General features: G+C 37.9%; 2 protein-coding genes and 1 long non-coding RNA gene across 3 annotated transcripts; 2 read left to right on the top strand and 1 right to left on the bottom strand.

The window, feature by feature from the left end:
- Positions 1-29,998: 29,998 nt before the first annotated feature.
- Positions 29,999-53,490, bottom strand: LOC140158673 (small ribosomal subunit protein mS27-like). Its single transcript, XM_072181850.1, is given in 11 exon segments — positions 29,999-34,220; positions 36,679-36,747; positions 37,596-37,724; positions 37,726-37,788; positions 38,086-38,207; positions 41,095-41,173; positions 44,396-44,510; positions 46,490-46,548; positions 48,310-48,383; positions 50,426-50,503; positions 53,370-53,490. Coding segments are annotated over 11 exon segments (1,224 nt in total). The 5' UTR covers positions 53,461-53,490; the 3' UTR covers positions 29,999-33,875.
- Positions 53,491-64,535: 11,045 nt separating this feature from the next.
- On the top strand, positions 64,536-79,527 carry LOC140158221 (uncharacterized). Its single transcript, XR_011859731.1, has 3 exons — positions 64,536-64,657; positions 65,975-66,118; positions 78,923-79,527. It is a non-coding gene; the product is annotated as an uncharacterized lncRNA (long non-coding RNA).
- Positions 79,528-103,077: 23,550 nt separating this feature from the next.
- LOC140158222 (uncharacterized) lies at positions 103,078-105,259 on the top strand. Its single transcript, XM_072181341.1, has 4 exons — positions 103,078-103,256; positions 103,641-103,800; positions 104,164-104,330; positions 105,136-105,259. Exons 2-4 carry the CDS (start codon positions 103,659-103,661, stop codon positions 105,160-105,162), a joined length of 336 nt encoding a protein of 111 aa, XP_072037442.1. The 5' UTR covers positions 103,078-103,256; positions 103,641-103,658; the 3' UTR covers positions 105,163-105,259.
- The last annotated feature ends 19,865 nt before the right edge of the window (positions 105,260-125,124 follow it).

The raw sequence follows: 125,124 nt of genomic DNA on the forward strand, positions 1-125,124 counted from the left end.
GGCATTGCATATTTGAGAAGTCATTTATGTTAGTGTATTCATGCCTACAATGTATATTGCGCACTATGTGTTTCTCACATTATCATATTATTGTTTCAAAATTGTATTAAGCTCTGGTTTTTAATGGATTTGTTCTACTTTTGATTCCAGAAAAATACAGCACTAATTGTTTTGGATAAAAAAATATCCTGTTTTGCTTGAGCAATTTTTAGCAGGCCAAAAAGGGGGTTGGGCAAGCAATTTTGGGCAGGTCATTTGGAAATTTTGATGTTGTTGATGTGGAGTATCGATTAAAGTTTTAATCAGAGGCGAGTATGTCAGTTTATCTAATCACCTTTTAGTGGTTGCATTCTTTATTGCAGGAATCACTTCCTGCGTTCCTTGTTTTGTTCGTGTTGTCCCTAACTTGTGGGCGTCATGCTTGTGTACCTAAAACCAGGATTTTAAAATTCAAGTATAAATTGTTACGCTCCAAGATGTGGTGTGATCAAGCAAAAACAGTCTGAAGACAGGCATATCCAATTTTCAGTTTTCTACATTATTGTAAAAGGCATTTGCAAAGCTACATTTTGTAGAAAACCCGATTGAAATTGAACATTTAGTTTCATAGATATGAACAGTTGAAATATTAATCCAATGAAAGTAATTTCTCTTGAGTTCTTGATGCTGTTTCAAATATAACTGATATGATTTTGTACTTACATCACATGATGAACAAAAGAGATTTGCAGAGCATCCAAGATGGTTTACTAGCTCAGAAGCTCTTTCGTTGTCAGCTGTGGTAATAAAAATAGGTGAAATGACAAGAACTTCTCTATTGTTGGCCGCATCAAACATGAACTTTCCCTCTGTTTCTAAGGTCTTCAGTTCCTGAACAATGGGTTCCGCCAATTATATGGACGTGTTGAGAAGTTGTTATGAAGTGGTTGTTCTCTAGTTTGGTATTTTCTTTGTACGGAAGGAAGCCCTGTACAAAATAATTTTGCATGTTGAACAAAATTTTATTAGCATTTTATTTTTCAATATAAGTGTTTATGATTCGTCATATGCCTGGTGAAGATGTAACAAGTGTCAAACACCAAATCCTTAAAATAAGGTGTTAAATTTAGTCTCAAATTGAAGCTTGCTTATTCCTTTTCACATTTAATAGAAAAATATTTTTAAACATCTGTGTACTTATTTTATTGCACTTATTCAAATTAGATACACTGTAGATTATATATTTTTATTATTTTTTTCAAACACGGTGTAGATCATTCTGGTACACCCTATCATGACAAAATTATACATTTCTAAATCATAATATAGCATGTAGCTGTTATCAATGTAGTGTATAGTCTTAGTATTGATTAATTATATTGATTGATCTTAATAAACATACCTGCTATGGTTAATGTCCATACACCAAATTTGCTCCATTTTTTGGTGATGTTGCCTCCGATATCATCCGAAAATAAGGTAATTGGTATGGTCACAACTTCACATCCTTTCGCTGCTCTCTTGAGTGGGTGATCTTGGATGAGTTTTTGGATCATCTGTAATTTGTGTAGACAGAATTGTTTTGTTTACAAACAATATTTTTCTCACCAGCGTGTGACTGGGTGGAGCCGAGTTAATTGGAGGGGAGTGTTGGGGAAAAGTTTCAGAAATAGAGCTACTTACGGCATTACCCAAGTTGCCTACGAGCCTTTCGTCATCTTCTTTAGTCTCGCCCCTCTTCCTATTCTTGGACTTAATGTTGTGTGTATTAGGCTCAGCATTCTGACTTGAAACAATATGTTCTTGTTTCTTCTGTATCATGCCATTTTTCAGCATGGTGATGCTCTGGATTGTGGTGAAGCATTTGAAGCACATGCACTGAAACTTTGGCCTTGAGATGGCCGGTTTTGATCAATGTCGATCCCGTAAAGATACTCTTGAGGTGTTACCCCGCGCCGGCCCACCTATATATAAGATATAAGATGGATGTGAGTTTTCCATCTCCAATTTCTCCATTCCATTAGATCACACTTGGTGCCATGAATGATTTCCATTGAATGATTTGAAGGTGTACTTTGAGGGAGTGGTATGCTGCACTTTGTTTCGAAGGGAGCATTTCCAGCTTTGGTTGAGATGTGTTCTTTGACAACACCTTTATATAATAATAATAATGATAATAATAATGTTAATTATAATATAAGACAGAGAATGCAAAAATTCATGTAGATTTTAAAAACAATTAAAAAAAAAGAAATTATTATCACCTTTGATGTGGTAAGTTTTTCTAATAATCTGATTATTGTCAAATGCACATTGCATTGTTCCCATAGGCATCTCTATTTGTGTGCTTGACCCTTCACCATCCTATAAGATGAGTTAGTTTTACAAACCACTGGTACAGCCTGCATGCTGTAAGTAAATGAATACAGAAGGATGGCTTCTCTGAAGGAGAGGGGAAGAACAAGTCATGAGTTATGTATGTACTATTCGTAAGATGAGTTAGTTTTACAGACCACTGGTACAGCCTGCATGCTGTAAGTAAATGAATACAGAAGGATGGCTTCTCTGAAGGAGAGGGAAAAAACAAGGCATAAGTTATGTATGTACTATTCGTAAGATGAGTTAGTTTTACAGACCACTGGTACAGCCTGCATGCTGTAAGTAAATGAATACAGAAGGATGGCTTCTCTGAAGGAGAGGGGAAGAACAAGGCATGAGTTAAGTATGTACTATTCGTAAGATGAGTTAGTTTTACAGACCACTGGTATAGCCTGCTTACTATAAGTAAATGAATACAGAAGGATGGCTTCTCTGAAGGAGAGGGGAAGAACAAGGCATGAGTTATGTATGTACTATTCGTAAGATGATTTAGTTTTACAGACCACTGGTATAGCCTGCTTACTATAAGTAAATGAATACAGAAGGATGGCTTCTCTGAAGGAGAGGGGAAGAACAAGTCATGAGTTATGTATGTACTATTCGTAAGATGATTTAGTTTTACAGACCACTGGTATAGCCTGCTTACTATAAGTAAATGAATACAGAAGGATGGCTTCTCTGAAGGAGAGGGCAAGAACAAGTCATGAGTTATGTATGTACTACTCGTAAGATGATTTAGTTTTACAGACCACTGGTATAGCCTGCTTACTATAAGTAAATGAATACAGAAGGATGGCTTCTCTGAAGGAGAGGGGAAGAACAAGGCATGAGTTATGTATGTACTATTCGTAAGATGAGTTAGTTTTACAGACCACTGGTATAGCCTGCTTACTATAAGTAAATGAATACAGAAGGATGGCTCCTCTGAAGGAGAGGGAAGAACAACGATGAGTCTATGTTTGGACTATTCGTCTGATGAGTTAGTTTTACAGACCACTGGTATAGCCTGCTTACTATAAGTAAATGAATACAGAAGGATGGCTTCTCTGAAGGAGAGGGAAGAACAAGGCATGAGTTATGTATGTACTAATCGTAAGATGAGTTAGTTTTACAGACCACTGGTATAGCCTGCTTACTATAAGTAAATGAATACAGAAGGATGGCTTCTCTGAAGGAGAGGGAAGAACAAGGCATGAGTTATGTATGTACTATTCGTAAGATGAGTTAGTTTTACAGACCACTGGTATAGCCTGCTTACTATAAGTAAATGAATACAGAAGGATGGCTTCTCTGAAGGAGAGGGGAAGAACAAGGCATGAGTTATGTATGTACTATTCGTAAGATGAGTTAGTTTTACAGACCACTGGTATAGCCTGCTTACTATAAGTAAATGAATACAGAAGGATGGCTCCTCTGAAGGAGAGGGGAAGAACAAGGCATGAGTTATGTATGTACTATTCGTAAGATGAGTTAGTTTTATAGACCACTGGTATAGCCTGATTACTATAAGTAAATGAATACAGAAGGATGGCTTCTCTGAAGGAGAGGGAAGAACAAGGCATGAGTTATGTATGTACTATTCGTAAGATGAGTTAGTTTTACAGACCACTGGTATAGCCTGCTTACTGTAAGTAAAAGAATACAGATGGATGGCTTCTCTGGAGGAGAGGGGGAGAACAAGGCATGAGTTATGTATGTACTATTCGTAAGATGAGTTAGTTTTATAGACCACTGGTATAGCCTGCTTACTATAAGTAAATGAATACAGAAGGATGGCTTCTCTGAAGGAGAGGGAAGAACAAGGCATGAGTTATGTATGTACTATTCGTAAGATGAGTTAGTTTTACAGACCACTGGTATAGCCTGCTTACTATAAGTAAATGAATACAGAAGGATGGCTTCTCTGAAGGAGAGGGGAAGAACAAGGCATGAGTTATGTATGTACTATTCGTAAGATGAGTTAGTTTTATAGACCACTGGTATAGCCTGCTTACTATAAGTAAATGAATACAGAAGGATGGCTTCTCTGAAGGAGAGGGAAGAACAAGGCATGAGTTATGTATGTACTATTCGTAAGATGAGTTAGTTTTACAGACCACTGGTATAGCCTGCTTACTGTAAGTAAATGAATACAGAAGGATGGCTTCTCTGAAGGAGAGGGAAGAACAAGGCATGAGTTATGTATGTACTATTCGTAAGATGAGTTAGTTTTACAGACCACTGGTATAGCCTGCATGCTGTAAGTAAATGAATACAGAAGGATGGCTCCTCTGAAGGAGAGGGAAAGAACAAGGCATGAGTTATGTATGTACTATTCGTAAGATGAGTTAGTTTTATAGACCACTGGTATAGCCTGATTACTATAAGTAAATGAATACAGAAGGATGGCTTCTCTGAAGGAGAGGGGAAGAACAAAGCATGAGTTATGTATGTACTATTCGTAAGATGAGTTAGTTTTACAGACCACTGGTATAGCCTGCTTACTGTAAGTAAATGAATACAGAAGGATGGCTTCTCTGAAGGAGAGGGGAAGAACAAGGCATGAGTTATGTATGTACTATTCGTAAGATGAGTTAGTTTTATAGACCACTGGTATAGCCTGATTACTATAAGTAAATGAATACAGAAGGATGGCTTCTCTGAAGGAGAGGGGAAGAACAAGGCATGAGTTATGTATGTACTATTCGTAAGATGAGTTAGTTTTACAGACCACTGGTATAGCCTGCTTACTATAAGTAAATGAATACAGAAGGATGGCTTCGCTGAAGGAGAGGGGAAGAACAAGGCATGAGTTATGTATGTACTATTCGTAAGATGAGTTAGTTTTATAGACCACTGGTATAGCCTGATTACTATAAGTAAATGAATACAGAAGGATGGCTTCTCTGAAGGAGAGGGGAAGAACAAGGCATGAGTTATGTATGTACTATTCGTAAGATGAGTTAGTTTTATAGACCACTGGTATAGCCTGCTTACTATAAGTAAATGAATAAAGAAGAATGGCTTATCTGAAGGAGAAGGGAAGAAAAAGGCATGAGTTATGTATGTACTATTCGTAAGATGAGTTAGTTTTACAGACCACTGGTATAGCCTGCATGCTGTAAGTAAATGAATACAGAAGGATGGCTTCTCTGAAGGAGAGGGAAAGAACAAGGCATGAGTTATGTATGTACTATTCGTAAGATGAGTTAGTTTTACAGACCACTGGTACAGCCTGCATGCTGTAAGTAAATGAATACAGAAGGATGGCTTCTCTGAAGGAGAGGGAAAGAACAAGGCATGAGTTATGTATGTACTATTCGTAAGATGAGTTAGTTTTACAGACCACTGGTATAGCCTGCATGCTGTAAGTAAATGAATACAGAAGGATGGCTTCTCTGAAGGGGAGGGGAAGAACAAGGCATGAGTTATGTATGTACTATTCGTAAGATGAGTTAGTTTTATAGACCACTGGTATAGCCTGATTACTATAAGTAAATGAATACAGAAGGATGGCTTCTCTGAAGGAGAGGGGAAGAACAAGGCATGAGTTATGTATGTACTATTCGTAAGATGAGTTAGTTTTATAGACCACTGGTATAGCCTGCTTACTATAAGTAAATGAATACAGAAGGATGGCTTCTCTGAAGGAGAGCGCAAGAACAAGGCATGAGTTATGTATGTACTATTCGTAAGATGAGTTAGTTTTACAGACCACTGGTATAGCCTGCATGCTGTAAGTAAATGAATACAGAAGGATGGCTTCTCTGAAGGAGAGGGAAAGAACAAGGCATGAGTTATGTATGTACTATTCGTAAGATGAGTTAGTTTTACAGACCACTGGTACAGCCTGCATGCTGTAAGTAAATGAATACAGAAGGATGGCTTCTCTGAAGGAGAGGGAAAGAACAAGGCATGAGTTATGTATGTACTATTCGTAAGATGAGTTAGTTTTACAGACCACTGGTATAGCCTGCATGCTGTAAGTAAATGAATACAGAAGGATGGCTTCTCTGAAGGAGAGGGAAAGAACAAGGCATGAGTTATGTATGTACTAATCGTAAGATGAGTTAGTTTTACAGACCACTGGTATAGCCTGCATGCTGTAAGTAAATGAATACAGAAGGATGGCTTCTCTGAAGGAGAGGGAAGAACAAGGCATGAGTTATGTATGTACTATTCGTAAGATGAGTTAGTTTTACAGACCACTGGTATAGCCTGCTTACTATAAGTAAATGAATACAGAAGGATGGCTTCTCTGAAGGAGAGGGGAAGAACAGGGCATGAGTTATGTATGTACTATTCGTAAGATGAGTTAGTTTTACAGACCACTGGTATAGCCTGATTACTATAAGTAAATGAATACAGAAGGATGGCTTCTCTGAAGGAGAGGGAAAGAACAAGGCATGAGTTATGTATGTACTATTCGTAAGATGAGTTAGTTTTACAGACCACTGGTACAGCCTGCATGCTGTAAGTAAATGAATACAGAAGGATGGCTTCTCTGAAGGAGAGGGAAAGAACAAGGCATGAGTTATGTATGTACTATTCGTAAGATGAGTTAGTTTTACAGACCACTGGTATAGCCTGCATGCTGTAAGTAAATGAATACAGAAGGATGGCTTCTCTGAAGGAGAGGGAAAGAACAAGGCATGAGTTATGTATGTACTAATCGTAAGATGAGTTAGTTTTACAGACCACTGGTATAGCCTGCATGCTGTAAGTAAATGAATACAGAAGGATGGCTTCTCTGAAGGAGAGGGAAGAACAAGGCATGAGTTATGTATGTACTATTCGTAAGATGAGTTAGTTTTACAGACCACTGGTATAGCCTGCTTACTATAAGTAAATGAATACAGAAGGATGGCTTCTCTGAAGGAGAGGGAAAGAACAAGGCATGAGTTATGTATGTACTATTCGTAAGATGAGTTAGTTTTACAGACCACTGGTATAGCCTGCATGCTGTAAGTAAATGAATACAGAAGGATGGCTTCTCTGAAGGAGAGGGAAAGAACAAGGCATGAGTTATGTATGTACTAATCGTAAGATGAGTTAGTTTTACAGACCACTGGTATAGCCTGCATGCTGTAAGTAAATGAATACAGAAGGATGGCTTCTCTGAACGAGAGGGGAAGAACGAGGCATTAGTTATGTATGTACTATTCGTAAGATGAGTTAGTTTTACAGACCACTGGTATAGCCTGCATGCTGTAAGTAAATGAATACAGAAGGATGGCTTCTCTGAAGGAGAGGGAAAGAACAAGGCATGAGTTATGTATGTACTAATCGTAAGATGAGTTAGTTTTACAGACCACTGGTATAGCCTGCATGCTGTAAGTAAATGAATACAGAAGGATGGCTTCTCTGAAGGAGAGGGAAGAACAAGGCATGAGTTATGTATGTACTATTCGTAAGATGAGTTAGTTTTACAGACCACTGGTATAGCCTGCATGCTGTAAGTAAATGAATACAGAAGGATGGCTCCTCTGAAGGAGAGGGAAAGAACAAGGCATGAGTTATGTATGTACTATTCGTAAGATGAGTTAGTTTTACAGACCACTGGTATAGCCTGCTTACTATAAGTAAATGAATACAGAAGGATGGCTTCTCTGAACAAGACGGGAAGAACAAGGCATGAGTTATGTATGTACTATTCGTAAGATGAGTTAGTTTTATAGACCACTGGTATAGCCTGATTACTATAAGTAAATGAATACAGAAGGATGGCTTCTCTGAAGGAGAGGGGAAGAACAAGGCATGAGTTATGTATGTACTATTCGTAAGATGAGTTAGTTTTATAGACCACTGGTATAGCCTGCTTACTATAAGTAAATGAATACAGAAGGATGGCTTCTCTGAAGGAGAGGGGAAGAACAAGGCATGAGTTATGTATGTACTATTCGTAAGATGAGTTAGTTTTACAGACCACTGGTATAGCCTGCATGCTGTAAGTAAATGAATACAGAAGGATGGCTTCTCTGAAGGAGAGGGAAAGAACAAGGCATGAGTTATGTATGTACTATTCGTAAGATGAGTTAGTTTTACAGACCACTGGTACAGCCTGCATGCTGTAAGTAAATGAATACAGAAGGATGGCTTCTCTGAAGGAGAGGGAAAGAACAAGGCATGAGTTATGTATGTACTATTCGTAAGATGAGTTAGTTTTACAGACCACTGGTATAGCCTGCATGCTGTAAGTAAATGAATACAGAAGGATGGCTTCTCTGAAGGAGAGGGAAAGAACAAGGCATGAGTTATGTATGTACTAATCGTAAGATGAGTTAGTTTTACAGACCACTGGTATAGCCTGCATGCTGTAAGTAAATGAATACAGAAGGATGGCTTCTCTGAAGGAGAGGGGAAGAACAAGGCATGAGTTATGTATGTACTATTCGTAAGATGAGTTAGTTTTACAGACCACTGGTATAGCCTGCATGCTGTAAGTAAATGAATACAGAAGGATGGCTCCTCTGAAGGAGAGGGAAGAACAAGGCATGAGTTATGTATGTACTATTCGTAAGATGAGTTAGTTTTACAGACCACTGGTATAGCCTGCTTACTGTAAGTAAATGAATACAGAAGGATGGCTTCTCTGAAGGAGAGGGAAAGAACAAGGCATGAGTTATGTATGTACTATTCGTAAGATGAGTTAGTTTTACAGACCACTGGTATAGCCTGCATACTGTAAGTAAATGAATACAGAAGGATGGCTTCTCTGAAGGAGAGGGAAAGAACAAGGCATGAGTTATGTATGTACTATTCGTAAGATGAGTTAGTTTTATAGACCACTGGTATAGCCTGATTACTATAAGTAAATGAATACAGAAGGATGGCTTCTCTGAAGGAGAGGGGAAGAACAAGGCATGAGTTATGTATGTACTATTCGTAAGATGAGTTAGTTTTATAGACCACTGGTATAGCCTGATTACTATAAGTAAATGAATACAGAAGGATGGCTTCTCTGAAGGAGAGGGGAAGAACAAGGCATGAGTTATGTATGTACTATTCGTAAGATGAGTTAGTTTTATAGACCACTGGTATAGCCTGCTTACTATAAGTAAATGAATACAGAAGGATGGCTTCTCTGAAGGAGAGGGAAGAACAAGGCATGAGTTATGTATGTACTATTCGTAAGATGAGTTAGTTTTATAGACCACTGGTATAGCCTGATTACTATAAGTAAATGAATACAGAAGGATGGCTTCTCTGAAGGAGAGGGAAGAACAAGGCATGAGTTATGTATGTACTATTCGTAAGATGAGTTAGTTTTATAGACCACTGGTATAGCCTGCTTACTATAAGTAAATGAATACAGAAGGATGGCTTCTCTGAAGGAGAGGGAAGAACAAGGCATGAGTTATGTATGTACTATTCGTAAGATGAGTTAGTTTTACAGACCACTGGTATAGCCTGCATGCTGTAAGTAAATGAATACAGAAGGATGGCTTCTCTGAAGGAGAGGGAAAGAACAAGGCATGAGTTATGTATGTACTATTCGTAAGATGAGTTAGTTTTACAGACCACTGGTACAGCCTGCATGCTGTAAGTAAATGAATACAGAAGGATGGCTTCTCTGAAGGAGAGGGAAAGAACAAGGCATGAGTTATGTATGTACTATTCGTAAGATGAGTTAGTTTTACAGACCACTGGTATAGCCTGCATGCTGTAAGTAAATGAATACAGAAGGATGGCTTCTCTGAAGGAGAGGGAAAGAACAAGGCATGAGTTATGTATGTACTAATCGTAAGATGAGTTAGTTTTACAGACCACTGGTATAGCATGCTGTAAGTAAATGAATACAGAAGGATGGCTTCTCTGAAGGAGAGGGAAGAACAAGGCATGAGTTATGTATGTACTATTCGTAAGATGAGTTAGTTTTACAGACCACTGGTATAGCCTGCATGCTGTAAGTAAATGAATACAGAAGGATGGCTTCTCTGAAGGAGAGGGAAGAACAAGGCATGAGTTATGTATGTACTATTCGTAAGATGAGTTAGTTTTACAGACCACTGGTATAGCCTGCATGCTGTAAGTAAATGAATACAGAAGGATGGCTTCTCTGAAGGAGAGGGGAAGAACAAGGCATGAGTTATGTATGTACTATTCGTAAGATGAGTTAGTTTTATAGACCACTGGTATAGCCTGCATGCTATAAGTAAATGAATACAGAAGGATGGCTTCTCTGAAGGAGAGGGGAAGAACAAGGCATGAGTTATGTATGTACTATTCGTAAGATGAGAGTTAGTTTTATAGACCACTGGTATAGCCTGCTGCTATAAGTAAATGAATACAGAATGAATACAGAAGGATGGCTTCTCTGAAGGAGAGGGAAGAACAAGGCATGAGTTATGTATGTACTATTCGTAAGATGAGTTAGTTTTACAGACCACTGGTATAGCCTGCATGCTGTAAGTAAATGAATACAGAAGGATGGCTTCTCTGAAGGAGAGGGAAAGAACAAGGCATGAGTTATGTATGTACTATTCGTAAGATGAGTTAGTTTTACAGACCACTGGTATAGCCTGCATGCTATGTACTATTATTCGTAAGATGAGTTAGTTTTACAGACCACTGGTATAGCCTGCATGCTGTAAGTAAATGAATACAGAAGGATGGCTTCTCTGAAGGAGAGGGAAAGAACAAGGCATGAGTTATGTATGTACTATTCGTAAGATGAGTTAGTTTTACAGACCACTGGTATAGCCTGCATGCTGTAAGTAAATGAATACAGAAGGATGGCTTCTCTGAAGGAGAGGGGAAGAACAAGGCATGAGTTATGTATGTACTATTCGTAAGATGAGTTAGTTTTACAGACCACTGGTATAGCCTGCATGCTGTAAGTAAATGAATACAGAAGGATGGCTTCTCTGAAGGAGAGGGAAAGAACAAGGCATGAGTTATGTATGTACTATTCGTAAGATGAGTTAGTTTTACAGACCACTGGTATAGCCTGCATGCTGTAAGTAAATGAATACAGAAGGATGGCTTCTCTGAAGGAGAGGGGAAGAACAAGGCATGAGTTATGTATGTACTATTCGTAAGATGAGTTAGTTTTACAGACCACTGGTATAGCCTGCTTACTGTAAGTAAATGAATACAGAAGGATGGCTTCTCTGAAGGAGAGGGGAAGAACAAGGCATGAGTTATGTATGTACTATTCGTAAGATGAGTTAGTTTTACAGACCACTGGTATAGCCTGCATACTGTAAGTAAATGAATACAGAAGGATGGCTTCTCTGAAGGAGAGGGAAAGAACAAGGCATGAGTTATGTATGTACTATTCGTAAGATGAGTTAGTTTTATGGTATATTCGTAAGATGAGTTAGTTTTATAGACCACTGGTGATTACTATAAGTAAATGAATACAGAAGGATGGCTTCTCTGAAGGAGAGGGAAGAACAAGGCATGAGTTATGTATGTACTATTCGTAAGATGAGTTAGTTTTATAGACCACTGGTATAGCCTGATTACTATAAGTAAATGAATACAGAAGGAGGGGTTCTCTGAAGGAGAGGGAGAGAATGAGGCATGAGTTATGTATGTACTATTCGTAAGATGAGTTAGTTTTATAGACCACTGGTATAGCCTGCTTACTATAAGTAAATGAATACAGAAGGATGGCTTCTCTGAAGGCTAGGGGGAGAACAAGGCATGAGTTATGTATGTACTATTCGTAAGATGAGTTAGTTTTATAGACCACTGGTATAGCCTGATTACTATAAGTAAATGAATACAGAAGGATTGCTTCTCTGGAGGCGAGGAGAAGCACAAGGCATGAGTTATGTATGTACTATTCGTAAGATGAGTTAGTTTTATAGACCACTGGTATAGCCTGCTTACTATAAGTAAATGAATACAGAAGGATGGCTTCTCTGAAGGAGAGGGGAAGAACAAGGCATGAGTTATGTATGTACTATTCGTAAGATGAGTTAGTTTTACAGACCACTGGTATAGCCTGCATGCTGTAAGTAAATGAATACAGAAGGATGGCTTCTCTGAAGGAGAGGGAAAGAACAAGGCATGAGTTATGTATGTACTATTCGTAAGATGAGTTAGTTTTACAGACCACTGGTACAGCCTGCATGCTGTAAGTAAATGAATACAGAAGGATGGCTTCTCTGAAGGAGAGGGAAAGAACAAGGCATGAGTTATGTATGTACTATTCGTAAGATGAGTTAGTTTTACAGACCACTGGTATAGCCTGCATGCTGTAAGTAAATGAATACAGAAGGATGGCTTCTCTGAAGGAGAGGGAAAGAACAAGGCATGAGTTATGTATGTACTAATCGTAAGATGAGTTAGTTTTACAGACCACTGGTATAGCCTGCATGCTGTAAGTAAATGAATACAGAAGGATGGCTTCTCTGAAGGAGAGGGGAAGAACAAGGCATGAGTTATGTATGTACTATTCGTAAGATGAGTTAGTTTTACAGACCACTGGTATAGCCTGCATGCTGTAAGTAAATGAATACAGAAGGATGGCTCCTCTGAAGGAGAGGGGAAGAACAAGGCATGAGTTATGTATGTACTATTCGTAAGATGAGTTAGTTTTACAGACCACTGGTATAGCCTGCTTACTATAAGTAAATGAATACAGAAGGATGGCTTCTCTGAAGGAGAGGGGAAGAACAAGGCATGAGTTATGTATGTACTATTCGTAAGATGAGTTAGTTTTATAGACCACTGGTATAGCCTGATTACTATAAGTAAATGAATACAGAAGGATGGCTTCTCTGAAGGAGAGGGGAAGAACAAGGCATGAGTTATGTATGTACTATTCGTAAGATGAGTTAGTTTTATAGACCACTGGTATAGCCTGCTTACTATAAGTAAATGAATACAGAAGGATGGCTTCTCTGAAGGAGAGGGGAAGAACAAGGCATGAGTTATGTATGTACTATTCGTAAGATGAGTTAGTTTTACAGACCACTGGTATAGCCTGCATGCTGTAAGTAAATGAATACAGAAGGATGGCTTCTCTGAAGGAGAGGGAAAGAACAAGGCATGAGTTATGTATGTACTATTCGTCAGATGAGTTAGTTTTACAGACCACTGGTACAGCCTGCATGCTGTAAGTAAATGAATACAGAAGGATGGCTTCTCTGAAGGAGAGGGAAAGAACAAGGCATGAGTTATGTATGTACTATTCAGTAAGATGAGTTAGTTTTACAGACCACTGGTATAGCCTGCATGCTGTAAGTAAATGAATACAGAAGGATGGCTTCTCTGAAGGAGAGGGAAAGAACAAGGCATGAGTTATGTATGTACTATTCGTAAGATGAGTTAGTTTTACAGACCACTGGTACAGCCTGCATGCTGTAAGTAAATGAATACAGAAGGATGGCTTCTCTGAAGGAGAGGGAAAGAACAAGGCATGAGTTATGTATGTACTAATCGTAAGATGAGTTAGTTTTACAGACCACTGGTATAGCCTGCATGCTGTAAGTAAATGAATACAGAAGGATGGCTTCTCTGAAGGAGAGGGAAGAACAAGGCATGAGTTATGTATGTACTATTAAGTAAGATGAGTTAGTTTTACAGACCACTGGTATAGCCTGCATGCTGTAAGTAAATGAATACAGAAGGATGGCTCCTCTGAAGGAGAGGGGAAGAACAAGGCATGAGTTATGTATGTACTATTCGTAAGAGGTGGTAGTTTTACAGACCACTGGTATAGCCTGCTTACTGTAAGTAAATGAATACAGAAGGATGGCTTCTCTGAAGGAGAGGGAAAGAACAAGGCATGAGTTATGTATGTCCTCATCGTAAGAGGAGCTCGTGTACAGACCACTGGTATAGCCTGGCATACTGTAAGTAAATGAATACAGAAGGATGGCTTCTCTGAAGGAGAGGGAAAGAACAAGGCATGAGTTATGTATGTACTAATCGTAAGATGAGTTAGTTTTACAGACCACTGGTATAGCCTGCATGCTGTAAGTAAATGAATACAGAAGGATGGCTTCTCTGAAGGAGAGGGGAAGAACAAGGCATGAGTTATGTATGTACTATTCGTAAGATGAGTTAGTTTTACAGACCACTGGTATAGCCTGCATGCTGTAAGTAAATGAATACAGAAGGATGGCTCCTCTGAAGGAGAGGGAAGAACAAGGCATGAGTTATGTATGTACTATTAGTAAGATGAGTTAGTTTTACAGACCACTGGTATAGCCTGCTTACTGTAAGTAAATGAATACAGAAGGATGGCTTCTCTGAAGGCGAGGGAAACCACAAGGTATGCTTTATGTATGTACTAATCGCAAGAGGAGTTAGTTTTATAGACCACTGGTATAGCCTGCATGCTGTAAGTAAATGAATACAGAAGGATGGCTTCTCTGAAGGAGAGGGAAGAACAAGGCATGAGTTATGTATGTACTATTCGTAAGATGAGTTAGTTTTATAGACCACTGGTACAGCCTGCATGCTGTAAGTAAATGAATACAGAAGGATGGCTTCTCTGAAGGAGAGGGGAAGAACAAGGCATGAGTTATGTATGTACTATTCGTAAGATGAGTCAGTTTTACAGACCACTGGTATAGCCTGCTTACTATAAGTAAATGAATACAGAAGGATGGCTCCTCTGAAGGAGAGGGGAAGAACAAGGCATGAGTTATGTATGTACTATTCGTAAGATGAGTTAGTTTTATAGACCACTGGTATAGCCTGCATGCTGTAAGTAAATGAATACAGAAGGATGGCTTCTCTGAAGGAGAGGGGAAGAACAAGGCATGAGTTATGTATGTACTATTCGTAAGATGAGTCAGTTTTACAAACCACTGGTATAGCCTGATTACTATAAGTAAATGAATACAGAAGGATGGCTCCTCTGAAGGAGAGGGGAAGAACAAGGCATGAGTTATGTATGTACTATTAAGTAAGATGAGTTAGTTTTATAGACCACTGGTATAGCCTGATTACTATAAGTAAATGAATACAGAAGGATGGCTTCTCTGAAGGAGAGGGGAAGAACAAGGCATGAGTTATGTATACATGTACTAAATTAGCTCAACAGCTTTGGCCAAGGAATAAACGTTAAAGCAGCCTTTGCTGCTGGACTTGTCTGGATAGGCACCTCAATGAAATGCCTGAAGCAAATGAAGATGCGTCTGTAAAACACTTGTCCCATTCTGAATCGTTGTCTAGTAATTGGAGTTCTTCACATGCTGCTTGGTATGTGGGACAAATCATACCGTTGATTGTTCTTAACTGAGTAAAGGAAGTTGGACTGCGAATGTGGTGCAAGAGGAGTCCGAGATAAAATCCCCACAGGGATCGGTCAAAATTTGGAAACCTTAACAGTTGTTTGCAACTGACTATAATAAGCCTGAGTTAAGCCCTCCTTCCATCACAATACTAAAGAGACCCCAAAGGACAGCTTATCTCCTGATGCAGCTCCCTCATTGGTTGAAAGTTGTGAATTGCAGTGACAATAATTTAATCCACATTCAACCTACCATGGCGATTTCTGCCATGAAGATATCGGGACGATGACAGTGTATGGTAGGCAGCGTTATCCATAACTATAACAGCATGTTGGGAAGCAGTTGTGTCTTAAACCATTCAGTAAAAACGTCACCGTTCATTTCATCATGATAACCAGCCGAGCCAGTTTTTGATTGGAAACATAGCATATTATCTACAAATCCATCTTTTGAGCTGGCATGGAGAATTATTAGCCTTCTGCCTTTACCGGTTGGCACTTTGAAACCACCAACACCTCCAATTAACCAGCATTTGCTGACAGTGTGGTTTGCATTCAGAAATGTTTCATCCAAGTAGATAAATGGACAATCGGTGGGTCATAGTTTCATAATTTTAGATAAATAATCGTGCCGTTTTGCGACGATGTCAGGGCGTTCTTTTACTAGGTCTCTTGTAGGCCTTTTTACCATATTTGAAGCCCATATCCTTGAGCAAATTCATCCTATCATGACAAAATTGTACATTTTTAAATCATAATATAGCATGTAGCTGTTATCAATGTAGTGTATAGTCTTAGTATTGATTAATTATATTGATTGATCTTAATAAACATACCTACTATGGTTAATGTCCATACACCAAATTTGCTCCATTTTTTTGTGACGTTGCCTCCGACGTCATCCAAAAAGAGGGTATGGTTACAACTTCACATCCGTTCGTTGTTCTCTTGAGTGGGTGATCTTGTATGAGTTTTTGGATCATCTGTAATTTGTGTAGACAGAATTGTTTTTGTTTACAAACAATATTATTCTCACCAGCATGTGATTTCCTTTGAATGATTTGAAGGTGTAATCTGAGGGAGTGGTATGCTGCACTTCGTCTCAAAGGGAGCATTTCCAGCTTTGGTTGAGATGTGTTCTTTGACAACACCTACATATTATGTTGTGTAATAATGATAATAATAATAATTATAATAATAATGATAATAATAATAATAATTTTGATTATAATATAAGACAGAGAATGCAAAAATTCATAAAGATTTTAAAAAGCAATTTAAAAGAAATTATTATCACCTTTGATGTGGTTAAGTTTTTCTAATAATCTGATTATTGTCAAATGCACATTGCATTGTTCCAGTAGGCATCTCTATTGGTGTGCTCGACTCTTCACCATCCTATAAGATGAGTTAGTTTGACAGACCTCTGATATAGCCTGCTTACTGTAAGTAAATCAATACAGAAAGATGGCTTCTCTGAAGGAGAGGGGAAGAACAAGGCATGAGTTAAGTATACATGTACTAAATTAGCTCAACAGCTTTGGCCAAGGAATAAACGTTTGCTGCTGGACTTGTCTGGATAGGCACCTCAATGAAATGCCTGAAGCAAATGAAGATGCATCTGTAAAACACTTGTCCCATTCTGAATCGTTGTCTAGTAATTTGAGTTCTTCACATGCTGCTTGGTATGTGGGACAAATCATACCATTGATTGTTCTTAGGTAAGCTGACAATATTATTTATAAGGTTTCCTGCAGTAGAACGGACGCGCCGCATCTATTGTTTTTTATACCGCAGGCCGCCGACACAATTAGTTGTTATCAGCTAATCTGTTTTATCACCGAAAAGTGTGAGACTGATCAATAAACACCATCGCATCAACTCAATACAAAGCCTACCGCGGTAAGCTTCCAGCACCGATCTATTTACATAGGCCTACCTAAAGTAACTGATTTGAAACTCTTATCTTAAATCATGTTTATATTGTTAATTAACATATAACTGGTAGGGGAAATGGCCTGGCGGGGTTGAAGCTTTTGGATTATAACTTTTAAAAGCCGATTGTGAGCCATTCTGGGATACTGATTTCTTTATTAAAAAATGACCCTGAAAATAGGACTCATTTTAAAATCGCTGGTAAATTGGTAAAAATGGTTTAACCATAGACCCTGGGTATAACCTAGAAAGGTTTTCGATTTCAACACACCAATAAATGAGCCTACTAGTAACATAAGTATAACATTCCTCATGGTAATGTTACATGGGTTATAGAACTGTTTTTATTTCGCGAAAACTTCAGATAACTTTCATGAAAACATCAGTCGCTCGTCGCATGCATTACACGGCATGACGGCAATCCCCTTTTCCGCATTAAAAAATCTGCACAATCGCCTCGTGTTTTCATACACCCCATTACCCGTGCGAAAGGGCAATCTTTCCCAGTTTCGCGGTATTTGTAGAAAGGAGGGTGCAAGCATTCCCTGCATATTTTTTTCTACGATATCAGAATCAGTCCATATTTATAATAAATCTTCCCAAGAGAGAAAAAATCTGATTAAATTTTAATTAGTATATTTGAAAAACGCTTCGCACAGAGTCGGGGTTTCCCCCTTTACATGATAAATGAAAACATTGGGCGATATAAAACATGCTTCAAAGTCTCAATACTTTTTTAATCGAGTCAGTATCAATTTTATGTATATGATCAACCAAGCTTCATTAATAAAAATAATTATAGTCCTGAAAACGTTTGTGACAATGTAGGCCTACAGTATTTCCTTGTTTCCAGTATTTTTTCGACAAATTCAAATTATCCATTTCAGTAGGTTATCATGATCTGATCGCCGATACACCTCCTGATTGAATCGCCGCCCCAATTAAATTGTTTGAGCATTCAATGGTATAATGAGCTAATCTGTTAATTCTGTTTACCACTGAAGTGTGTGAATTGTTTACAACTCTATCCTAATTGCGAGATTAAATCAATTGCATGGGATTTGGCAATTCACACATTGCATTCGGCAGCCGTGTTTACAACTCTATCCTAATTGCCAGATTAAATCAATTACATGGGATTTGCCAGTTCACACATCGGATTTGGCAGCCAAAAGTCAATAATATTATAATAATCTGCATTGCATTTGCCACTTCGATTTTCGTTTTGCGGCCAGTTCAAATCAAAACATTTAGCCTACAATCTGCAGTATTTTGGCCAATTCGATTTTCTTTCAATGACATTATTATATTTGGCATAATCGACCGCCTAATTTTGAAAAAAGGAAAAGGTGTACAAAAGAATACCGACCTTAATTTATAAAAATCAAGAAACATTTGTCACATTTTTCATCTTTTTGCATTCTAATTGACCACAAATACGTTATTATACAACAAAATTTACCGTTTAAAAAAAAAATTAGAAAGACTGTACTTTCAATATTATTATAACTCGACCTTCGTCAGTTCTCACCTTTATAGCTGTAGGCCCGGGGGGCACTCGACTTTGGAAGTGACGGGAATATGTGGACAGCAGTTCGAAACTATAGGGGTCTTTCGAGGTGGTCTTTCAGTGAGAAGGTCCCCAAAAAAGAATCTTTCCGTGAGACTGAGGAAATTCTGACCAAAAAAGGGTCATTCAGTGAGACTGGGAACAATTTTTGGTCAAGATATAAAAGTTGATACAAAACTTTCAAAAATTTGAAGAAAAATAATGAAAAAATGGGGTCATCCAGTGAGAGATTATCAGAAATTTTCCCAAAATTTTTGAAAAAAGGGGGTCTTTTGGTGAAAGGAAAACAAAAAAGGGGGTCATTGGGTGAGAAGGAGTTCAGTAAAACAAGAAAGGGGGTCATTGGGTTAGAGGTAGTTGAAAAATGCGCAAACAAAACCCCGCACAGCCCCGTCACCCATGTTTAGTTTAATTATTATTGAGAAAGTAAATAGATGCAAAATAAATTGGAATTGGAGAGGAAAAGCAAGCATGTTTTGGCAGGCCGGTGGGATTGATATTTGGCAGGCAGTTTGGAAATCCCCACTCGGGCTCATAATTATTATTGTTCAGCCCATAGATAAGGGCTATCATTTTCTTCGGGGGGGGGTTGTGCCAACTTTTCCAAAAGTTGACGTCAATAAAATTGCGTCCCCCCTATTTCGACAAAATGACCCCCACCCACCAGCACCGATAGGCCGACACCTTACCCCAATAACCATGTTAACAGGTTAAAATTGCATTGAAACCAGTCTTTTTGTGACTCCCTCCATTAATTTTGGTAATCTTTCCAAAAATGATGACCCCCATATATTTGTGACAACCCCCCCCCACCTTCCGAACATAATGACAACCCCATTATTGGCCAGGAACATTGGCGGAAACTATAATTATGAAACAACGTGGCTGCCTATGACCCCGTAGTTATTTATTTATAAGCCTGGCACCCAACCCCCGGGACCCCAACTCGGCACTCCAATAAGCTGGTCAATTGAGATACAGTATTCATGAATCGAGTACCCCGGGATCGCGTAACATGTAGACTACAGCCCATTCATAAAATTATAATAAGGTGAACTTGTTTCCAGCTAGCGCTGTGATTGGTTGTACGTACATGTACGTACACCAGACATTGACCACAAAGACCGTCGTCCCGTGTTACCATGGTTACAACTAGATGTCTTGGTATACTAGTCTCGGGGTAAAGGGTATGTTGGCAACATTCCAGAAATAATATATACCAACTGTTGCCATGGTAGGCTACTAAATTATTGGCCAAGATGGCAAGGAAGTAAATAGCCCTCTACATATTCTGGCGTTCTCGGAGACATGTTTTCAAATGTTTAACATGTTTTTTCCGATGATCATGTAAAGTTGTTTTATGAAGCACCTGGAAGTGAAACTTCTCCAAAATATTAATCGGGCCAAGGGCCAGGTCTGGGCAGGCAGATATCTCGGACCAGGCTTACTGCGGTGTACCGCGACTGGTGCCACTACTAGTAGTGGGTAGTAGTGACCATTGATTTTATCGGAAAACTCAAGAGGTGCTAATTGCTACTTACTTGTGGTTGAAGATCGCCTACCCCCCCCCCTGTATAAGAGGAATGCCGGTGATCCGTTCAACAAAATAGGCCTATGAGGAAATAACATCCTGTGTGTTTCTTTTTTTTGTGTGTGAAACTTTGAAGAAGTGTAGATTGTATCTGTATATGCCTTACCCGTAAAAAAGATCGACGTGCAGCGGTATTAGTATTATTAATACAATCGGAGAAATAACTTGACTTAAAAATCTCATAATTAATACAATCGGTAAATCAAAGTATCAAACCCAATTTTCGGACATATCTTATAAACCCCCAAACATGCCAAAACAGAGCTCAAACACGAATTTAATGCATCGCACACAGTACCATGCTAACACAATACTAGTGCTGACCGTAAAGCAAAAATCACTAGTAGCTACCGATACCATCAACAATAGCTGGTTAATACTGTAACAGTAAACAGTTATATTCATCCATTATCACACATTCACACACACTACCTAGAATCTGTTTATAGTTATATTGACCCATGATTTAAACCAGCGTAAACAATGTAGTGCAAAAGTCCGTCGTACTGCGGTGTACCGAGACTGGTGCCACTACTATTAGTGACCATTGATTTTATCGGAAAACTCAAGAGGTGCTAATTGCTACTTACAGAAGTGTGAAAAAATGGGATGAGGTATCGCCCCATTTATGGGGATCCCGCTAAAAACTGCAGTGCGACTGGGTATGCTTTATAAATAATATTGTCAGCTTACCTTAAATGAGTGAATGAAGTTGGTCCTGGAATGTGGTGCAAGAGGATTCTGAGATAAAATAGCTCACCTTGGGAAGGATGAACCACATATAAATGGCCAATAGTGTTTGGGTTTACTGGTTGGCAGATGACTAACAAAGTGACAAAGAGATCCCTCAATGAATGGCCTGAAGCAAATGAAGATGTGTCTGTAAGACGCTTGTCCCATTCTGAATTGTTGTCTAGTAATTGGAGTTCTTCACATGCTGTTTGGTATGTTTGTGTCTGTAAGACACTTGTCCCATTCTGAATCGTTGTCTAGTAATTGGAGTTCTTCACATGCTGCTTGGTATGTGGGACAAATCATACCATCGATTGATCTTAAATGAGTGAATGAAGTTGATCCTGGAATGTGGTGCAAGAGGAGTCTGAGATAAAATAGCTCACCTTGGGAAGGATGAACCACATATAAATGGCCAATAGTGTTTGGGTTTACTGGTTGGCAGAAGACTAACAAAGTGACAAAGAGATCCCTCAATGAATGGCCTGAAGCAAATGAAGATGTGTCTGTAAGACGCTTGTCCCATTCTGAATTGTTGTCTAGTAATTGGAGTTCTTCACATGCTGTTTGGTATGTTTGTGTCTGTAAGACACTTGTCCCATTCTGAATCGTTGTCTAGTAATTGGAGTTCTTCACATGCTGCTTTTTTTTTTAATTGGTATGTTGGACAAATCATACCGTTGATTGTTCTTAACTGAGTAAAGGAATTTGGCCTTCGAATGTGGTGCAAGAGGAGTCTGAGATAAAATCCCCACAGGGATCAGTCAAAATTTGGAAACCTTAACAGTTGTTTGTAACTGACTATAATAAGCCTGACAACAATATTATCCTCATAATGATACTTGGGTTGAGCAGTTAGAACAGTTTTGCGGGGCTTTTTTTTTGTTCTAATTTTAAGTTTCAGCAAGAAACTGGTAATTAATTTTTAAAAAGTAAAACTTTCATCAAAAATATAATAATTTAGAACAATTTAATGCTAAAAAAACCCTGTCACCAATGGCAGTGATGCATTGTGTAATAAAAATTAAATATTCTCAAAATGTTGATTTTTGATTTGATTTCATATCTTGTTTGATAGATGAACTCATAAATATTGTATTATTTGTGTAGTGAAAGTAGGGATGTCTACAATTGTTATATTAAAATGTAACATGTAGTAGCAGAAACCTTACATTATATCACCTTATAGCTTTATCTGAGTATGTACGCCATGACCCTAGTGACTTTATTTTCACACTGTGTTCTGAAGTGGTCTCAAATGTAGAATTGAGACTCGCCCCTAAGGGATGTATGTGTGGTTGTAATGCTCTTACTCATGAAATTTGTCATATAATTTGTAAAATGTTAATCGTGCAAAGCTAATATTCCTGTCTATAATAAGCTATAGAAAGATGATAAAGTTTGTGTTTTGCTGAAATACCAACAGCTGAAAACATCTTGATGGCCAAATTTTTGTCAATTGACTCATTTGGCTTGATATTAAATACAGCAGTTGTTATAATTCTGTAATTTAAAAAAAAAAACAAGTCTATACCTTGATGTGTCTGTGGCGTCAGTGCCCATTTCATTGGGTGCAACCTCAAATCGCTATTATTCACTCAAAGCACTAGTTAGTGTACACACGCACACTTAAAGACACCACATATAATTAAAGACAGAGATAAAAAGAATTTACCGCGTCTGACGTCGTCTGTCAATCAAACTCCATACGGCTCTTGATTTGTCAATAGCGCATATGATGTTATTTTGACATGACCGGTCAACTGTGAGATGAGCGGCAAATTGCCATTTGAACGCCGAACAAGTCAGCGAATATTGACTCCGAAATAGTGCAAAAGCAGTGCTTTCTTAGCTTGGATTATGTGGAAAAACAAGTCATGCAAGTAAAGGACAATGGATGGTACACAGTGTTCTTGCCAGAGAACTCAAAGACAGACTTTTACCGTATGATAACTTACATTATCTACAACTATTACTGAATTTGGTGGAATATTTTTAAATAGTTTATCTGGGAACCAATCTTCAAATGTTGCAGAGTCCATCTCATCATGATAGTCATTTGATGCACATTTGCTCTGGAAAACAAGCTCGCAATTAGGAACAAATCCGTTGGCTGTCCCGGCATGGAGAATGATCAAACTGGTGCCTTTCCCGGTTGGCACTTTCAGGCCACCATCACCGCGGCGTTCACCTAACACTTGCTTACAGTGTGGTTGGCGCAAACCCAGGTCTCGTCCAGGTATACAAACGGTCTACCTTCATCTCGTAGTCTTTTAATCAATTCAAGATATTCAAATCTCCTGGCAATAATATCAGGTCTTTCAGTTAAAATGCGTCTACCATCACGCTTTTTGTACTTTTAGCCCATTTTCTTTACCAGGCAAAGCAATGATTTGATGCTAGCGGTGAAACCAATGGTGCCCCGCAATTTTGCATGTAATTTCTCCATTGTCAGCCATTCACCTGAACTATAAAAGTCATGTATTGTTCGATGGATAATGTCTCTGTCAAAATCAATTTTGTCCATTACTGACTTACATTTGGGACCTCTACGTTTAGGTACATTCTGAACCATGTTTCTTGGCATTCTGCTTGACTAGAGAAACTGCTGGCCGAGATAGTAATAATAATAATATAATAATTTATTCTTATATAGTGCATTACATCAAAGACCACAAGGCGCTTAGTCCAGTAGCATCTGCCGTTTGCTGCAGTGCTTCCAAAGCAATTCCATAATTTCTACTGCGAGTTTTCCTCGCAGCATCTTCGAAGTATTTTAACAAGTTGTTGACTATTTTGCGAGACCGATGCTCGAGATGGTGTCCTGATCCAATTTTAGACATAATTGAAGCAGTTACTTAAACAACTTTAAATTAAACAACTTTATATTAAAAATTTAACTTTAAATTAAAACAACTTTAAATTAAAACAACTTTAAATTAAAAATTTATTGACACGACTTATTGAGCGTAAGCTTCAAAGATGGCGATTTTATAAAACTGTGAAAAAGTGTTGTTTTTTGCCTAACAACTCGCTGTATTTTTTTCCCCGCAATCTATTATCGTTTTGATATGCTATAGCATTTTGATATTAAGCGTATATAACAGGACTCTATTAACATCACTTTTAAAGCTGTAAAAACATTTGCACCATTTCCAGTTACTGTGTTTCCGAGGCCTATCCTAGCCTAGGCCAGAAAAAAAAACAGGGCCTAGCCTTGGGAAGAAGCATGTATTTTTCTACTTGGTCATGTTGGTCTAGTCCTCAGAAACACAGAGGTGAGTAGAGTCAAATTCAGGCGGTGGACCAAAGAAAAGTGTTGAAAGTTGAATTGAATGCAGGAAAAATCAAAATCTAGTCTCATCTCATGTTTTATTGTTTTTACATGATGCTATGAATGAATGTTTAGTTCTAGTTCTGTCATTCAATTCTATTCCCAATCCATCCCTTGCGGTACATACCCGTCATGTAAAGATTTTAAGACTCATGTATAGTTTGGGTTTCAAAATGGGTTTAACTTTGGTTTCACTTTAGTATTAAATCCTAGTAATACTTTAAGGCATACCTTCACATAGTTCAGATTTGTGCAGAACTACATTTAAACAATCAGAACCAGTTTCTCTTGTAATTCAATTTGTAACACCATACACATGTTGTTCATATTGCATATCATATTTTTAGGCCTAATGTAATTAATTTCCATGATTTATAGTTTTGTAAATTAATAACGTTATCTTAAGGCCAAGTAAAAAAAATAACATATATGTCATCCCGATTTTTTCAAAAATCGGTGAGGGAGGTCCTTATTTAATATTGTTATTATAATTATTTTTTTACCATTCATTTCTGTGTAGAATTGCAAAGTGTTTGTCAACATATCATAAAATTGGGGAGGCCCCCTATTGTCATTTCCCCAAAGCCGTAATAAAAAATAATAAACAAAAAAAAAATAACAAAGATATTTGAAAATCTCCATAAATTGGTGATGGCTGGGATGATATACATGTTATTTATTTTACTTGGCCCAATAGGCCTAAAAAAAGACTTTGGCCTACTTTTAAGGTCGGTTTGGTTATGCCAATCAAAAATTGAATGGTGCAGGTATTTCATGTCAAATGTGCATAAAACAACATGTTTTGGATGATTTGAGGTTGCTTAATTCAAAAAGAAAAATAATGCTTGATTTCGAGCACTTGACCCTAAAACCCATCCAAGTGCATTTAAATAGTCATTGACTGACATTTATCATCTCCTGTGTTGGTAAGTAATCACAGCAAGTTCACTATTCTTTTTATGAATCTCTGAAGGCAAAGTAACCCTTACATAAGGCATGGTGCAATAATTATATGCAGGTCAAAAGGGGGGTCAAGCGATTTTGGCAGGTCGAAAGGGGGGGGGGGCAAGATATTTTGGGCACCATTTCTATAATACGCCCTAAAAAGGTGTAGGAACACATTCAAATATGCAAAATTTTCTGATCGCTGCGCTCGCATTACATGATGAGACAATTTAAGGTTTTAAATTCGGATTCCCCAAATCTTGTGTAAGGGGGGCAAAGAATTTATGGCATGTCAAAAGGGGGGAGGTAAAGGTTTTTGGCACATCAAGGGGAGGGCAAAGATTTTTTGGCATGGCTGAAGGGGGGCAAGAAATTTTTGGCAGACCATTTTGGAAATTCATAATTATTGCACAGTCCCTATAAACATTCCGTAAATTTCTGCAAGAATGTTTTGCATCATGTTTTTACAAATGTTTAAAACAATGTTCCTTTTTATAGCCCATTACCTTTTCTGTAAGTGTATAATGGGTTTTTTCTGTGAAGTCAAGTCAAGTGTTGCCACGTTTAACTACTAGTCAAGTTCTGGCACTACCATTCAAATGTTTTCTTGTTTAGTAATTGTATTGTACTATAATATTTTACACTTTTTGTAAAAAAAATTTGCAGATTGTTGATTAAATGGTTTAATACTAAACACCCCCTGATAGATTTTGTAACTAATTTTGCATTTTTCTCAAAAAAATAACTACACACTGGTAACAAATGTTATGTAGGAAATCCAATTACTTCACTGAAATTTCAGTGATTCAAGACAAGTGGTTCATTATATATGTTAAGAAATGAGGTACATTCTAGCGGTACCTCTTTTCTTATCAATAACATACTGCTTGTCTTGAGTCACTGAAATTCCAGTGTACTAACTGGATTCCTTGCCCCTATAATATACGTAACTTTTGTTACCAGTGTGTTATTATTTTTTGAGAAAAATGCAACAATAGTCACAAATTTAGCAAGGGGTGTAGCAACAATAGTCACAAATTTAGCAAGGGGTGTAGTACCCCCATAAGTTTCCTACTAATGATGATGCAGCCCAGGGATGTATTACATGTTGTAGGTCTTAAATCAAGTTTGTATCGACCAACCCAAAAAACTTAAAATATAGGTTCACATGTTTTTAATATATACATTTTTGGTGCATTAAAGGCCTCACTTGAACCTTTATTCAGTGATAGTGTAAAAAAATTAAAATTGTGTACACTTGAGTGAAGGATAAGTCATTCAAATTGCTATTTGTATTTTTTTAATTGAAAAATTTGGCAAAAAAAACAACATTTATGTAGCTAATTTCTCTACTTAACTGTGCATTCTAAATTATGAGCTGGGAGGATTTCCAAATGGTTTTGTAACATTTTCAGGGGCGGTGCCAGGGGGATGCCCCCATTAAAAACCTAAAATTCCGAAAATTTCCACTTTTTTGCAGTAATTTGCGCAAAATTTGCTGAAATTCAATACAAATTTGTTAATGGTAAAAAAAATCTTTCTTTCTTTTTCTGTTATGTCACTCAAAGTCCAGGACTGGGTCGTATAAAACTAAAATCAATGAACTACTTGGGTTTGCGATTTAATCCACCAGTTGACATTTGTACAAAGAAAACAAAAGCACTCACTTCGCTTTCCTTCCTCGTACGTACATGGCCCACTCGTGCCCCGGAACCACAACAGCTAGTTTTGATTTTGTGACATGTTTGTATTACATTATAAATATTACTTTTTCAAAATGTTGTATTTCTCAAAAGGAAAAGGTATCCACTATTCATAAATTTGTGAACAAATTAAAGAAATGTGACTCAATCTGGTCCATGGAGGCCAAATGTGGCAATTTTGAAATTGAGATGTGGAGTTTAAAAAGGATAAAAATACATAGAAAATAGACATCCCAAAACTTCATAATTTTAGAACCAAGTATGCTAGACCTTTGGTGTTTTCAGTATATGATAGCCTAAAGTTTGTAAAGGGTAATAATTATAGTAACTCTATTGTCAAAAATGGCTCCTTTGGCCTCCATGGACCAGATGTCACAAAATGAAGTGCAAAATCATGTCTAAAATAGCACTATTCATTAAGGGCTGGGGTATGAGCGTTTGGACAGTATTTATTTTGGGACATTAGAGCACATCAGACATATCGAATTGCATTCTGAATCGAAGAATGTCATTCTGATATCAAATAATTTTGATTTTTGAAATTCGCAATTTAATACACATTTTATGGCAAATCATTAAAATTGATATTTTTGATATTTAACAGTACTTGAAGTAAACTTTATAAATCTGATGATTTATACTTAAAGTGTATGTAGGTGGGATGAAAAGTCGACGATCAATTGAAAATTTTGACCTTTCAGTATAGAAGATATGAATTTTTTTCCCAAAACACCAAAAAAAAATTAGGTCTTTTTGGGAAAAAATCCATATCTTCAATATGAAAGGTAAAAATTTCAATTGACCGTCGGCTTTTCCTCCCTGCTACATACACTTTAAAATATATCATTAGATTTATATAATTTACTTGAGGACTGTTATATATCAAAAATTTGAAAAATATCAAATTTTTATAATTTGTCATAAAATTTGTATTATATTATGATTTTCAAAAAATGAAAATTATTTGATATCAGAAAGACATGCTTCGTATTCAGAATGCAATTCGATAGAGGTCTGAGGTGCTCTCATATCCCACAAAAAATACTGTCGAAAAGCAATAAACGCTCAGGAAAGCTCGGTCATAAAACAGATGGATTATATGCATCAGTGATACACCCTGCCCATGATTTTAACAAAAGGCTAGCACAGGAAAGCTGCAGTACTTCCTGTGTAAGGGAATTTCAATATGAGCCCTAACAAAATCCTGTGCAACCAACTCAACTGTTTCATCCTATTATGGTAACCCAACTTGTGAAGCGTTTCTCTTGGCCAAAAGCAAGATTCAATTTTAGCTGAGGTAAATAATTGAAAAGAACAATTGTCTATGACTTTGGGAAATGTTTAGCTTTTGTAAATAGTGACAATTTGTGCATACTGAAAAACCCAAGTGGAATATGTGATCCAATCAAGCAAAATGAGTCGGATGTCGGGAATATTGATTTTGAGATATAATCAATAATAGTATTCAACTTCCTTTGTATTTTATTGTTCTGAGCAACACTAAAATGACCATATCTCTGGAACCATAAGTCTAGTTATGATGGGGTTTTCAGCAAAATAAAGCTCTGAGAATGGCTCATATAGTGAGATTGAAAACTGGATTTTGATGGACACCAGAAACTTCCTTTGGCATTTTGACTGTAGAGTGTGGTTTGATCAAACTTTTACAGTGCAAAGCTGCCATTTCCTGCATTTGGTGAAGTGTGCCAGGTTTATACAGGAATGGTATACAGTAATCTGATATTTGTCACTATGTAGAAATTATGATGAAATGTACTAGATATGTAAATGTGTCATAATTTTGATCAAATTCATTATTTGTCACTATGGAGAAATTATGACGAAATACACCATGTACTAGATATACTAAATATGTAAATGTGTCACTTCTTAAGGGATCCAAAATGAGCGTTTATTGCGTTTGACAGTATTTTTGTGGGACATGAGAGCACCTCAGACCTATCGATTGCATTCTGAATACTGAAGCATGTCTTTCTGATATCAAAATTTTTCATTTTTTTAAATCACAATATAATACAAATTTTATGACAAATTATAAAAATTGATATTTTTCAAATTTTTGAAATATAACAGTCCTCGGTAATTATATAAATCTAATGATATATTCTTAAAGTGTATGTAGCAGGAGGAAAAGTCGACGGTCAATTGAAAATTTTGGCCTTTCATATTGAAGATATGGATTTTTTCCCAAAAAGACCTAATTTTTTTGGTGTTTTGGGAAAAAAAATCCATATCTTCAATACTGAAAGGTCAAAATTTTCAATTGATCGTCGGCTTTTCATCCCACCTACATACACTTTAAGTATAAATCATCAGATTTATAAAGTTTACTTCAAGTACTGTTAAATATCAAAAATATCAATTTTAATGATTTGCCATAAAATGTGTATCAAATTGCGAATTTCAAAAAATCCAAATTATTTGATATCAGAATGACATTCTTCGTATTCAGAATGCAATTCGATATATCTGATGTGCTCTAATGTCCCAAAATAAATACTGTCCAAACGTTCATACCCCAGCCCTTAAATGCAAACTGCAGGTATTTGCAATAAAGTATTATAATAAAATAATGTTGCATAATTTGTATATTATTTATTGTGTCCTGTAATGCAAACGCAATAAACACAACTAGCATTTGTTCCATTCAGGTTTATTATTTATATTTCATTAACCAGCAGTCCCTTTACATAGCACAATTTTCAAGATCACATTTTCCCAATTTGGCAAGCAGGTGCATATGTAGCCCTTTTTCAATTCAATGTGTGTAACATGTTTGTCCCCCAATTTTAATATTATTGTTTAGATTCAATGGATCAAAGCCAAACTTGGTACCAGACTATATCTCAGCAATAAAAACATTTCAATAATGGGTATGGCTACGCCTCACCTATTTGTTTTTACTGGCTCGGACACATTAATTGGGTGCAAAGGATACTGCATTACCCTTAACTACTTGCACAAGCTGCAATGTATGTGACAGAGTCAACTATGTGTGAGGTGAAGATGCTCTGCCGAAAACAACACTCCAATCTTATGGTAGAACTTTTGGTTTCCTGTTTTACAGATCGACATTGCAGTGCTCTAGTAATACACATGATACCAAATCCATCTTTGAAGTTTACTAAAGCTGGGATATTTGAATGGGCTTTCTGGTACCCGCCCGTACCCATGGTGCCCAGGCCCAAAGGTCATTATTTATACCAGCCTTGCCCTCGTCTATAGTGTATTCATCTCAAGTTGAGAGTAACCCTATGTTGGATTTTGCAATGGCAGATTTGAACCAGTGTGTTTACACGGTTGCATTGCAACGTGCAGACAAATCGCCCTTCTACGTGTGCGCGATAGAATCTGCCACTGCAACCCTTGAGATGAGACAGACTATAGACTTAAGTTTGGATACAAATGGCACCAATGATAAACTTGGTCTTTAGCCATAAAATCCAAATAAACCTGTTGTTTACACTAAATATTTTGCAGATAATTACATCATTGCTACTAACACACAACTGTGTGAGACCCATTAGAAGTGCAAATTTTGCACTCCACTTTAACTTGATCCCAGGTGATACTGTTAACCAGAGTCACAGGCCATATATTACAGAGGGTACCATGGCTCAAAATTACCCCAAATAGCCCTATTGATTAAGGCAAAAAAATAGATTTTCTTTTCATTGAAACATAGATCTTGCGTTGTCGATTATAAAACTGGAAACTTTGTTTTAATCGTGCATTCGGTTCTCAATATATGGCCTGTCAAAATGGCACCAAACCAAGAAGACATTGCCAGGTAATTGTTTTCATTATATATTGAAGAATTATGCATTGTAAAGTTTTCAGATTTAATCAAAAGATCTATGTTATTGAGGAATGGCACATGGGTAGTACACACAAGATGCAATAAAATCACGGATGTGTTTGGCAAATTTCAATTTTCATAATTAATTAGGGTAACTAATTAGAATAGAAAAGTTTATTATAGTTTGATCAGCTCGTAATCGGCGGGAATTGTTAAGCATTTACCACTATGCCAAAGAGTAGACCCACATTAAGAGTTCAAGGTTGACCTATCTGGTTTATATTTTGCTTGTTAAAGAAAGAAGACAAAAGTATAGGACTTGAATTAATAATTTGTGATAATTGTTGTGAGATGTCACAATTGTATTCTCAAAATAAAATATCTTCAATGTTATTAAGGCCCGCCAATTACGAGCTGATCAAACTATTCTGTCGGTCCGTGTCACGTCACTTCCGGTTGATGATGTTCGAGTGAAAACAAGTTCCTGATTCGATTTTTGTTGATGATTTCTGTCATTGGTGTTATGTAAATTTCGATCGCAAATAGTCAGTGGAATCAAACAACCGTTTCTAAGTCTTCAGAGTGAAAGAAACTTACTTGATTTACCGTTTATATACTGACAAACTTAAAATTAAATTCCATGGTCAAGTGTCGTTTTTTCCGAAATTGAATGTCACTCCAGCAACATCGCTATGTAGCCTCCTTCACAGCCGGTTTCTGTTGTTCACAACAAACCTTGAGCCACATGCAGTTTGGGCCCGAGACTAGAGATAGACCGGATGTCCGACCGACAGAATAGGGCTCTAATTATGCAAATGAAAATTTGCCAAATGCAACCAAAGCTTTGTTGCATTTCATGTGTACTACCCTGGTACCAAGTTTTAGTGCCATACCTCTTTATTGTAACTGAAAACTTCACTTCACTTTGATACAGCCTGTATTAGAGAGCCTGATTCCTTAACTTTGATGCAATCTTTAGCTACAGTCTACATATCTACCTCCAGTCAGCGGCACTAGCTTTCAGCGTACTTTGCATTAGCTTAGCATTACTTGGAGTATGTACATACTTTTATGTGTACGATCAAAGTGGTGCATATATGTACACACAAGAAACAATGATAAGCCAAGGCAGCACACAAGCTAGTGCCACTGACTGGAGGTAGATATATAAACTATAACATGCAGTACAGGGTCAGTTTAATGCCTAGTATCTTGGGTTCATGTGTAACTCTGTCATTCTCTTTACATGTAACACACAACAGATTCTAATTCAGCCCACTTATACACTAAGCCTGGAGGTAGATATATAAACTATAACATGCAGTACGGGGTCAGTTTAATGCCTAGTATCTTGGGTTCATGTGTAACTCTGTCATTCTCTTTACATGTAACACACAACAGATTCTAATTCAGCCCACTTATATACAGCCTGTCTAGTGCCACTGACTGGAGGTAGATATATAAACTATAACATGCAGTACAGGGTCAGTTTAATGCCTAGTATCTTGGGTTCATGCGTAACTCTGTCATTCTCTTTACATGTAGTACACAACAGATTCTTAGTCAGCCCACTTACATGTATATACATGATATCATTTATAACTTCTGTGAAACGGATCAAAATCTTTTTTCTGTTCAGATCACAGAAATGGAGAAGCCGAACTGCCTATACCACCCTGTATATTGGCGCTGTATAATTGTGGGTATTTAGGGCTCATATTGAAATACTCTATACCACGTTTTCACACAGAAAGAAGGCAGGATTCCCCTCGCCAAGGGCGCGCCTCAGGAAAGCTCGGTCATAAAACGGATGGATTATATGCATCAGTGATACACCCTGCCCAGGATTTTAGCAAAAGAAGGCTAGCACAGGAAAGCTGCAGGATGGCGCACACCTTCCTGTGTAAGGGAATTTCAATATGAGCCCTTAGGTCCTTGCCGACAGTTGGAAACAAACAAGATCAAGTGTGCTTCAAATCATATGATAAATATCAAGTGTGCATCAAATCATTTATCATATAACTCATATGACACTACCAACATGCATGTCATGGTTATGCAATAGTTGCACACAAGCACCGATTAGTTCTGGATGCACTCTGAGCAAAACATGAACATCCCCAATTCTCATACCTAAATAAAGATAACAGCGATTCTCCTTCTCTATTCCTGTAATTTTTATTTTGATCAAATTCACAAGCTTCAATTTCACTAAATAAAGATGCATTTATATTCAGACATCTCCATCCTCATCAAATGTCTTGGTCTCAGGCCATTGATGCAAATCAGTCCCAGAACTGCAGCACTCAATCAGGATCTGTCAAGAGTTGCTACACATGCTGCAGGAACATGTGTGTCACTGTCTAATCCCAGTGTGTATACTTTGGTTCACACCAAGATTGGTAATGACGTAGGTGATTTAGCTGGTCACAGTATCAAATCATCCACATGAAGTTAATCGCACAGAACGTACATGTGCCATATGTTTACAAGGGCAGTTTGTTAACATGCTTGTGGTGCAACTGCGAAAAAGCATTGACGTCACTGACAAACTTGAGGCGAACCAAAATATAGACAAAGGGCACCGTCGGCTTTATTGACATCTCTGATTCACATTCTTCTCTGAATTCTCAGATCCACTCCTGATTGTTTTTGACAAATTTAACATTTAAACTGGTCCTACTTCTAGAGTGAAGTATATAAAACAAATCTAAGTTGCAGTTTGTAAATTCTGTTCATGTTTCTCTTCCTCTGCTTTCTTTTGTTTCTCTTTCTCCTCTGCAATTTTTTCTTTCGCATATTCCAACCCCTCCACCTCCATCCGTAACTCATCTAACCGTGTCAATTTTTGAGCTATTTCCTGCTCCTTTTCAAGTTGCTGCATTTTTTGCACACCATCCAAGTATTCCTGATGCCATTCTTGTAATTTCTGGGCATAGCCTGTAGTGTAGTTGTTTTCATATTGCGTGATGTGATTTAACAGCTGGGTTGGGAGCAGGCTGTCTAGTGACTCACTGGAGATTTTGCCTTCAGATTCTAGCTTCTCAATTGTTTCCTATTCAAATATAAAAAAATAAAATGAATTAAATAAATTTAACATCCATCTACTGTGCAACATATCAGTGGCGTAGCGTCATAGGGGCATGTGCCCCCCCAATTGACTGCAAAATTTAGAAAATCCCATATGAAAATTGCCAAAAAAGCGGCTTGTGCCCCCATCAGACCTGGTGCCCCCAATCATGGTTGGTGCCCCCCCAATCGGATGACCCACACTACGCCACTGCAACATATCGTTAGGAGTTGGACAGAGTACCAAATATTTATTTATCTCTTTCTTAAATTTGTGTTACCCCAGGAGGGCTACTGGTCATTGACCAGGGGGTATCATGCGAGGCCAAAGATTAACGTAAAAGGGGTCTTTTTTCATGATCAGGAATTGTACTTACGTATCGTGAATAGGGTATCTAAAACAAGGAAATTTGAAAAAAAGGGTATACCTTGTACAATAAATCAGTGTTTAGGGTCCTTTGAGACAAATGTAGCGTGGAAAAAGGTTAAAAGTTATGAACTTTTGAATTTGTGTTTTCTCAGTATTGATTTATAGAGTCAAAAAATGACTGATTTACTTGCTTGAAATGGGGGTAAAAATAATGTCAATACTTATTTAGGATATGATATTACACTTGGCATACATGTTTAGGGGTGCATTTTCAGACCTCCTAAATACTTGTTTAGGGTGCTTATGGAGACTTTGTGGTCACACATGATACCCCCTTGTCAATGACCAGTGCCCCCGGGTGTGTTACGATAAACTCTATTGACTTAAAGAACAGGGTCAGCTTTCATGGCACTGCACTGTTAACTAACTAATATCTGATCCACTGTTCATTAATTCCAAGAAAAGCCATGTAACATGAATTTAACAAGGGACAAATCTATATTCAGCACACTATCAAACTCATAATAATAAATAAATAATGCAAAATGTTATCCCTAGAATAAAGTTTAAAGGGTGCTACCAGTTTTCAATTGTAAGGCAATGGGATGTTATATAAACTGAGCTCAAAAAGAAACTTATAATTTCTCACAAGGTCATATCTTGAAATCCTGTCCATCAAATTGAACCAAAATTACACACAGGTTTGCTTCAATACTCTACTCTTAACACATGTCAGTAACCAAGCAGTTATCCAACTGACACAACAGCAAAATGCACTGACATGGAACAGCTTCCTGGACTACATTCACAGCCCAGCCCTGTTTCATGAAAAAAGCGTATGAAAAGCAGAAAGCAGCACCGTTTTATCATCTGTGCAAGGATCTTGTGTGCATTCTCACAGATTTTTTGTGCTGGGTGCCAAATGTTGGGCTGTGAAAGTGGAGGAAGTCCAGGAAGCTGTCCCATGACAGTGCATTTTGCTGTTGTGTCAGTTGGACAACTGCTTGGTTACTGACATGTGTTTTGAGTAGAGTATTAAAGTAATCCTGTGTGTAATTTTGGTTCATTTTGATTGACACTCTTTAAAATATGACCTTGTGATTTACAAGTTGTAAATAATTATAAGTTTCTTTTTGAGCTCAGTTTATTTAGTAATTTGGTAAACAAACAATTGAATACCTGAGTGGAAGAAGGGCCCAACTCCATGAAAACTGTTATGAGATATTAAGAAAAAACTTAATATTTGGAAAAGTTTTATAGACAGAATGTTTTCATCTTCAGGTGACCTTTATTACATGAATATACAATATTACATACATTCAAAATTATATATGATGTTTCCATGGCAACGGTACAGGTCTTAATACGAGCTGGAGTTGGGCCCTTCTTCCACTAATATACTGCAAGTGCCAGTTCCGTAAGCAGATGTGTCATAAATAGCTACAGAAATTTGATAATTATCCATTAATTGTCCAAGTAGAAGCATGTAATATGTTATCAAGAGAGTTTATTGTAGTGAATGGATGAATACAAAATTCCTCTTTAACCCAATATTTGTGGAAGAAGGGCCCAACTCTGTGGAGTTGGGCCTTTCTTCCATGAAAACCATGATTAAGTGTACGTGGAAGGCTATTTATAGAGAGTGAATTTTGGCTCATTTTTCACACACAAGGAAGAACAGTCTGCTGGCAATAAAATGCTGGGTCAAACTCATTTTTGTACAAAATTGGAGTTGGGCTCTTCTTCCACTCAGGTATTCAATTTTACATTGCTTTCAAATCTTACTATTTTCCTCTATAACCACATTGGTTGTAGGCAAAAAAATTTACAAAGGATTTGAGAGCGCTGCTTCTAAGTTTACTAGTAGTGAACATAATTCATAGACATTATAATATAGGTCTTCACTAACAAAGTCTTGTGTGGTAACATTAATGTAGACATTAATATCAACAATCCAATTTGGAATATTCTGCAACACTGAATTGAGCTGTATACTGAGGCTGACTTACTATGCTACAACATCCTTTTAAAGCAAAATTGAAAAAAAAAATCAAAATATCTTGCATAATATTACCTGAATCTGACTTATTAAATGCTCATCTTTCTCAGCTTGGTTGTCCACAAGGTTCTTTAACTTATCCACCTGCATGTATTATTAAAGATAACAAAAACATGTATTAAATGCATAATCAAAATTAACACTTGGTTAATAAATACTTCAAATTATCATCAACTATGGCCTGTCACATCAAAAGGGGCATGTTTGTCCGGCTGTAAACTATTGTTTCATCAGGTTAGATGTTTTTTTCTTCACCAATAGGTGATACAAAATGAGATTGTAGGGGTGTTGAATTTCACTCCTTGGCAATTAAGATTTCCAATGTCAAAGTTTATACAGGAGTAAAAATTCAAAATTGCTCAATTATCTTTAAAACTTGGCTATCTTGAATTGCCCAAGGGTGACAATTTTACACCCTAGGAATCTCACTTTTACCACCCATAGAACAAGAATCAACAAAGAAACACACCTTTAACTGGCAAATCAATCTACCTTGTTGTCAATGGACTGTGCTGCAGGTAAATCAGATACCGAGATATAGATTATACTGATGTTAATTTGAACACACTTAAGGGGGTACTACACCCCTAGCCAATTGTGTGCCTATTTTTGCATTTTTCAGCACATTGGTGACATGCATGACTACAACTACTGCACTGGAAATTTTATTTCAGCACAGACAACAGTTGTGGAGTTGCAGTCAAATATGAGGAAAACCAATATTTGATCAATAAATCAATAACTACTTGCCTTGAGTTGCTGAATTTTCAGTGCAGTAGTTGTAGTTCTTGCCCCTATAATATACCCCTATATCTTACTTGTCACCAATGCGCTATAATTTTGGAGAAAAATGCAAAAATAGGCACAAAATTGGCCAGGGGTGTAGTACCCCCTTAAACTATTGTAAATCTCTCACTTGATGGAACACTTACAGCTTCTTGTACAATGTAAGGTTGGGCTTCATCTCCTTCACTTTCCACAGACTGGAGTATTCTGAGAGTCTTGCTCAAGTTTCCTGCCATTGCATAGCCAAGGACATGGTAGCTTCTTCCAAGTAAGGTTGCCTGACCTCTGCTTGCCTCTGCTTGCATCTGCCAGAGTCATACCAACATTCCAACTTTCTTCCTAAACACAGATAATATGAGAAATTCAAGTTGATTGAGGGACATGAGAAAATCAATTAGCAGTCAGTCCTCCTGGAATTTATGCCCCAAAATCCTTTACAAACTTCGCATTCATACTGAAAAGTGTTGTCAACAATCGCAGAAAGAAACATATGAAGAGACAAGCAAAACATCAATTTTGATGATGACAGAGAAAGAGTTAGCATTGCTAGACATTGTACCACCTTAAAAAGTTTATCAGCTAACATTTTACTTTATGTGGAACAACCAACATCCCACAACTTCAAGATATATTCACCTGAGCTGGTTGTTCTTTTGTCATATACATGTGACATGCATAAAGGGCTAACAGCTGCAAGAGTGGTTCTGTCTCATCTAGGACTTCTTGATTCATCATTTCTACGGCAACCATGGCAGCACCTAATATATTGAGAGAAACAAGAGAAATTCAGTTATTCAGCATTTTACAATTCTGACAAATTTTTACTTGGCATAATTTATACCTTGTGAGTTGGAAACATTCAATGTGTTTTTAAACACATGTACAAAAAAAACGCAGCACATGAGAAATCTCTATGTAATAGCAGATGCACAGGTACAGCAGAGGTCCATGGTTCCTGGACACTATTACTAGATCATAAACACATAAAGAACAACAGCAGTTTGTGGTGTAGTCTGCACACTTTGAAAGTGAAAACTTAATCTTTAATGGGCTCTTCCACTTGAAATCCATACACCCCAACACCCATTTATCTACAGGGAGTGTAGATATCAAATGGTGTCACTCATTCAGGAAATTCCATTTGAAATTCACACTCCCTGTGTGGAAGATTAAGGTCATGTCTTCTATAGGGGTGGGTGGATTTAAACTGGAATAGCCCAATGTGTGTGTCCACAGTTTGATAATTCCAAGTGGTGTATCACTGTGTATGTTTGGCGGTGGTTACACAGTGTGTGGGGGTGTGTATGTAGGAAAATCTCAAATTTGTGCTTGGATAAAATTGTTGAGTAAAAGTTGATAACCTAGCAATCAATTTGGACCTGCTGAATTCAATGAAAGTGGTAAACAAGTGTTATTTTGAGTATGTGACCAGACGGGCAATTTGATATGCTAATGAGCAACATTTTTGACCCCTGTATAACCCTATGGGGTCATTTGTGGGGTCAGTTTGAAGGTCATAGACTCAAAATAATGATTGCTCGCCACCTTTTTTGGATTCAGCAGGTCCAAATTAGTCAAGATACCTTGGTTATCAACTTTTACTAACAGATTTCACACCACCAAATAGTATATATGGTTGTGCGCCCTTGAATTTCACTTCTCAGAAAAACCCATTGATTGTGAATTTAAGTAGGGATAACCATCAACATTTCATGTTAACCCTATTGCTACAAAATATTGTTTTCTGGGTAGAACTCATCAACAGAAGTATTTTGGTGGTTAAATGGTCAAAATCGGTCAAAAACTTTTCGAATTATGAATTATCAAAGTTTCCCATTCTGACTGGTCATTGGAACAAAATAAAATACAAGGTCCAAAAATAGCAATTGGGAGCAAAATTGGCATAAGCATATATTTACCTTTATATATTTCTTTATTTTAACATATTTGCAAACATGAAACAAGCATATTGTGAAAGTATCAAAGGGTTTCTTATGAAATGGCACTTAACTAGTCACTGGCATAACTTATTTTTTCAAACCGAGGCATTGAAATCACGCATTTAGAGGACATTTGCCAAAAATCATCCAAGATAGCCGATATGGCACAAAATCAAAATTGCACTAAGAAGGTGAACTTTTTTCACAACCAAGAATTTCAATGTTATTGGGTTTAATATGACCAATTAGTAGGTGTATGTAAACAAAATCTTAAGTTTTGAAGGTCATTGACTCATTCACAACAATAGAGATTATCCACTTTACTCATCATGCTCATGTGTGACTTCTAACAAGGCGCTGGTTCCTGTGTATTCCTCATTCAAACCAAAGATACTCAATACATTATGAGTATCTTTGTTCAAACCAATTCAATGCTTGACCTCGGAGTTACCTGCATGACTATCGCGGGCTATTTTGAAACAGTTATGGTTGCACATTCAGGTGAAAGTCCTAAACAAGGTATAGCCAGCAGCAGGTTGTAGATGGTATGGGCCTAAATATAACAAAACGTTTAGAGTTGAAATCAGGTGAAAAATACATCAAATGAGCACGAAACTTCACATTTATGTTCAGAAAGGTGTCTTCTTAGCATGATTCGAAAGGAGTATGGAAATTCCAAAGGGAAGCTGGTGATTTAATTTGTAACTCAAGATCTACTTGTTCAATATTTTAACCTTTCTACAGAGGGTATGACAGAGGTATTACTGGCAACTCTGCCAAATTTCAGCTCAGTAGGCCACATTTTTCACCTGAAATTATTGACATGAATATTTTGTGCCATTCTTGAGCAGTGCTGAACTCAGCCACTGGCAATTAAGCGCACTGTGGCGATGGACCAATTTTGACTCGCACTTACAGAAAAACGAAATAACTTACGTTGCTGTAATTTGCAAGATAGTTACAAAATATAATTGGCAGTAACTTCCCCAATTTTACAGAAAAATATTGAAAATTAAAAGAATGAGATCAATTTAGAAATGTCTGTGCAAGCAGTGCACAGTTGAGCTCCCTGCATGTTTATGGGAGTGTTCTAATCAAGTTGATGGTTCATTGGTCATCCCTAATTTAAGCATTAAAATGAGCAGAAATTTGCATAATTTTAGCCAAATTTGGATTGGTCATGATTAGTAATATTAATTCCTGCAAGTGTACCACAGATGGGAGAAATCAAATAACTTTTAATGATTTTAAGCAGCCTTTTCTTTACAGAAACACCGGCATGGTTTTGCCTGAAAAATAGGAAATTCCCAGACATCGTAGACTTTGAGGGCCAGTCGTAAAAAATAATGACGGTCAACCTATATTTTTTCCCAGCCAGAGGGATCAGGCAAGGGCTGATTTCAACCATCATAGCTGTCGCTTAAAACTGAGTCGCTCCTGTGAAGAAAAAATGACGTTTTCTCAAGGCAAATTTAGCACATATCTCTATGGGACTCTGATTTGGTGGTGTGAGATCTGAAAACAAATGCCTTATGAAAGCTGAATTTTTGAAATTTTGTCTGCAATCTTACACACATCACATCTGTTCATCAAAACATTTCCATAGCTCTCTTTAATCATGTTTCAGAAAACTCGGCAAAGTGATAAAAAAGAGATAAATATCATTATGATATTATAAATGGTACATAATAAGAGACCATCTTACCTTTGAAGTTATTTTTCTTGAGATAAGAATCTATAAACAAGCTAAATGTATAGCTATCCAGAAATATTCCATAGTGAGTCTGTCAAGAACAAAATACAAACTTGTTACTGAACATGTTCTTCAGGACTGTTATTGAAAATAAAGACAAATTTCATAGTTCTAGTCCAATAAAACAGCACTTACTGTGGACGTTTCGAAATCTGTCAGGTTTCTTTATCAACACTGATGTTGTTGTGACGACCTTCTGTGTACAACTCGGCCATCACGGATCATGTTCTCGAGAAAGACCACATCATTGACTGGGAGGAGGCTAAGATTTTACGCAAAGAGGCAGACAGATAAAAACAATGGATCAAAGAGGCAGTGAAAATCAGACAACAGGGCACCACCATGAACAGAGACGAGGGGCAATACAACCTAACTCACATATTTGACGATCTCCTGAAGAAACCAACTGGCAACCAAGTTGCTAAGCAACAACGAGTTGTACACAGAAGGTCGTCACAACAACATCAGTGTTGATAAAGAAATCTGACAGATTTCGAAACGTCCACAGTAAGTGCTGTTTTATTGGACTAGAACTATGAAATTCGTCTTTATTTACAAACTTGTTAAAAGATGCAACAAATACAGCTCCTGGGGAAATCTCAATTGAATACTTTTTGCAAACTATTTCTTTTTTTATTCCATTATCAATTAATTTGAATGAAGGGGATTAATTAAAATGTGAAGGGGATTAATTCAAATCTGTGTATGATATTTAAACTCTGTTGTTTACATAGTTGAAGGTCGTTATTTGAAATGGAAGGTTTCAGAATGTATTTTGTGTTGAATTGTATAATTATATTTGAAAGCACATGGTTCTGTTTGTGTTCTGGTAAGAATTGTAGTTGGTATTCTTCATTTGGTTATAGTGCCTTCAATGGGCACTCTCTCCATATAACTACATGTAAAGACCAGTTATATCAAAACAGCTCTAAAATAAAAATGCCCGCTTCTTTTTTCCTAAAAATCGGGAATGTAATGCAAGTGGTGTCGTTGCTGCTCTTCTAAATTTATTTATAAAATGCCTGCCCCAGACCAAGGTGATTAATCAAAAGTACATAATTTATTGAAATATAGCAAATGGCATCTATTACATTCCACTTCAGTTATGATGGCCTTGCACTCTGTACCTGTGTATATCTGATTATCTGGCTTTGTGTGTGTGAACATTTGTGCTTCAATCAGGATTGTACCGTCAAAAGGGTCATCACCTTATCAAAACATCCCTGATTTGGTAATTGACCTCAATGGAGTCATAAAGCAACTGCAAGATCTTAAATGTAACAAGGCTAGTGGACCAGATAACATATCTTCCAAATTCCTGCATGACTATGCTACTGACCTAGGTCCTTTAGGGCTCATATTGAAATACCCTACCACGCTTTCACACAGAAAGAAGGCAGGATTCCCTCGCTAAGCACGAGCCTCAGAAAAGCTCGGTCATAAAACGGATGGATTATATGCATCAGTGATACACCCTGCCCAGGATTTTAACAAAAGGCGGCTAGCACAGGAAAGCTGCAGGATGGCGCACACCTTCCTGTGTAAGGGAATTTCAATATGAGCCCTTACTTCACTTCATCCTACAACAATCTTATAGCTCCAGCACATTGCCATCAGACTGGAAGAAAGTGTTGGTCACCGGTATTTATAAGAAAGACACTAAATCTTCACCGGAGAATTACCGCCCGGTAAGTCTAACCTGTATCTGCTCAAAAATCATGGAGCATATCATCTTGTCTCACACTGCAAAACACCTAGCAGGTAACAAAATCATAATAGACCAACAGCATGGTTTTCGGGAAAAGATGTCTTGCAAGACTCAACTCTTACAAGCTACTCATGACTGGGCCGAGGTGCTGAATCGAGGTGGCCAGACAGACGTTTTGCTACTAGATTTTAGCAAAGCGTTCGATAAAGTTCCTCATCATAGACTGTCCATCAAACTTGAATACTATGGCATCAAAGGGAAGACCCTACAGTGGATTCAGGAATTCTTATCCGGACAGGAGCAATGTGTAGCAGTCAACGGCACACACTCCAAGTGGACACCAGTTACATCAGGCGTACCACAGGGCTCGGTCTTAGGGCCAACCCTTTTCCTACTTTATATTAATGATGATATTGTGTCCGGCGTGAGTTCCACTCTCCGACTGTTTGCGGATGATAGCATTTTATATAGGGAAATAAACAACGCCGAAGACCAAATTAAGCTCCAAAATGACCTTCAAAAAGTCTTCAATTGGGCCGATCAGTGGCAAATGTGTTTTAGTGCATCAAAATGTGAGTTCCTTCAAATTACATGCAAAACCAAACCGCTGAAGCACATCTACAATGTGGACGGTCAAAACATCACTGAATCTTCCAAACATAAGTACCTGGGAGTCACCATCAACAAACACCTAGACTGGAAAGACCATGTGCAGAGTATAACATCCAGAGCTCGTAGCCCTCTAGGCGTCCTCAGCCGAAATTTATCTGCCTGCCCCAGGGAAGTTAAGGGCGTGCATACCATGCCCTAGTGCGCCCAAAGTTGGAGTATTCACAGCAGCTTGGAACCCATATTCTAGTGGTCAAGTGAATTCCTTAGAATCTGTGCAGCGTCAGGCAGCTCGGTTTGTCACTAACAACTACGAAAGGACAACCAGTGTTACTGAGATGCTCCAGGATCTTCAGTGGGATTCTCTATCTACTCGTAGGCTGCTTCAACAATGTTCTATGTTTTAAAATATGGACTTGTTAACATCCCCTTTCCGAGTTGTGTTATTCCATCCAGCCGACCGGGAAGAGTCTCCAACATCTGTTGCTACCAAAACATCCAGGCCAGGGTTAACTCCTACAGATTCTCCTACTTTGTGCGATCATACCTATTTGGAATAGGCTTCCTACATCTCTGGTGATAGCTCCTTCACTTCACACTTTCCAGAGTTTGGCACTCCCAGTCCTAAGGGATCTGCAGCCAACTTCAATTCATCACAAATTCTAAGGAGCAGTGTTTTTTACTTGCACCCCTTCAATGTATATTTTTTTTCGAGCACAATTAGCACATCAGCACAGCACAACTCCTTGGACAAGTTTTCAGCTTCTTCTGGAGTATACAATTCAAGATTCAAGATTCAAGCAGGAAAATAGCCTGAACCACAGAGCAAATACCCCAAATTGCTCAAAATTCCTTGTGCTTGTCACCATCAACAAACATATTTATTCAAAATATACTAAATGCCATGTTTGGTAACCATGGATATAATATACTTACCCTTTCCTTAAGTGTAGTCAGTGCTACGTCTTCCCTATTATAATCCATACATCCTCTTATCCAACAGTGCCGGGTGGAATCTTTAAGATGAGGTGCCATCACAGAATGCCTATGACTGCAAACATTACACAAGAAAACATGATATTTAGTGAAAGGTTGCTTTGGTTCATACAAAAGTATCACCAGTTCTGGATCTAGCCAATGTAGTGCTTAGGCCTCATCTTATTCTTTGCTATGCTGGCCATTTTGAAGCTCCTTAAAGGGGGGTAACCCTATCGGTTTAGGATATGGATTCTCTTCAAACTTACATACAATGTCAAATATTGTCCCCTTTATCCATCTATGTGAGAAAACGGGAACAATTTCAGCATAAATGTGAATAATTAGCATATTAGCAAGCCAATACACTGGTACGCGTGAATTGCATTCTGGTCAGGCATCCCGAAACAACGGCCGAGTGCATGTCCCGGTGGAAACAGGAAGCGTTCGCCTTGGCACTGAAAACCGGCTCGCCCCTTTACACTTTTATACCCTCTATATACTGAGTAATCTTAAAAAACATTACATATCACTGCGCTCATTATCATTCTTGACAAGATAGCCCATGCTGTATTTACGTCGCTTAATTATTTCTTTATTTTTAGCTATATCATGCACATTTTCACATATTTATGATTTTTCTTTGTTTTATTTTTTAACTAATTTTTTAATGGGGGGAGGTGCTCTCATAATATTTTTCATATTCCTTGTATCATGCTTGACAATATAGGTCATGTTTCCAATATAGGTTATATTTCGCCTCTTATGTATTTCTTTATTTTTGTTTTTTGTTTTATATCATTATAGCGCCATCTATAGTTTGACATTAGGGGCCTATTTGATGTATTTTGCAGACAATTGGTACTGGGGTGAAGTCTTCCGAATCTATTCCGATTTCATTCTATGACTACCCAAAACTCCCGTGTCGTGTAAAATGCGACCAACTGGTAGCTTGTAACAAGGTGGGTTTTTCAAGATTTCTTCGGAAATACATCGATTTGAATCGTCAAATTGCAGGATGGTAATGTTAGAAATACGATTCATTTTATGATATCAAAACTCATCAACAATGAGAAAAATCGGGGATGATGCTGTTGATCGGGTTACGGACCTTTAAGCAACATGCTAATTTGTAAGCATGGTGATCTAAGGAAAATGGACTTGACTTACGGGTATATGATGTATTGTTGGTCAAAACTGCAAAACAAATTAGTTCACAGCATCTTGCGAATGGTAGTGAGCTTAAGCAAAATTTGCATTGCTCAATTCATAGCGAGTGTGTAGAAGAATTCAAATATCACAGATATACTTTTGTAGGACCTGTGGTTCTTGAGTTATGTTGTAAAGAGGGCTGAAACAACAACACTTTTTGTAAAACGTACATAACTTATTAACAACAATAAATTAAGCAAGGTTCCAAAGTATATGATTTGTAGAATGAACTTTTGCAAAACACCAAAGTGTTATTTTTCAATAATATATTGATTCAGATAATGAAAATCAATTTTTTTTGGCTGCTTCACCAACAATACCTCGTATACCCTTAAACATTTAATCTTTTCCTCACTTTGTTTTATAGGTGGTACTACACCCCTGAAAAATTTCAGTGATTAATTTTGCATTTTTCTCAAAAATAACTACACACTGGTAACAAAAGTTAAGTATAGGAATCCAATTACTTCACTGAAATTTCAGTGATTCAAGACAAGTGGTTCATTATATATGTTAAGAAATGAGGTACATTCTAGCAGTACCTCTTTTCTTATCACAAATAATGTACCGCTTGTCTTGAGTCACTGAAATTCCAGTGTAGTAACTGGATTCCTTGCCCTATAATACACATAACTTTTTTGCTACCTGTGTGTTCTTATTTTTGAGAAAAATGCAAAAATAGTCACAAATTTATCAAGGGTGCAGTACCACCTTAAGTAACTATCTTATTCTTGTATCTTATTTCCACTAATAATTCTGGCTAATAATCATTTTGAAACACCTTGCATGCATCCATTAGCATGTCTTCATATTGGATTGAAATCTTAAATACATGTAACTTACCAATAAAGATAACCTTGTGCTATTTCTACATCATCAGAATCTGCCATATTATCTATGAACTGGGAACAAATGAAAACATACAACAATTCAGACAATTAACTTGGAGTAACCTCAACTATATACCGGGTGTCCCAAAAGTAACTTAACATTGTGAATTTGCCATAACTTGTGTTGAAAACAAACAAACAAACAAATAATGTTGTTACAAAATTGCACATTATGTAAATAATTCTTTTAAAAATATTATGATACCAAACATGCCTAGCCCTATGTGGTCATGACCCTTTGGCATGAAATTAACGGATATTTACCGTACCGTAAAACCCACTTTTATAAACGCAAAATAAGTCTTGTCATTTGAGACGTGATAACACGATATAACGTGATACCGTTTTAAAATCTGTTTTGTTTAATTTTGCTGTGTTTGTTTGATTATTTGTTTGTTTTCAATGTGTAATCTTCATTTTCCGTTTTATCTGGATTTTATATGGAAACTGCGTAAGATCTTTTCTGAGGATTCAATGAACAGTTGTACGCGGTACGTTGTTCTCCATTGAAAGTCGACGTACTGACCGTCTTGGGCTTTTCGCCACCGCTCTTCGTATGACATCGATGTTTGTAGCCGATCTTTCTGTTCTTCCACGTCCTGCTCGAGGTAGATTATGAAAAGATCCAGTTGATAGGAATTTCTGCACTAGTTGCTGTGTTGTATTTCGCTGAGTGCATAATTTACATTAAAATGTTCCTTCAACTTTGCTTGAGTGAGTTTGTTCAACTTCGTCTCGGCAAAGAACCATACAATCTGAATCCGTTGATCTATAGGAAATTCATCTTCACTTCAACTGTTTTAAAGTAAAGTTTAAATTTGTCAATTATCCTAATTATAATCAGTCACGCTTACGTCAGGCCATGTAATCCATGAATGTTCATATCTAAATTTAGCGTGTGCAGTGAGTGAACCAACTCTATTGTTCAGGGAAGCACATCATTCATGTGCTTGAACAAAGAACATATGAGCTTGCTTTTGTGGGTTTGATACACACATATGCACAGTCGCACAGTAAGGTCCAGGGGTCATCAATATAATGATGTTTTTGGTATCAGAATAATTCTAAAAGATCAATCTATGTGAATATGTTCTCCATTTTGGTATGAAGTAGGAAATGTTTGAGATATGGCCAATTCACAATGTTAAGTTACTTTTGGGACACGCTGTACCATTTTAATGATAAACTGACTATAAGTTCTATATTTTTTGAAAAGGAGGAGCCACTCAAAAAACAATTTGTGGCTCACTTTTGTTGCTCGCCCAATTATTAGAGTAACTGTTAGTCTAATGAGTCTAGGGGGACAGGAAGGCCCAGACCACCAGGCTCTCCTTCTTGGATCTGCTCTTGTGCTTCCCTTTTTTTCACTTCTTTATAACAGTAAATACTAAGTTTACTTTATTATGCAAGTGCCAAGGAATTAAACAGGAATGGACAGTGCACGCTTGCAGATGATGAGCATACATGAGAAAAGCACATTCTACATTCTAAACTCCTTAGTTAGTAGATTTATATTAAACTTTTTGCATCATGAAATTCTGCTGAAGCTGAATCAACTGAACATAATTATGTTTACAGTGGTTGAGTTTTGAAAATACCAGATGTGCTACAAATAGCACTTCTGGAAATATTAAGGCGCGCTGTCAGATGTGCTGTTAAATTGGACTCGGTAAGAAGTTTAGGAATTGAGGTGTGCTTTAAATCACACTCAGATGTGTGATTTAAGGTGGGCAATCGCACTTGTGTGTCTAAAAACTCAATCCCTGTATTTACCTTGTGTAGCTCTACAGAAGCGACAGGCCTCTTCTCATCATAGAAATCTCTGTCTAATTGAATGCTCAGTTCATCTGAAAGAGAAACATGAAAAATAGTAAATTCTTTTTTCGTCGCCTAAAGGGAAAAATATGGAGTAAAAAAACAGATAGAATGCGTAAGAAAATACACATCACAAAACTTCATAAATTTAGAACCAACTTTTATCCTAGGGAGTATTCATTAATACTTTGGTAGGGGGGGCGGGTCTTCCTCAAGTTTTTCGCTAAATACTTTTTTGACCCCCCCTCGATGGACCGCTAAACTTTTTGACCCCCTCTTTTGACAGACAAAACGTTTTTGACCCCCCCCCTTATCGTATAACAAACATACTTATTACTTAATAGTGTTGTTTCCAGTGGTGTGGTATCTGCGGCACATGTCATTGAGGGAGGCAAATATTTGAAACATTCTCGGTGGGACAATTGCGCATGAAATACAAGCACAAGGGAATTTTCATTTTATACTTAATTTAGATTTGTCCCAAATCAGGGTGTTTATCTGATTTTACAGGGATAAATGAAATAGAGGATTTATTTGGCACATCAGCATAATTTGGATCCGTGGCTATTATGATAGTACAAATGCGCGGGAACCGCGCAAAAAAAGTTGGCCATATTGAGGCTTGAATGGTCAAATATTGTTAAAATTGGAACAAATTTAATATGCAAAAAGCTAAAATGGTCAAATATGAGATTAATTTGGTCACGCAAATGTACACAGGTATCAGTTTTGGCCCCAAAGACCGTGGTACCTGGGTCTGTGCCCACTCTGCCGTATGGTAAATCTACCCATGGGCCTATTTGTACAAAATAATTGTGCAATGATAAATAGTATAAACTGAAGTGTGCAGTTTACGTATCAATATTTTCTTGATTAGTTGCATTTTGATCAGATTGGTACATAATCATATTTGTAGCCTACTTTGAAGAGATATAAAATTCTATGATAAAAAGTGCCAGTATTTCTTAGACCAACCCAGATGTTGCACGTTGCTGATCGTCTTTAATGTTATATTAATTAATAGATATGTGTACACTAAGCACTGAAAACCAAAACTTGTCCATTTTAAAAGTGATATAAAGAGTCTGAATGCGCGCGACGAGGAAAACGTTTTTGGCCCCCCCTTTCCTACCACCTAAAACTTTTGGTCCCCCTCTTTTAAGATCCAAAACTTTTTGGCCCCCTCCTTTTACCAGCCCCCCACCAAAGTATTTCTGAACACTCCCCTAGCCCTACAGTGTTTTCAGTATAATTAATTATGATAGTCTTAGTAATGCTTGTATTAAAGGTAATGTATTGTAACTCAATTGTCAAAAATGCTTCCTTTGGCTCCCATGCCTTTTTTATAAATGTATGTGCACATAGGTTTAATGCTTTCAATTTGACAGTACAACTTAGTGGAAACTGCACTGTATAATTTCCTTGTGAACACACACACAAAAAAAAGGTTTGTCTCAAAGCTTACGCGCGCGTTTGTAAAATCGCACGATTTGACAAAATAGAAATGCGAAAAAAATTTTTTTTTAGTATTTTCCAGAAAAAATCGGCGAAAATCAGACTTTTTTCTCAAAATACCATGAAAAAAGTCGAATAAAAATTTTTAAAAAAATCGCATTTCGCATTTGTTTTAAATTTCTCGTGAGCTTTGAGACAAACCTTTTGTTTTTGGCCTTATGTAAACACTGTTGAACAGAGATGATCAAATGACCAATAGTAGGGCACATTGGCGCAGCGGTAGAGGCTCTGCCTTGTAATCAGTGGATTGCGAGTTCGAGCCCCTGTGGTGCCATCGTGTTGTGCTCTTGGGCAAGGCGCTTTACCTTACTTGCCTCTTTCTACCCAGGAATGAAATGGGGAGCTGTTACGAATATTGTTCATTGAGCGCAGCTCAAAGGTATGAGCAGGCCTTGGTGACTTTTGGTGACTTTTGGGTCATTTCAATAAAAAAAAAAGGCCGACCGACCGACCCTACTTGATAGGTCCGTCCACCCATAAAACAGGGTTTCTTTTTTTTCGTTGCCTTAGCTCAATTTCTCAAACATGTGCTTTACACATATTCAGCACTGCAACTTACTCATATTTGTATTCAATTTTCTTCTCTGTCTCCACACATCTGTATTGACAAAGCTCTCTGACATCACAGTTCTACAACCTACAAGAAAATTGAAATATGATTTTTTTTTAAGTATGTAAAGAAAAAGCTGCACAAAAAAGCCAGTAACATGGGCCAGTTGTTTGGCAAAATATTTCATTTTATAATTAACATATTAAATTCCAGTTACATGCCGTCAAAAATTAGTCAGTCAGTTGGAGAAATATTGTATTTTGCCTACCGTAAATATTTTGAATATGGGACATTCCTAGTCACTTTGCCAATACTCAAGTATACTCAATCTGAATATGAATCGAATCTGAGGAAATTCTTCAATTAAATTCTGAAATTAAATAACTGAACGTAATTGAAGGATTCCCACCATATAAATTTTTGGGAGGGAAGAGAATTTTCACCTAAGGCAAGCCCAGGCCAAGGCTCAAACCCTCGTCGATAGTATCTCCCGGCCTGCAGCGCACCGCCTTAACCACTCGGCCATCTCGCCCTCGAGCGCGATCAGAACACACACCTAAGTGGCAGCTCCCATCTACAAAAATACCGTCACACATGCATACTGACCCTTTTGTGAGAAGGGACCAATTGAATTTCATTCATAAAAATTTTATTATGTTTATCTACCTGGATACTGAAAATATACAAAAAATTTAAAAAGGAACATTTTTTTGGAACTGTCATGACTGTCGACTGTGCGAGTCTGTGGCTGTGCGAATCGAATACAGACTAGTTTGGCCGTAGACTGCCTAACTGGCCTGTATCTCGTTTCGGCCAAAGTACGTCTGTAATACATACCTGTTTTTAATGACTTTGCAACAATGTTTCTATTGTCAGCAATAACAGCTTGCATTCACACTTTTGAGTTTATATGGTGAATTTTCGTACACATCATAAATAAGTGAAATCAGAATATCCTGAAAGGAATTTAGGTAACTAATTCAACGACACTGACCTCGCAACAGCTAATGTTTTCATGTAAACATGGCGTCATTAGACATTTTAGCCTACGTTTAGATCCTACTATCGGATCGTTGAAACAACGAAACCTCAATCCCGGCCTCATTCACTTAATTCACTCACCTTCCTACACCACCAGTTGAAATAAAACTCAAACATCCCGTGTTATTCCTCAAAACTACATGCACCTTCATTAATAAAAAATTGAAATCCTAGTAGAAATCCGTTATCGAAAATTGTTTGTATAAAACGTCACCAAAAGTAATTTTTCTGAAGAGTAGATACCACGTGTCAAAATGGCGGCCGCAGTCGCATCCCCCAGCTTTGTATCGTGTACCCAGGTCACGGTATGTCTACGTGACGAACAGTCAAGGTCAGAGAACAGCGCAACCTGTCAGCTGTCATGACGTAATATAATGGCTCCGCCCAATGAACGGCGCTGTCAATCATCCTTATTGCCTTTGTCGAACAGACTTTTACGCGGTAAGAGCTCACGCTGTCCTCACTTTTAGGATCGACGAAGCGTCAGGCCGACACAATCTGGTTGTGTAGGAGACTATCATCGTGATGCCCACGTTGGAACCATTGGATTACGGAAGAAATATTCATACCAGGACTGAAGCAAATGTGGCCATTTCTATGTTTGTACCGGGCAAGTACCGGACATTTTTCAACACGAAGCTAGCTGAAAATACTGCAAATTCGTCCAAGGTAAGCAAAGGGTTGGGGATCGCATTTTTTAACTTTGACTAAACTGTTTCGGAGTTAAGGCACGCTAAAAGTAGACCATTTCGGGGCTGTATTTGGTGTACATGTGACGCTTTGAAAAGAGTAAAAACGACCACATATTCGCTATTGCTGAAGTATACCCGCCGAATCATGTACCAATACCTTGTATCAGGTATAGTTTGGCCGTTTCTTTACAGTTTACTTTAGGGGGTTTATCCTTACATGTTAAAGCTGCTTTGTGGAAGTACAATGTTATAACCCTAACCCTTACCCTAACCTACCCTGAGTAAAGATAGTCACTTGCGCTGAGCATCAAATTGGTCACTTATCGCTCACTGTTCAAAATGTGACATCTACACCAATTACAGTCCCCGAAACTGTCTACTTTTTAGCCGACCTCAATTCAAACATTTAGTGATAGTTAAAAATGCGATCCCCAACCCTTTGGTTACCTTTGGACGAATTTTTCAAATCTCCATGAGTCTCCGTGTCTGAAATTCCCGGTACAAACATCGAAAATGTCGCAAAATCTCAGTTCGGTGATGATACTATATCCGCATCGCTGTTTTCATACATGAATATGCATATCTCTGACCCTGTAAGGTCAAAAAGCGTGGCGTTGATTTCAACCAATCCGATCCACCGCTTAATAAGCAGCTTGATACTGACGTCATATCTGAGGTGACCAGGAGGCAGGAGCTACCATTTTGGTAAACTGAACTCGACTGCATGCTTCTTTTGGTTCACATAAATCGAACAAAATTTTCAATAACGGGTAATAGTATGATTTCAATTTTTTATTAATGAAGTTACTTGTAGTTTTGAGGAATGACAAAGTTGTTTTTGGAAACTTAGATGTTTGTTTCAACTGATGATGTAGGATCGCAAGGTGAGTGAATTCGTGAAGAGATTTGCTTGTTTGAGTGATAGTACTAGTAGGATACGGGATGTAGGCTAGTCCTCTGTGTTTGACCGGCTCCGACGTCGCTATTCACGACGTCTCAATTCGTACCTGCTTACCAGACAGCAATACTGCGTATTGCTGTATGGAACCAGATATAACCCTAACCCGCCCAGAAGGCAGCAATTACATGTAAAAATAAAAAACCCTATGCCTTTGTGTTACAATTTACATGGACATGGTTAAGCTTTATAAGTCAAGACATAAATAGTAACAAAAATATATATCAGTGTGCATCTTTTAGATACTTATTCACAGGACTACCTTGAAATGTCTTCAGAAGTTGATGAACTTGGAGAAACCGCGGAGAAATACGACATGGTGACAGTCGCGTAAAATTTTTAACAATCAACATCACGCTTTTTTCTTCCACAGGGCGCCGCCATCTTCTTGTTGCTTGCATTGATTCTTCCTTTTTTAGTAGGAGCACCTCTTACGATTATTTTTTAGCGAGGGGCCGGGGGGGGGGGGTACGCTACAACTAAAATTCTAGAATTCTGACAATATTCTCACAAATTAGGGATTGAACATTGAGAACACTGAAATAAATAGATAAATAAGTTAGGGAGTTTTATTTATTTATTTATTTATTTACTTACCGGTACTTATTTTATCTACGGTAGGCCTATTCATTTTATCACTAGGGCCTATAGGGACTGTAAAATGTTTGGAATTTTGAAAATAAAAACTCAAAATTCCTGAAATTTGACAGATAATTTCTGCAACAAAGTAGAAACATCAAAACATTTCTGTGGCGCGTGCTGCATCAGAATCTTAGAATTGTCAAAATTCCAGAATTATTAACTTACGCCCTCTGGAATCAAGCCTTGAAAATCCATAACCTTAAGGGAACAACCCAAAAGTTCGATGAGACCTATATGACCTAAACGAAAGTCCTTTCGTTAGGGAGGAGGGGTCAAAATGTCCGATTACGTTTGTAAAGAAGTAGTTAAAACATCGGTCAAAGTTGATCTTTTTTTAAGGATTTAATATATAGGCCTAATTGTAAAATTTTAGTATTTTCTGAAGTACGATATTGACATTTTACAGTGGTTGCTTCAAAATGATTTCAAATAAATAGGCTAGTGGGTGCAGTTCTTGCAACCTGCAACTTGTAAGTTCATTTTGTAAAGCAGCTGTACCACACTTTTTGTTTGAAAATCCAGCAAGAATCTTTTATGAAGAAAAAATATTTCAAAATAAAATAGAATTATTGTTTCTTAAGGGATGGGGTATGAACGTTTGGACAGTACCGGTATTTATTGTGGGACATTAGAGCACATCAGACATATCGAATTGCATTCTGAATACGAAGAATGTCTTTATGATATCAAATAATTTATATTTTTTGAAATTCGCAATACCTAATACTGTGCAAAAGATGTTGTTTTAGAATTGTGCGTGTGTCATTATTACGTGGTCGATTTCAGAACAAAAGTGATGTGTGTTTAAAGGATAATTCACACCTTCTGTAGATAACATAAAATGTGAAATCGACCAGCATCTTCACAGCGTTTTTTATGTAAATATAACTGTAAAAATTCAAATTAAACCATGCACGTGCAGTACAATGTACGTCTATATGCAGTGGGCGAGTAGTGGTGTCATGTTCGCTCACACAGCTATGCTAACCGCAAGTAACATAGTGGAATGTTGGGAAGTGCTTATATCATCCTCTGGGCCTAACAGTACTCGAAGTAAACTTTATAAATCTGATGATTTATACTTAAAGTATATGTAGGTGGGATGAAAAGCCGACGATCAATTGAAAATGTTGACCTTTCGTATTGAAGATATGGATTTTTGTCCCAAAACACAAAAAAAAAATTAGGTCTTTTGGGGAAAAAATCCATATCCAAAATTTTCAATTTATCGTCGCCTTTTCCTCCCAGCTACATACACTTTAAGAATATATCGTTAGATTTATAAAATTTACTTCAAGAACTGTTATATATCAAAAATGTGAAAAATATCAAATTTTAATAATTTGTCATAAAATTTGTATTTTATCGTGAATTTAAAAAAATGAAAATTATTTGATATCAGAAAGACTTTTGCCGTATTCAGAATGGAATTCGATATGTCTGATGTGCTCTCATGTCCCACAAAAATACTATCGAAACGCTCAAAACGCTCATTCCAGATCCTTTAAACGTGATCCATATCCTAGCAATGTCGCAATGTCGCACCCCTCCACAACCCCATCGACCATAGCAACGGCCCCATGTCCAATGAATACGGGTTGGAATTTTCGATATTTGGCACTTACGTTAGAGGGGAGGGGGAGGGGTTAGCCTTCTAACGATAGGACTTTCGTTTATAGGGCTTCATCGAACTTTTGGGCTGTTCCCTATAACATACCACCGTGATGCACATGGGTTCTGTCAGCCTACTTATGTTATAACCATCAATTTGAATCTCATTATCACTAATATTATTATGTAGCATTGTAGTAATGTGCTATCTACTTACTGCCAGTGATAACATCGTAGTAATGGCTTTTAATTAAGCGAAGTCGAATGAAAACTAAATTGTCAATTGGGAGAAAGTTTTTTGTCCAGGTGTCAAAATGGATGTAAAACACGATGTCTATAATAGAACATGACCCGCCACAAAATTTTGATGTCTCCCATGCTTGTTTTTGAGTGCAATGACAATGGACTACTGCTGAGAGTATTGTAGTAATGTGCTATCTACTGCTGATAACATTGTAGTAGTGCTATCTACTGCTGATAGCATTGAAGTCATGTGTTTTACTGCTAATAACACATTGTAGTAAATGTGCTATTTACTGCTGATAGTACTGTAGTAGGCCCCTAATGTGCTATCTACTGCATGCTGAAAACATTGTAGTAATGTGCTATCTACTGCTGATAACATTGTAGTAATGTGCTATCTACTGCTGATAGCATTGTAGTAATGTGTTATCTACTTATATAGTGTTGATAGCATTGTAGTAATGTGCTATCTACTGTTGATAACATTGTAGTAATGTGCTATCTACCCGGCTATCTACTGCTGATAACATTGTAGTAATGTGCTATCTATTGCTGATAACATTGTAGTAATGTTTATTTTATATAACCCGGCATTTCAACGTTTTCTGTATACTGATATTAACGAGTCATTTCGTGAATTTATATTCCAAATTTTCAGTTGATTCGGACAATGGATTTGACATGTTTGAGAGTTGCGTATAATATTAATTGCATATCAACAAAAGCCCCTATTTCTGCTCAATTATAAAACTTGGTCCCATTTGTAAAAGGTAATAATTAAATTTATCATTTGTATGCTTCATAGAACCACCAGAAATTAGTACTATGTGCTTATTCTTGCATGGTATTTAGGCCAACACGTTTTATAATTATGATTAATGATTGAACAAAATAATAAGTACGTCTATATAAATTGCAATTTCGCTTGAAAAAATTACCCATCTTAAGGGATCTGGAATGAGCGTTTTGATCGTTTCGACAGTATTTTTTGTGGGACATGAGAACACATCAGACATATCGAATTGCATTCTGAATACGAAGAATGTCTTTCTGATATCAAATAATTTTCATTTTTGAAATTCACGATATAATACAAATTTTATGACAAATTATTAAAATTTGATATTTTCACATTTTAGATAGGCCTATATAACAGTCCTCGAAGTAAATTTTATAAATCTAATGATATATTCTTAAAGTGTATGTAGCTGGGAGGAAAAGCCGACGATCAATTGAAAATTTGGACCTTTCATATTGAAGATATGGATTTTTTTCCCCAAAAGACCTATTTTTTTTGTGTGTTTTGGAAAAAAAATCCATATCTTCAATACGAAAGGTCAAAATTTTCAATTGATCGTCGGCTTTTCATCCCACCTACATACACTTTAAGTATGGATCATCAGATTTATAAAGTTTACTTCGAGTACTGTTAAATATCAAAAATATCAATTTTTAATCATTTGCCATAAAATGTGTATTACATTGCGAATTTCAAAAAATCAAAATTATTTGATATCAGAAGGACATTCTTCGTATTCAGAATGCAATTCGATATGTCTGATGTGCTCTAAATGCCCCACAATAAATACTGTCCAAACGTTCATACCCCACCCCTTAAGAGCACCATCAACCAGATAGTTCATGATCATGATGATTCAACTCAATTCAGTCACTTTCACAAAGACACAAAAGTGGTCCAAGCTGTTTACGAAATTACCTTGATGACCAAGAAAAATCTAATAAATAAATACGTGACATGTTTGCCTAGTAGTAGGCCTACTATTTTCTAAATAATATTGTATACGTTTTTTGTTACAACATGTCAGTTGTTCTGTCAAAGGAGTTTGTTTATCACACTTACACTTATACGCTTCTGTGGTTTTTGATTGCATCACATGACTGAAATTCTATTCGTTTTTCGCGCCGTGGCGATCCGGGCATTTTATTCCAGCCTAGCCGTTCGTCATGTAATCACGTAGTATACCATACCACTGATAGCTCATTGGTGTACCAAACGGAAGAAGTTCATGGATAATTAACCGATTGGACATCGAAAATGATTAAGCCAAAGTGCGAGGTAAGCCTTATAAATATTCTTCTGATCATAAGTTAGTCTATATCATTTGGACGTTTAAATGAGCTTGTTCTTAACAGATAGGTTAATACCCAATGAAAATGATTTTGTCCGCAGGTCTCAATGACTGGGACTAATTATAAACTTGGTCATTACTGTCAATCCGTCTTGAAATGGAGGGGGAGGGGGGGGGGTTAAGGAGGCAGAGACAAAAATATTAAGATGTCATTTCGTATTCACCAGGCCATGCGATTTTACACGAAATAAAGGTAAAATAGCGAGTTTACCAGGCCAATTTTCAAGTTTACATTATTTGAGGGGGGCGAATTAGCAAGAGTTGAGATTCTCTTGGGGTGAATGGTTAAGCATAGAGATTGAGTTAGCAAACCAACTCATTTAGGAGGTTCATCTTGAATAAATGGGCAAATATTAAACGCATCGTTTATCGGATGATATTTTTGTTATCGACAGAAGAAGCCCGAGTATCGGCCGTTTGTTTCTATGGCAGCCAAACATCATGAACTGGTTGTATAGCATTCAAACATTTGACCCACATATTTATAGGCCTATGACCATTAAAACAGGAGAAATTTATAGTCCAATATTTTAGAATTTTAGAATTTAAGCCATTTCGAATAAATCAAGAAGTATTCAATTTTTGTTTGCAATTTTAGCGTCCTTTTATGACACTAATTCAGTAGATATCTATGAAAAAGTAGGCTACTGTCAGTGTGTTGTAATTTCTTTCTGTTAACCAGAACGTAAATTCAAATAACGATAGTAGCTAAACGAATTAGGCCTAATCTGCAAGAATTTCTTTGGTCATAAACATATTATGTGGTTACAGGTTTTAGTATAATATAAAAATGTCAACTTTTTTTATAGAAAAGTGGGGGATGCCCCCCCCCCCCGAAAGAGTAAATCGGGATAGAAGGAAAGGGTAAAGCAGCCAGTTTCCCAACAACCTCCCACACCCTGGCTTTAACGCCACTGGCAGTCTCTCCAAAAACACTGTTTCAAAATAATGCTTAATATATTCAATAACTGCAGAGCTGAAACTAAATCTTTTTCTTTTTTTTTTTCAATTTGTACAGTTTTCATCGCTTGCATCAGACCAGGGATCGGAACACATGTCTTAAAGATTGCATTCGCAGTTGCAGAAAGCGAAATATAAGGAGAATTATAGGTAGGCTATTAATTCATCTTCATTATTACCATCATGGTCTGAATCAAAACATGGTCATTGTCGCTGTCATCATCGTCCAAATGATATACCGTAAAACCCCGTCTACAAGCACATAGAGTGCTTATGATTAAAGCTAAATCAATCCAGGCGCCATTATTGAATTTGAGCAAATAGATTACAGATCCAAGCATATACAAACAAGTATTATTCTAAGACCAATCTATTGTATTGGCATATTTACGGATGCATCGTATTAATTTAGCTTTCATCAAAAACACGAGGTTTTACGGTAGATCGCAACCAAATTAAAGGACATTTTCTGAGAATTTCAAAAATATTTTAAGCAATGGATGCATCTTGACATGGAAAAAAGATGTACCGGTATCTTCTATGAAACAGGGTCAGTATGAAGGCTATATTATCGGGTTTGGTGTGCAAAATACAACACTCCCAGTAAAACTGTACTATCTGCAAGCATTACATATTGATTAAATTATTTGAACCATAAAGCAATTTAATCATTTTCAGAAAGATCTGTCATGATTTCCATATTATAGATGTGGGCAACCTTTTAATCAAAATTAGTTTCTTTTCAGACCATTTCCGACGTACCAAATCATCTGAACAACTAAAATCACATTTTAATCAAATAACTTTGATTTTGAAGCCAATATAAGCCAAAATTTTAAGGGGTACTACACCCTACCCAGTGGCGGATTTAAGCTGTCAGCAAGTCAGCAGTTGCTGACAAGGCCCCCCCTGCTATTTTGGCCAAAGGGCCCCTGCATTTTTTTTTTTTTTTAATTGTTTTCTGCAAGGTTCAGTGGTGCGGTGGCGAGAACAGCAACGAAAAGACCATTACTTTAATGCCCGCATTTATATGATTCTTGGATTGCTTCTCCTTCTCCTCCATCCACATTTTCAAGTCTCGCAGCCCTCAAACTAAAACAGTTATCAAGCCCGGTATGTAGCACACCTAGGGCCCTCGTTTTGGCCCCAGCAAGAGATCAAAGGTCAAGGGCCCCATGGGCCCAAATTTAATATTTGGGAATACAGTTTCTATAGAATCAGGACTCCGAGTTCACACAGTATACATTCTCAAAAAGTCAAAATACAAGTAGTTCACCTAGTATGGACCCCGAATGTTAGATATAAGCGTATCATTAAAGCTGGTTATAACTACAAAGGTCTTTCCTCTTAGATATATATGAATTTTACCAACTTTGGCCCAGATATCCAAGATCACAAATTTGATAAACCCTTGATTTGGGTATAGAATAGTGTAAAATGTCAAATTTTCGCGCGCTTCGAGCAAAATTACCCAAATGTACATCATCTTTTGCTTCAAATAGTATGAAATGGAATCGCGCACTCAGTGCGCACATAATTTTCATATAACATTGGGCCGAACTGGTCAAATGTCTGTCTTGCCACCTTCCAAACAAAAGGTTCAGACACGCTCCTGATTTCAACCCTTTGCTATTGGGCCCCTATGATATTTTGCTGACAGGGCTCTTTTCCTTAAATCCGCCTCTGCCCCTACCAAAATTTATGCATCATACTGCAGTTACTGTCCGTTTTCCTATGCACAATACACAGTGCTCTCACCATTGACGCGTGACCTTTACAAATGATGTATGTTGGAAGAATGGACACTTGCCTAGTTAACATCACTGTGTGAAAAATAACCAGCCAATATTTTATTTATTCTCTAAAACTTCTAGCAAATATATTTCTCTAACATGACCTAAAATTACAGCCAGGTTAGATGTTCAGAAATGGTCGCACTTTTGTAAAATATGAGTGAGGGCAAGGCATAGCTAGCCAACTCCCCGTGTCAATTGAATGGAGATTTGACCGAAAATATTGGTATCGGACCGCTCACTTCTGAAGGATGCCACAAAAAACCGGTAAAAGCTACATTTAAACTATTCTAAATAGGTTCTAGAAAATATAGTTTTGTAACATGTCCTAAATTTTTAGCTAATTTAGATGTTTGGAGAGGGTCGCACTTTTGTGTTTTAGGAAGGATATGTAAACGACAGATAACACCAAAAATATGAAGAAATTATTTCCAAACCGTGTTAAGTCAACAATCATTATGTTGCTCATTTTGAAGACTGCTGGTTAACAAAAAGCAGGTCTTTGTCTCATTTCGTGAACAATGATACACATACCATTGTTTCCTTTCGTTTCCTTTATAATCGGTTACCCAACTGAAGCTATAATACCAGCTTTATTGCGATGTCGCACATTGAAAACAGACACTTGTGCACAACCAGAGAAGATCTGATTTAATCAGTTGAGCTGCTTCAATGAGTGTTATCTTGGTTTAATAGCTTTTAATGGGGTTTAAGTCCTGCAAAGGTCGAGATGAATTCTACTGTAGACATGACTGCATCATGTTTTTCTTAAAAATTATAGCGCTTTGAGGACAAGTATAAGATATGTTTATTATTGGGGCAAGGACTACAGCTACTGCACTGTAAATTTTATTTCAGCACGGACAACAGTTGTGGGGTTACAGTCAAAAATGAGGGAAAACCAATATCTAATAAATAACTACTTGCTTTGAGTTTACAAATTTTCAGTACAGTAGTTGTAATCCTTGCCCATATAATATACATATCTTACTTTTTACCAATGTGCTATAATTTTGGAGAAAAATGCAAAAATAGGCATAAAATTGGCCAGGGGTGTAGTACCCCTTAAGAGTATATATAATCATGGGTGATTTCAACTTCCTGGCACGTAACATAACAGATGTGATAATGGAGGTAGAAGGGTTACAGAAATATGTCACTGTTAACTTTTTCAATTGAAACATCTAGCTCAATACATTATTGATAAACATTTCTTGTCAAATAAAATACATTTTTACGCCAAGACAAAAGCGTAAAAATGGGCATTTTTGGTTTTAAAAAAATGATAAAAATCATGAAAAGTACATTTTAAGCCATATTTTGCCTGAATATGGTGCAACATTTTTGGACACAGATTTAAAATATTCCTATACCTCTATTATTCAGATCAAAAATTAAGGTTGAAGTAAATAGGACTGGTGGATTTTGCAAGAGGGGTTGTCATTGTCCCATACAGGCACTGACAAGTGCTACACATTACCTACTATGTCCCGGTAGTATGTGAAACATCTTAACTTGCGCTGTTTAAGATCATTTATCGAAACAAAGATTTGACACCATTTTCATCAAGATCGGAGCGAGTTTAAAATTTTGACCCGTAAGAGATCAACGCTTGACCTGTGACCTTTTTGGTAACAACTCAAGAACGGTACATCCTAGATAGGTAAAAGCTTTATATTTTCTGAATCCCTAGAGGAATACATTAATGTTTTCGACACAATTTGATGAACTTTGAAATTTGACCCCATGTAAAGTTTAATGACCTCTCCCCAGACTGGTAGGCCTAATGGTGCCTTGGCACCACCATCTCAAAATTTAATCACAATACTGATACATTGAAACGTATATTAAATTTTATCGATTTGCAATTGATTGGGGGTATTTTTATATTCATTTTGTTGCCGAAAAGGTCTAAAATCGCGAAAAGAAAAGAAGCGTTTTCACATTTTGAAAATTTCACGTGTGTTTAAATTCAATTGGTGGTGTGCACCCATAAAGCACACAGGCTGTCTTTTATTCTTCTGCGCATGCCCACTTTGGTGATAATAAACTAAATTCACGAGTTTTTGAATTTGTTGTGCCAGCTTTGTATTAAACATGTTAAATGCATGCTGATGATTGGGTAAGACGCAGTAAAATCATGCCATACTAATAAATGTTAGCAATCCACCATCCATAAATTTGATGAAGCTTATCAATTATCATTCATTTCAATTTCTGTATAGGCAAAGTGAAAGTCAACATGGTCAAAGGCTGCCGGCTGATTATTACTATTACACTAGCTGTAGCTGTTGAATTTTGAACCATTTGCCAAATATTATTTTATAGCAACAACTGTCAAAGTTTCATGGTCATTTTAAGCAAAACTTGTGAGGTAAAATATGAGTATAATATGAAAGAAAACTCACTCACTTAGCCACGTTAACTAGACTTGCTTGGCTTGGTGGGGGGGGGGAAGGTTGGAGGTCTTCGAAAAAATTTACGGGGATGTGCCACGCAGACTTTCAATGCTGACTTTCTCTATACCTACATTTTGCTGATTTTGCCACCCATCAGTATACCAATTTTCTACTAAAACCCCAAATTTGCCCTAATTGGGTGCTTTTAGGGCACTTTTGCCCAAATCGTCCAATTGGCGCATGAATTGGTCTCCACTGAAAGCCCACCCATTGATATACAAAATTGCTGAAAAGGTACTCTAAAACCGTGGCACATTCCTGTATACCTTCAACTAGGGAGAACCCTCTGGGCGCTTGCCAGTCTCATGTACGCCGTATGTACAGACTGGCTTATTTTGTGTGACTCAAACTCAATGGGATTTATCCACTTAACGTTTTGTGCAGCTCAAACATTTCAACAATGTTTTTTGCAATTCAGTCAATTTATATGAAATTGGTACTCACATATCTGATCTCCAAATCATAAAAATGCGACTTTTTTGATGACTGAAACAGCAGCCCATAATACCGCAAAAACTTTCCGTATTTTACCGGAACTTAGTAGGGTTGCACAAATGGCGCATTGATTTAGTGGTGTGTGGCCTTCAAGGGTAACTGATGTTCATAAAATCAAATTTTGTTATATTTTTCTTGAAATATAAAATGTTTTGAGTAAAACACTTGAGTGCTCTGTGACATTCACATCAAGAGAAATGTCCTTTCAAAGTTACATGGTCAATTCCAAAAATGTGAAAATTTTCAACATTTTGACCATTTATAATATGCTTATTTCCCTAGATTTGCATTAAATACCCATTCTCAACATAGAGTTTTTGACCGTTTATCTCCCATAGCAACGGGTAAAGAAAATGGTTGGGAAAACGATGATGATTCGTTCATTATCTGTACTGCATATTTTATATGATTATGATTGTGCAACTTTTTTGAAAATTTTGCAGATTTTAAAATGTCGTTGGATGGATGTCATTCAGCTATTGAATAGAAAGAAACATTGAGTCTATTTTTTGCTGGAAAGCACCCTAAATACCCATGCCAGTACTGACTAACATACATTTATAATCAGCGCATTTTGTTTGTAGAAGAAGAGGCATGGTTGCCAGAAGAAAGAAAGAAACAATTGTCGAAAGGCAAAACAAGCCAACTTTGTCGTAGGCTTGTAAGAAAGAAAGAATTGGCGAAAGACGGAACAAGCCGACTTTGTTGTCGGCTTGTAAAAAGGCCACCTCCTTTTTTTCTAGGTATCATAGTGTATGTAAATATGCCATAATATGGACCACATTGGGCTTTTGCACCATTAAAAAAAAAGCCCTGCCTCCTTCCTTATTTGTCAAAAACCTGGACGCTAAACATATTTTTTTTTTAATTCAGCCGAATAGAGTTTATGAACAAACCGGAAAACATTGCCAAAAATGATGAAGTGGTCATAACAAATAGAAGTTCAAATTAATAGGTCATTTTAAAATAAAATAAGACCCAATTGACCTTGGTTAAAGGAAGGATTTAATAGGTTTGAAGTTATATAATCAATTGATAATTTTGATATTTTTACAGGCGTACTTGGACACAGACATTATGGACTCTTGAATCAGACGTCATGAAGTGGCATGCAACTAGGTCACAATCCAGGAATATCTTAGATGAATAGGTGCACAGATATTGCAGTACCCCTCACATGGGATGATTAAATAGATGGTAAGTCAGTGTCTCAAATCATCTGTAATAAAATAGGCCCTACATACAGGTAGATGAGAAATGATCACAATTCTCAAGCATGTCGCTCCTCATATTCTATGACCGTCTGAGTATGAGTAGGCCCTACTGTGCATTTTTGGCATGACCTTGCTTTAAAACATTATGTGACTAAAAAGAAGAATGTTTGAAAAGGGTGATCCAAGTAAACAAAGTTCAGGAGAGATGGGGCTCACGTGATATTGTCAGGGGTGTAGCCAGAATTTTTTTTTGGGGGGTAAATTTGGAAATAGTGGTGGACCTTTTTTTCCCCAAAGTGGACCTTTATACCCAAAATTTGGGACTTTTTGACCAAGAAAGCATACAGAACCTAAATTTTTTGTTTGCTACTCTTGCCAATGGGCAAATTTGGTCCTTTTTTGACAGAAAAAGCATAAAAATACCTGGTTTTTTTTTCACTCTCTATGCTAGCAAAGTGGCCCTTTTGGTGAAATAGGCCTACAGGTGCAGAAATACGGGTGCAAATGTGGAACAAGTTAGTGTGAAGAGCACAAAATAGAAAACCCATATGAACCATCCCGATTATCAAAATATTGGAAGGAAATATTTATGCCTCGCATTGCCATATTATCACCTCATTTCTGACAGAAAACTGAAAACTGCAACGTGTTATGGGCTTCTCTTTGGGTTTCTGAAAGACATTACAGGAATATTTGGAAGCTCTGCCTGACAAAATGAGTGAAATGAGAGTATAAATTATTCAGGAAAATCATAGAATTTATGTATGAGTGATATTAAACCAACACACCACCTTCATATTGCCTACTATTTCCCAGTTACTTTACCAAACAGTCATGCAACTTCTATGAGCACTCCCTTGGGGATTTTTATCATCTCTTAAATCAAACTGTACATGTACAGAGGTTTTATTTGCTAACATAACCCTAACATGTAAAAATCTTACAAGGAAAACCACTGCGCAAAGGCCACCTCCTTTTTTTCTAGGTATCATAGTGTATGAAAAATATGCCATAATATGGACCACATTGGGGTTTTGCACCATTTTAAAAAAAGCCCCGCCTCCTTCCTTATTTGTAAAAAACCTGGACGCTAAACATATATATTTTTTAATTCGGCCGAATAGAGTTTATGAACAAACCGGAAAACATTGCCAAAAATGATGAAGTGGTCATAACAAATAGAAGTTCAAATTAATAGGTCATTTTAAAATAAAATAAGACCCAATTTACCTTGGGTAAAGAAATGGATTTAGTAGGTTTGAAGTTATATAATCAATTGATAATTTTGATATTTTTACAGACATACTTGGACACAGACATTATGGACTCTTGAATCAGACGTCATGAAGTGGCATGCAACTAGGTCACAGTCCAGGAATATCTTGGATGAATAGGTGCACAGATGACATTGCAGTACCCCTCACATGGGATGATTAAATAGATGGTAAGTCAGTGTCTCAAATCATCTGTAATAAAATAGGCCCTACATACAGGTAGATGAGAAATGATCACAATTCTCAAGCATGTCGCTCCTCAAATTCTATGACCGTCTGAGTATGAGTACTGTGCATTTTTGGCATGACCTTGCTTTAAAACATTATGTGACTAAAAAGAAGAATGTTTGAAAAGGGTGATCCAAGTAAACAAAGTTCAGGAGAGATGGGGGCTCACGTGATATTGTCAGGGGTATAGCCAGAAAAATTTTTTGGAGGGGGGGCAAATTTGGAAATAGTAGTGGACCTATTTTCCCCAAAAGTAGACCTTTATACCCAAAATTTGGGACTTTTTTGACCAAGAAAGCATACAGAACCTAAATTTTTTGTTTGCTACTCTTGCCAATGGGCAAATTTGGTCCTTTTTTGACAGAAAAAGCTCAAAACTGCAACGTGTTGCGGGCTTCTCTTTTGGGTTTCTGAAAGACATTACAGGAATATTTGGAAGCTCTGCCTGACAAAATGAGTGAAATGAGAGTATAAATTATTCAGGAAAATCATAGAATTTATGTATGAGTGATATTAAACCAACACACCACCTTCATATTGCCTACTGTTTCCCAGTTACTTTACCAAACAGTCATGCAACTTCTATGAGCACTCCCTTTGGGATTTTTATCATCTCTTAAATCAAACTGTATTATTTTGCTAACATAACCCTAACATGTAAAAATCTTACAAGGAAAAGCCGAACTTTGGGAACAAAGAACTGATTTTTGGGCAAAATAGGGGCTTGATGAACTGAAATTTTAAGATTTTTGTGGGGTCTGTGAACTAAAATTGGGCCAAATTATAGGCTTTGGAGCTAAAATTGGGCCAAATTATAGGCTTTTTAGCAAAAAAAATTTTTTCTCCAAATTTGAGCTCAATGAACTGGAGCATGATGCAAATGTGGATCTTAAGGAACTGTCGGAGAGCCTGAAAAAGGGACCCTTGACCTCCGCACATACTCGTACCACCTTAACATGTGAGTGAGCCCCCCGGGGGAAAACCACTGCGCATGCATGCATTCCATGTGATGCCATTGCGCAATCACCCTAAGTCATTTATGGGCACCAAGTCGCTGGCCGGGCAAGTGGCATGAGGTGGGTGATCGTGTCCGTGGCACCCGAGGGGTCCCGGGGTCAATGCCCGGGGGTGCCAAGTGAAATAAATCTTTCTTCATCCTCTCTCCTTTTTCGTTCATTCTCTGCCTTCCAACAGCAAAAAAGCATGTTCCTAGTTAGGGTTAAAACAAATACTAACACATGTATGGAAATTGTTGTATAGTGTGCCAGGGCCCGCCCACGAGAAAAGTTTTAGAAAGTGGAGGGGGTGCAGAAAATAATAAAGTGTGGGAAGATCCTCAGAAGTAAGAAATGAAAACCTAATTGAAGTGATTTAGTGGTCCATTTTGGCACTATTAGTGTGTAAAATTTTAGTTTGAAAAAGCTGAAAAATTTGTGAAATGAACAGTTCATGAAGTCTTTAGTGGACAAGTTTTCCCTATTATTTATTGTAGGCCTATAAATTGTGTTAAACATAATTTGGCAAAAGTCAAAAGCAGAAGTGAGAATGGCCACTTGTTTATCTACTACTATGGTGTGGTGTCTGAGTTTCCTCCTTCAGAATTAGGAAAATTGTGCAAAATGGAGACCTAATTGAAGTGATTTGGTGGACCATTTAGTGTGTAAAATTTTGAATTTGAAAAAGCCGAAAATTTGTGACATGAGCAGTTTAAGAAGCCATTCGTGGACAAGTTTTCCCTAATATTTTAGGCCTATAATTTGGAAGGTGGAAAATTTTGCAAAAATGTCCAATTGAAGACATTTGGTGCATCATTTTCACACTATTTAAATCATTGCTTAAACAGAAAAGGGCCCAAACTCAATCTGACACCTGAGACTCGCAATTACTACATCATGCATGGATCGATGTTGTTGGCATGGAGTCCGTCTGAATACCCCCTGCATTAGTCCGCGGGCCTTGTATCAACCGGTCTTACCATAAATTTCATTTGACTGATTAGTCAATTATTTACATTGATTAAAAAATGATCTGAGCATGTTTTAAACAGAGTAGGGCAAAGTACAATAACCAATATGCATTTTGTTTGAAGCAAATCAGACATACAGGTTTCAAAACATACCAATTTTTATTTTTTGTATCTTTTTATCAATAATCAGTGTAGTTAATGAGATAATATGACTGAAAAGGCTCATTAAATATATGTAATTTTTGCCTATATTTTCAGGTGGCGAGTGGCATGATCATTAGGCGGAGGCCCGGTGTTTAATGTTAGCTTTGGCCAATGCTCTCTTGAGACACTTTGATGCATGCCTGTAATTGACTGCTGACAGGCAAAGCATGTAGAGTATGAACAATTAATTCTAGACCCTGGACCCTGCCCAGGTTCCTGCACCTTGACATGAAACATGTGGCACACAGATTAAGTTTCAAAATGTGGTGTCACCGATCCCCACCGATCAAACTGCAGTGTGCAACAACACTGTGTGTGTATGTGCAATATGATATCTGTGATCAAACCAGGCAAGCTAGCTCCAAGGTCTTGCGCATGCACAACAGATGACCCCCAAATTTCCTCCGATGGAATATTCCTATAACGCATGATTTGTTTACCCACAGAGATGTACCTATACACGTGATACATCTACTGTGAATAAAATTCTGTGAACTTGAAAAAGAAACTTGAAACTTCATTATTCTATAATTTATAGGCCCTGCAGTAGGCCTATATCAAATGCGATAAGCCTTAATAATAGTGTATTTTTTTGTTTTCTGTTTTTTTAAAAGGCACGAGGTAGCTTTAAATAATTATTAATTACTTTTTTTTTACTTTTAAGCGTATCAAATGTATTATTATATTGCAATTATGGTTGATTTCATACATTGATAATAATGCAGAGGGATTCTTTGTTTGTTCAGCATCATAGTTAATTTAGGATGATTTATATGAGTAGCAAATTAATGTAATTAAAATGTCATTTAATAGAAAATGTCAAATAAATATCAAATAGGCCTAATTAAATATTTTGCAATTCTCAATTTTGGATGCGGCAGTAAACTCAAAACCAATATTGTGAAGGGCCTTAAGATTTTGTTCTAAAATCCGAGACCACGCCCTTTCATTTGCTCCAGGCCTATGCAACCATTGCAACTTTGCCGGTGCTAAGTGTCGTGTTCATGTCCCTTCATGGTAATAGAAAGGGAAGCAAGAAAGGGATGCGGACTTAACCGATAGTTATACCTGTACAGCAAAGGACCAACTTGATGAATTGAACAATATGTCACCATATTATAAAGGGAGCGGGTTTGTGCTAGACCTATTATAGCTTAACTATGAACTAGATTTTCCATTTTAAAATTTAACCGTGTCAGTTTAATTTGATGCAGGCCTATGTGCCTTACATTTCCCTGTATGTTAATACCATAATAAATTTGGACTTAACATACAAAGGGGAGCGAGATCGAGAAAGGAATGAGACTTTAAATTTGTGTCTTTGTATAGGTGTAGTGAAAATTAAGGTACAAACTGCAGTTAACAGAAAGTGGTGCGAGAAAGGGGTGCGAGCTGTCGTATTTATATACATCATCATGATCATGACCAAACTAGAATTCGGTTTCAGCGGTAAAATCCATGACCACACCCGTTCATTTGCTCCATTTGCGGTGCTAAGTGTCGTATTCATGTCCCTTCATATCATGGTAATAGAAAGGAGGCGACAAAGGGATGCGGACTTACCCGATAGCTGTAGTTGTACAGAAAAGGGACCAATGAATTTAAGAGAAAGGGGTGCGAGCTATCGTATTTATGAACATCATGACCGAACTAGAATTCCGCGGTAAAATCCGAGACCACACCCTTTCATTTGCTCCAGGCCTATGCAACCATTGCAACTTTTCCGGTGCTATGTATGTCGTATTCATGTCCCTTCATGGAAATATATAGAAAGGGGAGCGAGAAAGGGATGCGGACTTACCCGATAGTTGTAGCTGTACAGAAAAGGGACTCCTTGATGAATTGAACAAGATGTCACCAGAACCATATTAGAAAGGGGAGCGGGTTTGTGCTAGACCTACCATAGCTTAACTATGAACTAGATTTTCCATGTTAAAATTTAACCGTGTCAGTTTTATTTGATGCAGGCCTATTTGCCTTGCATTTCCCTGCAGCATATTAATACCATATTAGAAAGGATATGGACTTAATAATAATACAAAGCGGAGCGAGAAATGGATGCGACTTTAAATTTGTGTCTTTGTAGCTGTTGTGAAAATTAATGTACAGAAGAAACTGCAGTTCACAGAAAGTGGTGAAAGGGGTGCGAGCTATCGTATTTATGAACATCATAACCGAACTAGAATTCCGCGGTAAAATCCGAGACCACATCCTTTCATTTGCTCCAGGCCTATGCAGCCATTGCAACTTTTCCGGTGCTAAGTTAACGTATTCATGTCCCTTCATGGTAATAGAAAGGGGAGCGAGAAAAGGGATGCGATAGTTGTAGCTGTACAGAAAAGGAACTCCTTAATGAATTGAACAAGATGTCACCAGAACCATTTAAGAAAGGGGAGCGGGTTCGCTAGCCCTATCATAGCTTAACTATGAACTAGATTTTCCATGTTAAAATTTAACCGTGTCAGTTTAATTTGATGTAGGCCTATAATGCCTTTCATTTCCATGTATGTTAATATCATAATAGAAAAGATATGGACTTAATATACAAAGGGGAGCGAGAAAGGGGTGCGACTTTAAATTTGTGTCTTTGTAGCTGTAGTGAAAATTAATGTACAGAAGAAACTGCAGTTAACAGAAAGTGGTGCGAGAAAGGGGTGCGAGCTATCGTATTTATAAACATCATGACCGAACTAGAATTCTGCGGTAAAATCCGAGACCACGCCCTTTCATTTGCTCCAGGCCTATGCAACCATTGCGGTGCTAAGTGTCGTATTCATGTCCAATAGAAAGGGGAGCGAGAAAGGGATGCGATAGTTGTAGCTGTACAGAAAAGGGAATCCTAAATGAATTGAACATGATGTCACCAGAACCATTTAAGAAAGGGGAGCGGGTTCGCGCTAGCCCTATCATAGCTTAACTATGAACTAGATTTTCCATGTTAAAATTTAACCGTGTCAGTTTAATTTGATGTAGGCCTATAATGCCTTTCATTTCCATGTATGTTAATATCATAATAGAAAGGATATGGACTTAATAGGGCCTATACAAAGGGGAGCGAAAAGGGGATGCGATTTTAAATTTGTTTCTTTGTAGCTGTAAAGAAAAGTCACCCATAATTTGTACTGAAAAAACTGCAGCTTAGTAACAGAAAGTGGTGCGAGAAAGGGGTGCGAGCTATAACATAACATCTATCATGTCTATGAACATCATGACCGATCTAACCAAATTCGGCATAAAAATCCGAGACCGCACCCTTTTATTGTTGCAGGCCTATATGCAATTTATCCGCTGCTAAGTGTCGTATTCATGGTAATAGAAAGGGGCGAGAAAGGGATGCGGGCTTTATTTAAGCCGATACTTGTAGCTGTACAGAATGGGCACCAATGAATTGAACAAGTTAGTATTACAACAATACCAGAAAGGGGCGGGATCGTACTAGTCCTATCATAGTTAGAGCATCTAACTATGAACAAGAATTTCTATCTTAAAGGATTTGTCTTAATAAATATATACAAATGGATGGAAGCGAGAAAGGGATGCGACTTTAAATTTGTGTCTTTGTAGCTGTAGTGAAAATTGATGTACAGAAGAAACTGCAGTTTACAGAAAGTGGTGCGAGCTATCGTATTTATAAACTATAATTTATATGTTAAAATTTTAACCTTGTCAGTTTAATTTGATGTAGGCCTTAAAGTCTTTCATTTTCCTATATGTTAATATCATAATAGAAATGATGCGAACTTAATATATATACAAAGGGGAGCGAAAAGGGGATGCGACTTTAAATTTGTGTCTTTGTAGCTGTAGTGAACATTAATGTACAGAAGAAACTGCAGTTTACAAAGAAAGTGGTGCGAGAAAGGGACCACACCGTGCTCGAGCTATCGTTTTATTGTAAACATCATGACCGAACTAGAATTTAGCTAAAGCTAAAATCCGAGACCACACCTTTCATTTGCTCCAGTCCTATGCAAACATTGCAACTTTTCGGTGCTAAGTGTCATATTCATGTTCCTTCATGGTAATAGAAAGGGGAGCGAGAAAGGGATGAGATAGTTGTAGCTGTACAGAAAAGGGACTCCTTAATGAATTGAACAAGATGTCACCAGAACCATTTAAGAAAGGGGAGCGGGTTCGCACTAGCCCTATCATAGCTTAACTATGAACTAGATTTTCCATGTTAAAATTTAACCGTGTCAGTTTAATTTGATGTAGGCCTATAATGCCTTACATTTCCATGTATGTTAATATCATAATAGAAAAGATATAGACTTAATATACAAAGGGGAGCGAGAAATGGATGCGACTTTAAATTTATGTCTTTGTAGCTGTAGTGAAAATTAATTAATGTACAGAAGAAACTGCAGTTCACAGAAAGTGGTGCGAGAAAGGGTGCGAGCTATCGTATTTATGAACATCATAACCGAACTAGAATTCATGGTAAAATTCGAGACCACACCCGTTCATTTGCTCCCGGCCTATGCAACCATGGCAACTTTTCCGGTGCCTTCATTGTAAAAGGTGAGCGAGAAAGGATGCGATAGAACAAGGCGAGAAAGGGGAGCGGGATCGTGCTAGCCCTATCATAGCTAAAGCATCTAACTACTGAACTATAATTTATATGTTAAAATTTTAACCTTGTCAGTTTAATTTGATGTAGGCCTTAAAGTCTTTCAAGGGTGCGAGCTATCGTATTTATGAACATCATAACCGAACTAGAATTCCGCTGTAAAATTCGAGACCACACCCGTTCATTTGCTCCCCGGCCTATGCAACCATGGCAACTTTTCCGGTGCCTTCATTGTAAAAGGTGAGCGAGAAAGGGATGCGATAGAACAAGACGAGAAAGGGGAGCGGGATCGTGCTAGCCCTATCATAGCTAAAGCATTTAACTACGAACTAAGTTTATATGTTAAAATTTTAACCTTGTCAGTTTAATTTGATGTAGGCCTTAAAGTCTTTCATTTTCCTGTATGTTAATATCATAATAGAAATGATCTTGCGAACTTAATATATATACAAAGGGGAGCGAGAAAGGGTGACTTTAAATTTGTGTCTTTGTAGCTGTAGTGAACATTAATGTACAGAAGAAACTGCAGTTTACAGAAAGTGTTTGAGAAAGGGTGCGAGCTATCGTATTTATAAACATCATGACCGAACTAGAATTTCAAGGGTAAAATCCGAGACCACACCCTTTCATTTGCTCCAGTCCTATGCAAACATTGCAACTTTTCCGGTGCTAAGTGTCATATTCATGTTCCTTCATGGTAATAGAAAGGGGAGCGAGAAAGGGATGAGATAGTTGTAGCTGTACAGAAATGGGACTCCTTAATGAATTGAACAAGATGTCACCAGAACCATTTAAGAAAGGGGAGCGGGTTACGCACTAGCCCTATCATAGCTTAACTATGAACTAGATTTTCCATGTTAAAATTTAACCGTGTCAGTTTAATTTGATGTAGGCCTATAATGCCTTACATTTCCATGTATGTTAATATCATAATAGAAAAGATATGGACTTAATATACAAAGGGGAGCGAGAAATGGATGCGACTTTAAATTTATGTCTTTGTAGCTGTAGTGAAAATTAATTAATGTACAGAAGAAACTGCAGTTCACAGAAAGTGGTGCGAGAAAGGGGTGCGAGCTATCGTATTTATGAACATCATAACCGAACTAGAATTCCGCGGTAAAATTCGAGACCACACCCGTTCATTTGCTCCCGGCCTATGCAACCATGGCAACTTTTCCGGTGCCTTCATTGTAAAAGGTGAGCGAGAAAAGGATGCGATAGAACAAGACGAGAAAGGGGAGCGGGATCGTGCTAGCCCTATCATAGCTAAAGCATCTAACTACGAACTATAATTTATATGTTAAAATTTTAACCTTGTCAGTTTAATTTGATGTAGGCCTTAAAGTCTTTCAAGGGGTGCGAGCTATCGTATTTATGAACATCATAACCGAACTAGAATTCCGCGGTAAAATTCGAGACCACACCCGTTCATTTGCTCCCGGCCTATGCAACCATGGCAACTTTTCCGGTGCCTTCATTGTAAAAGGTGAGCGAGAAAGGGATGCGATAGAACAAGACGAGAAAGGGGAGCGGGATCGTGCTAGCCCTATCATAGCTAAAGCATCTAACTACGAACTATCATTTATATGTTAAAATTTTAACCTTGTCAGTTTAATTTGATGTAGGCCTTAAAGTCTTTCATTTTCCTGTATGTTAATATCATAATAGAAATGATCTAACTTAATATATATACAAAGGGGAGCGAGAAAGGGTGCGACTTTAAATTTGTGTCTTTGTAGCTGTAGTGAACATTAATGTACAGAAGAAACTGCAGTTTACAGAAAGTGTTTCGAGAAAGGGGTGCGAGCTATCGTATTTATAAACATCATGACCGAACTAGAATTTCGCGGTAAAATCCGAGACCACACCCTTTCATTTGCTCCCGTCCTATGCAAACATTGCAACTTTTCCGATGCTAAGTGTCATATTCATGTTCCTTCATGGTAATAGAAAGGGGAGCGAGAAAGGGATGAGATAGTTGTAGCTGTACAGAAAAGGGACTCCTTAATGAATTGAACAAGATGTCACCAGAACCATTTAAGAAAGGGGAGCGGGATCGCACTAGCCCTATCATAGCTTAACTATGAACTAGATTTTCCATGTTAAAATTTAACCGTGTCATTTAATTTGATGTAGGCCTATAATGCCTTTCATTTCCATGTATGTTAATATCATAATAGAAAGGATATGGACTTAATATACAAAGGGGGGCGAAAAGGGGATGCGACTTTAAATGTGTGTCTTTGTAGCTGTAAAGAAAAGTCACCCATAATTTGTACTGTACTGAAAAACAGAAAGTGGTGCGAGAAAGGGGTTCGAGCTATAGTATCGTATCTATGAACATCACGACCGATCTAGAAATTCTGCATTAAAACCTGCGACCGCACCCTTTTATTTGTTGCAGGCCTATATACATGATATACAACTTATCCGTGTCGTATTCATGGTATAGAAAGTGGAGAGAGAAACGGGTGCAGACTTAGCCGATAGTTGAAGCTGTAACAATGAATTGAACATCAGTTATTACAACAATACGATAAAGGGGAGCGGGATCGTGCTAGCCAGAGCATCTATGAACTATAATTTCCATGTTAAAATTTAACCGTGTCAGTTCAGTTAATTTGATGTAGGCCTAAGCCTTTCATTTTCCTGTATGTTAATACCATAATAGAAAGGATGTGGACTTAATATACAAAGGGGAGCGAGAAAGGGATGCGACTTTAAATTTGTGTCTTTGTAGCTGTAGTGAAAATTAATGTACAGAAGGAACTGTTAACATAACAGAAAGTGGATATGATGGCGCATCGAAAATTTGAATTACCGTGCGTTTTAATGCAAATTTTATAAGAACCCCGAAAATATCCACTTCAAACACTAATGTTATATACTTTCCAAATTCGTGGAGGTTCGAACTTCTACCAGGGTTTTTTGTTGTTGAAATATTGAACTTAACTTTCTACAAGAGTCTGCGTATAGAACCGGGAAGTTTAAAATGCAGAGCAGGGTTTTTGGAAACTTAGGCCTAAACATGACGAAAAGTGAAATCGCCTTGACAGAGATTTTCATTTCTTATTAATTTATCATGATAAAGTGAGCATGGTGAGATCAGTTTAAAATCCAAACCCAGCTACATGTTAGTACAATAATTTGTGAAGTAGGCCAACTCGATCAAAATCGATAAAATAAGCAAACGATTTTGCCTAGCAAATTTCAATGAAAACTCAGACCGAAGAAAAAGGCCGTCATACTTTTGGCCCGAAATATTTCCATAAAAACTCCTTCATTGCAGCTTGAAGTTCTGCAATTTTTTGGAGCTCCGTTTTTGAATGAGAAATTATTCAAACATAGGCCTATTATAGGACATTGTAAATAAAGGTAATTTAATGTAAAAAACAAAAAATATCTAGCACGGGTCACAATTTCACAAATTTCAAAATCATTGCTTACCATTTAAATTAAATAACCCGACTTCATAAGCACCATTGCCACTTGTATTTGTTCTCTAATTTCTTATTTAAATAAGTTTAATCTAGTCTCACTTTATAAATTCAGAAAAATTATAATTATGTTAAAGGCGATTTCACTAGTTACGCAGGTTTGAAGAAATGATTAGCTGCATGTGTGATAAGATGTGTATTCTTCCTGGATAAAGTCATAATCGTATAATACTGAGGAATTTGAGAAGATTTATGAAGTTTCAAGTTGAATTTCATTCGACTATGGATAAGTTGTAACCCTGTATCACGTGTATAGCCATATCTTTGTGGGTAAACCAAGCATGCCTTGTAGGAATATTCCATCGTAGCGGTCATCTGTTGTGCAAGCGCAAAACCTTGGCCCTTTCATGTGTGGTTTGATCACCGTATCACATTGGACAGTGCGCAAATCCTTGGACCTTGCTTGTGTGCTTTGATCACAGATATCATATTGCACAGCACCATGCATGGCATGCATGGTTGTGCACACTGCAGTTTGATGAGTGAAACCATATGGTGAAACTTAATCTGTGTGCCACAGGTTTCATGTCACGGATACTGACAGAACAGGGTCAGACTCATTAAAGGCCATTAATTCCTACCCGGGAAAGCCGGGTAGGCCAAAGCTAACATTAAACACGGCGCCTCCGCCTAATGGGTCGGAGAGAGCCGGCAAAACCACTCGGCCGTATGGCATTTTCCATTAGTTATAGTGGGATAGTTTGGTGGGGTTCATTATCGAACCCCGGTTTTAACTTGTATTTATTTATTAACATAGGCCTATTTGTTTGTGATATTTTAAGCTTTTTAAAATTTCAAAATAATCCCATTCAATTACACGGTTGATGATGGAAATTTACTGAATTTGGAGAATATACAGCGCCCACCACCTGTATATTTTGCTCAAAATCAATGCATAAATGTCCAGGGAACTTTTTTGCACACTTTTGCCTTGGAACTTGGTCAATGTGATTTTAATATGTTCTAATGTATTCATATCAAAACCTTTAATTTGCATTTCATAATCAGTGAATCCAATTTGCATGAATGCTATTCAATTATGAAAGAAAACTGGCTAAAAATGGCAAATTTTTTATTAAATCGAAAGCCAATATTCCAAATGTCTGGTGAACCAAATTTATTCCCATTTTTATATTACCTTGTAGAAATTCCTTGGTTAAAATTATTTTTTTGATAGCAATGTAGGTGCTTTTGAAAATGTTTGAATTTTTGCTTTATTCCATGTTTTTACTAAATTGTGTTCACTTCCCTGCGTGGAATCAAGTTTTTCTGGGTTTTCACTGTCAAACCTGCCCTGTTCCAACAGTCACTCTACTTAAATAGCGCTTTTGCTATTAAAATGTCCTCGGGTTAATCGACTGTATAGACATTTTCCCTAATGGTCATCTAAAAAGTGGTTATGATAGACCTGAATTTAGTCTCACCAGTGTCATACAAAAAACTATGGGTACCCCCTAATCAGAAGTCAGTTCTAGTCCTTCGATAACTCGCTGGGTCTGCTAGTTTAGTCACAGTCTATATGGCACAGCATAATTGCATTACAGTGGAATGCATACCAAGCGTGAGACTTTAATGTTGACTATCGATCTATTTTTAGCATGACTCCACATAGCTCGCGTTTATGAAGGTCACTTTCGTTTTTCATTGCGCAGTGAATATTATTTTGGGTAAAAACATGTTACTTTTCACATAGAAAGGTTTTGATATGATATAGTGAAGTTGCCCTCTAATTTGCATATTTGCATAATTATTGAGATAATTTGCATGAATGCTAATTAATTATGAAAATTAGGGTGGCTAGCTAATTAATTATGCATTTAAATTTATCTGGAAGTCATCAGAAAGCCAATATTCCAATATGTCATATGAAGCCAATATGTTATGAACATTTTGCATTGTTTTGTAGCAAAATATTGGTTAAAAATTACATATTAATGAGCACTCATTAATTATTATTGATAAAAACAATACAATACAAAGGAATTTAAAAATGTTTGTATGTTCTTGCTCTATTCAATTAGTCTGTTTAAAACATAAATAGGGCACTTCCAAAATGCCTCAAATACCACCTTAAAAGCGAGGCAATATAAAGAAAATCACTATTTAATACCAGCGCATATGGCACTAATGCGAGCCACTCATTCGAACGCGAGTTGTGTCGGCTCTTTTGATATGTCACGAATGCTGGCACGCCACATACGTACTGTGTTATGCACATCGTGTATCGTTAGACTAAAATTTCCATCGTAATAATAAAAGCGACAGTTCCTGCGGTTTATTCAAAATCTCAAATTTCAACAATACAGCACCAGTGTCTTAGCTAGCCACCTGTCACCCTGTTATTTATACCCATTTATTAAGCGGAATGATGCATAATTCATAATGAAATGCATTGCACAGAACTATCTTTACAGTATCTCATATCTCTAGTTATATTGAATACAGTTTATTGATTTTCGTACAACTTTCTTGCCTTCTAATGTTGATATTCTTTGTATCATTACAGATCATCATCACTTTCAGTGGAAGCAGTATTTGGAGCATGATGATCAGGACAATGAAAGTTAAGTGCAAAATGATTTATACAGGCTGTGTAATAATTATGTAGCCCCCAGGGGTGTAAAACTTTCAAATGGTTTGCACATGCCAAAACTTGTGGTTCCCAATTTGCAAACTTCCTCCAGGGCTCATGATTATTGCACAGCCCCTTATCACTTAGCCATGTAGTGGTTCAACAGGCTCTCCAATTCTCAGAAAGTCGGGTACACACACTTGTAGAAAAGTGGCATTTCAGAAAGCTCAGGCCATGTTAAATAAATAGTTTGACTAAAAGCTCTAAATAAATCAAAGTGATTTCATACATGTGCCACAGTGGAACAGGAAAATATCGACAGCACCTGTTTCATGATAATTGTCAAATATGATTATAAAGGTATGATGCCGCTAAGGCCCGCTATAGTGGAACAGGTAAAACAAAGTGTTTCTTATACATGTATTATGTTTTTATTTACCCAACTCCAGTTCACGGAGGAATATTCCGACTCCTTTGTTTTTGCAGAGCTGAGAAAGTGTTTTGTTACTCTTGGTTTTCCCTGCCAGATGCTCTATGTATAAGGCTAGGGCCCTCCAGGCTCCCCTCACGACCACTCAAGGGTGGAGCTGCTGGGTGTAGGTTAAGACTAGGTCCTCCAGGCTCCCCTCCCGACCACTCAAGGGTGGAGCCGGTGGGGTGGTTAAGACTAGGTCCCTCCAGGCTCCCCTCCTGACCACTTTCAAGGGTGGAGCCGATGGGTGTAGGTTAAGACTAGGTCCCTCCAGGCTCCCCTCCCGAGCACTTTCAAGGGTGGAGCCGATGGGTGTAGGTTAAGACTAGGTCCCTCCAGGCTCCCCTCCCGACCACTTTCAAGGGTGGAGCCGATGGGTGTAGGTTAAGACTAGGTCCCTCCAGGCTCCCCTCCCGACCACTTTCAAGGGTGGAGCCGATGGGCGTAGTGTAAGACTAGGTCCCTCCAGGCTCCCTCCCGACCACTTTCAAGGGTGGAGCCGATGGGTGTAGGTTAAGACTAGGTCCCTCCAGGCTCCCCTCCCGACCACTTTCAAGGGTGGAGCCGATGGGTGTGGTTAAGACTAGGTCCCTCCAGGCTCCCTCCCGACCACTTTCAAGGGTGGAGCCGATGGGTGTAGGTTAAGACTAGGTCCCTCCAGGCTCCCCTCCCGACCACTTTCAAGGGTGGAGCCGATGGGCGTAGGTTCAGACTACATCCATCCAGGCTCCCCTCCCGACCACTTTCAAGGGTGGAGCCGATGGGTGTAGGTTAAGACTAGCTCCCTCCAGGCTCCCCTCCCGACCACTTTCAAGGGTGGAGCCGATGGGTGTAGGTTAAGACTAGGTCCCTCCAGGCTCCCTCCCGACCACTTTCAAGGGTGGAGCCGATGGGTGTAGGTTAAGACTAGGTCCCTCCAGGCTCCCTCCCGACCACTTTCAAGGGTGGAGCCGATGGGTGTAGGTTAAGACTAGGTCCCTCCAGGCTCCCCTCCCGACCACTTTCAAGGGTGGAGCCGGTGGGTGTAGCTTAAGCCCAGGTCCCTCCAGGCTCCCCTCCCGACCACTTTCAAGGGTGGAGCCGATGGGTGTAGGTTAAGACTAGGCCCTCCAGGCTCCCCTCCCGACCACTTTCAAGGGTGGAGCCGGTGGGCGTAAGTTAAGACTAGGTCCTCCAGGCTCCCTCCCGACCACTTTCAAGGGTGGAGCCGATGGGTGTAGGTTAAGACTAGGTCCTCCAGGCTCCCCTCCCGACCACTTTCAAGGGTGGAGCCGATGGGTGTAGGTTAAGACTAGGTCCCTCCAGGCTCCCTCCCGACCACTTTCAAGGGTGGAGCCGATGGGTGTAAGTTAAGACTAGGTCCTCCAGGCTCCCTCCCGACCACTTTCAAGGGTGGAGCCGATGGGTGTAGGTTAAGACTAGGTCCTCCAGGCTCCCTCCCGACCACTTTCAAGGGTGGAGCCGGTGGGCGTAAGTTAAGACTAGGTCCCTCCAGGCTCCCCTCCCGACCACTTTCAAGGGTGGAGCCGATGGGTGTAGGTTAAGACTAGGTCCTCCAGGCTCCCCTCCCGACCACTTTCAAGGGTGGAGCCGATGGGTGTAAGTTAAGACTAGGTCCCTCCAGGCTCCCCTCCCGACCACTTTCAAGGGTGGAGCCGATGGGTGTAGGTTAAGACTAGGTCCCTCCAGGCTCCCCTCCCGACCACTTTCAAGGGTGGAGCCGATGGGTGTAGAGTTAAGACTAGGTCCTCCAGGCTCCCCTCCCGACCACTTTCAAGGGTGGAGCCGATGGGTGTGGTTAAGACTAGGTCCTCCAGGCTCCCTCCCGACCACTTTCAAGGGTGGAGCCGATGGGTGTAGGTTAAGACTAGGTCCCTCCAGGCTCCCTCCCGACCACTTTCAAGGGTGGAGCCGGTGGGTGTAAGTTAAGACTAGGGCCCCAGGCTCCCCTCCCGACCACTCTCAAGGGTGGAGCCGATGGGTGTAGGTGAAGCGTAAGGCTCCCCTCCCGACCACTCAAGGGTGGAGCCGCTGGGAGTAAGTTAAGACTAGGCCCTCCAGGCTCCCCTCCCGACCACTGGGTGTAGGTTAAGACTAGGTCCCTCCAGGCTCCCCTCCCGACCACTTTCAAGGGTGGAGCCGATGGGTGGACCTAGGTCCCTCCAGGCTCCCCTCCCGACCACTTTCAAGGGTGGAGCCGATGGGTGTATGTTAAGACTAGGTCCCTCCAGGCTCCCCTCCCGACCACTCTCAAGGGTGGAGCCAATGGGTGTAGGTTAAGGCTAGGTCCCTCCAGGCTCCCTCCCGACCACTCAAGGGTGGAGCTGTTGGGCGTGTTTAAGACTAGGTCCTCCAGGCTCCCCTCCCGACCACTTGCAAGGGTGGAGCCGATGGGTGTAGGTTAAGACTAATTCCTCCAGGCTCCCTCCCGACCACTTTCAAGGGTGGAGCCGATGGGTGTAGTTTAAGACTAGGTCCCTCCAGGCTCCCCTCCCGACCACTATCAAGGGTGGAGCCGATGGGTGTAGGTTAAGACCAGGTCCCTCCAGGCTCCCCTCCCGACCACTCTCAAGGGTGGAGCTGGTCAGCGTAAGTTAAGACTAGGTCCCTTCAGGCTCCCCTCCCGACCACTCAAGGGTGGAGCCGGTGGGCGCAAGTTAAGACTAGGTCCCTCCAGGCTCCCCTCCCGACCACTCAAGGATGGAGCCGCTGGGGATATGTATGCCTGTCAGGCCAGTTATGAAACAAACTGCCATTGGTATTTATCACCAAGCCAATGCTGTCTGTGGTGAGGAAAATTAGCGGGTGGGGCGTTAAATTTGTTTACTTTTACGCAATGTACTTACATGGTTTAGAAGATCTCGTTTTTGGAAAACTTTTTTCTTCTTCAACTGTTTTTTAGGTACAATGGGAAGTTAGACGCATATTGCAACAAATCTAATTGCTTCCAGCATGGTTCCTGATAACAAGTCAATATAATTGAAAATGACAGTAATTGGTAGAGGAAACAATACAATAATTTATTTAATTTAATGTTGTGCAGGTTCTTGATAGCCTTGTGTTGCAGCTTGCGCATATTGAATTCAGTGAGCAGTGAGGAGTGTTCAGAAATACTATGCTGTGGTTGGAGAATCTTCTAACCTTGCCCTTCAAAAATATAACTTGACCCCTTGAAAAAAATCCCCGGACCCCCTCCTGAGAAGTGCAATGACCAATCCTTACGCCTAATATGAGGTTGATAACTCTATCCCCACCAAAGTATTTTTGAACAATCCCAGAGTGGTATTATGTGAAGAACCCCAACTTGTCTTACATAGCTTCCATTCTCTTCTCCTATCTTTGGCTGCCTTTGCAGCTGCTGCATCTTCTTTTCCTCTCTATTTTTATGTAGGTGGTGCATTGCACCACCTGTATATTGGGAAACCCTCAAATCTACTTCTTCTGCTTCTAACATTTTTTTCATCAAACCCACAAATGCTACTAGTGTCAGACCAACTCCAATATTCAGACTATGAAACTGAAAACTGAGCTTGCCCGAAACAGTTTGACCTGACCTTTGTGTCTGACCAACCTGGTCTCTCTAATATTCACACTGTATGCGACTGAATCCATACTTGTAATCAGTCTATATGATACTGAATATACCGCAGTAAATAGCTTCCTCTGTTTTACATTGGGGTTGGGCAGTTGGGCAATACATTAAGGTTACTGTTGGTCAATGTTATATTACAGTTAGGTTTAGTGGGTTAGGTTTAGTGGGTTAGGGTTAGTGGGTAATGGTTAGTGGGTTAGGGTTAGTGAGTTAGGGTTAGTGGGTTAGTGGGTTAGGGTTAGTGGGTTAGGGTTAGTGGGTTATGGTTAGTGGGTTAGGTGGGTTAGGGTTAGTAGGTTAGGGTTATGGTTAGTGGGTTAATGTTAGTGTGTTAGGGTTAGTGGGTTAGGGTTAGTGGGTTAGGGTTAGTGGGTTAAGGTTAGTGGGTTAGGGTTAGTGGGTTAGGGTTAGAGTAACCTTAAGGGTGACGGACTGTCTCTACCCCTTTGAACAATAGAGGGCGCTATTGACTGCTGTATATTCAGTCTCATATAGACTGATTATGAGTATGGATTCAGTACTTGCAGGAAATGATCCCTGATATTTTAGGGGTATGAAACCGCAGTCATCCGAGGTCAAAGGTCAAATATAACATTGCTCTGACCAGGCTGTAACTTGCAAAAAATGATCCCTGACACTTGGGGAGTATGAAACCATAAAGGTCATCTGAGGTCAAAGGTCAGGTCAAATTATAAGTTGCTCTGCTCAGGCTGTAATTTGCAGAAAATGATCCCAGACACTTGGGAGTGTGAAACCACAAAATGTCATCCAAGGTCAAAGGTCAGAAAAGGTCAAATGAGGTCAAATGTTAAAGTAAGCCTGGTTGTGGATTATCCTTGATTTGAGAGAGCATGAGTAGTCAACCTGAGTTTACCCAAGGTCAAAGGTCTAATGAGGTCAATCAGAAGCCATCGCCTGATATTTGTGGCTCGTGAGCCATAGTAGCTCTAGTTCTGTCATTTCTTTCTTTCTTTCATCAACTTCATGGGGTTCTATTAGGGACTGTTAAATAATTATTTATGTCAGGCCAGTTATGAATCTTACTGCCACTGGTATTTGTCACCAACCCAGTGTTGCCTGTGGTGAAGGAAATATAATTATTGGTTTTGGTTTATTATCATGATAGTTATCATCTAATTCTCATCGTCGGATCATTATCATGTATCATCATTATTCCATGTCAAGGCATTCTGATGTCTTCTTCCAATAACCCAATTTGTCTGGTAGCGTACCTTATTTGGTCGATATCAAGAACCAGGAGGATTAATCCAGACAGGTGTGTTGTTGAAAATGGTAGAGATACTGTCTCGTGTCACAGACATGGGAAACTCATAGACTAACCTAACCTGGAATAGCCGTGTAGTAGGATAGCATCAGGCGAATTGAACTACATGTGAACTGAGTTCACACTGTCGGGATACTCTTGTGTTGATGGCTTGTGGCTCACGCTAATGTACTTGCGGTTTGCATAGATGCGCTTGACTTGCACCTGGCCCTCGCACCTCACAGACCAAGCCAAACTGAGCCTCTGTCAATGGCTTGGTAGGGATGTGATAGGGGTACCTGATCAGGATGCTGGAATCTAGTGGGTAGTCCCACATTTGAGACCTACATTTACAGGAATGTTGCTGCTGGGGGGGGGTCTCAACTTTGGTTTGGTTAGGGATGAGCGACTGATACTTCAAAAAGTACCCGACCATAAACTAAATGACTCGAAATTCTACCAATTTTTTATAAATTTTCGCAAATTTGTGTAAAGAAAAATTTGCACTTTTTTGAGAAAATTTTGAAGAAAAAAACACCCTTTCAAATTTTCATGAAATTCTGGCCATCAATAAACCAAAATCGCAGAAAATCCACCCAAGTCTAAATGGCTGAAAATGTACCCGAATCTGCCGCACATCCCCATACCCTCATTTCCAATAAGACCCTCCCCCTCGGTTTTTGCTGTCCAAATGGGTCATGTTTTTCATAGAAAAACGACTCGGTGCCAAAAATATAAAAATTCTACGCCGGGCAGCCGGACTTGATGACCAAGCACTACGCCGGGCAGCCGGACTTGATGACCAATGAAGATGGTGGGATCTAGAGGGTGCCCCCACACTTGAGGAATACATATATAAGGATGTGCTATCCAAATGGGTTTGCTTGTCACAACCTTGATAAGGCCCTGGGTGACAAGGATCCATTAAAAACAACTATTTAATCAATTCCATTCTTATCACATAGCTTTTTTGTTGTATTTCAAATTTTTATCCTATTTTGTTTTTAATTGTGTATTTTGTGTACATTTTAAATATTTATGATTTTTGTATTATAAGTATGTTACTGTGGGAGGGTCTGCTTCTAAAAAAGAAATTGAAAGTGGACAGCAAATTCAAGGGTGGAGCCGGTTGGCGTAGGTGCTAGGTCCCTCCAGGCTTCCCTCCCGACCACTTAAGGGTGGAGCCGCTGGGGGTATGTATGTCTGTCAGGCCAGTTATGGAACAACTGCCATTGGTATTTATCACCAAGCCAATGCTGTCTGTGGTGAGGAAAATTAGCAGGTGGGCGTTAAATTTGTTTACTTTTACGCAATGTACTTAAATAATTAGGGGTAACTGATTGAACATGACAATCATGATATACGATGTGGGCGCAGTTAAAGGGTAGGTCACTTTAGGCTTCTGTCCCGACCACTCAAGGGGCGGAGCATAGCATGTGGGCGCAGTTAAAGGGTAGGTCACTTTAGGCTTCTGTCCCGACCACTCAAGGGGCGGAGCATAGCATGTGGGCGCAGTTAAAGGGTAGGTCACTTTAGGCTTCTGTCCCGACCACTCAAGGGGCGGAGCATAGCATGTGGGCGCAGTTAAAGGGTAGGTCACTTTAGGCTTCTGTCCCGACCACTCAAGGGGCGGAGCATAGCATGTGGGCGCAGTTAAAGGGTAGGTCACTTTAGGCTTCTGTCCCGACCACTCAAGGGGCGGAGCATAGCATGTGGGCGCAATTAAAGGGTAGGTCACTTTAGGCTTCTGTCCCGACCACTCAAGGGGCGGAGCATAGCATGTGGGCGCAGTTAAAGGGTAGGTCACTCAAGGGGCGGAGCCGCTGGGGGTATGTATGTCTGTCAGGCCAGTTATGAAACAAACTGCCATTGGTATTTATCACCAAGCCAATGCTGTCTGTGGTGAGCAAAAAGTGGGTGGGCGTTAAATTTGTTTACTTTTACGCAATGTACTTAAATAATTAGGCCTAACTGATTGAACACGACAATCATGTTGTACGATTACGATTAAAAATACAGTCAATTCAAATCGCGTTTTTGTTTTTTCACTTATACATGGATTTAGGCATGTATAATATGTACTTCATGATGTAATTTTAAAATATTTTGATTGAATGAAGATGATATTTATTAGTAATTTAAATTGATTGTAATTTAAACTTTATTAACTCATACCTAATTTATGACAAAAAATTTGTAAATGCCAATAATATTATATACACATGTAACTTAAATTCTGGAGTGAGGCGGTGAAGCCCTCTAGTTTAGTTCAATACAAAATGTCTCATAAGAATAATTTAAAATTGTTATCAAATGATTAATATCATGGACTTCTTAAGCAGTCAAGTTAGCTCAATTGTTCGACTATGGTGCGAGAGGTTGCTGGTTCAAACCCTGGCGGCGTCTAGTATGCTCTCGTGGAAAAAAATTGAGTTAGCTTGAGATTCCCCTGGACAAGGAACTTACTGCTAATTGTCTCATTGTAACCCGTACGAAACTCGGGGAGCAGATCCTTGATTTGTTGTTAAATGGTTTATTGAATGATGTGGGGCCGTAGTGGTTAGCGACAACCTGTAAAGTGTGCTGAGGCTTGTGGATCAACGTCTAGGTGTTGTGCCTGTGCGTAGCGCACTTACATATCACTGCGCTTTTTTTTGTGTGTAAATGCATACTTGTGTGTCCAACATGCACAATACACCTTAATTGTTTTTCCCCAAATTTGATTTACGGAATACTGCGATTTCCCAAAAATTCTTGAAAAGTATTTTTGTGCATGGATGATAACTGTTACACACACACACACATGACTAAACTAACTAATGTCGTGGGGCGCGCTTGTGTGTGTTAAGTTAATCATCTGTGTACATTAATCCTTCTCCTGAATTTTGAGGAAATTACTGTTTTCCCTAATTAGAAACAATAAGTAAATGCAATGATTTAAAAAGGAACCTGATCTAGTTATGTTACCAATTTTTAAATCATTCTTATGAGATGTATCCAAATATATAGCATAATTCTGCAAATCTTTCAAAATGTACCGTTTGAAAAAAAATCTACACAGTTTTGGGTTAAAACATTCAAAATGCATTGCACATAACTAACTTTACAGTATTGATATTTCTTGTAGGTGACATTTCCATGCAAAACCCATCATTCTGCATTGCCCCTTGGCCTGCCAAAATCGCTTGCCTCCCCCCTTATAATCTTTGCCCCCCCCCCCCCACCCGAACATGCCAAATTTGTGGGACCCCAATTTGCAAACCTTAAATGGGCTAGAGCATAGCAAGCAGGAAAATTTGCATATTAAAGCATTTCCGTAGTGTTTTCCCAAGCCTTGGGAAAAATTGCTTGCCCCCCCTCGGCTTGCCAAAAATTGCTTGGGCCCCCCTTTCAGCTCGCCAAAAATGTCTCCCCCCCCCCCAATTTTACCCTCCCCAGGGCTCATAATTATTGCACAGCCCCTTACATGTACATCATAATGGCTAACATTCAGTGCTAAATTTCATTTACAAGAATTAATGTTAATTCTGTAATGTAACCTTGCAAAATAAATTTTTGGATTAAAAGAAACAGGTGATTAATATTTTTGATGAATATTGATATTTGTCAGCTAACATAATTAGCTAGTTATATATAAAACACAGATTACTCAAATGTTTTGATATTTTCATTTTGATTTATCAAACATGGACTGCTTTTCATTTTCTATGGGAATTTATGCACAGCATCATTCTGCAATGCTCTTTTCATCATTCCGCAATGTGGCCTAGTGCGGAAAAATTTGGCGTAAAGAGACAATGCCCATGATTTTTTCAAATGGATACTGATAGTTGTTAGTTTACATCCTAAGCTTTACATTAAGTGGCAAATTTAATATCCCAGATTACTAAACTCACAATTTGCCAAAAATGTTTCAGTGAAGAAAGACCACTCAAGGGGCGGAGCATGTGGGTGCAGTTAAAGGGTAGGTCACTTTAGGCTCCAGTCCCGACTTGTGGTTTTTGTAATAAACATCCCATAATTATTGTTCTTCCATAAATTTTTGGGTTTAAAACAAAAGCAGTTCTCGAAAGAAATGGTGCACCGCTAATTAGCGAGTATTATATAGCGCTTATGCTACATCACGCTACTAGGGGAAATCAGCACCAGATTAGTTGAATTAGCTAAAATGCTACATTACACTGATTAGCTTTATTTAAGCGCTAATTGCGCCCCACTGACTGGAGCATCTTCAATTGATTAAAGTAGTGGCAGAGTACTAGGTACCGATAATTGGCGTTATTAGCGTTAAAATGCTACATCAGGCTAGGTAAAGATAATTAGTGTTATTAGCACTAAAATGCTACATCACGCTAATTAGCACTAGGTAACAATAATTAGTGTTATTAGCGCTAATACGCTACCGGTACATCACAGTATTTAGCACCAGGTGCCGATAATTGGCGTTATTAGTGCTCAAACGCTGCATCGCCGTAATTAGCACTAGGTACCGATAATTGGCGTTATTAGCGCTAAAACGCTACATCACGCTAATTTGCACTAGGTAAAGATAATTAGTGTTACTAGCGCTAAAATGCTACATAATGCATGGTAATGAGCACTAGGTACCAATAATTGGCGTTATTAGCACTAGCACTAGGTACCGATAATTGGTGTTAACTTATTAGGGCTAAAACACTAATTAGCTCTAGGTACTGATAATCATGCTAAATTAGCGCTAATAGTGCTAAATAACACCATTGCTAATTAGCGAATGTGTGCTAATTATCGCTCATTGACACTGTTAGCATTAGCGCTGGTGCTATCTACACTTAAAAGATGTTGAAAGAAAACATTTTGTTTTTGTTGACTGTTTTTTGAATACTTTTTACACCATTCAATAGTGATTCTACATGCCATTCTACATAATGAAAACCTATGTCATTTACTTTAATGTAAGAATTGGCGAAATAAACATTTTAATTATACTTGGGAAATAGGTTAATATAATTCAGGTTGGTCATATACTGCCAAATTCTAATAAATTAATTTACTGCCTTTGGCGCAAATACTGAGTAATACCAACATTTACCACAGAGATGCCACTTAAGGCCACTCAAGGACCCTGTAAACTTTGTGAAAAAAGCATGAAATAGTGCCTAAATATGGGATAAATAAATAATAATTATGTCTTCCCATAATACATCCCAATATTCTATTAATGTTACAAAGAGTGTGAAATCCGGGGGGGGGGGGGGCAAAATGATAAGCTGTTCAGTCTTTAAGCAGCTTGGGAATACATGGTTGATGAAGATGTGCCTATAAAACATTGCAACAACCTAAGGCCTAAAGCATTTCATTAAATTCAATACCCAAGATTATTCCAAATAAGCTGTTCTTTAAACAGCTTGGGAATACATGGTTGATGAAGATGTGCCTATAAAACATTGCAACAACCTAAGGCCTAAAGCATTTCATTAAATTCAATACCAAAGATTATTCCAAATAAGCTGTTCTTTAAACAGCTTGGGAATACATGGTTGATGAAGATGTGCCTATAAAACATTGCAACAACCTAAGGCCTAAAGCATTTCATTAAATTCAATACCAAAGATTATTACAAATAAGCCGTTCTTTAAACAGCTTCGTAATACATGGTTATTGATGATGAAGATGCCCTAAAATCACTGCTTGTGCCTAAAACATTGTTATGGATTGCAACAACCAAAGGCCTAAAGCATTTCATTAAATTCAATACCTAAGATTATTCCAGATAAGCTGTTCTTTAAACAGCTTGGGAATACATATTGATGATGAAGATGCCCTAAAATCACTGCTTGTGTCTAAAACATTGTTATGGATGGCAACAACCCAAGGCCTAAAGCATTTAATTAAATTCAATACCTAAGATTATTCCAAATAGCCATTCTTTAAACAGCTTCAGAATACATGGTTATTGATGATGAAGATGCCCTAAAATCACTGCTTGTGCCTAAAACATTGTTATGGATGGCAACAACCCAAGCCTAAAGCATTTCATTAAATTCAATACCTAAGATTATTTCAAATAAGCCGTTCTTTAAACAGCTTGGGAATAACTGGAATGCATGGTTATTGATGATGAAGATGCCCTAAAATCACTGCTTGTGCCTAAAACATTGTTATGGATTGCAACAACCCAAGGGCTAAAGCATTTCATTAAATTCAATACCTAAGATTATTCCAAATAAGCCGTTCTTTAAACAGCTTGGGAATAACTGGAATACATGGTTATTGATGATGAAGATGCCCTAAAATCACTGCTTGTGCCTAAAACATTGTTATGGATTGCAACAACCTAAAGCATTTAATTAAATCATCACCTAAGATTATTCCAAATAAGCTGTTCTTTAAACAGCTTGGGAATACATGTTGATGAAGATGTGCCTATAAAACATTGCAACAACCTAAGGCCTAAAGCATTTCATTAAATTCAATACCCAAGATTATTCCAAATAAGCCGTTCTTTAAACAGCTTGGGAATAACTGAATACATGGTTATTGATGATGAAGATGCCCTAAAATCACTGCTTGTGCCTAAAATATTGTTATGGATTGCAACAACCCAAGGCCTAAAGCATTTCATTAAATTCAATTCCTAAGATTATTCCAGATAAGCTGTTCTTTAAACAGCTTGGGAATACATATTGATGATGAAGATGCCCTAAAATCACTGCTTGTGTCTAAAACATTGTTATGGATGGCAACAACCCAAGGCCTAATTAAATTCAATACCTAAGATTATTCCAAATAAGCCGTTCTTTAAACAGCTTGGGAATAACTGGAATACATGGTTATTGATGATGAAGATGCCCTAAAATCACTGCTTGTGCCTAAAACATTGTTATGGATCACAACAACCAAAAGTATTTCATTCAATTCAATACCTAAGATTATTCCAAATAAGCTATTCGTTAGGCGTTTGACTATGGTATGAAAGGTTGCGGGTTCGAAAAATTGAGTTAGCTTGAAATTCCCCTGTTGTGCCATGTTGTGGAGTCTAATAACTTTCTGGAAACTTGCTTCATTTTCTGTATATTTCCATGCCCTGTCTGTCTTCTAATAGCTTTCTTGGGCCAAAAAAAAAGTTTGTCTCGGAAACATTTGGTCAGAAAGCTATGTGCTATGCTATTCCCATGTGCATCATTCCACAATGCAAAGTTTGCATATATGCAAATTAGGAAATTATAATTATAATTATTCACATTGTTGTTGCATTGAGGTAACTGAACTGTCATTTCATAGATATGAGACTTCTACCACATAAAATTCATTCGGATTTTTTAAAATAAAAAAATCACTGCACCATTAGCTCAGTTGGTAGAGCACCAGCTTCATTCAAAACTGGTGGTCCTAGGTTCAAATCCTGGATGGTCAGTGGAATTTTTGTTGGTAAAATCTGAATGGATTAAAAGTATGGTAGAAATCTTATTTCCATAAAATGGCATAGTTCAGTATACTCCATGCAACAACCATAGCTCAAAAGTTGTGGAGTGTAGACCTTGAAGCGCCAACTACTCCTTTGGACTCTCCTGTGCCTTCATGCAGTGGGTCTGGTGTGCTGGCCAGTTGCTGCTTGATTTACTCCTTTGAGAAGCACTCTTGTGTGTGCACGTTCATTGATAGACATTATGTAACCCTATTGACTGAATGATTTATTGCAGTCAGCTTCCCAAATGCAAACATTTTTACGCTATTTTAAAAGTATATTATTGGTAAATTATGTTTTATAAGTCTTATACGTTTTAAACATTTCATCTTCCAATTCGAAGATTCATCAGTAATAATAAAGTAGTGGTATGCATTGTATGTCGGGATGGGGGAGGTAAATTCTCAGTAAAATTCATGTTTTTTCTCTGAAGAGTCATCAAAACATTTGGATTTTAGAACTTTTCATTGATGTGTTTACCATCTAGGCAAACCCTGTATATCAGTTGATAAATTAAATATTGGATAGCATAGCATTATAAAGTCCTCTATTTTTATCAAAATTTCTGTAGAAGTAGAGAGGATCTAATTCACTTTTTGCTCCAAAGTTCATAATGCAATAGTGTTTCAAAGAGATGGTTGTACAATTTAATCATTACTACATTTAATAATTTATTTTGAAGTGTACCCAAATAAAAAATGCTAATCTTAAGGGCTCCCAGTGAACAATAGGAGACTGAATGTGACAGTTAGGGGTAAACACCCTACTCTTTTTTAAACTGACTGCTTATAGGCCTGTATGATACATACTTTTATCTTTCCTTAGTTAACACACTCAAGACAGCACTGTGCAATAGGTTTCATTTAAAAAAATTTTTGTCACAATTAACATCACAAATAATTGAACAATGTAATTGATTGCTGAAAAATATGTCAAAAACAATGGTCTTTGTTGCATAGAAATACTACAAGATAGATTATTCTTCAAACAGTGGTAATGATATGGTTTACTGGTGATAAGATATTGTGTAGTTGTTGCCACTTTTGGCGTAGTCAATATATGCATGCAGAATAAGATGTAAGAAAAAAAGAAAAAAAAAAGAAAGAAAAAAAAAAAAAAAAAAAAAAGAAAAAAAAAAAAAAAAAAAGAAAGAAAAAAAAAAAAAAAAAAAAAAAAAAAAAAAAAAAAAAAAAAAACAAAAGAAAAAAAAAAAAAAAAAAAAAAGAAAAAAAAAAAAAAAAAAAAAAAAAAAAAAAAAAAAAAAGAAAAAAAAACAAAAAAAAAAAAAAAAAAAAAAAAAAAAAAAAAAAAAAAAAAAAAAAAAAAAAAAAAAAAAAGAATTAAAAAAAAAAAAAAAAAAAAAAAAAAATTATGTAAAAATATTCTGTGAGGCAAATTCTCCAAACCCTTATCAAAGTTATTATTGTCATTCAGAAGTTTATGTTCAATGCTGCTTCTGGATCAGTCAAAGGCAGTTTTATGATGGATATACATGATTTATGATTCAAATCGTCCATAAAAATAATGCCAAAAGTCACACAATATTTTTACTAATTTTTCCATATTTACCATTTCTTGTCTTGATGTGGCAGTGGCGTCAATGCATTGAGACAGCTGCTTTAAACGCTTGCATCTATTAAAGGCGTCTTTAAGCATGTGCATGTCTTAGCAAGTGAAAAAAAAAAACACTAGCGATTTGAAGCCGTGCTCAATTACATGCGCACACTGAAGTCACTGCCACATCAGTGTGAAAAATGATATAGATGTTATGAAAAATATTCCTTATAAGATGTGGTTTGAATATTCTTACCATAATAAGTGAGGAAAATAAATATAAGTAGGAAGCTTGCATTTGATTTGTGCAGATACTGACTATTGGCCTCACATGGAAATATATGTATCAAAAGACACATTTGTTGTCAAACATGTTGCACCTTTCTCAGGCCATGATCTTGTGCAGCAACATTTGTCCATCTTTAATTAACTGGTGAATAAAAAGCAATAATGACAAAAATACAACAAAGAAGCAGTTAGGGACTTTATGTGAATGGTGAAGTGTTGATAGGAATTACCATTGTGAATGGAAAGCAGTGACTCAATGAAGCCATTGCATATAGCCATGTATAAAAGGCAGCATGATATGTAGCTGAAACTTGTGAAATATCCTCATTGGGATATCATTCTTGACAGGAGAGACACTGTGGTGTAGTCATCAATGGAGAAAATGGACTGACTGGCATGATAGCCAATAATACTAACAATCAAGTGTACCACCAGTACAATTGGAGTGAAAACTTATAAATCCTGAAGACTATCATGATGGTGAATTAAGTTTCACCCACAATGAATTAAAACACTCACTGAACTGAAAAACATGTTGATCACAGAATAGCAGCATTTCATCACCATTTTCATTGGCAAGATTTTTCAAATTGGAGTGACCTTACGCTGAACTGAAAAACATGTTGATACCACCGAATAACACTATTTTCATCACTGTTTTCATTGGCAACTTACAGTCTCGCCAAGATCTTGAGATTTCAACTGATAGCATGGAGAAGCAGGCGAAGGGCAGACTGAGACTTTGGGCTCTAAGGCCTTAATGCCCCTGCACGATTGTGAACTTTGATGTTTTTGTGAGCCAGTTATAGCAGCACTTTCGAAAGAACTTACGCTGAACTGAAAAACATGTTGATACCACAGAATAACACTATTTTCATCACTGTTTTCATTGGCAACTTACAGTCTCACCAAGATCTTGAGATTTCAACTGATAGCATGGAGAAGCAGGCGAAGGGCAGACTGAGACTTTGGGCTCTAAGGCCTTAATGCCCCTGCACGATTGTGAACTTTGATGTTTTTGTGAGCCAGTTATAGCAGCACTTTCGAAAGATTCTGCAAAATATTGATAGTTCTGCACACCTTAATTTCTTCAATCATCTGCCATCATTGGAACTTTAGAACATCACTGGAACTCAGAACCTTTCATCATTCACCATTCACTATTTCTAAAATGATGTACACCAAACATTGAATCCCTTGTATAAACTTGTTCCTCATTCAAATTCATATCAAGGAAGATGAGGTAACCATGGTAATCTTTAAACATGATTTCCAAATCTTTATCAAAGTTGTTATTGTCATGATTGTTTAATGCTGCTTCTGCACCAATCACATGTAGTTTTATGATGGGTAAACCCTGGGTATACAATAAGCACTAATGCTTTATAGACTGCCATACAGCCTGGCCCAAAAATAGGTCCACTCTACACTTAATCATAATCACTGTAGATTATTCTGAAAATCAAAAATAACTGATGCATTAGCTCAGTTGGTGAAACATCGGCATGATAACCCGAAGGTCCCAGGTTCAAATCCTGGATGGTTAGTGGATTTACAATAAGCACTAATGCTTTATAGACTGCCAAACAGCCTGGCCCAAAAATAGGTCCACTCTACACTTAATCATAATCACTGTAGATTATTCTGAAAATCAAAAATAACTGATGCATTAGCTCAGTTGGTAGAGCAGCGGCATGATAACCAAAGGTCCCAGGTTCAAATCCTGGATGGTTAGTGGATTTTTTCACCCCACCCATTTGCAATGTGTTGCTGGGCTGGAAAACTGATGTGTACTTGTGGACCTTGAACATGTAGCACATGTTTAAAACAACTGCTACATCATATCATAACTACTGTTTGAAGAATAATCTACTGTCATGGCAGTCTATAAAGCATTGATAATTAAGAGGCGTGCAAAATAAATCAAACTTTTAAAGCACTTTATCAGTATTTAATGTATACTCTAGAGTAAAGCAAAACTTCCTCAAAAACATGTTTGTTTCCCATTGACTATACAATTTAAATATTTGTTTATGATGGTAGGCCCTAAATCACAAGTTTCTATAAATGGGTTATTACAGTTAAAACCCCGGGAGTTAAAATCCATACACCGCCTATCTTCCACACAGGGAGTGTGAATTACAAATGGGATTTATAGAGTGAATGGGAGAAGCATGGGCCATGGGTATAAGGGTGTTCCATGCACCATTTTGATTTCGAGGGGCATGAGTTTCTTGGGGAAAAATTTGGCTACTAGTTCAATTTCTGGTGGAGGCAAATATACCAAATTTATTACCAAATTTTGCAGTGAATGACAAAGATGTCACAGCCATGCAGTTCTGACCTGGCTGTCTATATAGGGTCTGTACACCCTACCAAGGTTTAAGATGTAAAAAAAACACCACTGCATGGGTGACTCCATTCAAATCTACAGCCTACAATTTGTATGGGAGATTAAGGTCATGTCTATAGGGGTGTATGGAATAGGCCAGTATTATATTTTTGAAGCTTTAATATAGACAATGCCAAAAGTCACACAGCACGGGATATTTATGTCCACTCTACACCAAATCATAATCACTGCCTTTGAAATTAATCTATCTTGAAGTTTCTAATCAATTTTGTTTAAAATAAACTTCAATTATCCTCACTGCATGCACAGATTCTTTAGTCATTGAACCACTATTTTTAAGGATTGATACACTTTGAAATACACAAAAGCGTATCAAACTTCTCAGTACATAACCTTGGAATAGGGAAATCCACTGACAGTGAAAATTGGCCAAAGGGCTTTCGCCCACTGCTATCCTGGCCAAGATGCCCTTCATAAGTATGTACGGGTAATCTTATTGAGGTGATCATTAGAATTTCAATAAAATGAAATGAACTTGGTTACCGGTAGTAATTTTTATTCAAATTTGGATGACTCTTCAATAAACAGCTTGAATTTATAGTTTTTAAACATGAGTTAATTCATACACAAAATGCAACCCACTGTAGTTGGCTTCCTCAAGTACATATCTTTATGCTCCACTTGTGGATGATATAGCAATAATAACAAATACATTATTCAGAATTGCATATATTTTAATATATTGAATGCAGCAGGCACCTTTTACCCGCTGCATATAGCCAACATTTTGTTAGTATGTTCAGCAATGTTTGCTTTTAACATTCAATACGATAACCCTAAGATTATTCAAAAGAAGCTGATTGTTATGATCCAGCTTATATGGTTATTGATGACATATGTGTAGATATCCTTCTCAACAAGTATCTAATTTTGCCCTAAACATTGGTTTATGAAAGTGCACACACCCTTTCTTGCTTTTTACACTTACAGTTTGCTGGGAGAGAGTAGGCTTACGCCTTTAAGAACCCTATATCTTTCCAATGTCTGTCAAGTTGTGATTTGAAGGAGTTTGTATTCTTTATATTTATGACGTAGGCTGGTAAGGAGTTCAAATGATTACTGACTCTCTGTGAGTAGAAATCTTTTGGCTATGTCCTCTTGTGTCTGTGGTTGGCAGCTTAAATCCACTTTCTCAAACTGATCCACTTTCTCAAATTGATCTTGAATGTTTTGATTAAGTCACCCCTCAGTCTTCTTTGCTCCAAGATGAAGAGCAGTGGTCCCAACACCGATCCTTGTGGAACTTCACTAAGCACATCCAGTCAGCAGCTGTGGTGACCTGATTCACGTAACGCTCAGGATTTTGACCCATAGATGGCAATAGGGAGTATGAGCGACTATTAGATCCTTACTTTTAGAGATCTGATGATGGAATGGTTAGACCTGATGAGTGATGGTATTTTTCAATCTACTAAATGCTCAGGCTGCCAACTTTGTGTGACGTTTAATATCCTCATCTACTGAGGGCACACTACTACCCAAAAAGATCAAGTTATTTACTTTGTCCATGGGCAATTGATATAGCATGATATATATAGGATCGGCAGACATGATCTTGCATTTTGTTGGAGTTCGGTAATTTTCATTCCCCAGCTGCTGCATGTTTTTCCAATTCAAACTTCAAACCAATCAGTGATCTTTTCATTTACCACGACTGAACATTTTATTTGCTCGTACATTCTTGCAATAGCTTGCAATAAGGTTCACCAGTTCATTGTATACTCCAACTGAGCGCAGACATTTCCAAAGGGCCTCCCTCCATATGGTGTCAAATGCTGCTTTGAAGTCTACGAAGTTCCAGTGCAGTGGCATGCATCTTTCTTTGGACTTTTCAAAGATTTGTTGACCTCTTTGTTCAGCTTCCGATATTCTTGGTTGGGGGTGAATAAGCATTCTTTGTATACATTTTACTTTGAACATTTATAAACCACATATCAATTTTAATTTAATTTAAATTTAAAGGGACATGGTCTGCAACTTCCTGTTGTGGTTACCACATTTTTGTTCACAGCATCTATTTTTTTCCACAAAGTTGCATGATATTTGAGTGGTTACTATAAGTGCAGGGATCTCTGCAGTATATTTACATTTCCTGCCCAAGTTGGGAGATGAATTCACTAGCATGTAGCAGTATTAAAATGGCCAAACCTTGATTATGTTTACTTATTTCCCAACTGTAATTAAAATATTTTACTAAAGGAAACACATAGGCCCAATGTTGCTCAAAATAATAGTGACCCAGGTAGAATCACAGTCGAGATCCAGTCAGGTCAAGATTTTGCTACTGGTGCGACGTAACCCAGTACTACCTGCCACGCAGGGGGAGTAGAGGTATATTTATGTGCTGGTCACCCTACCATGAGTCTACCATGGTTAGATGCACATACCTCAGGGGTCATTTTAGAAGCATCAACAATTTTTTCCACAAAGTTGTAGGATTTTTGAGTGGTTACTATAAGTGCAGGTATATCTGCAGTATATTGACATTTCCTGCCCAAGTTGGGAGATGAATTCACTAGCATGTAGCAGTATTAAAATGACCAAACCTTGATTATGTTTACTTATTTCCCAACTGTAATTAAAATATTTTACTAAAGGAAACACATAGGCCCAATATTGCTCAAAATATAAATAGTGACCCATGCAGGTAGAATCACAGTCGAGATCCAGTCATGTCAAGATTTTGCTACTGGTACGACGTAACCCAGTACTACCTGCCACGCAGGGGGAGTAGAGGTATATTTATGTGCTGGACACCCTACTATGAGTCTACCATGGTTAGATGCACATACCTCAGGGGTCCTTTTAGAAGCATCCACAAAGTGACTTTGACAGATTATTTTATCTGTACAATTCTGCAACTCTAGAAGATGTGTAAAAAGTAACAAAGAAACAAAAACACAATAGATACTTTCAACATTTAAATTTATTTTTATTTATTTACAGTGTAGATTGATTCCAGAAATTGTCATAATTAATACCATTTAGTTTTGCATGCTCACAAAGACTAAAAATGAGCAAATGGATGTTAATTCAAATCATGTTTCAAATTTGTTAAAAGATACACCATTTCTAATCGACGGGCTTAATTCTTCCAGGTTTTGTTTGGAAATTGCAAGCATTGCAAAATTTCTTTATAATGCAGCAGTCAAATATGTATTAACAGCACAAGTTAAAAGGTATAATGGTTAACTATTTTTGGTAAGTGAATGATTAAGGTAGGAGAAGCTTTTCCAAACCAACCTAATTTCCTAATTTGGGTATGCAAATTCTGCATTGCAGAATGATGCACACAGGAGCAGTATTTTCATCACTAAGAACATTTTTGGCAAACTCTGAGTTTAGTAATCTGGGATATTAAATTTGCCACTTAATGTATAGTTTAGGATGTAAACTAACAACTATCAGTATCCATTTGAAAAATATCATGGTATTGTCTCTTTATGCCAAAATTTGCAGCACTAGATCATGTTGCTGAATGATGTGAGGAGCATTGCAGAATGATGTTGTGTGTAAAATCCATAGAAAATGAAAAGCAGTCCATGTTTGATAAATAATAATAAAAAATATCAATAGATTTGAGAATTGTATTTTATATACTTGGCCAATTCTGTTTGCTGACAAATATATTTATCACATTTAAATTCTTGTAAATCCCATTCAAAATTTGTATTGCAAATTAAGGTCACATTCGAATTAACAATATGTCAACAATCTGCGAGTCTAATTACCTTCTTGCAAATGAAATTTAGCAATGAATGTTAGGCATAGGATGTAACATAACAACTATCACCACCTATTAAGAAATAATCATCACAGTTTTTATCGAGAATTAAAAAAAAATCCTTGCAATATTCCTCAATGTGTTGCAGTTCAAGGAGTTTTGCTGGGAAAATGTCATGTACAATGGTTTAGGTAGTGCTGGAACAGCAATTACTGCCAGGACCTGTGGTGCAATGCATATTAGAAGTTATTAATCCGAAACTGTGAATTTTTTTTTCAAACTGATATGAAGGAGTTGCACTGAGAATTGTGAATAAATAAATAAACTAATTACCAATTTTGAAAGCAGGAGGAAGCCAGAGATCCCGGAGAAAACCTGCGAGAGCGAGCATGGATCGGGATAAACCAAGTGAACATACAGGCCTTGGGCACGGCCGGGGCTTGAACCTGGGACCTCAGTAGTGCAAAGCGAGAAAACTATCACTGGGCCAACTTGCTCCCCCATTATGTATCATTCCGCAGTGTTGCGGAATGATGCAACTTTAACCGGTCGTTACCAATGCAAATTATTTTTGTTTCATTGGATAGGGATGAATAAATTTGCTTTCTACTTTCAATTTATTTTTTAGAAACAGACCCTCCCACTGTAACATACTTAGACAAAAATCATAAATATTTAAAATGTACACAAAATACACAATTAAAAAAATTAGGATAAAACAATTTGAAATACAACAAAAAAGCTATGTGATAAGAATGGAATTGATTAAATAGTTGTTTTTAATGGATCCTTGTCACCCCCTTGTCAAGGTTGTGACAAGACACCCATTTGGATAGCACATCCCTATATATGTATTCTTCAATTGTGGGGGCACCCCTCTAGATCCCACCATCTTCATTGGTCATCAAGTCCGGCTGCCCGGTGTAGTGCTTGGTCATCAAGTCCGGCTGCCCGGCGTAGAATTTTTATATTTTTGTCACCTAGTCGTTTTTCTATGAAAAACATGACCCATTTGGACAGCAAAAACCAAGGGGGAGGGCATGGAAATGAGGGTATGGGGATGTACAGCAGATTCGGGGTACATTTTCAGCCATTTAGACTTGGGTGGATTTTCAGCCATTTTGGTTTATTGATGGCCATAATTTCATGAAAATTTGAAAGGGTGTTTTTTTCTTCAAAAGTTTCTCAAAAAAGTGCAAATTTTTCTTTACAAAAATTTGCAAAATTTATACAAAATTGGTAGAATTTCTAGTCATTTGGTTTACGGTCGGGTACTTTTTGAAGTATCAGCCACTCATCCCTACCCAAACCAAAGTTGAGATGCCCCCACCCCCCGGCAGCAACATTCCTGTAAATGTAGGTCTCAAATGTGGGACTACCCACTAAATTCCAGCATCCTGATCAGGTACCCCTACCATACCCTTACCTAGCCTTTGTCAGAAGCTCAGTTTGGCTTGGTTTGTGAGGGGCAAGTGCTTGGTGCAAGTCAAGGGCATCTGTGCACTGCAAGTGCATAAGCGTGCGCTGCAGGCACATCGGCGCAAGAGATTCCTGACTTGTGTGAGCATGGTTCCCTGTAGCTCATTTCAGCTGATATTATTCTCCTACATAGCTTGGACAGGCGGTTAGTCTCCGAGTTTCTTGTCTGTGACACAAGACTTGTCTATACCAGTTTCAACAACATATCCTATTGTCGTGATTAATCTCACTGGCTCTTATGGAGACTTTATAAGGATCTCTCACAGATAAATTGGCAAGTTGGAACAAGATGACAAGATGAATATTTTGGCAGGGTGATGATGAAGGTGATAATGACTCTTGGGGATGGCGTTGAGGGTGGTGACTTGATTGATGATAACACAAAACCAATAATAAAACTTTTGGATTTGCATTTTATTTATGCGACAACTATCATAGAACATGCACAATAAGGTTTGGGACATTTTGAGGTTGGGCACAATTTAACTGTCATTTATCAATTATATTGATTTGGTTTAGGAATTCTAGTTGAAGCAAGGCTGTTAGCTGTCAATATGTACCCAAATTTAGTAAATACTGAAAAAGTAAAAAATAACCAAATTCAAAATTAGTACATTGGCATGGTACGTGTCTCCCTCCTATACAATTTATGTTCGTTTGTATCGTTTGTCTGGGTTAGATGCCGTTCTAGTACGATGCCTCTATTGAATGTCATAGTGCCAGCGAGGGATTGGTTTACACGATGTCCTTCGTCTATGTCACCTCCGAGGGGACTGTGCCACTTGGTTACCCGCTAGGTGTGGGGCGAGAACATAAACAGATGCACAGCGTGTTCTCTAACGTGCGCGGCCCTCTTGAGCCTTTGTAAGCTGGGCCAATGGCCATGGGGCGTCTTGTATCCGTTAAGTGTTCCCGATTCAGTAGTCCGGCTGCAGAGAAAGGCATATATGATAGTTTTGCCAGTTTTATGAAACATTTTCTTTGCTGATTATTGTTCTACGGATGATGCAGAATGAATAAGGACCATGTACAATAGCACCAAATATGCAAGTTAGGGCAAAGGTAGTCATTTGCATATTTGGGACTGGAGTATGAGGCACAAGCATTATCACCCCTGGGAAATTATATACAGGGGTCAAAATTCAAAATTGGTTAAATCAGGAAGGTTGAGAAAGAATTTGACATAGATTTGGACCAAAATTTGACCATTTGAAATTCCTGATTCGGGTTAAACCATGTAACCTTATAAAAGAACAACTTGCAGCTGGACTATGCACCTACCTTGTAGTGGTTTTTGCTTACGATTGTGACTTGATCTAAACATACAATTAATTGGGCTTAATTTACAAAACAAAAACCAGTTAAACCACAGATGTTTCCACTGTCAATTGATGCGAAGTGTACTGAGAGAAAAGTGGTTAATGGTCATCTTTGTTTACATCAGGTCACAATTAACCAGAGGGTGCTATATTGTTTGTTTGTTGTGTCAGTCCAGATGAACACATGCTTTAGTCCTGATGGGACCAGGTTACTGCTCAAGCCAAGCTGTCAAGCTTATATGCATGCTGGCCTGTATTAGGAAAAAAGGAAAGAGCAAGGAAAAGAAGGCCATTCCCAAACAATCGTACAATTTTCATATAATTAGCACTTGGGTCGAGATGTGTGTGTGTGAAGGGGTGGGGTGTTTTTACCAGATAACCAACATATATCTGTGACCTTTTATCGCTACATTGTTATATTAACATCAAACACTCCATATTCATTAAATATAATATGTGAAAGATATTCAGTGTTAACATTGGATCCGAAAATTGTTTAATATTGCTTTTTTTTTCCTTTTCACTCTTGCATTTACAGGCATCTTATTTCCACACATATTGCTAAGGCATCAAAGTAAAGCAGTTTGCTACACATACACCTCAACAGTGTTCAAACAGGTTTACAAAACGGATGTAACTTGAATGTATAGCTTGTATTGTGAAGGTCCTGAGAATCCTAACATGAGAAGATACTGGGGAATTCTCATCAATGTCAGGTATGTAATGTTTTAATAATCCAAATCAGATCCAAATGTTCATATATAGGTTACCAATGATCATAATGATACAAGAAACTATACTAGCTAATCGTCCAGCTTTTTAAATATGGATATGTGGATCTGTAAATACTTCAAATCATAAACTTTGAAAAGTCTGGACATGAAAGCAAGATCTACAAATAAACATCAGTTGCAAATGTCAATCACAGTCTAACAGAATAATTCTATCTGCAGGCCAATAGCCATGTAATGCATCCCTGTAAAATGACAAAAAAGAATGCACTGACGTCACTACCACACTCACTGTGAAACAAACATGTTATGTAGTCATCTGTTCATGATAGCCCATTTTGACCAATACATTGTCCTGTTTTTATCAAGAGTTTGATTTCCTGTGAGATGGCAGCAGGTTGTCGACACATCAACAATATGCAAATTACCCACATGTTACAGCTCCTACTGCTGCTCTGGTGCACACCCTACACCCATCAAGAAATGTTCCACCAGTCCAGTTTGGCTCCTGATGCCCAGAGAATGAATGGTCAGTAAGTAGCAAAAAATACTTGGAATTTAAAAACAAAGGCTTGTGCTTACAGTTATGTGGCTAATTGTGTACCCAAATTATCTTCACTCCACAAGAGGTCATAGACTACTTTATTTGGGACAATTAAAATTCTGAAAACTTTATAATATGATAATTTACTCTGAATTTACTCTGAATTGGGGAGAGCACATATGGGGCACTGTATAATCTGTCTTTAAAAAAACCATATTTTTTTAGGTATAATGTAATAATTTCATTCAAACCAATCCACATTTTGGTCTTTGTAATATCCCATGACACATAAAAGCATATTTAACTATAATCTTGAGACAAACATGGTTTTGATGTCTTTTCCTGTAGATATAATGGTACCACCCACCCAACAGGCAATGCAGTGCATGGCTATACCAGGACCAGCCATTGCTGCTGCCGCTACCGTCTTTGCGAGCACGCTGGATTCTAGTATGCCGCCGCAGCACATAACACCTGGACCTACCTCAAATGGAAACATATCAGATGTGCCTCAGGTTAGTAGCAATGGTGACTTGGTAGGGATGCCACTGGGTTATCCCTGTGTAATCCATACACCCCCTATAGAAGACATGACCTTAACCTCCCACAAGAGGGGGTGTAGATATTAAATGGAGTCGCACATTCAGATAACCCCACACGCCTTGTGTGGAAGGTTAAGGTCATGTCTTCCATAGGGGTATATGGAGTTCAGCTTTAATAGCCCAATGGTGTACGCAGCCTTAATTTGTTTATTTTTGCTGGAGTGATTGTCATTATAGCTTGAGTCCTTATAGGATGGAGTCTAGTAGACAAGATTTCCTCTGTACACCAATCTCAATGCAAAATGTACTGACAGAAAAGTGGTTAATGGTCATCTTTGTTTACATCTGGTCACAATTAACCAGAGGGTGCTATATTGTTTGTTTGTTTAACCAGTCAGTCTGGATGAACACATGCTTTAGTCCTGATGGGACCAGGCTATTGCTTAAGCCAAGCTGTCAAGCTTTCAAGCTTATATGCATGCTGGCCTGAATGAAGAAACAAGGAAAGAGCAAGGAAAAGAATGCTATTGCCAACCAATCTTACAATTTTGCTATAATTAGCACTGGGGTCGGGGTGTGTGTGTGTGGGTGGGGGGGTGTAGTTCCAAATGACCAACATGCATGTATATGTGACCTTCCGTTGCTACATTGTTATATTAACATCAAACACTCCATATTCATTAAATATAATATATGTGAAAGATATTCAGTGTTAACATTGGTTCCGAAAATTGTTTAAAATTACTTTTTTTTTTCCTTTTCACTCTTGCATTTACAGGCATCTTATTTCCACACATATTGCTAAGGCATCAAAGTAAAGCAGTTTGCTACACATACACCTCAACAGTGTTCAAACAGGTTTACAAAACAGATGTAACTTGAATGTATAGCTTGTATTGTGAAGGCCCTGAGAATCCTAACATGAGAAGATACTGGGAATTCTCATCAATGTCAGGTATGTAATGTTTTAATAATCCAAATCAGATCCAAATGTTCATATATAGGTTACCAATGATCATAATGATACAAGAAACTATACTAGCTAATCGTCCAGCTTTTTAAATATGGATATGTGGATCTGTAAATTCTTCAAATCATAAACTTTGAAAAGTCTGGACATGAAAGCAAGATCTACAAATAAACATCAGTTGCAAATGTCAATCACAGTCTAACAGAATAATTCTGTCTGCAGGCCCATAGCCATGTAATGCATCCCTGTAAAATGACAAAAAAGAATGCACTGACGTCACTACCACACTCACTGTGAAACAAACATGTTATGTAGTCATCTGTTCATGCTAGCCCATTTTGAGCAATATATTGTCCTGTTTTTATCAAGAGTTTGATTTCCTGTGAGATGGCAGCAGGTTGTCGACACATCAACAATATGCAAATTACCCACATGGTACAGCTCCTACTGCTGCTCTGGTGCACACCCTACACCCATCAAGAAATGTTCCACCAGTCCAGTTTGGCTCCTGATGCCCAGAGAATGAATGGCCAGTAAGTAGAGCAAAAAAATGGCCTTGGAATTTCAAAACAAAAGGTTTGTGCTTACAGTTATGTGGCTAATGTACCCAAATTATCTGGCTAATGTACCCAAATTATCTTCACTCCGCAAGAGGTCATTTACTACTTTATTTGGGACAAAATTCTGAAAACTTTATGATAATTTACTCTGAATTTACTCTGAATTGGCGAGAGCACATATGTAGCACTGTATAATCTGTATTAAAAAAAAAAAACATGTTTTTTTAGGTATAATGTAATAATTTCATTCAAACCAATCCACATTTTGGTCTTTGTAATATCATATGACACATAAAAGAATATTTAACTAATCTTGAGACAAACATGGTTTTGATGTCTTCTCCTGTAGATATAATGGTACCAACCACCCAACAGGCAATGCAGCGCATGGCTATACCAGGACCAGCCATTGCTGCTGCCACTACCATCGTTGCGAGCACGCTGGATTCTAGTATGCCGCCGCAGCCCATAACACCTGGACCTACCTCAAATGGGCACATATCAGTTGTGCCTCGATCAGGTTAGTGACTTGGTAGGGATGCCACTGGGTTATTCCTGTTTAATTCATACACCCCCTAAGACATGACCTTAACCTCCCACAAGAGGGGATGTACACCAATCTAAATGCTAAAATGTACTGACAGAAAAGTGGTTAATGGTCATCTTTGTTTACATCTGGTCACAATTAACCAGAGGGTGCTATATTGTTTGTTTAACCAGTCAGTCTGGATGAACACATGCTTTAGTCCTGATGGGCCAGGCTATTGCTTAAGCCAAGCTGTCAAGCTTATATGCATGCTGGCCTGTATGAAGAAACAAGGAAAGAGCAAGGAAAAGAATGCCATTGTCAACCAATCTTACAATTTTGCTATAATTAGACTTGGGTCGGGGTGTGTGTGGGGGGGGGTGTAATTCCAGATGACCAACATGCATGTATCTGTGACCTTTCGTCGCTACATTGTTATATTAACATCAAACACTCCATATTCAGTGTTAACATTGGATCCAAAAATTGTTTAATATTGCTTTTTTTCTTTTCATGCTTGCTTTTACAGGCATCTCTCCACACATATTGCCAAGGCATCAAAGTAAAGCAGTTTGCTACACATACACCTCAACAGTGTTCAAACAGGTTTACAAAACAGATGTAACTTAATGTATAGCTATTGTGACGGCCCTGAGAGAGCCCCTTGTTTAACGGGAGAAGATACTGGGAATTTTCATCACTGACAGGTATGTAATATTTAATAATCCAAATCAGATCCAAATGTTCATATATAGGTTACCATATGATGATCATAATGATATAAGAAACCATACTAGCTACTCAGGCGTCCAGCTTTTTAAATATGGATCTGTGGATCTGCAAATCATACACTTTGAAAAGTCTGGACATGAAAGCAAGAGCCACAAACAAACTTCATATGCAATAATTGTCAATCACAGTATAACAGAACAATTCAGTGTTTGATGATTCATTTGTAATTATCTCATGGATCTTTTGCATTTGAAATTGTTAACATTTTGAAACTTTTAGGCGTAGCCATGGTCTGCAGGCCCATAGCCATGTAATGCATCCCTGTAAAATGACAAAAGAATGCACTGATGTCACTACCACACTCACTGTGAAACAAACATGTTATGTAGTCATCTGTTCATGATAGCCCATTTTGACCAATATATTGTCCTGTTTTTATCAAAAGAGTTTGATTTCCTGTGAGATGGCAGCAGGTTGTCGACACATCAACAATATGCAAATTACCCACATGGTACAGCTCCTACTGCTGCTCTGGTGCACACCCTACACCCATCAAGAAATGTTCCACCAGTCCAGTTTGGCTCCTGATGCCCAGAGAATGAATGGCCAGTATTAAGTAGAGCTAAAGATGGCCTTGGAATTTCAAAACAAAAGGCTTGTACTTACAGTTATGTGGCTAATTGTGTACCCAAATTATCTTCACTCCACAAGAGGTCATATACTACTATATTTGGGACAAAATTCTGAAAACTTTATAATATGATAATTTACTCTGAATTTACGCTGAATTGGCGAGAGCACATATGTGGTACTGTATAATCTGTATTAAAAAAACCACATGTTTTTTTAGGTATAATGTAATAATTTCATTCAAACCAATCCACATTTTGGTCTTTGTAATATCCCATGACACATAAAAGAATATTTAACTAATCTTGAGACAAACATGGTTTTGATGTCTTCAACTGTAGATATAATGGTACCACCCACCCAACAGGCAATGGAGCGCATGGTTATACCAGGACCAGCCATTGCTGCTGCCGCTACCGTCGTTGCTAGCATGCTGGATTCTAGTATGCCGCCGCAGCCCATAACACCTGGACCTACCTCAAATGGGCACATATCAGGTGTGCCTCGATCAGGTTAGTAGGAATGGTGACTTGGTAGGGATGCCACTGGGTTATTCCTGTGTAATCCATACACACCCTATAGAAGACATGACCTTAACCTCCCACAAGAGGGGGTGTAGGTATTAAATGGAGTCGCCCATTCGGATAACCCCATTTGAAATTCACACGCTTGTGTGGAAGATTAAGGTCATGTCTTCCATAGGGGTATATGGAGTTCAGCTTTAATAGCCCAATGGTGTACGCAACCTTAATTTTTTTTTTTTTTTTTGCTGGAGTAATTGTCATTATAGCTGGAGTCCTTATAGGATGGAGTCCAGTAGACAAGATTTCCTCTGTACACCAATCTCAATGCTAAAATGTACTGACAGAAAAGTGGTTAATGGTCATCTTTGTTTACATCTGGTCACAATTAACCAGAGGGTGCTATATTGTATGTTTGTTTAACCAGTCAGTCTGGATGAACACATGCTTTAGTCCTGATGGGACCAGGCTATTGCTTAAGCCAAGCTGTCAAGCTTATATGCATGCTGGCCTGTATGAAGAAACAAGGAAAGAGCAAGGAAAAGAATGCCATTGCCAACCAATCTTACAATTTTGCTATAATTAGACTTGGGTCATGATGTGTGTGTGTGGGGGTGTAATTCCAGATGACCAACATGCATGTATCTGTGACCTTTCGTCGCTACATTGTTATATTAACATCAAACACTCCATATTCAGTGTTAACATTGGATCCAAAAATTGTTTAATATTGCTTTTTTTCTTTTCATGCTTGCTTTTACAGGCATCTCTCCACACATATTGCCAAGGCATCAAAGTAAAGCAGTTTGCTACACATACACCTCAACAGTGTTCAAACAGGTTTACAAAACAGATGTAACTTAATGTATAGCTCTTGTGACGGCCCTGAGAGAGCCCCTTGTTTAACGGGAGAAGATTCTGGTGAATTTTCATCACTGACAGGTATGTAATGTTTTAATAATCAGATCCAAATGTTTATATATAGGTTACCATATGATGATCATAATGATCATAATGATACAAGAAACTATACTAGCTAATCGTCCAGCTTTTTAAATATGGATATGTGGATCTGCAAATTCTTCAAATCATACACTTTGAAAAGTCTGGACATGAAAGCAAGATCCACAAATAAACATCAGTTGCAATTGTCAATCACAGTCTAACAGAATAATTCTGTCATGTAATGCATCCCTGTAAAATGACAAAAAAAATGCACTGACATCACTACCACACTCGCTGTGAAACAAACATGTTATGTAGTCAATTTTGACCAATATATTTCCTGTTTTTATCAAAAGAGTTTTGATTTCCTGTGAGATGGCAGCAGGTTGTCAACATCAACAATATGCAAATTACCCACATGGTACAGCTCCTATACTGCTGCTCTGGTGCACACCCTACACCCATCAAGAAATGTTCCACCAGTCCAGTTTGGCTCCTGATGCCCAGAGAATGAATGGTCAGTAAGTAGAGCAAAAAATACTTGGCATTTCAAAACAAAGGCTTGTGCTTAAAGTTATGTGGCTAATTGTGTACCAAATTATCTTCACTCCACAAGAGGTCATATACTACTTTATTTGGGACAAAATTCTGAAAACTTTACAATATGATAATTTACTCTAAATTTACTCTGAATTGGCGAGAGCACATATGTGGTACTGTATAATCTGTATTTAAAAAAACCACATGTTTTTTTAGGTATAATGTAATAATTTCATTCAAACCAATCCACATTTTGGTCTTTGTAATATCATATGACACATAAAAGAATATTTAACTAATCTTGAAACAAACATGGTTTTGATGTCTTCTCCTGTAGATATAATTAATGGTACCACCCACCCAACAGGCAATGCAGCGCATGGTTATACCAGGACCAGCCATTGCTGCTGCTGCTACCGTCGTTGCTAGCACGCTGGATTCTAATATGCCGCCGCAGCCCATAACACCTGGACCTACCTCAAATGGGCACATATTAGGTGTGCCTCGATCAGGTTAGTATGTATCAATGGTGACTTGGTAGGGATGCCACTGGGTTATTCCTGTTTAATCCATACACCCCTATAGAAGACATGACCTTAACCTCCCACAAGAGGGGGGTGTAGGTATTAAATGGAGTCACACATTCAGATAACCCCACATGCCTTGTGTGGAAGATTAAGGTCATGTCTTCCATAGGGGTATATGGAGATCAGCTTTAATAGCCCAATAGTGTACTCAACCTTATTTTGATTTTTGTCTGGAGTGATTGTCATTTATAGCTGGAGTCCTTATAGGAGGGTAGTCCAGTAGACAAGGTTTCCTCTGTACACCAATCTCAGGAAAACATGTGTGAGACACCAGAACAAACTGTAGTTGCACTTTCGACTGTATGGCATGGCATGGCATTATGTAGATTACCCTATATTCTCTAATTAATCCCCCCTCTAATCAGAGATCCACATCCATGACACGGTTGCATACAGAAATAGTACAATGTGCAAACTGCACTGCCCATGCATGTGTTAATGTACACCGCTTTGGTGATGGAGTATCCAAAATCTCTTAAAATCCAAGAGCTACGTGTGCCCAATATGGTGAAAGTGATAAGTCTGTGATAAGTCTGTGATAAACTTGTGAGAAAGTACCAAGTCAATGTCATGCCATTCACTTGTCATGCTTGTAATCATTGAGTAATGTCCATGACCATGGGTTTAAATTTGATTGCAATACAAGGCAAGCACGTAAATTTACCGAAAACAAATTTAGGCCAAGCCATGCATGGGAACAGCTAGGTGTTCATGCATTATATTGGTCCGACATGCCACTATACCATTTTTTGCCCTGTTGTGGCAGTGTGTATTCATCGGGCCAACTTCAAATCGCTAGTTTTTGCTCAAAGCGCTGGCGTGCACATGCTTAAAGGCGACGCATGGATCAACATGCACGTTCACATCACTGTCACATTAGGGTGAAAAATGTTATAGTCCAATATGACACTAGTCTGACACACCGCTAGTCAGAACACAAATCCCAATTCTTTTATAGGGGTATGTCAGTCCAATGACACTAGTCTGACACACCGCTAGTCAGAACACACTCGCTTCACATCACTGTCACATCGGGTGAAAAATGTTATAGTCCAATATATGACACTAGTCTGACACACCGCTAGTCCGAACACAAATCCCAATTCTTTTATAGGGGTATGTCAGTCCAATGACACTAGTCTGACACACCGCTAGTCAGAACACAAATCCCAATTCTTTTATAGGGGTATGTCAGTCCAATGACACTAGTCTGACACACCGCTAGTCAGAACACACTCGCGTTCACATCACTGTCACATCGGGGTGAAAAATGTTATAGTCCAATATATGACACTAGTCTGACACACCGCTAGTCAGAACACAAATCCCAATTCTTTTATAGGGGTATGTCAGTCCAATGACACTAGTTCGAAAATGAAAACCATTGCAAGTACACTCCGACACTGTGTAGTCCAAAATTTATTATATGAAAAACATGCTGATAGTCCAAATTATTTTGACTAACGCAGTGTTTTATTAAAATTCTGACAAATTAAAAAAAGACGTTCAGTCGCAGAGGCTTGCCTATGTGATAAAGTTAAAATGAGTATGTACTCTCTTTAATCAAATTTTTTTTTCAATTATTTTATTTTATAGATGAAAACAAGGAACTTGCACTGGAAGGACCTGGCAGAAGTGAAGCACACCATCTGACCTGTTTTACAAAGATGTTGAATAGGCATGTTCACATGATAGGAAATAGGAGTACCAATCTTCATACAATTTACACCAAACCTATATATAGACACAGAAAGGATCATCCCATTTGAAATGACGATAACAAGACAGTTTTATGCACAATCCTGTACTTCCCTTGTACTACATTGTACATCAATAATAAATTACTGAGTTTGGCAATTGGTAAGGCTAAAAACTTCTCGTTTTACATTATTTCGAAAACGGATTTTTGCGCTGTGAGAGTAAGGTTGTCCGCACCCCAATAAAACGTCCTATTTTGTTTTTGTTTACGTTAAGGGTGTCAAATTATGTTAATTAGTTTCAAAGGCAGGGCAAAGGCAGTGGCAGCGCACCTGCATGCTAACAATACAGTAATGTTGATATCCTGTCATCGGTGTGAGGATATTATGCCTGTAGTCTCAACTATTACATGACACAGTAGAAGCAACTATTACATGACACAGTAGAAACTCAATTAACATCTATTGTTTATTCAACTAATTGATCAACATTAGCATGTATTCTGTGTTTATATGGAGAACCTATAGTTAAAGTGATACTTTTGAAGGACAAATTAATCAGGGTTCCCAAACCACACCATGAATAGGCCTACTCTGCTTTGTGGTAGTGCTATGTTTAATGTTATCAGCATAATGTATGATCAGGTATGATCATAACTTTTATGAAATTGAGTGTAAGGAAATGTGAATAAAATTGTTTCAGCTGCACAGTGGTGTAGCCAGGACTTTTTCAGAGAGAGAGAGAGAGGGGGGGGGGGAGGCAAATTTCAGGGGGGGAGGATTGTCACAAATGGGCTAAAGAGTACAACAAATTTATCCAAAATGGGCTAACAAATAAAAAGTACAACAAATGCATAGAAATCTACAATATCAGATCAGCCAGCAGGCCACAGCGGGCCAAGAGGGATGTGAATAAAATTGTGTTCATCTGCTCAGTGATGTAGCCAGGGCTTTTGCAGGAGGCGGGGGCAGCAAGGTACATTTCAAGGTGGGGGACAAACTTGGATGAAAATGATAAAAAAATAAGCTAAAAGTTACAACAAATTTGTCCAAAATGGGCTAAAAAGTACTGTAGAAACAAATGCATAAAAATCTTAAATATCAGAGCGACCAGCATCCCACAGGGGCAAAACATGATCTAATTGCAATTTCAAGCCATTGATTTATATGGAAAAGATACTAAATATTATACTTAAAGTTCTAAATGATCATCTCCTCATACCATTAATCACATTAAATAAAACATTTACATGTACACAAAATGTACAAAATTTACCAACCGCGAAAGACCCTGACCGCGAAAGACGGGTGACCGCTAGTATATAAAACACTGCATTGTACCTGTATAGATCCTGGAAAGAATTCAAGGCTTCTTGAAAATATGCCCTTAAATTAGTTGTGCATTATACCATTTGAGGCTAATTAGAGGCTAGTGCTACCCCTGCATGAACTGCCTTTACCATATGTTTACTGCAACAAGCCAGTGATGCATCGCTCAAGTCACTCAGCTTGTGCATACAAAATGGATCAGACCTGGACACAAAGACTCGCCATCAATGAAATGCAGTCCGACCCTGATGCTCTTCGGTGTGGAGTTCCTCAGGTATCCGTTGCCGGCCCTTTGGTGTTTACTATGTTCAGCAGGCCATTACAGAATTTGATCGTGGCTCTTAATGTTCAATCTATTGTCTACCCTGATGATATACCCAGCTATATCTTACTTTCCAACCTCAAGATTGAGATATGGCTGTTTGGAAACTTAATGCGTGCGTCAGTGACATTAAATCATGGTGTAAAATGAACAAGCTAGTTCTCAACAAGACCGAGATCATCTACTTCAAATTCAAATTCAAGAACACATCTTGGACACCTTCGATCACGATAGGTGATTTCCCCGATCGTCCTTCTCCACAAGAACGCATAATCGTATGCGTTAGCATGGACTCTGTCCTTAGCATGAGTAGTCACATCAACAATCTGTGCAACAGTGCTCTTCTCTGTATAAGGAAGATTGGACACATTCAGCAGTATCTGACTCGCGAATCAACCACTAATTTGGCTCATATGCCTTTGTAATTAACATCTAAACTTGATACATGTAATTTGCTGCTGTATGGATTGCCGGATCGCGAGATTCATAACGTTGCCGCAAGGCTTGTTCTGCGCGTCTCTCGACATAAGCATATCACACCCGCTCTGGAAGAGCTTCATTGGCTCCCAATAAAACAAAGAGTGGCCTATAAGATCATGCTTGTTACATATAAAGCTCTTCATGGCATGTCACCAGTTTTTATATCTGTGTACCAACAAGATCGCTGAGATCATCTGGTGAATGTCGACAGAAAGTCATTAAGTCATCTACAAAGTTCTGTGGTGATAGCTTATTTGCTTTCGCGGCCACGGAAACTATGGAACAATCTTCCAGTGAAATTTGCCACACTGCTACTCTGCATTTTCCAGTCTCGACTGAAGACAAATCTCTTTAGACAGTACTTCAATGGTGATTCATCGTAATTTATTCTTCATGTGTTGTTTATTCCGAGTAACCCTGCCCATTTAATTTGGACATCTAGGGAACAAGATATTGAAATCTTGATGAGAGTGATGTGTAATGTATTTTGTTCCGTGCAATACCAATTATTACCCAGCCAATTTATGTTTTATGGGTGTGATATTTATCTCAAATCGACAGTGATGTGCTGGCAACCTCTCATCTCCAGGGTTATTTATGCCATTGCTCTGCCAGCAATGGTTGGATGTTTCCATGTTTCAAATATGTTGCTTCGTATTATACTGTTGTGTAATGTATTTTGTTCCGTGCAATATCAATTATTATAAAAACCCAGCCAATTTATGTTTTATGGGGTGTGATATTTATCTCGTCGAGAGTGATGTGCTAGCAACCTCTCCTCTCCTGGGCTTTCTCAATTGTGTCGCATTTTCTCTCCTGTGCGGGTTTCGCGGAAAGGTGTGATATGCTCGATACAATGTTTGGATGCTAGTATTAATCTGATTGTTTAAAATTATCTGCATATTTTATTATAATGCTATTAATGTATTTTGTGATAATATTGCTATTTGCATATATGTGACCTGCTACCACGACATCAGCGTAAAGTCGCCCGACTTTACGCTGATTTTGTTGAGTTGGTAGTTTCGAGATATTTGGTGTAAGTTGATGTTCTTTGTTTGTATAAAATTTTGTTTATTATTTAAAACAGAAAAGAAAAGAAATGTGTTGGTTAAGGCCCTGAAATTATCTGTCACTGACTATGTTATTGTAGGTCAAATAAACAGATCTGGATATCATTTTACATTTTAATAATTTTTGCCTATTCGCTGTCGCAGTGATGTAATAATCGGATTAACACGTTGTAATGCATTACTACAAGCAGGTTGTACTCATCACCTGTGTATGTCTCCAATCATAGATTTAATATAATACCGTTCCTTTCAAATATACTAATCTTACAGGTGCAAGTGATCAGCTTGATATGGTTCAATGGAGAGGTACAGCACGTGAACGTAGTCCCGGCACTAGTGAAGTGCGATATATTCAAAAATTGTTTTACCCTATTGCTATTGTAGTTAATCCGATTATTACATCCTAAAGATATTTGAATAAGCTCTATAATTAACTCGGCGCACTTGACCATGCATCTCAGCTCATCTCACTGTGACCTGCACTGTGAAGAACTTGGTGCTCCTCCTTAAAAAGGGATAATGCTCAGGTGTCAAACAGCGGCTACACCACGTGGGGGCATGGTTCTGGTTCTGTCACTGGGATCACATCACTGGCTTGTTGCAGTAAACATGTACAAGCTAAGGCAGTTCATCTACTGATAACAAATTTTGTCCAATTTTGAAAAGATGTTTGGTATTGATATCACAAATTCACAAGCATAGAACATAGTTGAACTTTTGATATCCTCTGTGTAGGTTTTACAATAGTTTGCAGGCCTGCACTACATGTATGATCAATTTAATTGATAAAAGGTGCATAACATTGAATAATTAGTACAGGGTGCTATGGGTTTGGAATATTATATTTTTTGGCATCCTATAACCTGAAATGATAAAAATTTGATTGGCTCCATTTTTTTTCTATTAACTTGTGGAATACATCTTTTGATGTATTCCACAAGTTAATGAAGAATGCGGCTCAAAATTTGATTAATTATTGGTTTATTACTCAGAAAATCAAAATTGCAAATGAGAAACATGTAAAAATGACTTGGGCAATTAGCGTAGCACTGGCTGACAATATACTGAATGTTGATTTTATTATATATATGAGTTTCTCAAACATTGCGAGTATAGCTTTAGTATCTAACCTGGGGGTTTAATAGTTCAGGTTACAAAATTATTTCAAAACGTAAATTGTACAGCTTGCTAAACTTTGGTTCACCTCAAGTTCGGTAGTGACGTCAATGCTTTTTCGTGGTTGCGCTGCACTGCAAACAAACGTCGCTTGGACGTGTGCGTCTATACGGTTCTGTATACTGCACCTACGTCATTACCGAACTGCAAAAATGTCCACTTCTACAGGACCATGCCCCCAAAACTGAACTTTTTATGGCCTAAAACAAAACTGAAGTTCAGAATTGTGTATGTCACCCCGAAACTGTACTTTTATTACCCAAGTATATCATCTAAACTTGGACTTTGATATTTTAGCGTGTCAAACTTAGGCAAAAAAAAATTGTTTGCTTGCCCTCCAGTGGGATTTTTGAGGTGGTTTGGTCGAAAAAATATTTTGTTTTTGTTTTTGTCAAGATGAATCACTACTATACGCCTGTAGGCAATGAACATTGGTTGTGTGGAAAGATGCATCAATACTTCACTTCCGACCTTCAGTACGCAAGATACGCTGGGAGATACACCATCGAAATGGCTTCAATTAGAACACAACTGCATACTGACAGGCATAAGACCCTGAGCTTATTGGAAACATTGATGGAGGAATGGACAGTTATAAATGTTATGAGTTTACAGTAATGATTTTCTTAAGGAAAATGTTGTTGGCCAAATTTAGCTTTGAAATTTAGACACAGAAAAAGTAATAGAAAACCATTCATAACCTAATTAATAAGTGCGATGCGTGCGATCCAATCACATTTAGTTATTTATGAAAACGCGAACGCAAATCAAGGTCATTTTAATGACCATTTTATAGAGCATTTTATTGTGAGATATTCAAATATCTCACAATTTTATTGACCACAAAATGCGTAATTGTTCGAAATTAAATATTAGTAACCTCTGTGAGTGCATATTGTGTGTCGAACAAACTGCGTGCGCACTGCCTGCCGTATTTGGATTGCGCGTTGCCATATTTGCACTTTTTTTTTGTTGTCCTGTTTTAGCCTGATTGATTTTTGGAAAGGGAAGATGTAAAAATCATCTATTTTTACAAATTTTGAGCAAAATTTTGTTATTTTGTAAAGTGAATAGATTAAAGTGTGACGGTTATGAATGAGGTTTAATATAACTTATATCTCTCAGGGCTACCCCGCCCTCGGGATATTCCTTGGTACTGAATGCCAAGCCATCCCTGGCCAATTTCAATAACATAGACTTGACTGTGTACGGGCCTTCATGCAGAAATACACGCAAAAACATGGATCTTTCCCAAGTCCATGAATTTTGAAATGTATTCATTTACGTTATAATGATTTAGGTGATTTGTGAAAGATCCCGGTTACTACCAGAGAGTAGATATTCTTGAGAGGGCACTCTATTCACATGGTTTCTTTTCCCACGCTAAAAGATCATGAATTTTGGTGGTTTGCAAATGAAAAGTGTCCGCACTATCGATTGATTACGTAACTGTTATGAATAATTTATTAGGTTTTTCAATGCAATCGCCTCAACCCATTAATACATAATATCTGTATTATCCAAGTACTTGGAATAGCAATCCGGTGAGTTCACTGAACTACGCCCTAATACTGATGAGTTTTAATGGCGTTTCTCCTCTCCATACACAAATGAACAAATAAGACATGGAATACAAATTATCAATTTTCATATAAAAATAACAAATATCTTTGAAATTTTTTTTTTTTTTATTTTTTTTTTTTAGTCACAATAGATGAAGGTCAACACGTATGACCTCCTATGTAACATGTTATACGTGGTGTACAAAAACTGAATATCGTAAAGATCAGTATTCGTTTGTGCATATGAACTGCACATTTACGTTGCTAGATATTACTCAGTATATATTATGACAAATATTGGTATTATGACAATACGGTATATACATTGTATATAAAACGACTAATAGATCCTACTACCATGGCGTCAGGTCAATGGTTCATCATATCCCGTATGTCTCTTAAAATTCATTCATATTTGAGACAAATTGATGTGCCCATTTTATAGGTGCACAGGTGGATCTTTTTTTTTATAATTTTCATTTCTTTTTAATGAAAGAATTAAGGTTTTCCACTGCACCGGCCCACAAGGGTGATACTAATTTTAATGCTATATTTTCAAAATCAATATGTGTTCCCGGTTGGCTCTATAGCGATTTCACAGAAAAGGTATTTCTAGTACAATGCAGCGCCGGACTCTAGCTGAGAGCGTAGCCTAAGTCATTATAGACAACAAGAATGGCTCTCCATACACAAATGAGGGTAGTCTCTTCTGTGGCCAGCTTGATTTCGATCGAGCGAAACCAAATTAGCTGCGGAGGAGACCGGTCATTTTGCTATGCAAATTTTACAGTGTCGTAGCCCTGTTACTACTGCACCTTTACTGAAGTATAAATCATGAATATTAATTTAACATGCCCATATTAGGATTGTGCATCCCAGCTAATATATGAATATTAATAGCCATGCCCATTAAAGCATAAGCTGGAATTTCTCATTTGCATGATTGGAGGTACCAGAAGCTCCTTACATACACTTTCAGGTACTTTTTCAAGCACTTCCAATTACGCCATATATCGCAAGTATTTGATTCTCATTGTTTGACTTCATTGGTACATTTGTATGCCACCATCAGCCACTATGGGAGTATCAACGTACCCCCACAATCCCCCCAACTCAACACAAAAGTTGGCAACCATGAGAGTTACCAAATCATTTAAAGACCCCCTTCCCAATTTACCCCCCTTTTTTATCCAAAATCAAGGACAAAATTTGGCCAAAAACAACCCCTTTGTGGTTTTCAATGACTAGAATTTCCAACACGCCTTTTCAGTGACACTAAATATTGACATAAAATTACCTGATTTCCCAAGTACCCCTTTTATCCAAATTTCGCGGACAGTGTAAATTAAATACCTGCTATTTTGCTGATTTCACGGTCAAGTTAAATACTCCACATATTTTTCCAATTTCGCCGTCCTTGCTACTGGTAAAAAAATTATACCCCTTCCCACGCTATTTGGTAACTCTCATGGTTGTCAATTTTTGTGTCGAGTTGGGGGGCCGGCAATGTCATGTTGTACCAATAAACATACAACATACACTATTGGGGCACACCCATAAAATGTACCTCTTATTTCAGTAGGGGTGCATCTTTAAGACCTACAGGGATGCTACTTGGTGGGAGGAAGGATGATTTTTGGTGAAAAATAGCTTTACTTGCATAATTTATGCAAAAATCAGCGTAAATTGATAGCAGAGTTTGTGGACAGATCTCAATATCTGTCGGGCGTACAGGAGCAAAACCTGGTGGCAGAACGATACACACCTGCTGATCAAAGGGGTCAAAGGACAAATTTCAAAATTGCTCCAAATGAGCTCATTCAAAAAAATTGCAAGGTCATTTTGGGGTTATTCAGGGGTCAAAATACCATTGATTGTTGCAGGTTCATGAATTTTTGTGGGAATGACCACCAAGCGATACAAAATGTCACGGTCATTCAGGGTCAAATCGCCATAGAGTGTTGCATGTTCATTTACTTCTACCAAAAGTTATTTTCGAGAACCGTCTTGTATGGTTTTGATTTTATAAGCCAAAATATGAAATTAGATGCATATTTTTTTTTTATTGATTCAAACAATCCTGGAAAAATAGTTGATAAACTTGTACGGCCTAAAAAAATAGTTGAGGTAGGTAGGTTGGGATTTTATTTTGACTTTTAAATCTGTAAATTGCATTTGATTAAGGCCTTGTTGGAACTTTACTATCTTTATTTATATTGTATTTTATTTATCTATTTATTTTATTTATTTATTTATTCATTTTTTTGTAGGGTTGGTCGAGTTATGCCAATCAATCAAACAATTGTTTTTAGGCCTAAGCAATTAAAATGCATGCCCCATCAAAATTGGAATGGTGATTGAAACCCTGCATGTGATATGCGTGAAGCACCAGACCCTCTCTGTACCTAATCCTTCCCTACTCTCCATCTTTTAATGTTGGCGGGTCTCACAGGCCTGTTGACAACATGGCTTGGTCCAACATTGCATTAGAGGATCGGGGGTAAAGATAAACTAAGGCAAAGTGTGCCAACATTTTTTTCCAGGATTGTATGTCAACAATGGGCTCCACTCACCTTAATGGACTCAACTTCCCATTCAACCCTGAGTCTTTTATTATTGACTAGCGGGAGACCCGCGCTTCGCGCGGGTCCCCGCTAGTTGAGTAAACGGGAGCGGTTAGTAAACGGGAGTGGTTAGTAAACATGGTCAACGGTGATGATAATCATGGTGTCATGGTGTAGTGTAGAATCTGTAGATTATTCATCCAGTATAGTAATGATCATGTTAGCTTGATAATCATAAATTATGTTATTAAAGAAGCTAAACTTTAAGTGAATATCCAGACCTGTGATAATGTTGTTACTAACTCAATCCCTCAGATTTCTTTTGAAACAGCTCGTGACAAAATTGTTGATTTTAACTTTATCCAAACAAACATAAAACATTAATGTTAGAAGAGGTTGCTAGAAAACGTTTCAGTTTCGGGTTATGGTATAAAACATGTAAGCAACATGTTTAAAAGTTGCAGCAAAACATTTTAAGCGATTCCGTGTTGTTAATAGCTAGGCCTACATTATAGCCAGGATTTATTTGTGGGGGCCGCAGAATTTCCCAAATGTGGACTTTCAAGTTCCACTAAAGTGGGCTCATCCACCCCCTAATATTTAACCTTTTCGGGCTATACGGAACAGTTGCACGACTCTGTTGGCTACATTTTAACATTCCTTCTGTAAAGTGGACTTTTTTTTGCAAATCTGTCACCCAATGACCCCCCCCATTTCATCAGCTTACACCTAATGATCCCCCCGAAATTGCTTCAAGGCCTTTGCTTTGACCAAGTTTCCAATTCTGAGGGGACACAACCGGCTGCACGGCGCGAGACACAATGGTGCTTCGTGGCAATTCAAAAAGGTGGCGGCAAAAAACTTCCGAGTGTGCCCCACCCCTTCCCAAATTCCTGTATCCGCCACTGTCTCAGAGAAGCAGTCAGTCACGTACCCAGACAAACAATGTCTATGGTCACCAGATGGTCACATACACATACGTAGGCCTACGCGCGGTAAGCCAACATTAAGTGCGCCCATACCATGCGCCGCAATGCGCGTGAAACCATGTCAAAGCGGGTGCGTGACTCGCCACTTACATGGCGTGTTGGACATCGCTTGCATTTGACGCGTTTGCTGTCATGACCTGACCCATAAGGTTATTGACCTCAACGGCCTAACAACCGATCATTTTTTTTTGTTATTTCCATAGTGATTGAATAGTTTGGCAAAAATGAACAACAGATGGTTTAATGGCAATATGTACCCGATCGATCTACGAATAAATCAGAGCTGAAAGTGACAGCATCTCGGAGCCTGCTTCTGGACAAGATTTAGCGACTTCCTTTTATTTATATAGATATTAATTTAATTAAGGAGCCTTAGGGCGATACAGACTGTAGTAAATAAACATGGAGTAAATTTACATATTTTCTTCTTTTTATGTATTATCTTGCTCTCTGTAAGGATTGAGCACTCTGTGACAAAAGAAGAATGTATCTTTACTTTTAATATTTTATTACTAATATTAAAGGGCACTTACGTGATCCACAGCCTCATCCCCCACTTTTCTCAAAAAAGTTGAGATTTTTATATCACTGGAAACCTCTGGCTACATAATGTTTATGTACAAAATATTTCTTGCAGATTAATTCGTTTAGCAAAGATATCGTGAAATTTGAATTTCGTTCTGGTGCACCAGAACGAAATTACAACGCATTGTCTATGGAGCAGTGCAATACACTAAATCATGCATAACTCGCATAAACGCAATATCGGAATCAACTGAAATTTTGGGAATATGCTTTTTCGTGGATATGTACTGAAAAATGTCATAAAAAGAGGATGCTAGGATCACGAAATACTCCTTTAATATTAATATTTTTTCATTTCAAGTAAGAGGTGAACAACAAATTTGGGCATGCAGTCTTGACAAAAAAGTTGGTTAATGGAAGGTGCTTCTGCAACCTGTGGTTCGATTCCACACCCAACAAAGTCACTCTGCATACTGCCTATTCATTATAATAGCAGCCCCTCTGCATAACAGTGGGTGGAAGGTGGGGTTCCAGCCATCAGTATTTTTTGGCGAAAAAAAAACCCATCCAAACTCAATTGTTAGACACTTATTAACTAACGTCATTGCCACAAGCAATTTCGATGCAGGAATTTTGAATATCGTGTGTTAAGAGCGGGCTGTTTTATTTGTTTTATGGTCAATATGAGTTTGTTTTAAATAAAACCATGTAATTTATGCACATGCTCACGTCACGTGGGCTTAATTCATTTTCGGAGGGTTGATGCATTTATATTTGGTTCTATTTTAACATTTTTAGTGATAATTTTGTTATAAAAATAGCAAAACTCACATGTTTTTTCTTGTGTATGAAATAGATTAAAGAACATGTATTATCAACATGCTATGACTGTGCCTACTCAAGTGCCCCACCAAATGAACAGTGATATAATGACTATTGTGTTGCATTATGTCATGCAAAGAGCTTGGCCAGGAATGTCTGGAATGCGGGCCAAGTGCGTGGGTTGTGAACTTGACATTCACAGGGGTACTAATATAGGGTACATAGATTATGTCATGACAAGGATATTTATGTTTGTTAACTTTCCAAAATCTACATGTAACCTTTTTTGGGGGGACACCCGGTATTATCAACAATTTGAACTTTTTATATAAATAAACCTTCATATTTGACATTTTACTGATTATGAAATGAGTATTCTGATTATCACCAAAATGCTTCATCATACAGGGTGTCCCAATAAAACAGAAGCCTCATTGCACCCTCTTTTTCTGAAAAGTTGATTAAATATATTTTGGTACGTAAAGAAACCTTTATTCGTTAGCTTTAATAAACCGAAAGAAATATTTCAATCGGCTCACAACTTTTGAAGATAATGCTTTTTTAGAGAATGTACCAGTTTTTCACTCTGTCCACGGAGGTCTGGATACTTTTGAAAAGGAGTACACATACTATGCATGAATATCAAGCATTCCTCAATGATAACTTAACTTGTCGGCAAAATGGATGTGGGATGAGACTTCTTGAAACTTGTTTTTTTCTTGGTTATTTATGCCTTTTTGTTTTATTATGTTTCTTATATTCTTACTTTTGTTGTTTCTTGCTTTCTTTTTATTTACAACATGTTATTTTCTGGTAAGAGTAGCATGAAAAGGGCTATTTGGCATGTCCTTGGTTCTTCTGAAGTGAATTTACTGTGCTGCTTTGCCCGCCACCTGGTTGCCTCCTTGACGAATACAGGTTTCAACCCTGGTCCTCATTGCAACAACAATAATAATGATAATAACAGCACTTTTCCAACTTGATCAAAGCACTTTACAAAGATACAAAATATTTACAAAAACATGTGATACCTGAAAAAACGCTTAAAAACAGCAACAATCAGTACAAGTGAGTTTTTAGGTTACTCTTGAAACTATCTACAGTGGGGGAAACTCTGATGTTCAAAGGGATGTTGTTCCACAGTTTGGGTCCCTGTACACTGAAAGACCTATCACCAATTAATCTGTTACTCCTGGGGACAACTAGACGAGTTGCGTCTAATGCCGAGCGTAAACCCTCTCTGGTTGGGATATAGATCGTCAAACAATCAGACAGGTAGATTGGTGACGGATCATTCAGTGACTTGTAGATGTACAAGAGGATTTTGAACATGATGCGTTTTACGATGGGTAGTCAGTGGAGGGAATCAAGAAGCTCGGATGACGAGTGGCGGTGAGGGACTTGAAATACAATGCGAGCAGCTGTTCTGTAAGCGCTGGAGACGGTTGCGAAGATGTTGGAGGCTAGCTGGTAAACCTCGCTCATTCATAGTGAGTGCGTTCCAAAGCCTTATGCTATTATCTATCCGTGGACAGAGTGAAAACAGGTGCATTTCTTAAAGAGGGCATATCTTCACAAATTGTGAGCCGATTGAAACAATTGTTTTGGTTTATTACAGCTAACGGTTTAAGGTTTCTTTATATACCAAAATACATTTAATCAACTTTTCAGAAATAGGAGAAAAAGAGGGCGCAATGTTTTTATTTAGAGGGTTCTGTTTTTCTTGGGACACCCTGTATAAACAAGGTTTTAATGTCAGACTGTTCAACTAAAACAAATGCTAAATTTGAGCATGTTGGATGAATTATTGAAGTTCTTGTTTTGAAGTTCTTCTTCAACAACTTGTAAAATATGCATAACTCAGTTCTCTTGAAATTACAAAATAATTCCCGATCCAAGCTGTTTACAAGTCTACCATAAATCACAGTCAGGTACACACATTATATTGTTTGTTTGCTAAAGGTTGATCGGTAGGTTTATTTCATTTTCCTAATTGGAACTTTGTTGACACAACATTGCTATGGCATTGCAGGTTTACATGAATTTGTGTTATCAACATACCATATTATAGAAATACTACATGGTAAAGAGATTCATTTGGTAGGATTGTTGAAATCATAAACTGGTATTTTTGTTAGCCAAATCCAAATGAAAATTACTCACGAATCTGAGCTTTCGCCATCTTGGCTGATGGCTTGATCACAGATGAACTGGTCC

Source organism: Amphiura filiformis, chromosome 8, assembly GCF_039555335.1.
Source record: "Amphiura filiformis chromosome 8, Afil_fr2py, whole genome shotgun sequence".
NCBI lineage: Eukaryota > Metazoa > Echinodermata > Ophiuroidea > Amphilepidida > Amphiuridae > Amphiura > Amphiura filiformis.

Coding starts and splice junctions, on each gene's coding strand:
- LOC140158222 (XM_072181341.1), top strand. CDS start 103,659: ATGGCAGCAGGTTGTCGACACATCAACAATATGCAAATTACCCACATG. Junction 103,801..104,163: donor TGATGCCCAGAGAATGAATG/GTCAGTAAGTAG, acceptor CTTTTCCTGTAG/ATATAATGGTACCACCCACC. Junction 104,331..105,135: donor ACATATCAGATGTGCCTCAG/GTTAGTAGCAAT, acceptor TTGCATTTACAG/GCATCTTATTTCCACACATA.